This window comes from Schistocerca piceifrons, chromosome 6 (assembly GCF_021461385.2).
Source record: "Schistocerca piceifrons isolate TAMUIC-IGC-003096 chromosome 6, iqSchPice1.1, whole genome shotgun sequence".
Classification (NCBI taxonomy): Eukaryota; Metazoa; Arthropoda; class Insecta; order Orthoptera; family Acrididae; genus Schistocerca; species Schistocerca piceifrons.
Window position 1 is genome coordinate 375,900,350 of NC_060143.1, and position 144,179 is coordinate 376,044,528.

The following is a 144,179-nucleotide window of genomic DNA, read 5'->3' on the forward strand; positions in this document are numbered from 1 at the left end:
CCGGATCTGTCTCCCATTGAGCATGTTTGGGACTGGATGAAGCGTCGTCTCACGCGGTCTGCACGTCCAGCACGAACGCTGGTCCAACTGAGGCGCCAGGTGGATATGGCATGGCAAGCCGTTCCACAGGACTACATCCAGCATCTCTACGATCGTCTCCATGGGAGAATAGCAGCCTGCATTGCTGCGAAAGGTGGATATACACTGTACTAGTGCCGACATTGTGCATGCTCTGTTGCCTGTGTCTACGTGCCTGTGGTTCTGTCAGTGTGATCATGTGACGTATCTGACCCCAGGAATGTGTCAATAAAGTTTCCCCTTCCTGGGACAATGAATTCACGGTGTTCTTATTTCAATTTCCAGGAGTGTAGTAGTACTGCATATAGTATAGTAGTACCTGTACTATATATACAGACCTGTACAGTAAAACGAGTAATGGCAGAGAGATATAAAAATGTTGCGTACTGTTCACCTAAAATGATTTTTGCCGTATTCTGCAGAAGCCACCATTGTGCTCACTAACGAAGATCACCGGAATGTATAGCAGCGAAGTAGAAGGTTCCCTTTAAATAGAGTTTCATTACTACCAAGCATTTGATGTCGACATCTTGTTTTTACTATCTCTTTTACTCCCGCTATATTACAAGGAATTTTACGTCCGTCGCTTTTGGTATTATTAAGATATCCGTTTTATGATTAGGGTCTCCGGCTGTAAACGGTTTCGTTTTACTTGCTTCATAAACTCTCTCGTTTATTTAGACAGAAAAGCAGTAGTTAAAATGACAATTACAGTGGCCACTTAAACGGAACGCTGAATGCTGCTCATTGTGATCGCATGATATGTCTGGTGTCCGAGGAATAATGCACCCAACGCTATGGAATAAAAGAGAAAAGCTGTGGCCTATATTATACCTCATGTGTACCACTGCTATAAAATTTATATTTCCTGTACTAACGGACATTCAGTGGGCCAGCGTGAACTACGTGATTCTTGGAGGCATATTGTTAACAATGAGCTCTGTATGTAGAGAAACAGTTCGTCTGAAGACAGCGTTGACCTTGTTAAGGTTTCAATCTAACTTTTTGTGCGAAGAGAATTACTGATCTATAGTAAATGACAGCATAATGTTTTGTTTATGGGTGAACATACAAAAAATTATCTTACTTTTCAGACAGTCACGAATGTTTATTTGTTATGTCTCGTTTTTGGGAAAATGACGAAGAGAAAATGGCGTTGTCGTATAAAGTGCCACACTGTAAGTTTCCGATATTATACCGGCATAATTTGAGATTCTTGCTCGTATAACGAGCTTTAGAAATCGATGTTAGAGTTACTAGTGCAACACAATGTTTAAAAATGATGTGAAGAATTTTATAAATTTTGTTTTCCCTCTGCCTCCACCGGTGGGAATCTATCATCCGCTGCCGTCTTCGTGTATGCCATGCTAGGCTTGAGGAGTAGCGCCGTATAACGATCCTGCCTTGAAGGCGGTTAAGTGGGAGATGTGTCTCAGAGCTGGATAGTGACAGATGGTGACGCGAGACTGGACGCGCACGTAGTTTAGGTATCAGCCTATAGAGGACAATATTGGATAGGGGGACTGTGGTTTTAGTTTCGATTGTGCCCACTAGAGTGCACTAAAGTAATAGAATGTTTTTCATAAACTGTTCTAGTATTTTCATAAAGTATTATTATTTCTTTTTGTGTATGTAAAATGTTGTAAATGTGTTTTTGCAGTATGAATGATGAGTGAGTGTGGTTAAAGGTTAATATGAAGATAATTGTTTAACGAGTTATGTAGTAGGATTTAGTGTGGGAACATTTCGAAGAAGTATGGATATGGAGAGAGGGGATTTTTGTAGAACAGATTTGTAAAGTAAATTTATGGTAAAGAGGAAGTTAATTCAGGTATAAATAACAATAGTAAATAACTTTATGCATATGCAAAACTTCAGCATAATAGATAATTTCGTCGGTAAAAAGTGCAGTCGTTAGGTTTACTATTTTGCGATTGGTTATTGATGAAAAGCGCGGATTGACGAGGGAGAATGTTGTTTTGCTGTTGGTTGTTGAGTGAACTGACCAATGGTAAAGCAATATTCTTCGCGCGCCTTTCTCTGCTGGTAGATAAGACTTAGAGTATTCTAGAGAGAAGTCGAAGCCTAGCCATGAAACAGATCGGACGTGTGTAGTAGTAGTTCCGACAGAAATGATAAATTGCCGGATCTAGCAGTGCTTCATACATCAAAAGTGTTGGAAAGTGACGGTATAATTATTCCGATGTGTGTGTAGAAATTTCGGAATTTTTAAGTGAATATTGTGACGAGACAAGACATATATCGCGCGTGGCGTATTGAGCAGGTCGGTTGCTAAAAGCTGTGACTGCATTTGGTACCGATAGACGTAATATTTGGATAGCATTATCAATCAAAAACAATTAGTATTTTTGTAGCTATTACGTTTTCGGGAAATTCAACACCATAAACTTGCTAACGTGAGTGAAAGGGACTATGAGTCACTGTGTTAAGACTAGCACGGGCTTGGCAGTGACACTTGTTCATCTACGTTTCAGAATATATTAATTGAGGACAAAATTTCCAAACTTTCATTTGTGTGAAAATTTTCTTCCGAAACAGATTATTGACTTTAATTGCACCCTGGTTCACGTCGAAGTACAATAGGTTTCACTCGGCTTCCCTAGTGATGATCTGCTGAGACAGTGTTCACAGATAGGTGCTGGTCCGTCGTAAAGGGACGGAAAGAACCGCGCCGCCGAAGGCTGACCCATCGATTTTTCCTCCGCAATGGGCCTGCTTTGTAGTTGTGTCCCCTCCCCCCCCCCCCCCCCCCGCCCCTTACGATGATCCATATTTATCTGGATTACTCCCACCTTTAGGCCCTCTCACCTTCTTTGCCTCAGGTGTTACCAGATAACCCTCGTGTGGTTACGTCTGTCCTCAGTTTTCTTCCCGAAAGTCGTTTGTGCTCCCAGGTTTAAGTCTTTTCACTTTCGTCTGGAAACTGAGTCCGTCAGGTAGCGGTGGCGTTGGCGTAGCCTTGGCCTTGCCTCCACACCGGCTTGTTTCTCTCGCGTTACTCCTTATGTTTCGTCTGTTTTTTGTGCCGTTTTGTTCCTCCTTTTCTTGGGTCTTCCTCCCCTGTTGGTGTCCTTTAATGGTATGGTCCAAGGATCAGGAATGTTCAGGGGCACTGCTGGTTCCCCAGTTCACGTAGCGTTTCTGGGGCGCCCCTGCTCATACCGTCCCCCAATCCCCCCCCCCCCCTTCCTCATTCCCTCATTCTTTCTCTTTCGTCTTTCTGCTGCCCCAACGTTCCTTTTACCTCTTTCTTTGCCCGTTTCTCCTTCCCCTTGATGGACCGTGCTGTTTGTATTGTTCCTCCCTTGGTTTTTGCCACCTTAGACGGGACCAATGACCTTGCTGCTTTGTCCCCTTTTCCAAACAACCAACTAACCAACAACATTTATCGTAAGTTATTAATTAAAAAATTATTTGGCCTCCTATTATGTCAGCAGAAATCTACTGCGGAAAATGGGCGCAGATGAACAGCATTTAGGTTTAACAGTATGTGTAAATGGGGATAACGGATTAAATTAATGTGCATGCATATAAAATGTTCCTGAACTAACAGTTAAGATGGATGCTGAAAACAAAAACTAAAATTAAAACTGGAATTTAAAAATATTTACCCACGGTAAAGTGTTATCCAACAAAGTTCAAAACGAACTGAAAACTGATATTCCTACATCTAAAGAGGAGATGATTGGTTTAAGTATATCAAACGTAAGAAAACTTGCACTGGGTATTGCAGATGGAAATGGATTTCCCAGTGATTTCAGTTCATGAAAAGCCTTGGCATACGAAATGGGGACTGGCAATGTACATCCAAGAAATGTCGGCAAATCTGAGAGACTAGTTGAAAGCTCTGGACAAAACTTCCAACAACTAACCAAGGAGCCTGTGAGCTGAGCAGCAGTTCGCGCTAAATAAATACCCAACCGAAGTAAATGACTAGAAATGTAGAACTACAGCTTCACCTGTCGAGAGGAAGTAATTTGAGGACCGTGTGGAAAAGGCACCACAGAAATTCGTTCCTAAAACAGATGTATAGTACAGCGAGTTGTGCGAAGAATATCGAATTGAGGAATTGAGCAGCTGCATGAAATGCAAAATGTTGATTAACGCAAAGAGTGCAGGTGTGGAGAAAGGAGGAAAGAGGATATATTACCATATTACCAAATGCTTAATCTTATACTAGCACATTTATTTAAGCTCATGGACACAGTTTATAAGCGTGCACCCAGCGGTATGAATTAGGAAACCGGATTCCTGATTCGTACCACATGCAGATGTTTAGAAAACTATATGTAGTGTATTCAAATTGTCAGAGTTTGCAGTCTTTAAATCAGACACCAACCAAAAGACCTTGCAGTTGAGGATCGAATTTTGTAAGTAATTTTGTAACCTACTGTTTAGGCTATAATGAGTAAAATCTCAAAATGGTACAGTTAAGGAAACTCTCCCCTTTGCCAGCCACCACAGAGGACACTGAAACCAGAAACTACTTTCTTCATCCGCCAACAACATTGCTGATGGACTTTCTTCCGCCGTTTGAGTATAAATATGGATGTACAGCCACACAGCAACAGCCGCAGACCATTTCTATAGTTGTCGGCAGCCGACACAGAGTGTCAGTTGCCGCTATCTTAGCTTGCGACTACAAACAGATGTTCGTTGGACAGTAAACGCTGAATGTCAAAGTGTTATTCAAACTGAAGCGACAACTAAATTATAGTTACTTATAACAGTTTGAACTTCTCTATATGAGATAGTTCTTTTTGACTGTTATAGTTTGAACTAGTAGGACTTTAATTACAGAACAAAATCTGTGTGTATTAATTTATTAAATATTTTTATATGTCTCATTTTGTGTTTTCCATATTACTTGTGTTATGTGATATGCCATGTGACTGGTTCAACTGCTAGCGTGCAAACCAGCCACCTTTGATTCCGCAGCTACTTTTCTGTGGCAAGGGGTTCACTACCTGTTACCTCGTATTTTGAGCGCCCGACTTCTTACTAGGGGCGTTCAATATGAACTACGACACAGTTTTTTCTGATGCCAGTTTCGGTTGAAAAAAGGAGAAATTCATGGTGGGACTTTGTAGAATCTTACCGCTCTAGTCTCTATAGTTCTGATACGTGGACGCCCTATATGTAGCCCACAAAATGCGTCAGCAACGGAGGTGCTAACCAAGCAGAGAGCTGTTGCTAGGTTTCTTTTAGCGGACAACCAGAGCATCGCAGTTATTCATAGGCTCTTGCAGAATGTCTACGGAGATCTGGTAGCGAACTAAACCACTGTGTGTCGTAGGGCGAGGCATCTATCATCATCGCAACAATGTCACACAAATTTGTCCGATATGCCGTGTGCAAGCGACCGCACACAACTGCGACCCCTACAATGTTGGAACGCGCGGACACTGCCATTCGAGGTGATGGACGGATCACAGTCAGACACCTCGCTCCTCAACTGCATGTCTCTGTTGTGAGTGCTGACACACTAGTTCATCAGTTCGGGTACTCAAAGGTGTGTTGACGCACGGTTCCTCTCCACCTGACAGCAGACCATAAAGAGCAATGAAGAACCATCTGTGCGGAATTTCTTCCACGTTACGTATCTAATCGAGACAATTATTTGTCGAAATTTGTCACAGGTGATGGAACGCGGATTCATCACTCATAACCGGAAACAAAAGGGCAATCCGTGAAGGGGTGACACCACCTCACCTCCGAAGAAAATGTTCACAGCCGTACGCTCAGGCGGTAAAGTCATTGCGACGGTCTTCTATGACTGCGAAGGCGTTTTTCTGTTTGATGCCATACCTTATGGTGCAACGAGTAACTCTGAATCGTATTGTGCTACCATCTGGAAATTGAAGAAACACCTTAGCGTATTCTTCGCCACAAAAATACAAAACGAAGTTCTCCTTGTACATGACAAAGCACACAAGTCTGAGGGCTCGAGAGGAGCTCACGAAACTGTACCGGACTATTCATCCTCATCCACCGTACAGTTCGGATTCCGCACCATCCGTCTTCCATATGTTCGGCCCAAAGAAGGATGCAGTAAGCAGTAGGTAGATGATGGGGAGGTTATTGATGGGGCAACCCTTTGGCCCCAACGTCAAACAGTAAAGTGGTCCAAAATGGGAAAATCGGCCCTCGCATTTGGGTGCGTAAGACCATCGCATTGAATCGAGATTATGCCGAAAAATAGAATTTTCTAGCCAAAAGTGTGGGGAATAATATGGTGTATTCGAATCCTGAGTAATAGCAACCTGCTTCCAGAAAAAATATGTTGCATTACTTATAGAACGGCCTTTGTATTAACAGTTGTTATTTATAGTTTTATTGCATGGGAAATACAAGAATCGTACAATTATTAAACAAGCCTACGTAGTGAAAGCAAAACCTAATGCATTGAAGAGAAAATTTAGTAACCGTTAGTTGACAAACTTGCAAAGAATGTTAGTTTTTTGTTCGATTAATTCGATCAATATTCATGAAAACGTAACGTCCAGGGTTTTAGGTGTAATGCCGCGTCCGCGTATCGCTCCGGGAGTCAGGTACGTGTGTCGAACGCGGCGTTGCATGTGCTTCACTTATCCAAGAAGACTGACGACTTACAGTTAAAAAAAATTGCTGGAAAATTTCGAGTAAGTGTTGGGACAACTCATTTCAACATTCTAAACAAACTCAACAACTTTGATACTTGTTCAAGGTATGTATTCTCAGAGAGCTTATCGATCACCACAAAGAACAGATGTTTCGCATTAGCAACGACCTCAGAAATCATTTCAGTAGCGAAGGTGATGTATTTTTGGACTAGATTTTAAAATGTGATGACACCTGGATGTACCATTAGATCCGATGTCCGAGCGTCAATTCGTGCAACAGGAAAACACTGAATCAAGGTCATGTTAGTCATTTGGACTCCAGCCAGGCAGCAGGTACACATAACAGTAAAACTCGCACGTCCTGAAAAAGAAGTCTGGGTCGGTCGTCGAAATACTGTGCAAAATATGGAAACAACCACTCGGCTCAATTCCCGGAAGACCACCGTTACTGATATGAGCCAATTGAGATCTTTTCGTGTCTCCAGGCCTTTTCCTATTACATATTCTTCTCTAGACATTTTTGAAAAGTGTATTCGCCATACGAGGTGAAATTTATTGCAGAGCTCAATTAGTCTTTCCCCCCTCTAATTATTAATACCGAGCCCATATTCACCCTTAACTCTGTATCCTACTATCGCGGTCCATTCTTTCATGATTCTTACATTTTCAACTGCCTTTAGACAGTAAATTAAACTGTCGATATCCTCTTACTTTCTCTACTTCATGCTTGTCGTTTCGGCATGTATACCTGAACTGTTGTTGCTGAAGTTGTTTTGCTGTCGATTCTGATGGGAACAACACAATCACGCAATAAACTGAAACACCTACAGCCGTCGTTTTGGTGTTATTTTATCATATTGCAACCAGTTTCGGTGATTCAGTACACTATCTTCATGCCTTGGCTGATGTGGAGATGGTCTACTGAGTCATCCAGACTGGTTGCAATGCAGTAAAATAACATCAAAACGATATCTGAAGGTGTTCATTTTATTATGTAGGTGAACGGCCGAAATCCCGAAGACCATCAATCGCAAAGATGGACGTAGAAAAACTGTCACGGAGTTGTCCACAGTGGATGACTCCCACCCCTAGGTTCGCTACCAGATTCAGGATTCTGACAGTGGACCTTGTCTTTTGCATCTTCACGCGTTGGCATCTGCTGTTTCTTATGCCTTTTGTCTGAAACATAATACACCTAACTAACATTTTATGCAACGTCAAAGGTAACACATTCTTGTTAACACCTGTGACCGTCAAATGAATGGCAATGGACATAACTGATTTTAATTTTTTGTGAAGTCTGTCACCATCTACTACCGCGTTACGTAGCAACGACATAGCAAGTACATTTTATTGATGTGATATGATCAAAACTGGGGGCCATAAAACAGACGAAGTCAGGAAACTCTGCCACTTTGAAAGCAAAATAAGACGTAATGGATAAAGCAAAGAGCACATAAAAAAGATATTTGCACTATAAAGTTCTTTAATAATAGTACTATTCATGTTTTACTAATGTATTATTATTATATGTTTCACTACTGTACAATGCTGTGCTCCACACATACATTCTCAGAAATTTCTCCCTCAAATTAAGACCTATGTTTGATACTAGTAGACTCCTCTTCATCAGGAATGCCCTTTTCGCCAGTGCTAGTCTACTTTTGATGTCTTCCTTACACCGTCCGTCACTGGTTATTTTGCAACATGGGTAGTAGAATTCCTTCATCTACTTGGTGAGGATCAATCCTGATGTTAAGTTTGTCGCTTTTCTCATTTGTGCTACTTGTCGTTGCAGTCTCCTTTCTTCCATTTACTCTCAGTTCATATTCCATACTTATTAGACTTCATTTCCTTCATCAGATCACGTAATACTTCTTTTCTTTCAATCTGGATAGCGATGTCATCAGCAAATCGTATCACTGATGCCCTTTTACCTCGAATTCTAATCCCGCTCTTGAAATTTTCTTTTATTTTCGTCATTGCTTCTTCGATGTACAGATTGAATAGTAGGGGCGAAAGCCTACATCCCTATCTACACCCTTTATGTTGTGTCCTGCCTACTCATCGAATATTGACAATACTTAGCTTTGAGAATTTACAGTGGGATGCCGCAAGCAATGGGCGACTGCCAAATAAGAAGACTTTTCAGTATATGCAACTCCTAATACAAGTGTAACAATACAGTTTCTAAGTCGTTGCAGTAGAGCTCTTACAACGGCTAGTCTTCAGCTATGCCGCAGCTTATGTTCTTATCACCTAGAGGCCATTGCTGCCTCGGTGTCGTTCTAGAAGGGTCGGTGAGCTTACTATTGGCTGACGTCTTCTTCACAGCCCTCTCTGCTCTGCCGTTCCAGACCGTCGTGTCGGCGCTGGACTTTTAAGCCAGAACACTCTTTAATCCGAGCACTTCTTTGTTGGTCGTACACTCATATTTTTCCCTCTTGGCTCTTGTGCATATTGTATATTACCCGCCTCTCTCTATAGCTTATCCCTACTTTTCTGAGAATTTCAAACATCCTTAGCATCGTGGAACGCTTTTTGCATGTTGACAAGTCCTATGAATATGTCTTGATTTTTCTTTAGTCTTGCCTGCATTACTAACCGAAACGTCAGAATTGCCTCACTGGTGCCTTTACCTTTCCTAAAGCCAAACTAATAGTCGTCTAACACATCCTCAATATTTTTTACATGCACAGCACACTGACGACAAATAACCAAGTATTGGTCAAACGACGGTTTTATAAGTAATTTCCTTTGTTGATGAATTGCATGTCGTGTGGATTCTTCCAGTGAATCTGCCTGACAAATGCGTGTACTGCGATTAATTTTATAAGGCGGTTTCACTTCAGATCACTCCATAGGCACACTCCTAGATATTTGATGAAAGTAGCTGCATCCAGATATTGTTCTGCAGCCGTGTAACCATACAATAATGAGGCTTTATGTCGACGTATATGCAATACGTTCCACGTGTGTGTCATTAGCATCGATTGACACTCCATACACTAACCGTGAATGCTTTACAGGTCTTCCTGCATTTCGGTACATATTTCTAGCGTTGCAACTAAAAAATGGTTCAGATGGCTCTGAGCACTATGCGACTTGACTTCTGAGGTCATCAGTCGCCTAGAACGTAGAACTAATTAAACCTAACTAACCTAAGGACAACACACACATCCATGCCCGGGGCAGGATTCGAACCTGCGACCGTAGCGGCCACGCGGTTCCAGACTGAAGCGCCTAGAACCGCACGGCCACAACGGCCGGCCGTTGCAACTTCTCCGTATAAAACAACAACACGCGCGAAATCCTCGGGGAACCTCCGGTGCTATGTACTATGTCATTTATGTATATAGAGGAAAGTAATAGACCTATAATACTACGTTGGGGTACACCCGAAGATACTTTTTCGTCTGACGACCTCTATCCAACAAGCCGGGTTCTGTTTCCTAGAAACAATTCAATCCAATAAGACGGTCTGATATTCCGGACGCTCGTAATCTGTTCATTATATGGCAGTGCGGAACAGCATGGTCCAGTCAAAATAATGGGACCACCAGCCATGTGCGACGTCAGAGTCCAATAACCACTCATAGACGGCAGGTGGCAGAACTGGCAGTGGTAGGTACATAAAGCGTGTCAGGGGCATGTGGAAATCACTGAAGTCGTAGCCGTAACGGAGTGATTTAGCTGACGCACACAATGCAATGGCATGATCATTGGCTTTCGGGCCAAGGGTGGAAGCATTTCCAAAACGGCTACGTATGTGAACTGTTCGAGTGCCAATGTGATTAAAGCATACCCTTCATGGCAAAATGGCGATGTCGAAAATGTTCATCAAGGAAATTGTGGTATACGAGGGTCCATAGATGACAAGGAGGAATGACGGATGAGAAGAGTTCAAAAATGGTTCAAATGGCTCTGAGCACTATGCGACTTAACTTCTGAGGTCATCAGTCGCCTAGAACTTAGAACTAATTAAACCTAACTAACCTGAGGACATCACACACATCCATGCCCGAGGCAGGATTCGAACCTGCGACCGTAGCGGTCGCTCGGTTCCAGACTGTAGCGCCTAGAACCGCACGGCTACAACGGCCGGCGATGAGAAGAGGTCTAAGGACAAATAGACGTGCACCATTTGAGCACCTGGACGCCCAGATGAACCTAGGGGCTACGAACAGTGTCTCCGATAAATTTCTTCAACGGAAGTTACTGCTATGCATGCTATGTTCCTGCACCAATGCTCACTGCTGTCAGTAGGTGCGAAGGCTGAAATTTTGCACGCCAGTACTACAACTGGACGTCCGCTGAGAGGCGGCAGTTGGACTTTCAAGTGTATCACGTTTTATGCTTCATCGGCGTGAAACGTCTGAAACCGAACCCCTGCACCAGTCATCGGAACCGTTCAGGCCGGAGGAGGGATTTGGGGAATGTTTTCGTGGCATTCGACGCATGATCTCATCATTCTGGAAGGCACAATGGATTAACACAAGTATGCATGTATCCTTGGCGACCATGTCCACTCCTATAAAGAGTTTGTTAATCGTCCTCATGATGGCATCTACCAGCAACACAATGCAACGTATCACACAGCACGCTTGGTACGGTCTTGGTTCGAAGAGCACCATGATGGGTTTACCATGCTCCCCTGACCACCAAACACCCCGAATTTAAAACGAATCGAGAAGCTGTGGAGCTTCCTCTGTCGGGGTGTTCCCGAAATGGATCTTCAGTCAAGAATAACGCAGCTGAGTACGGCACAGAAGTCAGCACGGCTCTACATCCCTGTCTCTACCTTCCAGAACATCACTGAATCTCTTACCGCGTGTTCGCTCTGCGAAAGGTGATTATTCAGGGTTTTGGCAAGGGGTCACATTAATGTAACGGGACCGTGTGTATTGTAACCCTTTCGGAATGCAAGGAACACCGCATCCACCGTTTACGAGCCTCGTAGACGAAGAGAGCTACCTGGGTTTCACACGACTGTTGTTTCTGGAACCTAAGTTTATTCATAAAGAGGATATTTTCGCTCTCCCGAAATGGCAAGACAGACGAGCGTATAACATGTTCCAAAATTGTGTAGGAGATCGACGCCAGGAGGTCTAGGCGTATAGCTCGCGGGCCTCTTCGATTACCCTTCTTAATAACTGGATGATCTGTGCTACTTCCAATCATCAGGAACACTTTGCCCCTACACTGGCCTATGGCAAGCTGCTAGCATGAGAGGGGGAGATTCTTTCAGGTACTCTACGTAGATGGGTACAGGTATGCCAACAGGCCCAACGACCTTCCTTCTGATGAGCGATTTCACTTGCTTTTCTGCCCAATAGCATGCATTTCGATATCAGCCGTTTTGTCCTTCGTGGTGCTGCATTAGGAGTTCCTTCTGTGAAAATAACGTATAGTATTTTTGCCTTTTCTGTGCTGTTGTCCTCTTCACTGCCATTATGGTCACACAGTGTCTGGATAGATACCCTCGATCCGTTTACTTGTTTAACAAAAGACCAAAACTACTTAACATTTGCTATCAAGTCGGAGGACATAAATTTACTTTTGAACTCTTTGAACACTTCGGGCATGTCTCTCCATGCACAAACTATGGTTTCGTTTCATATTTCCGTATAAACTCTAATAAATCACTGTACCATATATAAACAATATCAAACCGTTGAGAGTTTGTGACTAAAGAATTACACGGTACAGTCATCATTACCATCGCCTACTGTTGACGTCAACGTGCAGTAACTACTGACAGATAGCATGTGATAGCATTAGTTGTGCAAAGTTTGTAAAACTTGTCGGCGGCGGAGAAAGGGGGGGGGGGGTATAATGGCGATTGGGGCTGGTCGTGATTTTGCTGACGTCCAAAAATGTATGATCAGTTGCTTTCGGCCAAAGGTGGAAGCATTTTCGAAACGAGTAAGTTTGTAAACTGTTCACAGACCTCTATTTTTTAAGTGTACTCTGCATGGCAAAATGGTGCTGTACAAAATCGGCGGCGTGACAACTACAGTGTAGCACGGGGGTGAACGACGGTTGCAGAGCTACGTGCTGGTGAATCTAGTGCAGCTCTTCTGCATCTGACCGCCCAGATGAACCAAGGGGCTACCAGCAGTGTCTTCTTAACAGCAGTTCAAAGAACGTTGATGGGTATGGGGCTCCGCAGCAGGAACCTTGTTCAAGCACCCACGCCATCGGCGGCGAGGGCTGAAATTTACAAGCCAATACTACAAATGGAGTGATTACAGGTAGCCTTTCCGGATCAGTCACGTTTTATGCTCCATCGGACAGCTGTACATTCCCGTGTAAGGCCCTGCAACAATCGGAGGGTTCAAGAATGGAGGAAGGAGATTTATTGTCTAGGGAATGTTTTCGTGACATTTCTTGGGTGATCTCGTGATTCTGGAAAGCACAATGGATTAACAAAAGCACGCATTAATTTTCGGCGTGCCTGTCCACCCCTACATACCGTTTGTTTATCATCGGCACGATGGCATATGCCAGCAGGACAGTACAACGTGTCACACGACACACAATGTACGTGCCTTGCTCGAAGGGCACCACGATGAGTTTACCGTAGTACACCGGTCTTCAAGCACCCTGGACTTAAATCCAGTTGAAAATCTGTGACCACGTTGATCGGGCTGGCCGGCCGGAGTGGCCGAGCGGTTCTAGGCGCTACAGTCTGGATCCGCGCGACCGCTACGGCCGCAGGTTCGAATCCTGCCTTGGGCATCGATGTGTGTGATGTCCTTTTCTAAGTTCTATGGGACTGATGGCCTCAGCAGTTAAGTCCCATAGTGCTCAGATCCATTTGAACCATTTGATAGGGCTGTGTGCACCACAGATCCCCAACCGAGAAACCTCGGGCAGCTGTCCACGGCACAGGAGTCGGCATGGCTCGACACACCTGTCAGTACCTTTCAGAAATTCGTAAATTGCGTGTTCAATCCCACTCTCTCTCTTCCTGCAATTCCTCGCTGTGAAAGTTGTATTAGCTCTTGGAGGTTAAGACACGTCAATTTCCTGATGATGGTACTGCCCTTGGGGAAAGTAATTTCCTGCTTAGGCTGTTTTATTTTTTTTAACCACTTTATTTAATGCTTTAGCTATTAGCTAATTTCGCTCCCGTCGGCATTATCAAGGCACCTCTACTGCATGCGTCATAGTAAATAACTGTAACCATACAGCATCATATCAAAACAAAAAATTATTTTCCAATAAAATAATTTTCTAACTGTGTTTGAACAATGTGAAACAGGCCGTGATTTCCCTGTTGCTTCTGAATGAAAATTAGATTTATTTAACAGCTGGAACTGTCATTGAATCCAGTTCTCGAGTGCTGCTGCGGTTTACATCGCTAACAGTAATTCGGCAATACCAGTTCTGTTTTCAGACACGAAAGGTGAAGTTTACAAATAATTGCTTGAAGGTATCAGTGTGATTGGTACAGTCTTAACGTAAGGAGGTCGTAGAGTGTTTCCTCGGTTGCGGGAGGAACGAAGCGAGCGGCGCCCGCGGCTCTGGCCCGTCCTGCGTGTCGGAGCGGCAGAAGCACTCTGTGCGGCATTTTGTCGGGAGACAATGGCCCGTGCGCCCGCTAACCGAGGTATTCGCATGCGCCGGCGGCTGTCCATTGGAGGAGTAACGGCGGCTCGCGCGCCGAATTCGATTCCGCTGATTGCGGCGGGGCGCGCGTCGGCGTCGGACCCCTTCACAGCCTCCGCCGGCGCTAACCGAGTTTACCGCGAGTTACGGCCCGGGTGTGGGGGCGGCTCAGACGCGCTGTCGATATTCCGCAAGTTTTTTATGTATCGGCTACGGGAAGGAGGAGGCCCCGTAAGGCAGGCAGCGAAGGGAGGAAGGGCAGATTCGCCGAAGTGGCTCGTCGTACAAGATACTCGGGAGGATAGCGCAGTCACAAACTCTGGTTCGGCCTCGCCCCGGAAGGCCGCCGAGAGGCGCAGAGGAGCCCTCGGTATTCCGCCACAGTCCCCTGCTCGAAGGTCGGAAGCGGCGAATCTTTTTATCACGTCCTCACCTAAATGCACGTAACAGGATTTGCAATTCAGATCGCAGTCGAGTTTGACTGCGAGTTTCTGCGGGACCTCTTTCTGCACGGCGGCCAGACGGGACCCGCCGGGACGGGCATACTAAGGCTCTGACCTACTTCGTCCCCGACACGTGCAGCGCCCGTCGTCTCTGAAAGTTTCTTTGTGTGCAAAAAATTCTTTCTCTCCCTGCATTTTTGTCCTCCGTAACAGGTGTTTCCGAGAAACAGCTGTTCTTTCTGTTATTGGGTTTTCGATACAATTTCTTCGGAGTATCGGTGAATACTCCTCCATGTAAAAGAGGGCACTTGCACAACTTCTACAGCTAAATAAAAAGAATATGTTGTGTCTCTCGCTTCACGCCGGCCTCAATTTTGCATTCCACTTAGTACGCAGATCTTCACAGTTGAGTGTATCTTTATCGCGTAATTTCATACATCATCATTCACCTTTTCAAATCTACAGCTGTACAAGACCGCCTAAAGAGTCTCCTACGCATTTACGTTCTTCAGCTTACAATGGAAGCAGTCAGAGGCACACTTTTCCTTCCTACGACTGTATGAGTACTTGGCAGTCTCCTATTAGTCTAGGTATCTAACAAGAACATTCTCCATAGAACCGTTGAGGAAAGGAATATATCGAAACAACTAATAATGACAAGGAACCGAATGACAGGACATCACTTAAGACATCATGGGATAACCTCCATGGTACTAGAGGGCGATGTAAGCGGTAAAAACCACAAAAGAAGACGGAGATCGGAGTACATTCAGGAAATAATTGGGGATAGAAGTTGCAAGTGCTACACTGAGATAAAAAGGCTGGTACAGGAATTCGTAGAGGGCCGCATCAAACATGTCAGAAGACTAATGAATTAAAAAAAATGAAATAAAAGAAAAGAACGTCCATCTCCTCCTACTCCTCGTCTCTCCTTATTTCCTGCTCCTGCCTTCTCTATACATCTCCACCTCCCCAACCATCTCCTCCTCCCGCTCTCTAACCATCTCTTCCTTCCCCTCTCTATTCATCTCCCCCTCTTTTCTCCGTCTCCTCCTCCCACCTTTCGTACATCTACTCCTCCCCCATCCATCCAGACCATCTCCTACCCCACTCCCCTCTTGCCATATCCTTCTCTTTTCTTTCTCTTTCCATCACCTTTGCGTCCCCTCTCCCTGTCGTTCCTGTTTCCTTTCTGTGTCCAGTCTCCTGTGTCCGACACTTCCTCCTTCCTCTTTGTCCATTTCTTCTACACCCTCTTTGTCGAACTCTTCCTCCCTTCTAATTAATCCTTCCCCTCTATCTATCCGCCTCCTTCTCCCCTCTCCTTCTGTCCATTTCCTTCTCCTCCTCTCTCTGTCCTTCTTTTCTTTATCTTTCCACCTCCTACCTACTTCCCTGTTAATTTAACCCTCCTCCTCTGTCTACCCACCTTCTTCTACCCCCTGTTTCCATCCATATCTTTCTCCTCACTCTCTCTATTCTTATCCTCCTCCTCTTCCATTAAAATTTACATCCTCATTCCTTTATCTCTGAGCATCTCCTTCTCCTCCTTATCCGTATCCATCTCCTCCCTTCCCTCTCTGCTTCGTATTTCCTTCCACTCCCTTCTCACTTCATGTTACCGTCCCTGCACCAACAAGAGACTACTGATTCTTACGCCCACAGTACTTCTTTTCTCATATTAAGTAACGTGTGTACCAAGTTAGACTGAAAGCGGTCCATTGGTTTAGGAGCAAATACGGAACAAAGACTCATGCATACACATGTACATCCGTTACTATAATATGCACGAACACAACACGAAACACGCAATAAATTCAGGATCGTATCTAGTAACATTTGTCATACATAATTATTTTATTACACTCCGAAGGAAGAGACACCAGAGCGTAAATATATGCACCTTGATGGCATTTAATGATCATTCACTCCAGATACACCCTTCGTTCTTCTCACTGGAATCAGACTACGATCAATCAGGGTAATGGTTAGGGGACGCTACGTATGTAGTTAGCGAGAGAGTGGCAATTTGGATTGGACGGAAAGCCTGCTGAGATAGCAGAAGGGGTTTAGGTGCCCTCTCACGTAAAGTGGGAAATCCGGTTCAAGCAACAAATTTTCTCTTGTCTCCACTGAATTTGTTTCGATGTCTGATTGCAGCTAAAGCTAATATCGAAATTTCAACTTCGTCATGTACATATCAGTACCATGAGACGCGTGTGTTCTTTCGGACCTGCCTGAAAGAACAGCCACCTCACTTATAAGTATCACATCCTGGTTTTTGAAATTCTTGTTCTTCGACTCTTTTACTTTCCGTGTCCATCCAGCCTAGTCAAAAGACAAAAGCTGTTCAACCGTTTCAACTAAATCACTTCCATTTTTGTTACTTATTCCGATATGTTGCTTACACGTTGTTTTAATATTCTGAACGCGCATTTCAATGTTGACCAATGGGGTGGAGGAACGCCATCTGCGTCACCTGCAGGTCATATCTATTTTCAGTACGGAGTCGGAAGACGCCATGTTGGATTTCGTCCAGTCGTTGAAACTCGTATTTTCTGGTTTTCGTATTATAATTTACGTCATATGAATTGCATGGGGGCTTAATTAAATTTATGATTGAAAATGATTTTTTAGTAGCTGTAGCTGTATGTCCGATTACGCAGTGTCTCGTAATCGGTTGGCCCTGACTAGTATTATTACGCTATCTGACTGCAACAAACAATGTAAGAAAATTTTCGTAAACACAGTTAATTAATTAAGTCCCCAGCAACTAAAAAACCTACAAAATCCAAGCACAAATGTAACTGTTCTGTATGTGGGAGTGTGACTCAACGTATGCATCTGGCACGGTTCTTTTCCAACAAGACAAGAATTTTTAAATACCAACTATACAGACGTGACAAAAGAAAATTAGAAAACTATAATTATGCAAGAAAACCAGAATTCCACTCTAATCCAAGAACACAAGCCAGAAGTTTTGTTGACTGAACCTGTAGTGACACATTATTTCAGATAGACAATTAATAAAAAAAAACATTATAAATTTTACCTTCATATATATTGACGAAATGCACTCATTACAATAACATCTGCCATCTCTCCCATCAAATAACTGCATAAAACAAGGAGCAACACTCTTTACTACCACATCTCACTCCGACTTCACGACAATCACGAGCTCTTAACACACACTGTGCTCTCTACTAGCACTGACTGCCACGAACTCTCAACAACCACTGACTTCTACAATCTCATAACAAGCACTGTGGAGGCGGCTTAATAGTACTCTTTGGCGCACTCTCTGGCGCAGTGGCACAGTGTAGCCACCTTTCATATGCCCCTCCTCCACAGGCCAGAATTTGATGGTATTTTCGCCAGCATTGGTGGTGAAAATACCACCAAATTCGTCCACAAAAATACAGACAAAAATAAAAGATAATATTAATACCTAAACATCACATAATTAGTTAAAAATTTTGGCTTTGCACTGACCTTTTACTAACCTAACATATGAAATACAGAAGGCAATACAAATTATTTTCATACATGTGACTTTACATAATAGTTTACACAATATACAAAAAATCAGTTTATACGTGCATGGGGGCTTAATTAAATTTATGATTGAAAATGATTTTTTAGTAGCTGTAGCTGTATGTCCGATTACGCAGTGTCTCGTAATCGGTTGGCCCTGACTAGTATTATTACGCTATCTGACTGCAACAAACAATGTAAGAAAATTTTCGTAAACACAGTTAATTAATTAAGTCCCCAGCAACTAAAAAACCTACAAAATCCAAGCACAAATGTAACTGTTCTGTATGTGGGAGTGTGACTCAACGTATGCATCTGGCACGGTTCTTTTCCAACAAGACAAGAATTTTTAAATACCAACTATACAGACGTGACAAAAGAAAATTAGAAAACTATAATTACGCAAGAAAACCAGAATTCCACTCTAATCCAAGAACACAAGCCAGATGCTTTGTTGACTGAACCTGTAGTGACACATTATTTCAGATAGACAATTAATAAAAAAAAACATTATAAATTTTACCTTCATATATATTGACGAAATGCACTCATTACAATAACATCTGCTATCTCTCCCATCAAATAACTGCATAAAACAAGGAGCAACACTCTTTACTACCACATCTCACTCCGACTTCACGACAATCACGAGCTCTTAACACACACTGTGCTCTCTACTAGCACTGACTGCCACGAACTCTCAACAACCACTGACTTCTACAATCTCATAACAAGCACTGTGGAGGCGGCTTAATAGTACTCTTTGGCGCACTCTCTGGCGCAGTGGCACAGTGTAGCCACCTTTCATATGCCCCTCCTCCACAGGCCAGAATTTGATGGTATTTTCGCCAGCATTGGTGGTGAAAATACCACCAAATTCGTCCACAAAAATACAGACAAAAATAAAAGATAATATTAATACCTAAACATCACATAATTAGTTAAAAATTTTTGGCTTTGCACTGACCTTTCACTAACCTAATGTATGATATACAGTAAGCAATACAACTTCTTTTCATACATGTGACTTTACATAATAGTTTACAATATACAAAAAATCAGTTTATGCAAATGTTCACATAAAATGCCTTCAATGATTAGTTTATACAAAAAAGAACACCAACAGGTAACATCTTTTCAGTAGAAGCAGTCCATCAGTTGCACCCAGTAAAGTTTAGCAGGTACACCCAGCAACAAGACACATTAATTCAGTAGAAGCAGTTCATCAGTGGCACCCAGCAATGTTAAGCAGGTGCAGACAGCAACAAGTGACATTATTTCAGTAAAAACAGTCCATCAGTTGCACCCAGCAATGTTGAGTAGGTGCAGACACCAACAAGTGACATCATTTCAGTAAAAACAGTTCATCAGTTGCGCCCAGCAATGTTGAGTAGGTGCAAACACCAACAAGTGACACCATTTCAGTAAGAGTAGTCCATCAGTGGCACCCAGCAATATTGAGTAGGTGCAGACACCAACAAGTGACATCATTTCAGTAGAAGCAGTTCATCAGTTGCACCCAGTAATATTGAGTAGGTGCAGACAGCAAGAAGTAACATCATTTCAGTAGAAACAGTTCGATAAAATTCACTAGCACTGATCACACTGTTCATCAGCAGAAATTAAACACGACCAAATGTCACACATCATATTGAAAAGTGCAGGTTAACAGTTCAGAATATTTATCTTCACTAATCAGACAGTTAAGGCATGAACAATAGTTTGAATGCACATACAAATGCTTTTACAGTAACATACAAATCATAACAAACACACAAATGATATCAGATAATTGTCCTATTAACTATTACAATACACAAATACCAATAAACCTATAATATTCATGGGTGTCAGTGCAAGCCACTACAAACAAATAAAATAATATTTAGGAGATAGGTGGTTAGGATTAGGAAAGGAAAACACACAAAACACACAAAACACACTCACTCATCTTTCATCCACATTAAGTACTACTGTGTAATTGAATAGTGTTAACTGTGTAAATGTAATTCTGTCAAAATCTGATGTTCATCATGTGTATCAACTAGTACTGGCAGCAATGTATAACAGTCAATAATAGTTAGTCAACGTCATAGTCATCATGTCAAGACCAATGTTTGCCAAGCCAGATCAAAATGTACTGTTGTTGAACAACTGTCAGTGAGCCAAGATATGCAATTACTTCCTCTCTCCAAAAAAAAAAGTATATACTGCTTAGTTATTTAACAAAGTGTGTGTATAGACTATCTTCCTTCTATTTTAGTGTTCTAGTCTGCTCTCTTCATCCTCCTTGTTCCATAAGACCAACAAAAAAAATATGCTCCTCACTTACTTTACCTCTTATACACCAAAACTCCAATAATCATACCTCAATAATACGTCGATAAATATAAACCTCAGCACCAATATCATTTCACTTCCATAACAACTCAACTTCATATAATCTCTATACCTCAATAATACGTCGATAAATATAAACCTCAGCACCAATATCATCTCACTTCCATCACAACTCTTTCCTCTAGTCAGTCTCCTCGAACAAGTACAGATAAAATCCTAATGCAACTTCAAGTCAGCATCCCATACAATCCGAAGACACATTGTCAACACACAACCTCTGTGTAATCCATCTGACCCAAATTTTCTACTCATTATAAATTATAAACAAAGAAATGCATACATGACCTCTAACAGACTTAGTTCGAATAACTCTCAGTAATTAAGTACGATTACGGAGTGTGAATGATCATAATATTTCACAGTGTGTACACCACTTCAAGAATTATGGCAAACAGAAGCAAACATGTGGAGTATTTCTTGTGTCAAGTGTCACTTCCTATTTCAATTGCTTACGAAAAATGCAGTCTAATAATTATTAATGGTCTAAACCTCGTAATGGTATGTCATGTCGTTAGCTTCCTTCCTATTAGCATAAATTTATACAGCTTCCATAAAACCTCCAGCTCATGTGACTTCTATGACTTTCTTGTACTAATGTCGTTCGACGAATTATAGCAGTTAATTTTCTTATCTTAAAAATATATGGCACTGAGCGTAAGCAAAACTTGCAATAGCGAGTAAATATACCAGTAGAGAACAAAATGTCAACAAGTGGATGCAGCACAATTCCTACAACGAGGCTCTGCCAACCGAACAATCTATAATTAATACCACAGTGTAACCTAAACTCTATGTTTATACACAGTATATCAGCATTTCTATACACCAAATTAAAGAGCAGTTATGGCAACAAAACAGAAATGTGTAAATATGTAATCCATACGCATAGCAGTAAACATATATCTTACGTAATAAACAGGTCATTAGCATCATATCAGCATAAGCAAATAAGTATTCATATGTCATCTTAATAAGCAAACATGAAGGCACAAGCAGATAAATCACAAAGTATAACTTACATACCTAAACACATCAGCACAATAAATCAGGTTACAATTATAATTCAAATAAATAAGCACAGCAGGCACATAATTAAAAAAAATAGGACATCAGTGAAAAAGCAGCGCAGCCAAGCGATGCATAATATACACAAGTTACAACCCAGTTCATTAATAATCATTGTCAAAATCAGTTAACGTACGCAAGCACGTCGCTTCACAAGTAAATTCATAGAACCTGAAATTAGCACAAAGTATGAATCACGTAATCGCGAGCAGCAAATTACGTCTAAAGTACGTACCTAAGTGGAAACATGTTACCTGAAAAATAAACTCAATTAATAGTTACCCTTTTTAGTTTATTAGTTTCTTCTTCAAAATTACATTCTTCCTGAAAATTTCTCGATAGCAAGTCCTCTTAACGTCGGAGACACACAGAATTTACCTGAAGGTGTTAAATATTTTATAGAACCGTATCCTGAAAAATACTGAATGTTAATAACAGAATTCATCAAGTCACTATAGCTTTATACTGAATTTAGTCGGAGAAATTAGATTGTGTATTTGTTTACGGCTGTCAGTGCATTCGCACTGAGCGCTCGATCAGCTGTAGGCGCGTGACGTAGGAAGCAATTGTTTGCGGTCAACGACTGCCTTGTGCGGCGCGCAGACTTCACTGTTGCTTTGAGTATGTGCCGCCGCCAAAACACAGCGCGGTATCCTTGTACTCTCTGCGTGTTTACATGTAGCTGTTAGTTTCTCACAAGTATGTCATTCCACAAAAATTTTAACGTTTGATATATGATGTATTCCTTTAGAGCGTCGTGATTTAAGAGTTTCTACTTCGACAGTGTTATCATGAATAATTTTGCGAATTCTATATGGACCGTTATAAAGCAGAAAAAATTTGCGACACAAGCCTTTTCCTTTGTGAGACAAACGGTGGGATTTAATTAATACCTTTTGACCAACTGACAAGAATTTTGAACGACCAGGACGCTTAGCTGATTTCTCTCTTCTAGCAGCCGCAGATGCAATATTTCGTAGAGCCAGGTTGACAACTTCAGAATGCCGCAGTTTCCGTGAAGGCGGAAAAGGAACGATTTCAGAAATGCGATTTGTTGGTACTTTATTTTTTAATATCAATAGAGGCGGTAAAGAAGTTGAGTCATTAGGAAGTTCATTCAGAATGTTTTGAAAAATATGAAGATACTGATCCCAAGTTCTGTGATTCTGATGACAATAAAGACGGCACAATTTATTGATTTCCTTCATCCATCTCTCTGAAGCATTAGATTGAGGGTGAAAAAGTGAAATGAAAATTGGTTTAATTTTACGACGGTGTAGAGTACGAAGCCAAATTTTAGAACGAAACTGTGATCCATTATCTGATATAACCTTGTCAACATGACCAACTTCTTTAAGAAAATGTTTGATGAAAGCATTAGATACTGAACGAGCTGTTGCTTTGCGTAAAGGTGTAAAACACACATATTTTGACGTCAACTCCACTGCTACGAAAATGTACGCAAAACCATTAGTAGAACGAACCACTGGACCAAACAAATCGACTGCAGCCATCTCCTTTAATTTCGCTGGAATGACGGGAAACAACGGTGCTCTGTGAGAAATCGTTGGAGGCTTAGCCATTTGACATAATTTGCATTTGGCAAGAACAGATCGAATACGTTTTTCCATATTACTGAAGTAACAGTTTTCTCGTAATTTATGAAAGCATTTTCGGGGACCAAAGTGTGCATAACTGAGATGCGTATACCAAATCAATTTATTGACCCACTCATCAGGAATACAAACTAACCAAACGGAGTTGTCGACCGATTTTCGCTTAAAAAGAATGTCATTGCGAACTAGATAATGCTGTCTAATCGCCACGCTTTCCTTTCTCCTCCACTTCTCCTTAATATCCTTCCAGATTGGATCCTTATTTTGCTCCTTAGCGATGTCCTGGAGCGAAGACGAGATAAAGTTCTCAAACGCAACACCTTGAATATACATCAAACAATAATTGTTTTCCTTGTAGTCCTCTTCAGCATTTTGTTTCAAACCCATAGGTGCACGTGATAAAGCATCGGCAACAATATTAGAAGAACCCTGTATGTAAACAATACTAAAGTCAAATTCCTGGAGGTACAACGCCCATCGTGACAATCTGCCGTGAGTTAATTTTGTTGACATAAGAAATTCCAGAGCTCGATGATCGGTGTAAACCTTAGTATGTCTGCCAAACAAAAATGTGCGAAATTTTGTGAAAGCCCAAACAACAGCCAAAGCTTCAAGTTCCGTAATCGAATAATTCTTTTCGGATTTAGAGAGAACGCGACTTCCAAATGCAATAGTCTTCTGTACTACAACGCCGTTTTCTTCTATCTCTTGAAATAAATGTGCACCTAGGCCCTTGTATGATGAGTCCGTTGCCAAACAAAATTCTTTAGATAAATCTGGATGTGAAAGAAGTGGAGCAGCAACTAAAGCATCACGAAGCTGTTCAAATTCTGACTGAGCTTCCTCATCCCAACACCAATTAGATTTCTTTCCAGATAGTTCACATAAACGAGGTGTGGCCAAATCGTCCAATTTAACAAAGCGTCGCAGAAAATTACAGACACCAAGGAAACTACGAACATCACGTTTTGTAGTAGGAACAGCATAATTACGAATAGCGTCTAATTTCTCTGGATCAGGAAGAATACCTTCTGTAGAAATAATGTGACCGAGAAATTTCACCTGAGAACGGCCAAATTCAGATTTTTCCAAGTTTACTGTAATGCCAACCTTTGCAAAGACACGTAACAATGAATCCAAAATTTTGTTGCGCTCACTCCAAGAATGTTTAGCAATAAGAATGTCGTCAGCATAAGAAGTAATGTTGTCACGAAGATAAACAGGTAAACTTTCATTTAAACTATGATGAATGCTGCAGAAAATATAGTAAGTCCAAACGGTAATTTTCGAAGTCACTTTTGGGTAAATTAGTCATATCAGGTTATTGTTTACTTACTCACTAGATACATTGATAGTCGAAGAGTTGTTTTGACAGATGCAAAGAATAGTAAAAGAGTAGGCAGTGGTCCAGAAAACTAAAAGAGAAATAGCACCACTACAGCTCGGGGCCCTATGCTCGCTACGGCACATATTCACTTAGAGTAGTGAATCCCCTGAGGACTTTAATAACTGCACATAATTTCCAGTTTGTGACTTAATGGCAACTTTGGCGGAAGTGCGTACATAAATTGATCTAACCATGAACATGGATGTATCTCATTCTTTGAGTTGCGGAAGATCTTAAATTTCCGAACAGTCAAAAAGTGTTTATAATCAAAGTTTTCGCCTCGTGGCGACAAAGACCTACCGCGTCTGTCCCAGTCCGAATGTCGATTATTGTTAAGTTCACGCGCCTGGCGCTCTCTTGTTGCATCCCGTAAATGAAACAAATTATTTTCTTCATACCCCTCTGCTATCTGTGATTCTAAGTTCCTTCTACTGTCCTTTCCTACTATTTCGCCTTCAATTTGTTTGACTTGCTTCCGTAATGCCTCAAATTCTCTTTTCACGCGTTCATTAAATTTTCCCTGATTCTCAACATGCTTATTTATGTTCTGATACTCTTCGGTTTCTGCAAATGGTAATGGGGCTGTATCATCCGAATCTCTGTCCCCATGTAAACTAAGATTTGTCAATTTATCTGAAATTTCCTCAACTCTTTCCGATAAGTCACCTATTTTTTCTTTCTGTTTGTTTACATCTTCCGTAAGTGTCGCGACTCGGGTTTCAGTATTGACACATTTCGTAGCTAGCTGTTCATATTGTTGTGTTAGGTTATTTAATCTGTCATTTGGTACGAATTCCTCGATTCTTTCAATTACTTCTGCCTTATCTTGTGCACGTTGTAAATTTAACTCTGAAAATTTCTGTACTATCACGCGATCTCTTTCTTCCTGTTCTCTATCCTGTTCCCTTTGTCTGATTTCTACTGCAATTAATCTATTATTGTGAGAATTCAGAATCGGTTGTACTTCTTCCCTGATTTCTTTCTTTAATTCATCTTTCATATTTTTGAAACATGTCCCTATTCGTGAATCTATCCGTGTTTCCAAAGTTCCCATCTCTGTTTTAAATTCAGATCCTAAAGTTTCCATTCGTGTTTCCATTGTCCCTATTCTTGATCCCACTGAGTCTAACTTTGTTCCCATTGTTCCCATCCGTGTTTCCATTGTTTCCATTCGTGTTACCATTGTTCCCATTTGTGATCCCAGATTTAATATTGCACTCATCAACTGCTCCATATTAAATTGTTCAGAATTCTTTTCGCCCCTAACATCTCCCGCAAAACTAACTTCCTTCGTCACAGCTGTAAGGCTATCTGTGTTCGATACTATTTCAGAATCTTCTGTCGTTAATCTCAGATTCTGTGAATTTTCCGATTGAGAAAAATTTTGAAATGGTTCCGGAGTGTTTTCCCGACTTATTACACTGTTTTCCACCTCATTATCCACCATACTGTTTTCCTCTGTTGGCGAGTTCGCCATGTGAACAATTTCGTTATTCTCACTATTCATCATTTTTGCCTTTTTCATTGATCGCGTAATCATTTACAAAATATACGAAAGATTCGTCACTGTACGAAAATTACACACAATGACTCTTTATCTCCAACAATACTATTCACATGAAATGTCTCCCTCAGACACGATCAATCGAACAATTGAAATAACTGCACTAATTTGTCAAACGCGTATACAAGGCAATAAAAATTAAATTTTGAAAAATACCATTAGAAGAATGCCAATTACCAAATCTACACATGCAAAATAGACTACAATTATTAACTACAAATTACTACCACAATACTACAGTCTACAATTTTCACAATCAGAAGAATCCAAGGGACGATCCGAAGCAGCGGTCGCCACGTGCATGGGGGCTTAATTAAATTTATAATTGAAAATATTTTTAGTTTTAGTAACTGTATGTCCGATTACGCAGTGTCTCGTAATCGGTTGGCCCTGACTAGTATTATTACGCTATCTGACTGCAACAAACAATGTAAGAAAATTTTCGTAAACACAGTTAATTAATTAAGTCCCCAGCAACTAAAAAACCTACAAAATCCAAGCACAAATGTAACTGTTCTGTATGTGGGAGTGTGACTCAACGTATGCATCTGGCACGGTTCTTTTCCAACAAGACAAGAATTTTTAAATACCAACTATACAGACGTGACAAAAGAAAATTAGAAAACTATAATTATGCAAGAAAACCAGAATTCCACTCTAATCCAAGAACACAAGCCAGATGCTTTGTTGACTGAACCTGTAGTGACACATTATTTCAGATAGACAATTAATAAAAAAAAAACATTATAAATTTTACCTTCATATATATTGACGAAATGCACTCATTACAATAACATCTGCTATCTCTCCCATCAAATAACTGCATAAAACAAGGAGCAACACTCTTTACTACCACATCTCACTCCGACTTCACGACAATCACGAGCTCTTAACACACACTGTGCTCTCTACTAGCACTGACTGCCACGAACTCTCAACAACCACTGACTTCTACAATCTCATAACAAGCACTGTGGAGGCGGCTTAATAGTACTCTTTGGCGCACTCTCTGGCGCAGTGGCACAGTGTAGCCACCTTTCAGAATATATGCCCTTTCAAAACAGCAGAACCTTGAGGATCTCTCGAAAACGTACCGATATTGGTAGGATTCGTTTTAACAAAATGACAGGATATGTCACATTGGCGATTACGGAGTTTTATTATTATAATGTACGTATAATGAAAGTATCCCTTTTCAAAGCAGTGTCACGCTGAAGAAACTTCAAAAATGCATTATTCTTGGCACAATTTGGTATAATTAAATGTGTGTTAACAATTTACCAGCGAATAAAGCCTTCAAGACATGGGAGCGTATAGAGCCTGGTCGGACATTGTAGAAATTCAGCATCCTGAAATGAATAGAGATGCGGAGTTAGGAAGTGGTATGCAGCTGGTTAATGTCTTTCTAGTTACAAACAGTTTTCTATTTATCTTGGCGTTTTCTGAAAGGTTTGGGACTTTTTTATTAGTTTCCTAGAAGTATGGTGCACAATATTCGCTGTAATGTGAATATAAGATGTGTGCTCTCTCTCAGGAGTGAGTTTGTTCGATTGGTTTTTTCTACAAGATAGCTTGCACTACTTGTAGTAAGATACCTTGGACTTGTTTGTTTCACGTGTTATAAGAATTGTGCTACTGAATAGAAACAGTCATCAAGTAAGAATAACCTTAAGAGTTGAAAAAAAAAGTGAGAACGATAAAATAAATTTATTATCTTATGTGGAAGACTATTAAAAATCATTACCACTCTACTTGTAACGGAACTTCTATAAGCTGATGTCCTTACTCGCCCGACAAGGAACGTCTTTCTTGCCCCATTATAAGTTCATGGATACTGTAGTTTTTATTTATATGTACAATAGACAGAACAACAGCATGACTAGCAATGGACAAAGGAGGAAATGTGCGTTTTAATAGACGCCGTCCATTTTCGTAAACCAACAGTGAGATACGCAACCCAGATGCAGCCTGTACCTGCCACTGGCGAGCGCTGCAGTCGTTTGTCTTTTTAGAGAACTCGTGTCCACTGCTTATTTTGCACACTTCACCTATAGCCGTGAATTGTCACTCGCGTTTGCTGCAGTCGCTGTAGCAATTGAGGCACTCGTATCGTATGCAAAAGCCGGACCGTTCTGAGCGTTTAGCAGCACGAGGAGGTCAGTGTCATGGCCCATGTGAAGACGGCTTCAGGATAAGTACTTCGCTCCAGCATCGCTGCTCGCAGTCGCAGTTCGCTGTTGTCTCATCGCTACTCGCCGGGAACCCTTATCCTGTAGCATTTCAAATCGCCAGCTGAGTGCATAATTTCCATTGGCTTGAAGCGGAAACATTATTGCCTTATTCCCTACGTATAGTTGTCAGGCAAGAGTGTGCTGTAATGACCAACTGCGTAACGATCAGCTGATTAATAAAACTCAGAACTACTTTGATGCCATGATACCAGTTTTTAAAATATTTACTTAGCCGATATTTTGGCTTTTGCTGTTCTACATTTAAATCGGTACTTTCTGTGCGTTATGCAAATTTATTTCTTTTAAATTTCTTTAATTTTTAATGTGTATCCTGTCGCAGTCGCTATTTCATTGTTGTTCTTCATCCATAGTGCTTCTGCTGATTAATTTTGGAATTTTTATTATAAATCTTAGTTGCCGTGTGAAACCTGTTAATGAGTGCCAGTAGCACTTGTTCACACCGATTAACTATACACTGAGCTCACTCTAATGCTCAGTTGTATACCTGCTCGTCGTCTTCTACTGTGATAGCTGGTTTTCATCGATGCTCAGTGAAGCAAGATGAGTGTGTGATTTTGTTAGAGTGGTCGTACCGCTGGCCAGTCCACCTGCCGCCATAGCTATATCTGAGTTACCACGACTTCATTTATTCTTTCATTTTAAGGTTCACTTATCAGTCTGTGTTCATTCTCTAGGCACATGCCCCGGTTAGCTCGATCTTGACGTATGCTTATTCCACTGCATGATATTTCTACGAGTGTCTCTCAATTCATGGTTCGTAAAGTATTCGTTAAATAAGAGAATGAGTTTTTCACTCTGCAACTGACTGTGCGCTGATTTAAACTTCGACGAAAATTGCGTGCACGACCGAGACTCGAACTCGGGACCTTTGCTTTCCGCGGTCAAGTGCTTAAAACGATATTTTTTTTATCTCATTTTGTTCCATATTGTTCGTGGCGGATGTCAGATGACACTCGTTCAGGTTGTTCGTTGATCCGTTGACTCAGTTTTTTTTTTGTTACAGAGGGTAGCTAACCCTCTGAGCTAGCACGCTGAGCTACCGTACCGACACCATCTGAGTTACCCAAGCACGACTCACGCCCCCTCCTCACTGTTTCAGTTCCAGCAGTACCTTGTCTCCAGCCTCCCAAACTTCACAGAAGCTCTTCTGCAAACCTAGCAGAACTAGCACTCCTGGAAGAAGGGATACTGCGGAGACTTGGCTTATCCACAACCTGGGGTATATTTCCAGAATGAGATTTTCTATCTGTAGGGCAGTGGGCACTAATTGAAACTTCCTGCAGATTAAAGGTTCCGAGTTCGAGTCTCGGTCCGGCACACAGTTTTAATCTGCCAGGAAGTTTCATTTGTTAAATATTTTATTGCGGCCGTACGTGATAGGACCGTACCTCAACTATTACTTTCCCTTCATTCTTTTCGTACACAATCTGACGTGGCCACAAAGGCGAAACGCATATTTACAGCAATATTTCCGCTGCCAAGACAGTTTATATCAAGGGCAATAATAGTGGTTCGTTCGCGATATTCTGGACTACTCACTTTGGGATAATATTTCGTCAATTTTTCTCCAGAACAACTTCATTCACTACATATGCGACAGGTAGATTTTTGTGCCCATGTGTTACCGAACAAAACCCATGAGTGAGGTTAAACACAGAAACTTATTTACAAAAATTAATACACCTAATATTTTCCAGTAAGAAGCGTATGTGCTGATATGTCTGCCTTTGCTCCTACATAATCGTGTTTCACGAACGCTGAAATAAGTGCCTGTTAAAAAAAAAACAAATAACAAATACTTATCCCTCCTGAAATTATGTCCTAAGCCCTTAAGAAGCACAATTATCTCCAATTAGTGATTTCGTTAGTATGATACTTGGAAAATACAATGTCTACAAAGGAGATTGCTTACTATAAACTTGTGCCATTCGCTCAAGAATACTGACCAGCCAGACGCTAGACGATAGAAGCCAACAATCCAGCGAAAGCCTATTTACTACGAATGTTAAACAAACAAGAAATGAACAACAAATGGTTCAAATAGGTCTGAGTGCTATGCGACTTCTGAGGGTATCACTCGCCTAGAACTTGGAACTAATCAAATCTAACTAACCTAAGGACATCACACACATCCATGCCCGAGGCAGGATTCGAACCTGCGACCGTAGTTGTCGCTCGGTTCCAGATTGTAGCGCCTACAACCACACGGCCACTCCGGCTGGCGAATGAACAACATCCTCATACACATTGTTCCTGTAGGAACCGCGAAGGTAGAATTACAACAATTACAGAGCTTACACATACGTACAAGCAATCATTCTTCGCTTGCTCAGTTTAAGAACGTAACACTAAAAACGATACGCTGTCCAGTGATACTAATGTAAGCACCTGTCAAAGGCCTTAATAACCATCTTTTGTAGCTCTGACCACTGTGGAACGTGGAGGAAGAAAGTCACTGAGGTCCTGATAGGCAGCTACAGTGACATGGCGCCAAGCCAATTCCAGGTTTGTCGGTTGAGGACCCATAACGTGTACAGCACGATCTAGGTCGTCCCCCAGATTCTCGCTTGGGTTTAAATCCGGGAAGTTTTATGACCAGGAGAGTACAGTATACTCATCTTGGTATTTTTCGAGCCACGCAGGCACACTGCGAGCTGCGTGACAAGTTGCATTGCCCTGCTGGTAGCTACCATGTCGCTGAGGAAAAACAAACTACATCTATCGGTGGGCCTGGTCCCAAGGATAGATACACACTTGTGTTGAGAGAGTACAGTATACTCATCTTGGTATTTTTCGAGCCACGCAGGCACACTGCGAGCTGCGTGACAAGTTGCATTGCCCTGCTGGTAGCTACCATGTCGCTGAGGAAAAACAAACTACATCTATCGGTGGGCCTGGTCCCAAGGATAGATACACACTTGTGTTGATCTGTTCTGCCTTTCAGAATGACAAGATCACCCAGGGAAAGCCACGAAAACCATCCCCAGACCGCAACGCTCCCTCCTCCGGCCTGGATTCCTCCGACGATTGTCTCAGGGATCAGATATCTCACACCGTACACCCCAACGGCCGTCTGTGCTATGGAACATAAAACACGATTCATCTGAAAAGGCAGTCTGTCGCCTCACAACCGGCGTGTAGTTGTGGTGTTGGCGCGGAAATTCCAGCCTTCGTTGCCGATGAACAGCGGTCAGCATGGATGCGTGAAATAGGGGCCTGCTGTGGAGCCTCACTCGCAGCAATGTTCACTTAAGGGGCTCCGGAGAGGCTCAAAATCCTGAAAAGTTCAATTTTTACTTTTTTGCGTTTTCTGAATCTGTAGACTATTACCTTTTAATAGATATATAATTTGCCCGCATCTCGTGGTCGTGCGGTAGCGTTCTCGCTTCCCACGCCCGGGTTCCCGGGTTCGATTCCCGGCGGGGTCAGGGATTTTCTCTGCCTCGTGATGGCTGGGTGTTGTGTGATGTCCTTAGGTTAGTTAGGTTTAAGTAGTTCTAAGTTCTAGGGGACTGATGACCTAAGATGTTAAGTCCCATAGTGCTCAGAGCCATTTTTGAAGATATATAATTTATTCAATTCCGAAGACTACAACTATTTTTAAATTTTTTTTGAAATGTGTTCTACATGGGCGTGACCCACTGTGGCGCTGTTAAACTGCTGTCAAATGGTGTTATTATTAACGTCCGTGTTCATCAGGTACATTTTAGTGATGTGAGATAAAGAATGTGTTGTGGCTAACCTGTGATGGTTCAATATATATCGCTGGTGTGATTGTCGATTGTTTCATGTTTATTTACTCTGTCGTTATCTCGAAAATATTCGTAATTAATTCTGTTTCTTGAGTCTCTGTTTTGTTGAAGTATAATAATGAGTAATAGTAAAGTTATTAGAAATCCTCTGAAGGCTTTTAAGAAAAGGAGAAATGTTGGAAACCCAAAGGTATGTGTTATTACTGTAAACAATAAAGACGATAACCAAGTGAGTGAACCTAACCTCTCAAGTACACCTGCCCATAGCAGTCAAAGTGGGAAAGAAAATACTTCACAGAAGAAGCTTGGTTCAATGAGTGAAAACTATGAATGTTTTATGGGCGAATCGGAAGTGAATGAAATATTTGATATGTCGGTTCTCAAAGGAATTTTTTCAAACTGTGTAAGATGTATTAATTGTAGTGAAGTTGGTCTAGAACTCTCCATAATAAAGCACTTAGGTCTTGCTAGTGAAATACAACTGAAATGTGATAAGTGTTCATACATTACCACCTTTTGGAACAGTGTTGCAGTAACTGCAACTGAAGAAAATGGTAGCAAAATCTACGAACACAACAACGAGCGATGCTTGCTTTAGACAAGGAACGCCTTCGGGCTGCAGACAGGGCTGTAAAGAGTCTAGAAATACAAGCAAGAGTAAACAGGAGGAGGAACAAGAGGAAGCTGGAGGAGGAGTTTGCAGAGGATGAAGATAATCCATCCTATGGACCTGGAATGCACTAAAAAGTTAATCCAACCTTTGTCGCTCGATTCCCAAAACTTTTATTTTCTCATACTAATTACATGTTTTCTAAGGATCTTCCAAACATATTTGTTTCAAACTTTCAGTAAATGTCACACAGTACCTTCTGCCTAATTTAACACAGCCTTTTTCCAAAAAACTGTATATTTTTGAATATATAAATAAAAAATTGCAAAAAAATGTTGTGAATTTTCATTACAATTGAAAAAAATCATCTTTAATAACTGAACTAAAATTTTGTAAAATCCCTGTGTTAAGTTGTAGCCCATATTCCAATAAATAATCTGTAAAAAGTTCAACTTCCCACCTCTATACTTTGTGAGGAAAGATGTAATTTATAAACGTTATTTTAACATTGCAAGTATAGGGCGTTCCGGAGCCCCTTAACGGTCGTTAAGGAGAAACGGGTTTATTCCCTTGGTTCACCTGGGGTGGCAGTTGCTCAGCAGCTGCACGTCTTTTCCGCAGTTCACATCTCCGGAGCTGTTGTTCATCTATGTCATCTGTAGCCCATGGATCCGGAACCGCGCTGCTGCTACGGTCGCAGGTTCGAATCCTGCCTAGGGCATGGATGTCTGTGACGTCCTTAGGTCTAGGGGACTGATGACCTCAGATGTTAAATCCCATAGTGCTTAGAGCTATTATTATTTTATTGTTTTATATTTTTTTTAAGCCCGTGCCCGTGGCGCAACACACACACTGTTTACTCAACTGTTAATGCAGCCACCTGCCGTCGGTAAAGGGATATGGCACGTTGACGTCGAAAATAGGCGGTGGTCCCATTAAATGTGACTGAACTGTGTTATATGTGCTACAATGGGAAGCATCTTCTACCATGCACTACAGAGTGGTTTACAGAGTACGAATGTAGGTGTACATGTCTAATATCCAAGAAACTGCGTAGTCGAGGAGCAGTCTTCTAAACAGCGGCACAGCTCGAACGACTTTCGAACAGCCAGTCGCACCTTATGTTTCAGGACGACCGGAAATGGTCGCGTCTCTTAACTAAAACCATTTTTCTATCTTCAGCTGATGAGGATCATAGCGGACAGCAGGGGTGAGTAGTGATGGAGTAAGTAAAATGTGTCGGTTAGATTGAATGAGTTTGTTTCATCATCGCCGACCTACGCTGGCCATCTACGAACAACCGAGGCTGCAGCGTGAATGTAACCTTAGCCGCAGCTACGCTAAATTCGTGTCTAAGAACTTATTTCAACAAAAAATTTCGCGACGACCGAGTGGCAGCTCTCTATGGGCAGTTAACCGAGTGGTTGTAATTTTTAACTGACATTCTTCAAGCGGCGCTGCGATCTAGCGCTCCTTCCATGGAAGCACCGTGTGTACTTCGATGAACCCTCTGCCAGGCACTTAAATGTGATTTGCAGAGTTTCCATGTCGATGTAGATGTCAGCAGCAAGATTACAAAGTCAGGCATACTTCTTTTCCTCATGAATGACTGAACTTCATATCGCCAGACTCACTCTAAAATTTCTCTTGCAGCGTTGAATTGTGTTGGTTTGTGTCAGGCTGGAAATACACCCACATTTTAACAAAATTGTTCAGTAAATAGCTGTACGTTAAAAGAGAATTGCAGATAAGCTGCGCTGTAACGTACCGTTTCACACCTTCCAGGGATCTTAGGAAACCACAGAAAGGCAAATCTGGTGTCATTTTTACTTAGTACCCAATACAAATCAGTATAAACTTTACTGTTCAAACCCTGTAACCTATGCGGGATAGCTTTCTGTCCACTTGGAGCGCTGCTGTCTCAACGTATGAAAAAATGAACAGAAGTGTTACGACTAGGCGTTAGACTACGATACTACTCTGACGCAAAAGCCCTCTCGCTCTGGTGCCAGATGTAATGTTTTGTAATAGAAATAAGTTCTGACAAATAAATTTAAATGAATTTAAAAGGCGGAACGCCGCCATTCCTTTGTTATCTCTTGCAGGTCTTTTAACTGGGTTATGCTAAAGGAAGCGCACTTCAAGAGCCTCCTCGCACTAACAGTAGGAAAGGTAGATTAAACCGAGAGACAGTATGCTGATTATCACGGAGCACTATACTTTGAGGCGATTGCTAGTATTTCATTGCGGTTTCTGTGACCTATCATCGCTTAGGTACCAGCAGAGGTGTTCAGTTATATTCGAGACGATGCACAAAAGGGCTTTTACATTGCTTTTTGTATGTTACTTTCTATCAAGTCTTGTAAACCTAGAGTTCTGGGGTTACAAAGTTCTTTGCAATTTCAGGACGTGTAGTCGTATTTAACGAATGAAGGGATGAAGTCTCCTTAACATTCTGTTGTGGGTGACCTGTCTTGTGAATATCTGCCAGTATGCCGTTTTTAGTTGATTTATAGCAAGCCGTTTCTATCAATAACACATTTCACGTCAGCACCTTGCTGGGCGCCTGGCCCCGTCAAAAGTCACTTCACGTCTTATATTACGTCTAACAAGTTTTCTTATATATTTGCCCGAAGGCGGATTAGCGTTCGATGATTAAACGCACTGTAAAAGTGAGAGGACCATACATACTGCATCAACACGCTACCCGATGGTGACTTCACAATGAATGACATGACAACTTAAATCGACGGATAGCGTATTGCACTACTTTACGTCCATATGCGAACAGTTGTAAAATTTAAATACAGGTGATTAACAACTTGCTCACTTTGAAGTGATTTATACACAACCTTCTTAACTTTACGTTTGGTATAGAGTTCCGAGAAAGTAAACAATGCCATCAGCGCCGCGGAAGTTACTCGGACCTCCAGTAGAAAATATGGGATGGTTCCTTTGAAAGGACTCGGCCGATTTCCTTCCCAATCTTTCCTTAATCCGAGCTTTTGCTCCGTACCTAATCATCTCGTGTTGACGGAACTTTAAATACTAATCTTCCTACCTCTTGTGCAGAAAATGCTACACCACGAGCACATTTCACGCACTATGCGACGGATGGTTAGAGAACGACCTTCCCGTTACAAAAAAAAAAAAAAAAAAATCATAAAAATAATTAATACATACAAACAAACAAAAATAGTTGGTGCCCTATCGTGTTACTTGTGTTTGTCAATACTGCAGAAGAATCTTCACAAAAGCAAGCTTGGGGAGGTTTTTGATTAAAATCTTGCCGACAGATGGATAATTAGAGCTAGGGTATTACCCTGGTAGGAATGGATGGGTCAGCAAGTTTTTGTCCATGGGCTTTTAGAGGGTGCCGTTCTAACACCGGTATGAAGTAATTAAATTAAACTGCATATCATTTAACCATGGCGACAACAATATTGCGTGCAACTCAGGTGCATTTATCGTCATCCGACTGCTTGAGTTATGACACAGGAAAACAATTCCACTCCGACTTACTGTAATATAGTGCTGCAAGAGCATGGGCAGCGCTTCGTATTTACATCCCTCTACTCCCAAAAGAATCCCCGTGAACAGCACTTCACAATGACAGCGCTTGCGACTTCCCACGTATCGAACAAACCAGCTCTGACGAAGATATATCGAGTATGTCGAAGAAGTTTTATTTAAAACATTAAGGCATCATAGGGCACCTGATGGCTTAAGGATAAGAGAAATGCTTCGACTGTTTTAACGCATGTTTACTCATAGCTACGTCAAAGAAAATAAAAAAGTACCCATTTATCAGCAGTAAATTTTCCCTATAGAAGTAAAGGTCGCCAATGGCTTCGCGTTAAACTGTGTGGGTTATTTTCTTTTTCCTTTCAGAATCATTACAGACATCACACGCAGTGAGATAGTTCGAAGCAGAAGAATCTTTTAATTACAGTCGTCGAGGGACAATGTTGTAGATGCCAGACGGAAAACATGTGTAACCCACGAGAAAGCTACATGACTTTACATTAAGAGTGACGAAGGAGCAAAATGCAAGGCGTCAAATAACACTGCTTCTGAATCGGCGCTTCTAAAACATCTTCTCTACCCTTTGTTATTCGTGTGTAGAGGGTACAGCACAAACAGCGGAAGCAATGGGCCACACGCTGTCAGATATAAATGTTGTGACGATGATACAACACAAATTGTAATGTGTTCGCCGTGTTTGATACGCTTAGCATGACTTGACTCCGAAAGCGAAAGTGCACTGATTTCTGACGAGCACTCCCCGTTATTGTAAAATCGATATTTTCGTAATAAATTTGTCTGCACAGAGAAATCGGAATATAAGGGGCTACTTGATACAGCAGACAGAGCTTTCAAGCAACTCCTAATGTTTGCCCGAGTGAGATATGAAGAGGCAGGAATGGACGTCTCATTGGTCTTCTGGAATGAGTCTTCAGCAACAAATGACTATTTGCGCGACTTAATTGGACGTGTCATTTGTTAATAATACAGAGAAATATGGACCAATGTCATTCTACAAAATCATTCAACTAGTAATGGTACTTGTTCTTGTTGTTGTGGTCTTAAGTCCTGAGACAGGTTTGATGCAGCTCTCCATGCTACTCTATCCTGTGCAAGCTTCTTCATCTCCCAGTACCTACTGCAGCCTACATCCTTCTGAATCGGCTTAGTGTATTCATCTCTTGGTTTCCCTCTACGATTTTTTCCCTCCACACTGCCCTCCAATACTAAATTGGTGATCCCTCAATGTCTCAGAACATATCCTACCAACCGATCCCTTCTTCTTGTCAAGTTGTGCCACAAGGTCCTCTTCTCCCCAATTCTATTCAATACCTCCTCATTATTTATGGGATCTACCCATCTAATCTTCAGCATTCTTCTGTAGCACCACATTTCGAAAGCTTCTATTCTCTTCTTGTCTAACCTATTTATCGTCCACGTTTCGCTTCCATACATGGCTACACTCCATACAAATACTTTCAGAACCGACTTCCTGACATTTAAATCTATACTCGGTGTTAACAAATTTTTCTTCTTCAGAAACGATTTCCTTGCCATTGCCAGTCTACATTTTATATCCTCTCTACTTCGACCATCATCAGTTATTTTGCTCCCCAAATAGCAAAACTCGTTTACTACTTTAAGTGTCTCATTTCCTAATCTAATTCCCTCAGCATCACCCGGACTACATTCCATTATCCTCGTTTTGCTTTTGTTGATGTTCATCTTATATCCTCCTTTCAAGACACTGTCCATTCCGTTCGACAGCTCTTCCAAGTCCTTTGCTGTCTCTGACAGAATTACAATGTCATCGGCGAACCTCAAAGTTTTTATTTCTTCTCCATGGATTCTAATACCTACTCCGAAGTTTTCTTTTGTTTCCTTTATTGCTTGCTCAATATACAGATTGAATAACGTCGGGGATAGCCTACAACCCTGTCTTACTCCCTTCCCAACCACTGCTTCCCTTTCATGTCCCTCGACTCTTATAACCGCCATCTAGTTTCTGTACAAACTGTAAATAGCCTTTCGCTCTCGGTATTTTACCCCTGCCACCTGCAAAATTTGAAAGAGAGTATTCCAATCTACATTGCCGAAAGCTTTCTCTAAGTCTACAAATGCTACAAACGTAGGTTGGCCTTTCCTTAATCTTTCTTCTAAGATAAGTCGCAGGGTCAGTATTGCCTCACGTGTTCCAACATTTCTACGGGATCCAAATTGATATTCCCCGAGGTCGGCTTCTATCAGTTTTTACATTCGTCTGTAAAGAATTCGCGTTAGTATTTTGCAGCTGTGACTTATTAAACTGATAGTTCGCCAATTTTCATATCTGTCAACACATGCTTTCTTTTGGATTGGGATTATTATATTCTTCTTGAAGTCTGAGGGAATTTCGCCTGTGTCATACATCTTGCTCACCAGATGGTAGAGTTTTGTCAGGACTGGCTCTCCCAAGGTTGTCAGTAGTTCTAATGGAAAGTTGTCTACTCCGGGGGCCTTGTTTCGACTCAAGTCTTTCAGTGCTCTGTCAAACTCTTCATGCAGTATCATATCTCCCATATCATCTTCATCTACATCCTCTTCCATTTCCATAATATTGTCCTCAAGTACATCGCCCTTGTATAGGCCCTCTAGATACTCCTTCCACCTTTCTGCTTTCCCTTCTTTCCTTAGAACTGGGTTTCCATAAATGCTCTTGATATTCATGCAAGTGGTTCTCCTTTCTCCAAAGGTCTCTTTAATTTTCCTGTAGGCAGTATCTATCTTACCCCTAGTGAGATAAGCCTCTACATCCTTACATTTGTCCTCTAGCCATCCCTGCTTAGCCATTTTGCACTTCCTGTCGATCTCATTTTTGAGCCGTTTCTATTCCTTTTTGCCTGCTTCATTTACTGCATTTTTATATTCTTCCTTTCATTAATTAAATTCAACATTTCTTCTGTTACCCAAGGGTTTCTACTAGCCCTCGTCTTTTTACGTATTTGGTCTTCTGCTGCCTTCACTAACTCATCCCTCAAAGCTACCGATTCTTCTTCTACCGTATTTCTCTCCCTCATTCCTGTCAATTGTTCCCTCATGCTCTCCCTGAAACTCTGTAAAACCTCTGGTTCTTTCAGTTTATCCAGGTCCCATCTCCTTAAATTCCCACCTTTTTGCAGTTTCTTCAGTTTTAATCTACAGTTCATAACCAATAGATTGTGGTCAGAGTCCAAGTATTAGCTATGATTAAGTTACGCTCTACGCTAAATTCCACCAGGAGGCTTCCTCTTTCTAGCCCCAATACATATTCACCTACTACGTTTCCTTCTCTCCCTTTTCCTACTGACGAATTCCAGTCACCCATGACTATTAAATTTTCGTCTTCCTTCACTACCTGAATAATTTCTTTTATCTCATCATACATTTCATCAATTTCTTCGTCATCTGCAGAGCTAGTTGGCGTATAAACTTGTACTACTGTAGTAGGCGTGGGCTTCGTGTCTATCTTGGTCACAATAATGCGTTCACTATGCTGTTTGTAGTAGCTTACCCGTACACCTATTTTTTTAGTCATTATTAAACCTACTCCTGCATTACCCCTATTTGATTTTGTATTTAAAATCCTGTATTCGCCTGACCAGAAGTCTTGTTCCTCCTGCCACCGAACTTCACTAATTCAAATAGTTCAAATAGCTCTGAGCACTATGGGACTCAACTGCTGAGGTCATAAGTCCCCTAGAACTTAGAACTACTTAAACCTAACTAACCTAAGGACAACACACACATCCATGCCCGTGGCAGGATTCGAACCTGCGACCATAGCGGTCGCGCGGTTCCAGACTGTAGCGCCAGAACCGCTCGGCCACCAGCGGCCGGCTCTTCACTAATTCCCACTATATCTAACTTTAACCTATCCATTTCCCTTTTTAAATTTTCTAACCTACCTGCCCGATTAAGGGATCTGACATTCCATGCTCCGATCCGTAGAATGCCAGTTTCTCCTGATAACAACGTCCTCTTGAGTAGTCCCCGCCCGGAGATCCGATTTGGGGACTATTTTACCTCCGGAATATTTTACCCAAGAGGACGCCATCATCATTTTATCATACAGTAATGCTGCATGCCCTCGGGAAAAATTATGGCTGTAGTTTCCCCTTGCTTTCAGCCGTTCGCAGTACCAGAACAGCAAGGCCATTTTGGTTAGTGTTACAAGGCCAGATCAGTCAATCATCCAGACTGTTGCCCCTGCAACTACTGAAAAGGCTGCTACCCCTCTTCAGGAACCACACGTTTGTCTGGCCTCTCAACAGATACCCCTCCGCCGTTGTGGTTGCACCTACGGTACGGCTACCTGTATCGTTGAGGCACGCAAGCCTCCCCACCAACGGCAAGGTCCATGGTCCATGGGGGGAGGTACTTAAAGAGGAAAATAATGTTTATCGATTGTTCATAGTCGAATTTATATTATCGGTAGAGATAATTAAGCATTTACTTCCATAAATTACTGCATTGAATCTATACATATACCAGCTATTGGGAGATGAAAAATAGCTATCAAGTTATTTGGCTGGGAAAATTTTCGAGAAGGTATCCATAAATATGCTAGAAACGAAGACCAAGGGCGCCGTAACTATTAAGTAATAGAGTATTTTGACTCTCTATTACTAGCTTTCGCAGAAGAAACTACAAGAGCGAGGAGAAATGCTCTTAGTGGATGTGTTCTATCTGCCTGGAAGACTCTCGCAACTGTCTTTGCGAAGTATATCCATGGCTACAGTGCATTACCAAATTATTTCGCTACTTCGCTATTTTTCTTCTCAGTGTCCGAGATGTCATAAATTCGTCTTTTGATATTTCATCTGAGATAATGGCATAACTGATATAGAAAGACACACCACAAAAATATTGCAGACATAACTCAAATCACAGCTAAAATCATACACATTCGTGGTTTACTTACCGCGACAAGAAATATCGCACAATTATGAATCCTCTTGCCGCAAATCTATGACTGTAATCAAAAATACACAAAGGAGCTTGCCGAATTCACAGGCAGTACTCCAGCAACGACTGAGCTACGTTGCTGCATAGCGGTAACTGTCAGCCCCGACCAAGGCGGTGGTGCCACTGCCGGGGTAGTCTGTTCTTCGCGTTTCATTGTCCGTGTTAATACATACTGATAAAAGAAGAATCGCACTAGAGTAATTTGGGACCGCTCCATCGTACACGTAAAATTCTATTTTAAAAACTATTATGTTTGTAACGTGAAGCAAACTTATGCTTTCCGTCGACACTGGGCGTCGCATGAGATGAATAGTATTTGTTTGGGCTGATTCTAGCTGCATGTTTCGAAAACAAAATTGCAAATATCTGCCGAAATACAACAATATATATACTACTGGACATTAAAATTGCTACACCAATAAGAAATGCAGATGATAAACGGGTATTCGTTGGACAGATATATTATACTAGAACTGACTTGTGATTACATTTTCACGCAATTTGGGTGCATAGATCCTGAGAAATCGTTACCCGGAACAACCACCTCTGGCCGTAATAACGGCCTTGACATGCCTGGCCATTGAGTCAAACAGAGCTTGGATGGCGTGTACAGGTACAGCTGCGCATGCAGCTTTAACACGATACCACAGTTCATCAAGAGTAGTGACTGGCGTATTGTGACGAGCCAGTTGCTCGGCCACCATTGACCAGAGTTTTCAGTTGGTAAGAGATCTGGAGAATGTGCTAGCCAGGGCAGCAGTCAAACATTTTCTGTATCCAGAAAATCCTGTACAGGACCTGCAACATGCGGTCGTGAATTATCCTGCTGAAATGTAGGGTTTCGCAGGGATCGAATGAAGGGTAGAGCCACGGGTCATTACACATCTGGAATGTAACGTCCACTATTCAAAGTGCCGTCAATGCGAACAAGAGGTGACCGGGACGTGTAACCAATGGCACCCCATACCATCACACAGGGTGATACGCCAGTATGGCGATGACGAATACACGCTTCCAATGTGCGTTCACCGTGATGTTGCCAACCATGGATGCGACCATCATGATGCTGTAATCAGAACTTGGATTCATTTGAAAAAATGACGTTTTGCCATTCGTGCACCCAGGTTCGTCGTTGAGTACACCATCACAGGCGCTCCTGTCTGTGATGCTGCGTCAAGGGTAACTGCATCCGTGGTCTCTGAGCTGATAGTCCATGCTGCTGCAATAGTCATCGAACTGTTCATGCAGATGGTTGTTGTCTTGCAAACGTCCCCATCTGTTGACTCAGGGATCGAGATGTGGCTGCACCACCCGTTACAGCCATGCGGATAAGATGCCTGTCATCTCGACTGCTAGTGATACGAGGCCGTTGGGATCCAGCATGGCGTTCCGTATTACCCTCCTGAATCCACCGATTCCATATTCTGCTAACAGTCATTGGATCTCGACCAACGCGAGCAGCAATGTCGCGATACAATAAACCGCAATCGGGATCGGCTACAGTCCGACCTTTATCAAAGTCGGAAACGTGATGGTAGCATTTCTCCTCCTTACACGAGGCATCACAACAATGTTTCACCTGGAAACGCCGGTCAACTGCTGTTTGCGTATGAGAAATTGGTTGGAAACTTTCCTCATGTCAGCACGTTGTAGGTGTCGCCACCGGCACCAACCTAGTGTGAATGCTCTGAAAAGCTAATCATTTGCATATCACAGCATCTTCTTCTTGTCGGTTAAATTTCGCGTCTGTAGCAAGTCATCTTCGTGGTGTAGGAATTTTAATGTCCAGTAGTATCAGAAGAAGGAACACTTGTCGCCAGGATACTTGCAGCATTTGACAAATTTGACAAGGCTCGTGCGATGCCTGGAATACTTGCTAGAATGCACAAGAAATTTTTACACGCGTGTTAGTATGTACTGAATGTATCATGTATCAGTCGCCATTTTGAACACCCTGAGTAAAGTACAACATTGTTGAATAAACAGTTCATCATCTTTCCTGAACATAAGGCTCATGTGCATCGATTCTCTTTGTTGATGCTGAAATTCAAAATCTGTCAGTGGCTCAGGATTATTTCCGAAACCACGATTTCCTATTTTACTGGTGTTGTATGTCGACTCCACTATCAGCTCCTCAATTTTTGAATTTGTGCGCAACCTTCTGAACGACGCTGCATGTTTTAAGGAGACAACCGCATTGTCCCCCCCCCCCCTCCGCCTTTCCCCAAATTCAACAGTGCATGTACAGTCGTGCTCAAAACTATCCGAACGACCTGAATTGCATTTCGCCTGACTCGCATACAACCCTCACAACGCAGCTGTCTAGCAGGTCCTCTAATCGCTCCTCGGTACAGTCGTTCGACTACTGAAAATGGATCCAACAATTCACCACTATAAAACATTACTCCGTATTCCAATAACTCAAGATGTGAAGTAATACCACGATACTACAAATATCAGGGAACACCTTATCGCAGATAAGACTGTCCTTAAGGCTTGTAAGCTCACATTTATTACAGTAAATGCCATACCTGAAATGTTAACACTCTCATTATTTCGTCAGATAGGTAATGCACGTAGTAAGTTCGTCGTATTCGTGATTTCCTCTTCAAAACGTATGGTACTTATTTTGTAAGAGAAAGAGAGTAATAAAAAGAGAGGAAGAGAGACAGAGAAAGAAAACAGAAATGTATTTCAAATATCAGCTCGGTGACGCTATGTTCGTCTTGTGAGGTAAGGCAAGGATAGTTGATAGGTAATATCTCGTTGTACTAGCGATATGTATTGCTACAGGGTTCTTTACCTCTGCTAACCTCAAGAGAAAATCGTTACAATTCAGAATCCGCATTAAACATCGCGTTCCTTCATAACCAACTGGTCAGAGCCGGTTTAGGCGAAAGTCGTGGTAAACAGAAATACTGTCACCAGCGTAAACTTACTTGCATTATAATGTTTTATTTTATTTCATGAACCGATAGCCACTTAAAGGAACAGGGCACTTATTTTACTTGTACTTGATTGATCTACAGACGTTGAAAATTTGGTGGTAACTGCGATTTTAATTCGTATCTCCTCTCTTGAGGATCTGAATCTCTCGGAACAGTATAGTTCAATCATTTCGTTCCTTTTCCCAAGACTGCAATCTTCTCTAGGTCTCCTCCAAAGGTAAGTATGCGGATCCGAATACTGATCCAGTACAAAAATATTCATAATTTCATATCAAGCCCTATCACGTGCACACCGGTCTGCTAGTGAAAATTGACATGCATTTTTAATGTCTGTTCATGTGTTGCCAACATTCGCAATAGGTGTCGTTATTTCTGGTCAAACACGCACACATCTTACTGTTGGTGAGCAACCAATTGATACTTAAGCTATATTCGTGGAAGATAAAGAGGGAGGGTAGGTGTGCAGTTCGATTGTTGCTCTTGCACAAAATCTTGTATCCTTATTTTAGATTCAAACACCTAGCCGCTGGCAAGAAAAACCGATACATAAGATTTGATGTTATTTAGTTAACAATCCGATTACGTGTTGGGTACAGATCTCCATCACAGAACTTCACATCATGCGCTTCATATTTAAATACATGCACACTTTGTAACTTCTGACTGGAGGTATATCAGACATCTTTCGTGGTTAGTTAACAGAGACGAAAGACTCTTGATAGGAGTCCCAGTTTATTACAAAAACTGTGGTATTTTATTTTCAAATTTACATTTGGTTACTGATACTGGAAAAAATTTCGGTAATTCATGACTCTTCATGGCTAGTCAGCAATATGATTAGATTGGATTTGATTCGATTAATGTTTGTTCCATACATCATGAATACGACATTTCGTAATGATGTGAAACGTGTCAATTTACATTTTAATGAAAGATTTCTTTACATACCATTTACTCTCTCTCTCATTCTTTTTTATATTTGTCTCTCTCTCTCTCTCTCTCTCTCTCTTCACACACACACACACACACACACACACACACACACACACAAACAAACATTGATTTTTATTTTTATTTGTTGTTGTGCTCGACTATGGGCCTGGCAGGAAAACGTCCATAAAGGAGTTTCTTAGTTTTGAGTACACTTACGAAAGAAATATAAAACAACTATGACAATTACTGATTTATGATGCTTAGTTTACAGTCAGTTCTGACTATTATTAGTAACTACGCTCCAGTCCATAAACCTAGTTACAGAAGTGCGAATCAGACGCATTACGTATTCCAGGCCGTGCCATCCGCATTTTTGAGATGCCAGCTATGGTCACTTCCCTGCCCTCTGTAGGAACACATCGGATCGTCTTCTTCCTGCCGGTACTGTAACTGAGATTTGGCAACAAGGCAAGGTATGTTTGGCAACTCTGTCATCGACGAGTTACTTCCTGGTGTGCACGGAATTAGGCCTCAAAGTTCACGTAATTTTTCCTGCAATTTCCATTGAATAATCTGAGTTATTATCGCTTGAGGTGTAACAAAAGTTTGTAAATTTACGATTTTCGGCGCAGGAAAGTCGTTGCACGTGGAAATCCCAACTAATCTTGTCCTTTAAATAGCGATTTACGAGTTATAGTCACCATTGGTCTCGTAACACGAGTCCTAGGCACATACCACTTCGGTGGGTCTGTGGTAACATGCTGATCTGTAAATAAGAGTCTGTTCTGGTTTGCGGCTCCAGTCTCGCTCACTGTGGCCTTTTTATCCCTTCTGTGAAAGAGCTACAAGCAGTCAGATCAAACATCGATTAGGGAAGCCCAAGAAAATACTTTCGGCTCATAGTGCAATTGTGAAAAACTTACAATGCTGCACAACAGGTAATGCCTCTTTCTGTTGCTGACAAGCAAATCTTGGGTTTCTCGGAATACGTAACTTTATTTATGAAATGCTACGTTTGCATACCTCTTGAGTATGACACGGTATACCAATTAAACACAGACCCAATCGAAATCTAAGTGAGTAGTATTTTATTAATTTGGTCCGGTAGAGGCACAGTTGTGTACAGATACTCAGTTTTATTGAAACAGACTATCGTCGTAATGTTATCGTGGGTAGTTTTATTTCATTTCTTATAATACAGTGCACAATTTTCGTACGGTTACATTTAGTGTTGTTAAAACATTAGTTAACATGAGAGAGAAATTAGTCATCAACGATATATGCGAATTCTCTGATGTTATCTATAACAGTCTGACAATGCACATGCAGTTTATTGATTACATGTAGAAACTTGTTCTGAGTTAAAGCTGTAAAACAAGGTTTGAAGAAGAATAAAATGCCAGTACCACACGGCAGCTAATGCAGAAAATACTTTTTGACGTATTTTGGCACGATGCGCTCTCCACATATGTAATACAAAAGTTTCGAGATGCATGTGCTGCCTGCCGTCTATTAAACCTGAAAAGAACAAAATGTCAGAGTAGTGTGCACTTTTTCCACATGCGACTTTTTTGGGTTGAGAAGTGAAGGAAATTATGTTCAAAGTTCCATTAATTTGGTAACGTCAGCAGACAGTAGAATTGCGTTTTAAAAAATGTAGCAGTGAATGTATTTGAACTCGCGACGTTATGTCTATTGTGCACTAGACTTACTATTACACTACTAGCTCAACAGTAACCACAGCAGCTCCAGGAGTCAAGAACAATTCCTCCAGTACTTCCGCGTTCCACAGTGCTGTGAGATAATGCATATGACCTGATGTAGACTTCTGAGAGACAGACAGTTACAGCTTTTCTTTTGCACTGCACGACGTGTTCAACAAACAGATAGCGCAATAGAGTAGCTCAAGTGGAAAGGAACACTTCCTGCTTAAATTTCTGCATCCTACACTATTGGCAGTCCTGTGTACATGGCAGGTACGTGATTTTATTTCGGTGATTACAAAATAGAGTCGAATGTATGCAATGGGCAGCCGAGGTAGCTAGTTCATGGCGATTCGGTCGACCGAGTAAATGAATGTACTGAATATGCTGCAAACCACTACAGGTAGCCTGTGTGTCAGAATTCTCTTCCAGTGTGGCGCAACGGCATTACAATAGAAAAATTAGCCACAGGGAAGAGGATTTGGTGGTCTTTTGGATTGCTGCTAGATTGATATAGTCATGGTGTGGGTTCGATTGCAATTTCTACCGATGATTTTTGGTAGGGAGAGATAGATTCTGTTCTCTTCTGGCTACGCCAAGTGAAGAAGGTGTAATGGCATTGTGATCTGAAATTCAGATAAATATGATATTCCTTCTCTGCCAAGTAGACACTAGGTTGAACCACAATAAAGTCAGGAGTGGCGACATGTAGAAACTCTATCACCAGTAACCTGTCTTATAATAGTTATTTATTTTACTGACGAAACAAACGCTATCTAGGGTCACAGGACACTTATTTCATCTTTTATTTGAGCTTCTGTATGTCGATAAAATTGGTTCTGAACTGGGACTGCAACTCAGACCGCCCTTAACGCGAAATTTGATCCCTTCGTGACAATACAGCTCGACTACAATTTGTTGTTTGTTCAAAACTGCAGATTCCTCAACATCTCCACATATTGCGCGTGAATGGGTTCGAATCCTGGCCCGGCACTAAAGTTTTCAATATGGATATCAAGCTCTAGCATGAGAACACCCATCTGCTGGTGGATAATAATTTTGATTTGAATGTATTTTCATTCGTTGTCAACACTAACGATATCTGACGTTTTTGACTCTCAGTGAGACACAGAACTATTTGCAGGATCACTGTAAGTGCAAGGATGACAACCGAGCTGCTGGTGGAGAAAAATTCGGTAGCTGATGTCTCTTTGTGTGTAGTCAACAACGATGTGTGTGGGGTTCTATTACCAGTCAACACTGAACTGTTCGTCATATTATTTCTAGTTCAAAAATGCTCACATGTCGCTGCTGGTGTAACAAACCCATATTTAACGTTCGTTTTCTCTAGAATATAACAGCGATAGGTGCCGGGTTGGAGTCCTGGGAAGGAAAAAATTAGTATTTCGTCTCGTCATTTCAGTTAAAACATCTTGCTACTGCCGAGAAAATCCGATATGTCACAGTTGATTGTGCTTCTATAACAATCCGATTAGATTCATGGTTCGAATCCCTGACCAACACAAAGCTTTACTTCATGGCATTTCAAGTAAGTTACGCATGAAGAAGTAATATTTAACGTCTCTCGTAGTTCGTTATCAGGGACAATAGATGCTGGGTAGGAATTCGCGTCCGTTTAAAATGTTTGTTATGTAATTAAGGTTGATATTTCCTAACTGACACTGTCTAAAATCGACGTATCTCTGTATGCCTAGTCAGGAATGACTGTTAGTTTCCGTCAGTCACGAAATCTTTGCTTAGGCTGCATGACCTGGGTCTGAATCTATTTGAGGAACGAGACGGTTCGCCGTGTCATTTGAAGTTCATACACATTCACAACTAGAATCTCGTGAAAAAGATAAAATTTTAATGTCATTTTGTGTTAAATAATAAGTACGATGTGTTACTTTGAAGAGGAAATCATGAATTCAACGAACTTACTACGTGCAATAACTTTCTGACGTTATAATGAGGGTGGTGACATTTCTGGCATGTCATTTATTCTAATAAATGTGAGCTTAGAAGCCTTAAGGAAAGTCTTATCTGTGATAAGGTGTTCCCTGATTTTTGTAGTATCGTGGTATTACTTTGCATCTTGAGTTATTGCAATACAGAGCAATGTTTTCTAGTGGTGTTTTGTTGGAACCATTTTCAATAGTCAAACGACTATACCGAGGAGCGATTAGATGACCTGCTAGACAGCTGCGTTATGAGGGTTGTATGCGAATCTGGCGAAATGCAATTCAGGTCGTTCGGATACTTTTGAGCACGACTGTACAATCCATTCTCAGACCTAAGTTGTTCGTAACACAGGTCTCCTACAGTTTGTTGATAGACATTACTATTCAAACGACAACCAGTATGATTTATTGCAGATAGCTGCTCTATGCGGTTTAAACAACTGTTACCGGAAAAAATATCGTTCGCCTGATACCCTGTTTGGCCTCAACAGACCCTAGAGTCGATTTATTTCGTGATGCGCAAAATTCAGGAAGTATACATTCGGACGACTTCTAGTCATCTTCACATTTTTCCTTATTGCAATAACGCCGACATTTTTTTTTTCGGAATAGCAATATCTTTCGAAATGGAACTATCGGCAATATACGAAAAGTCTTAAGAGATTTATCAAACAATTCTTGTCTGTGACCTGTGCCTAGTACGACTGATCTTATCACCCGACCACATTACATTGATTCATAGCCCAATCTCAATGATTCCGAGTCCACTGCAATCGTAATTGACGATGTCCAACGCGTCCACTGCGCGGGTTGCTTCGAAACACTTGTGCCTGCACCAGGGCTGTACTCTGTCCTCCGATCTGTCACGGTCACTAACCTTGGTTTGCAGAGCAGGCAAGTCTCCGACTTCCATGTTCTGTGATGAGGTGTAAACGACCAACACCCTTTCAATCTCTTTCCATAGTACTACACTAACAGATGACCAGCTTCACCATATACGAAATGTTGGTTATGCACGTCAGGAAAACCTTCCTTTTGCAAAGTTGTTCATGTTAGTTGATTTCCCTACCTGCATCCCGTGTCATTGTTAAAATTATTCCCCATTCGTCTCTGCTTATCATGCCCGCAACGCCACCGGGCAGCATTCACTCTCTTGCTGGACTTTGGTCTAAGATTTTGGCTGCCCAATGTAGTTTGCAATAGTTACTCAGAGAGCCTTACACAAAAGAGATCTGCATCCAATCGATCTTCAGGCTAAAGACCAGAACAACAATAACAATATATGATACTTACCGTGATCAGGTCAGACATTGTTCACAGTACTCATTCGGAAAGAGCCATGTAGCTATTTCAAGTAAAACAATTTCTTATTATTTATTACTATACTCATCCTGAGCAGTAAGGGACGATCCGTAATAATTACTTGAGAGAAGGTGTACATCTTAGCGAATATCGCTTGTAATTAATGTTTTTTTCTGATTACCGGTTTCGGTATCGAGATCTGAAGATGGGAGCCATGCTTATCGAAACCGCCAATCGACAAAAAAGTACTTCTTATTAGGCTTATCAGAAGGTGACTGCTAATTCTGGGGTCGGTGAACGAAGGTCTTAGGGCAGTGCAGCAAAGAATTCTGCTAGTAAGGCATATCCTGGCATGATTGCCATGGTACTCAACTTCATTGCACTCTTCCTCCCCTGCCACACCACGCTGTCTGAATATGAAAAGGGGGAAGAGGAAAAACTGTGAACGCGCGATACTTAAATGGCACTCCAATGCACACGAACTGGTGTCACACTGAGGTGACAAAACTCATGAGATATCACCCAATATCGCGTAGGACCTCCCTTTTCCGGCGTAGTTAAGGAGCTCGGCGCAGCGCGGAATCACTAAGTCACTGAAGGTCTCCTGCAGAAATACTGAGCCATCCTGCCTCTATAACCATCCGTAATTCCGAAAATATTACCGATGCAGGTTTTAGTGCACGAACTGATCTCTCGGTTTTCGTCCCACAAATGATTGATCGTTTTCATGGCGGGCCATCTGGGGGAGCAAATCATTCGCTCGAATTGTCCGGAATATTCTTCAAACCAGTTGCAAGTTGTGGTCTGGAAACGTGGCGCTTTCTCATCCATAAAAAGTCCACCGTTGTTTAGAAATATCAATTCCATAAACGAATGCAAATTGTGTCCAGGAAAACCTCTTAAATGATCAAGTACACATGCTGAACAATGCACTGTTGACACTGGTAAACAGAATAATAACACTCCAAAGCATAATAATAATAATAATAATGCCACCCAACACTTTCTCACTCGCTTGTCCATGAACCCCTCCACAGAAGATCTAAATGAGAATTCAAACAACGTTATCACCGAAGCTTTCAACCACCCTGTAGCAGCTATTACATTCATATTCAACATTCTACAACTCAAACCATCAGCCCACCGAAACCATCCCCTCCCTAACTCACATATAAACACACACACACATACACGTACACACAGATATAAACAATATGAATAGAGGTTAGATTTCAACCTGTGCCTCGTTGGGTTGGGAACATTTAGGTAAACACATCAAACAGGAGGAAACACATAATTAACTCACAATATTTATGTCGTGAAAAGCGCAGTGTTCGAACAAATAGCTGTAAATGGTGGCAGAAGGGCCTCAAAGAAGAAGGAGAAACATGCCGAACAGTATGAAAGAAAAAGTTCGGGATACATAATTGTGCTTGTATTTCAGAAACGAAGTGGTAGTGCGACCTCCAAACCAGATGAGAGGAAACACAGACGCCAACAAACTGTAAGTGATTACATAATTCACGTAGAAAACGTGACATGAACTGGTTGACAATCTAAAAATAACAAAACAGCATCGTTCTACATCCCACTGAAGATGCCTTCGAGTACGAAAAAGGCGAAACGCGTCTGGTGAAAATAAAGAAAGTAGCAGCAAGAAAGACGATTTTACTTACAATACAAGTATTCCTGTGGAGGATTGCCATGCAGATAAACGGATAACCATTTCTAGTCAATGATGGGTTCAGTGGGACCAGAGGACGCAGCTCATTCCATGTAAGCGCCGCCCACACTATTGTGGAGCCACCATCAGCTTGCACAATGCCTCGTTAACAAATTGAGTCCAACCGAAATCGGGTCTCATCTGACCAGGCCACGGTTTTTCAGTCGTCTAGGGCCCAACCGGAATGATCACGAACCCAGGAGAAGCGCAGCAAGCGATGTCATACTGTTAGCAAAGCACTTGCGCCGGTCGTATGGAGCCATAGTCCGTTAATACCATATTTGGACGCCCCACATTGATTTCTGCGGTTATTTCCCGCAGTGTTGCTTGTCTGTTGGCACTGACAACTCCACGCAAACGTCGCTGCTCACGGTCGTTAAGTGAAGGCTGTCGGCCTCTGCGTTGTCCATGATAAGAGGTAATGTCTGAAATTTGGTATTCTCGGTACACTCTTGTCACTGTGGATCTCGGAATATTGAATTGCGTAACGAATTTCGAAATGGGATGTCCATATGTCTACCTCCAACTACCATTCAGCGTTCAAAGTCTGTTAACTCCAGTCGTGCGTCCATAGTCGCGTAGGAGGCCTCTTGACATGAATGGCGTGAGTACAAATGACAGTTCTTTTGTACACTGTTTACGCTACACTACCGCCATCTGTATATGTGAATATCGGTATCCCATGACTTCTATCACCTAAGTGTTTTCAACAACATAGATCACAAACAAAACGAATTTCAGTGTTACGTATTTTTGGTGCACTCAAGACAGAATATAATTTTTATATGGAACAGACAGTATCCCAGCCGAACTTCTGAAATCTGGAGGAGCAAAACTGAATCAGGAGTTGTATAATCTTGTTTTGAACATGTATGAGCAGGGTAAAATTCCTACAGACTTTGAGAAAAACATTATGGTCCGCATTCCAAAGAAGGCAAATGCTACAAGATGTGAAAATTATAGGACACTCAGCCTAGTTACTCACGCCTCTAAAATATTAACCTCAATTATCCTAAAACGCATAGAACAAAAAGTCTAAGCTACACTCTCCGAAGACCAGTTTGGATTCCGGAAAGATAGAGGAACCAGAGAAGCAATATTTGCTCTAAAACTAATAACAGAGAAACGACTAGATAAGAACCTGAAAATATACGCAGCTTTCGTAGATGTAAAGAAAGCCTTTGATATTGTTAAATGGGATAAGATGTTTGAGGTACTCAAAAAAGTAGGAATAGACCATAAAGATAGAAAAATTATATGGAACCTGTACAAAAACGAGACAGCAGTTATCCGTGGACGGACAAAACAAGAAGAGGTGCAGATACGGAAAGATGTCCGGCAAGGTTGCGCACTATCCCCTGTTATCTTTAACGTATACATTGAAGAGGCGCTGAAAAAAGTAAGGGAAAATTCACAGACAGGTGTAGTAATTCATGGTCAACGAATAGATATGATAAGATATGCCGATGATATAGCTGTCCTGGCTGAAAGTGAAGAAGATCTTGTAGTCCTACTGAATAGAATGGATAAAGTTATGGGTGAAGAATATAATATGAGAATTAATAAAGCAAAAACAAAAGTAATGGCATGCGACAAAGAAGATCAAGTGAAAGTCCAAATTCATGTAGACAATGAACTGCTTGAACAAGTTGATAAATTTACTTATCTGGGCAGTAATATTACCAGGGATGGAAGGAGCAAAGCAGAAGTGAGAAGTAGAATAGCTCAAGCAAAGGCTGCTTTTAACAAGAAAAAAACATATTAACATCTAAGAGCACCAGCCTTGAAACCAGGAAAAGATTTTTGAAATCACATGTATGGAGTGTGGCGTGCTATGAGTGTGAAACATGGACTCTCGGGACAGAGGAACAGCAGAAGCTAAATTCTTTTGAATTGTGGTGCTATAGACGCATGCTCAAAATAAAATGGATCGACAAGGTCACAAACGAAGTGGTTCTGGAAAGAGCAGGTGAGAAGAGAAGCTCCTCGAGTTTCATTGTTAAAAGAAGAGCGCAATTTACAGGCCTCTATTAAGACGTAAAGGACTCCTGAACACAATCATAGAGGGATATGTCAAGGGAAAAAGACCAAGAGGAAGACCACGACTGAGGTACATGGATCAAATCGTGAAAGATGTGGGATGTAACACCTATAAAGAAATGAAGAGAAAAGCTGAAAGACGCACAGAATGGAGACAAGCTGCCATTGTAGCTGTTGCAAACCAATCCTTGGATTGACCACTACAGAAGAAGATGGAACAGACGGAGAACACAGACAATTCCACGTATTTTCGCACTCAGGATGCCACGAAATTGTGACCAGTTTAGTACCATAATCGAGAGAAAGACCTCATATACAAATTTTGATCGAAGAATTGTAGCACTTTTGGAACCTCATTATGGAGACGTGGAAAGTCCGCCTGAGGAAAGCAATGTAGACGTCCGGGACAATTTTAACGTAAAAACATTTTCCGTTAAAACGGCAAACATCTTGCAAATCAGTCAGTTACGTACACAAATGCACGGGAGCACTTTCAATGAAACAGCAAACGGTCTCAACTGCTCGAAAACGGATCCAAGACAGGCAGTGCTCTCAAAACTTTTACGAAACTATCCTGGCCATTCCGTCAAGGCCACAATGCATTGATAAAACCTCACGTTTTCTTTGACGTCAGTGGGCTTGGGGAAGTGGACCGTGTTTACTGGAATGTGTTCCTCACTTTTAAATCCGTTCCTATCAAGACAGAAAAAAATTTACATCTTCAACTTTTGTAGTTGTGGCTTCCTCAGTTGCATGTGATACTACGGTATATTGATAATTTTTACTTTTAGGATCGTCTGACAACTGAATGAATCACAGTTTTCGTGCCATACACGTTTTGCCTTCACTCTCTAAAAATGTTCAAATGTGTGTGAAATCTTATGGGACTTAATTGCTAATCCCGCGCAGCCTTTACTCTCTGCAAGGGATTTTCAGTGGCCTGGAATATATAGATATTTTTACTATTTAGTTTACATTTTGGGGCAATGGTCCTATAGGTAATAAACAGTTCTGGTGGTTGGATTTTACTATGATGTAATAATATATTAAATTCTACTTACAGGTTACGTGGACGATTTTCTACATAATGGAACAGAAACGTAATATGTAGAAAATCATCCACGCAACCTGTAGGTAGAATTTAAAATATCACTATATCATAGCAAAAACTAACCACCTATAGGTACATTGCCCCAAAATGTAAGCTAAATAGCGTGTTTTAAATCTAAAAATCAGTACAGGCATTGATCTTGACATAGCCACCGTACTTTGCAGTAATATATTGTACAAAGTCTCAATACGTTTTGTTCAGTTCCATCGAAGACTGTTGCAGAAATGGTCAAATGGCTCTAAGCACTATGGGACTTAACATCTGAGGTCTTCAGTCCCCTATACTTAGAACTACTTAAACCTAACTAACCTTAGGACATCACACACATCCATGCCCGAGGCAGGATTCGAACCTGCGATCGTAGCAGCAGCGCGGTTCCGGAGTTAAGCGCCTAGAACCACTCGGTCACAGCGGCCGGTGAAAACTGTTGCCACTGACAGTAGAATAATGTGTGCGACTTCAGAAACTTTACCATTCGAACCACCAATGTGCTGTACGCCTGCAAATTTGGCAAAAGTGCTTCTTGCAGTACAGAACAATGAATCCCGTCTGTCTATAGTTGTAATTTTTCTCCTTCATTGTCAACAAACTCTTACATTCTTTCTGCATTGTGTTGTAACGTTTCATATAAAATTTGCAGGACGTGTCGCTTATGCGATTGTATGATGTATATTGAGTGTCTCATCCTTCTACTGTCATTCGCATTCGTTTTTAAAGTTTTATGACGAGTCATCACTAGTCTGCCTCTTTTTGTTTACTGTGGAACTCCTTCATACCATGAACAAGTAGCGAATGGTAAACACCGTTGACAGCACGATACTGCCGAACTGAAGAGGGTTGTGTCGATCGAAACATCCCACACCTACTAAATGAAATGTCCCGCTGTACCGAATACTTCCAAGAAGCTCCGAGAAAATCCGAGGCAGCCTAAGCCTTGGCCCGAACTCAACCCGCGCAACCAGCACGCATGGTTGGCTCGCCGTGGCCGGCCGTATCTTACAAGGGAACCTCCCCATCGCACCCCTCTCAGATTTAGTTATAAGTTGGCACAGTGGATAGGCCTTGAGAAACTGAACACAGATCAATGGAGAAAACAGGAAGAAGTTGTGTGGAACTATGAAAAAGTAAGCAAAATATACAAACTGAGTAGCCCATGTGGAAGACAGACAACATCAAGGATAGGGTGGGTTCAGTATCGCCGTGGTCCCGTGGTTAGCGTGAGCAACTGCGGAGCGAAAGGTCCTTGGTTCAAGTCTTCCCTCGAGTGAAAATTTTTATTTTCGCGAAGTTATGATCTGTCCGTTGGTTCACTGACGTCTCTGTTCAGTGTAATAAGTTTAGTTTCTGTGTTTTGCGTCCACACCGCAAAACCGAGCGATTAGTAGACGAAAGGACGTGCCTCTCCAATGGGAACCGAAAACATTTGATCGCAAGGTCATAGGTCAACCGATTACTTCACAGGGAATCACGTCTGGTTTATTCTTTACGACACTGGTGACGGCATGTGCGTCACATGACAGGAACATGTTGTCGACCCACCTAACTTGTACACTTGGCGAATGGGTGGAAAGATTCTTCTACCTTGCCCGATTTATGTTTTCTTGTGGATGTCATAATCACTCCCAAAAAAGTGATGAAAACATAAGAGTTTGTCACATAAACTGCAACAAATGACTGCAACAGTTTAACAGTCGCACAGTTTTCCCTGTGCTCTGTCAAAACATATGTTTTTAACGTTTTCAAGTTTTTCCGTGTGTAGACTGTCAAATCCTGCCTATGTCCAAGCAAATCTAAACATATCCTGGAATTTTGGAGAGCGAAGTTGATTATGTGTGAGTACCTGAACTTTGATAATTGTCTGAAAATAAAAAATTAAACTATAAACGCGAGGGAAGACTTGAACCAAGGACCTTTCGCTCCACAGCTGCTAACGCTAACCACGGGACCACGGCGCTACTGAACCAACATTCTCCTTGATGTTGCCTATCTTGCGCATGGACTACTCAGTTTATATATTTTGCTTACTTTTTTCGTAGTTCCACACAACGTCTTCCTGTTTTCCCGATTGATCTGTGTTCAGTTTTTCAAGGCCTATCCACTGTGCCAACTTATAACTAAATCTGAGGAGGGTTCGATGGGGAGGTTCCGTTGTTAGAGTAATTCCCAGAAACATTACAGAATATCACTTGCACTAGAAGCAGCACAGTACTTCATGCTTTATGTCGAACGTTCTATAAATTTGCTTTCCACCATTGTCACAAGACCAACATGCGAAACTACCGGAGTATTCCTAATGTTCAAGGACTCCTCTCAAATGTTCACCAAGTCAGTGGTTCAAGCTGCAGCTCATAATAGGAAGAAATCTCCTTACATTTATTTTTTGGTTCTTCTTTGTACAATGTCTCGCTATACAGCAGTTGACTTTGCTATTCCAAATTGATTCTAAAATTGAAATATACGCACCGGAAAATACAGTTTCAGATATCCTGTATGTCTCTCGAAAATCGATGCTTGTTTTAGGCGGAAACCTTTCTTTTAAATAAGTAAGTAGGAGAATTTTCGACATTGGTTTGATTTGTGTCGAATAACGGCGCAACCAGTGAAATTGATGGATAGGGTTTTAGAAACATCTGTGTAAATTTAGGGGCCGTTTGGATCTATTAACACCTGAAAATTATTATTTGGCGATTTGACAGCCTTTGTCACAGAACTCCTAAAAGTTAGTAATACTAGCACGCATATTGAATCTGACTGATGCAAGACATCGCAAAGTGTTGGATAACATGAGAAAAGTGCAAAAAGTACTTGGTTTCTTCCCCAGTTTTACGTAACCATCAATATTTCTGACCTACCCAAATGAAGATTTTTTTCACTATTTCTTCTCAGAGCAGTTTTCAGCTCACATTGTAGCGTCGTTAAGAAAAGGATATCAATGTATTAGTGTCGAAGTGGAGGAATATACACCAAAGCGCCAAAGAAACTGGTACATTCACCCAGTATCGTGTAGGACACCCGCGAGCTCGCAGTAGTGCCACAACACGACGTGGCATGGACTCGACTACATTCAAGTAGTGCTACAGGAAACTGACACTATGAATACTGCAGGGCTGTGGTGGAGATCTCTTCTGAACAGCAAATTGCAAGGCATCCCAAATATGCTCAATAATGTTCCCACCTAGGGAGTTTGGTGTCCAGCGGAAGTGTTTAAACTCAGAAGAGTATTCCTGGAGTCACACCGTAGCAATTATGGACGTGTGGAGTGTCATATTGTCCTTATGAATTTCCCAACGGACATGAATGGATGTAGGTGATCAGACAGGATGCTTACGTACGTGTAACCTGTCAGTGTCGTATCTAGACGTATCAGGGGTCCCATATCACTCCAACTGCACATGCTCCACACTATTACGGAGCCTCCATCAGCTTGAACACTCCGTTGCTGACATGCAGAGATCGTGGATTCGTGAGGTTGTCTCCATACAGGAACACGTCCATCCGCTCGATACAATTTGAAACGAGACTCGTCCGGCTAGGCAACATGTTTCCGGTCAAAAACTCCAATGTCGGTATTGACGGGCTCAAGCGAGGCGTAAAGCTTTGTGTCGTGCAGTCATCCAGGGTACACGAATCGGCCTTCGGCTCCGAAAGCTCATATCAACGATGTTTCGTTAAATGTATCGCACGCTGACACTTGATAGCCCGGCACTGAAATCTACAGCAATTTGCGGAAGGGCTGCACTTCTGTCACGTTGAACGATTCTCTTCAGTCGTTGTTGGTCCCGTTCTTGCAGGGTCTCCTACCGGCCGCAGCGATGTCGGAGATCTGATGTTTTACCGGATTCTTGATATTCATGGTACACTCGTGAAATGGTCGTACGGGAAAGTCCCCACTTCATCGCTACCTCGGAGATGCTGCGTTCCATCGCTCATGCACCGACTATAACACCACGATAAAACTCACTTAAATCTTGATAATCTGCCATTGTAGCAGCTGTAACCGATGCAAAAACTGCGCCAGACATGTTTTATACAGGCGTTGCCGACCGCAGCGCCGTATTCTGCCTGTTTACATAACATTCGTATACAGCATTAGTAGTGACCTGCTTGACACAATCGCCTCGATTAAATATCTAGGCAAGACGTTGTAAATCGATGTGAAGTGGAACGAACATGCAAGGATTGTAGTGGACATAGCGAGTGGTCGAGTTCGGTTTGTAGAGACAATTTTAGGGAAGTGTGTTTCATCTGTAAAGGAGAGGTCATATATGATACTAGTGCGACGCATCCTTGAGAACTGCTCGTTTGTTAGGGATCAGCAGTTGGTCGGATTAAAGAAAGACAATGAAGCAATTCAGATGCGCGCTGATAGATTTGTTACCAGACGGTTCGAACAAGGAAGCAAGTATTACGGATATGGTACGGGAAATCAAATAGGAATCGCTGGAGAGAAGGCAATGTTCTTTTCGAGCAAAACTACTGAGAAAATTTAAAGAGCCGGCATTTGAATCTGAACACTGACCGATTCTACAGTCGCCAACGTACATTCTGCGTAAGGACCATTAAGATAAGATGAGAGAAAACAGGGTTTTTACGGGGGCATACACACAGTCGCATTCCCCTCGTTCTGTTTGCGAGTGGAACCGGAAAGACAATAGCTAGTAATGGTACATGGTACCCGCCGTCACGGATCACAGGATAGCTGACGGAGTATGTATGTATGTTTGTATGTATGTATGCAGGTAGATGTAGTTTTTGAGTGCGAAATAGGTTTGTAATTAGTTTGGCGATCACCTGGAAATTGTCATAAATGGGTAGAGAAAGCTAGGGAAAGCATTCTGGGCATTCAACCTCAAATATCGAAGTATGTTGGCAAACGAATATTTCCCTCTGCAGTAGACAAGTAATTTATTTTCAGATGAGTACGCAGTAGTTAATTGCTTCAAGTATGGGCCATACTAGTATATCTTTCCCTTTGGCGCAGTAATCAGGGAGATAACTCGGCAATTGGTCAAATTATTCGCTTCCAGCAGCGTCGCCTTGGGTCCGTCATTAACGAGGCTTAATTCGGCTAACAGGGATGGGCGTCAGAGTCGCAGAACTTTGGTCAATAACGCCTTTATTCCGCAAATTATAGCTTTCCCCCAATCACACCTCGACCCAAGACACGGCGGAGAGGCAAACTGGCTTCGGTCGGCTAAACTGAATTATTAGTTCTCTAACAGAATTATATGGTCGTAGCGGGAGTTCAGACTCGGGACCAGTTTCTGTAGCATTGACAGCTGCTTTAACAGAGCATTTCGTGTTATAAGCGCCTCTGCGTTCCAACAATATGGACATGGAACTTTATACTGGTGACAGTTAGTTTGCTTGTTTTTTCCCGAGATCCAGCAAACAGACGGACCGCATAAATGGAATTCCTATGTATGAAACCAAAGTAAACTTAATTTGAACGAAGCTTATGAAAACGGATCTCGGTCACGATGTCTCCATATTTTAATCAAGTCCAGCCCTCAAAGAGAAAGTGTCATCTCACATTTTTTTCATAGTGCCTTCGTCTCAGTGGAAGTTTTCTCCGCAGTCTGGCTATACAAGAGTCCACATCATTATTCCAAGTCATCCGTCTACAACGAATTAATTTATTTCAAGCCATTTTTTTCGGCAAGTTCCCTATTTTTGATTGTTTATTGAGATGGAATGCATAGTATCAAACATCGCTGTAGGCATTTTTATTCTATGCGCTGGCTATTAGACATTATAAAAGACAGAACTGCCATTTCCAGACCCTTACTTTAGCGGTGACTTTTTTTTAGGTCTTGTCTTGTGTTCAAATGTGTGTGAAATCTTATGGGACTTAACTGCTAAGGTCATCAGTCACTAAGCTTACACACTACTTAACCTAAATTATCCTAAGGACAAAATCTCACATCCATGCACGATGGAGGACTCGAACCTTCGCCGGGACCAGCCGTACAGTCCATGACTGCAGCATCTTTAGTTCTTGCTTCAGCATCAGAGATAATGAGTTATCAGTTAAAATACTTCTTGAAAAATATTTCATGGTAAATATGAATGTAGCTATGCGGAATACATTTTAAGTTGATGTATATTTCTCGTCAATAAAAGGAATGGCTATTGCTTCATTAACTAGAAGCTGTCATTCGTTAGTATACCCTCATCGTTGAATTACCTAAGAAAAGAAAAGAACAATAATCCAAACAGTGGTTGTCCTAATATAACAAGTCCCTTTTGTCGTAACTTTATCTGGGAGTCTAGAATTTTGTTGTTCGATGAATCTGCTACACGTGTCAGTTTTAAAGATTCGGATTACTAATTTTAAACCCTAAAATAAATATAAAGTACATCCAGTGCCAATCTCTACCAGATAAGACTACCGGTATTCTCGTAGTAATTGTATATTTTCAGTGCTGCCCGGCAAGCTTTATTATACCTGGCTTTCCAGCTTATTGTCTCGTTCTATGAAATGTTCAGTTGCATTACTTCTGTACTTACCACAGATAAATTATAAAGTCTCCAAGTACGATGACACTTGTTGCTCTGGCGTTGCGCTAAATTTAATCGTAGTTACAATTCATCATCGAATGGAGGTACAAAGTTGTGTTTTAATACAGGGGCCGTGGCAGAAGGAGCCCAAATCGCATACGGTAGCACTTTTTGACAAGTCTCGTATTACAGCTTTATTGAAGACTGCTGCCCCCAAGTGGTAAGGACAGGGTCGGGGAGGAGAGGAGAGGGGAGGGGAAGAGAGGGAGAAGGGGAGGTCGTGCAATGTTAATCGAGATCCCACTGGACTCCCATTTGCTCTCTTTCAATGTAAACCATTTGAACTCCGTGTTCTGTCGTGAGATGATTATCTTATCAATTTTTGTGTTAAATTCCAAAAATTATCCCTCTGATGATAAGAGTTTTGCGAAACCCGCATCACGTGCGAACGCCATCCTAGACGCCGACGTCGACGTTGGCCCTGACTTCGAAGTCGCATCTGAGGGATATATTTTCACATAATATAATGATTCAAAACATGAAGCTCTAGATGCAAAGCTATGCATGGTGTAAAACAGTCCCCGCTGGATGGCGACACCACCACAATCTCTACACATTAAGGCAGTAGAGAATTCGTGCAATTTACTAGATGAAAATATTAAGAACCATCAGATATCCAATGCAAATTATCTAAAGAACGCTTTACTTGAAGAGCGATGTGAAATTACAACACAAACAACAACTTCTCTGGTGAAATCCACGACGACTGACAATGCAAGAGGTTATAAAGAGGAAAAGAAGGTCTCCTAAGCACGAACAACGAGATACTATGTGCAGTATGCAGACGGATACTTATTTTGCATCGTAAATTCCCTATCTTTAAGTTTGAATCTTCTAGTGTTCTTGTTGTAGTCTTCTTTCCTGAGACTGGTTTGATGCAGCTCTTTATGCCACTCTATCCTGTGCAGGCGTCTTCATCACTGACTAACTACTACAATCTACATCTTTTTGAATCTGTTTACTGTATACATCTCTTGGTCTCCTTGGTCTCCCTCTACGATTTTTACCTCCATTAACCACCACACTTCCCTCGTACATTAAACTGGTGATCCCTTGATGTCTCAGAATGTTTCCTACCGACCGATCGCTTCTTCTAGTCAGGTTGTGCCATGTATTTCTTTTCTTCCCAGTTCTGTTCAGTTGCTCCTTATTAAATTCATACTCTACACTCCTAATTATAGGCATTTCTATGTGGCACCAGATTTCAAAAGACTTTAGTTTCTTTTTGTCTGAAATGTTTATCAAACACGTTTATCTTCCATACATGGTTACACTCCATAATAATACTTTCAGAAAAGTTTTCCTAACTCTTAAATCTGTATTCGATGTCAACAAATTTCTCTTCTTCAAAAACAGTTTTCTTGCCGCCAGTTTATATTCTGTCTACTTCGGCCATTATCAGATGTTTTGCTGCCCAAATAGGTCCCTAGTTTATTTCCCTCAGCATAATCAGATTTAATTCGACTACATTCCTTTATCCTTATTTTGCTTTTCTTATGTTCAAACTATAGCCTCCTTTCATCACTTTCCATTCCGTTGAACTGCTCTTCCAAATCCTTTGCTATGTCTGACGTAATTACAATGTCATCGGAAAACGTTAAAGTTTTTATTTCGTCTCCCTGAATTTTAATCACTACTAGAAATTTTTCTTTCGCTTCCTTTACGGCTTGCTCAGTGTACGGATTGAATAACATCGGTGATAGGCTACATTCCCATCTCATGTCCATTTCAACCACTGCTTACCTTTCATACCACTCAACTTATATAACTACCTTTCGGTTTCTGTACAAGTTGAAAATAGCCTATCGCTCCCTGTATTTAATCCCTCCTACCTTCAGAATTTCAAACACAGTTTCTAATCAATATTATCAAAAGCTTTCTCTGGGTCTACAAATTATATAAACGAAGGTTTGCCTTTCCTTAACTTATCTTCTAAGGTAAGTCGCATGTCCAGTATTGACTCGCGTGTTCCTACAGTTCTCCGGAATCCAAACTGATCTTTCTAGATTTCAGCTTCTACTTGTTTTGCCAGTCTTCTATAAGGAATCCATGTTAGTATTTTGCAACCACGACTTATCAAACTGATGGTTTTGTTATTTTCACGTCTGTCATCATCTGCTTTCTTTGTAATTGGCATTATTACATTATTCCTGAAATCTGAGGGTATTTCACCTCTCTGACACATCTTGTAAACCAGATGGTAGAGTTTTGTCATGGCTTGCTCCCCCAAGGCTGCCAGTAGTTCCACCGGAATGTCTTCTACTCTTCGAGCCTTGTTTCCGCTTAGGTCTTTCGGTACTCTGTCAAATTCTTCTCGTGGTATCCCATATCATCTTCGTCTACATCGTCTTTTATTTCTATTGTATTGCCTCCAAGTTCATATGCCTTGCATAGACTCTCTATATACTCTTTCGGGAGAGTATCTTTGACGAGCAACAAACATAAACACGTGTGTCTGTATGCTGATGCAAATGTCTTTCAAACAGAGGGTTAAAGCAACAGTTCGTGAACTTGACTGTGTTATAGTCTAATTCACAAATCACTGTTGTCTAATTCTGTAGCATAGAGGATGCGGCTCATGTGTAATCGAGTTAAATAGGGCAGCTTCGGCGACATGGCGAGCTTCTTAAATAGTGACAGCGCGACGCTACAGTCAGCTGTTGTGAACAGCGAAGCCACGAAGGTGCGTGGAAATAGGCGTGCTATTGAAACTTCCACGACTGAATCGCCTTAACAGACACCTGCCCCAGCAAAACAGCAATCTTCTATTTATAGCGATAATGTAACCTCATCTGAAAGCTGTCATCACTATTCCCATTAGCGCAATAGATGACTGTAAAATCGGTAAGTGACATAATTTCTCGCGTATTACGCATTTCTCTCTCGTAACTTGAGGCAACATTTGTATTTTTGCAAGAACTGTTGAATATGTAGTTTGATTAGTGCAAGAGAGTAATTTGTGCTTTAAAAGGACAATGACACCAGTAACGCGAATTGTTTTATCTGATGTATTTCCATTTATTAATAATGCTGTAATAGTTAACAAAATGTTTAAATTGGGGACGTATAGCAGGGAATGTCAGAGATATTCCAACTAGCTTCATGGTTCAGGGATGTTCTCATATAAAATCATTTCGTCACGCTGCTCAATGCGTATTCGACGACTTAAGCAAAGTACCAGCCACGATACAGATCCCCTATGACGGAAAATATTTCAGAGTATATATTACAATGGATGACGTTGTATGTCATCATTCCAAAGGTGTTGGTCATATCAAGAAAGATTGTTCGCCGTGTGATATATATGGCCTGCGCTTGTGTGTGTGTGTGTGTGTGTGTGTGTGTGTGTGTGTGTGTGTGTGTGCGTGTTTATGGTGTGATATAATTATATATTTTATTTTTATTTATTTATTTTTGTGGACTTTGTGTGTGTGTGTGTGTGTGTATGTCTTTTGGTGTGATATATATTTTTTTGTTGGCTGTGTGTGTGTGTGTGTGTGTGTGTGTGTGTGTGTGTGTCCAGAAGGTGAAGGGGGAACAGCTTTTTTGTTTTATCTTATCATTTCCTTTATTAAGTGTAGTAGGGAGCCCGTGCTGATGTGTGTTTGTTCATTTATCACATGTTTGTTTTCAGCTATGGCTTTCTGAATGTCGAAGTTTTCTTGCATTTGTGTAAGACTTTTATCATATTTGCTTATTCTCATTATTTTCATTTCTTGTTCCATGTTTGTAGGATGATGGTTATGGTGTTTTACTGTTCTGCAAATGTGGAATGGTTTGTTTCGCACTTCTAACATCTGATATGTTTTTTGTATCATGTTTTAAAATTCCTGCATGTCATGCCTATGTATACTGCATCACAACTTTGACATTCAAGTTTATATATTCCTGATTGTTGGAATTTGTCCGTCTTGGTAGCTGGCTTACGTGTGATTGGAGGGTTTGCCCAGACTTATATGCTATTTGGAAGCCCTGTCTCTTTAGGATGTTTGCAACTCTGTGTAACAGTTTATGTGTGTAGGTCATGGTGTACCATCTGGTTCTTTTCTGTGTGGTGTTGTCATTGTTTGTGTTTGTTGAGTGTGTTTGTAAGTTTTCAGTTTGTGAGTTCTCTTGTATTCTGGAAATATTGTGTTTGTTTTGTATTTGTGTTTTTTATTTTTTTGATTGCGCCTGTGTACTACATGTGTGTCATACTCATTGTTCCTAGCTATTTGTATGATTGTACTCATTTCTTGTTCATATTTTCTCTTGTTCAGTGGGATTCTGTTTAATCTATGTAACATATGTCTTAGTGCTGCAAGTTTCTGGCTGTGGGGATGGTTGGATGTGGAATGTATTATTGTGTCTGTGGCTGTTGATTTTCTAAAGATGTTAGAAGTATGTTTTCCATTTTCTTTTTTTATTGTAATGTCAAGAAAATTTATTTGATTTTCCTTTTCACTTGTGAATTTTATATTCTGATGACCTTTGTTGATTTCCAAATGGAGTTCATCTATTTTTTCACTTAGCTCATCTACCAGACAAATAATGTCATCCGCATATCTAAACCAATATTTGATTTTGAAACTTTTATTAGTGGTTATCTTTTCAAATATCTAACTTTTTAGATGAATCATGAAAATGTTTGCTAATGTTCTTGATGTTGAGTATTCCATGGGAAGTTCATCACTTTGTAGATAATATTATTCCTTAGACTAAAAGTAGTCTTGTTCAGTTGTCAGTCTGAGCATATCTGTTATTTCTTTTATTGCGTCTGTGGTGAGGCTGCTGTGGGATAAGATATTTTGTTCTATGATTTCTATTGTTTCTGTGATAAGGAAGGAGGTATATATATTTTCTATGTCGAATGAAATAAGTGATGCTGTGTGTGGTACACGTATCTTCTTTATGTTTTCTATTAGGTTTCCTGTGTTTATCACTGTGTTTTCTATTTTATAGCGTTTTGTAACTAACTTTTGGAGGTTTTTGGCTATGTGGTATGTTGGGGCTTTCTTGAAGTTCGTAACAGCTCTCATTGGCGTTCCGCCTTTATGTACTTTTGGTTGACTGCGAAGTGTTGGTGTTTGTGGATTTTTCTGTCTTATGTAGTATTTCTGTTTGTCTGTGAGTGTGTGTTCAATGTTGTTCAGTGTTCGTTTCACGTTTGCCTGGAATCATATAGTTGGATCTGACTTCAGTTTTTGTATGGCATTGGTTTTTATGTATTCATTGGCTTTTGTGATGTATTGCTCTTTATCCATGAGTACATTTTCCTTGTCTGCTCTTGTTATTAATTTTGTTATTGTTTGTTAACTTCTGTGTTAACCTTTTCATAGTGGCTGCTTGTGTTTGGTTGTTCTTATTGTGTGTCTGGTATGTTTGTTTTATTATGCCTTTTATTTCTTCTTACTAGTTCTCTTGTCAGTCCCATGTTTATTTCATAATTATTTTGTCGTTCTTCACGTGTAAGGATGTGTTCACTTTCTACTATGAGATTTTGTATGTATTGATTGATCACTTCGTTATTGGTGCAGTGTTTCAAACCTTTTTCCAAGAGCATTTCTTCTTTTTCGTGTAGTTCTGTCTCTGTTAGGATAACTAAGCGTGAATGGACTGTGTATTGGTGTTCATGTGGTTTCGCATTTAAAATGTAAATGTATTTTTGCGTCTACTACACTTAATAAGGGAAATGATAAGATAAAAAAAAAAACTCTTCCCCCTTCAACTTCTGGACACGCAATGATAAGATAAAGCAAAAAAAAAACTCTTCCCCCTTCACCTTCTGGACACGCACAAACGCAACCACACGCACACACACACACACACACACACACACACACACACACACATACACTCACCACAAAAAATATATCACACCAAACACACACACAAAGCCCACAAAAAGATACATAAATAAATAAAAATAAAGTAATTATATCACACAAAACAAACACACACACACACACACACACACACACACACACACACACACACATACACACACAGCCCACAAATTTATATATATATTGTTATTGTTGTGATCTTCAGTCCTGAGACTGGCTTGATGCAGGTCTCCATGCTACTCTATCCTGTGCAAGCTTCTTCATCTCCCGGTACTTACTGCAACCTACATCCTTCTGAATCTGCTTAGTGTATTCATCTCTTGGTCTCCCTCTACGATTTTTACCCTCCACGCTGCCCTTCAATGCTAAATTTGTGATCCCTTGATGCCTCAGAACATGTCCTACCAACCTGTCCCTTCTTCTTGTCAAATTGTGCCACAAACGCTCTTCTCCCCAATTCTATTCAGTACCTCCTCATTAGTTATGTGATCTACTCATCTAATCTTCAGCATTGTTCTGTAGCACCACATTTCGAAAGCTTCTATTCTCTTCTTGTGTAAACTGTATATCGTCCATGTTTCACTTCCATACATGGCTACACTCCATACAAATACTTTCAGAAATGACTTCCTGACACTTAAATCAATACTCGATGTTAACAAATTTCTCTTCTTCAGAAACGCTTTCCTTGCCATTGCCAGTCTACGTTTTATATCCTCTCTACTTCGACCATCATCAGTTATTTTGCTCCCCAAATAGCAAAACTCCTTTACTACTTTAAGTGTCTCATTTCCTAATCTAATTCCCTCAGCATCACCCGACTTAATTCGACTACATTCCATTATCCTCGTTTTGCTTCTGTTGATGCTCATCTTATATCCTCCTTTCAAGACACTGTCCATTCCGTTCAACTGCTCTTCCAAGTCCTTTGCTGCCTCTTACAGAATTACAATGTCATCGGCGAACTCTATCTCACTCCCTTCCCAACCGCTGCTTCCCTTTCATGCCCGTCGACTCTTATAACTGCCATCTGGTTTCTGTACAAATTGTAAATAGCCTTTCGCTCTCTGTATTTTACCCCTGCCACCTCTAGAATTTGAAAGAGAGTATTCCAGTCAACATTGTCAAAAGCTTTCTCTAAGTCTACAAATGCTAGAAATGTAGGTTTGCCTTTCCTTAACCTATTTTCTAAGATAAGTCGAAGGGTCAGCATTGCCTCAAGTGTTCCAACATTTCTGAGAATCCAAACTGTTCTTCGCCGATGTCGGAATTCGCGTTAGTATTTTGCAGCTGTGACTTATCAAACTGATAGTTCGGTAATTTTCACATCTGTCAACACCTGCTTCCTTTGAGGGTTGGAATTATTATATTCTTCTTGAAGTCTGAGGGTATTTCGCCTGTCTCATACATCTTGCTCACCAGATGGTAGAGTTCTGTCAGGCTGGTTCTCCCAAGGCCGTTATTAGTTCCAATGGAATGTTGTATACTTCCGGGGCCTTGTTTCGTTTCACCACACCAAAACACACACACACACACACACACACACACACACACACAGCAAAAAACTTATATCACACCAAAACACACACACACACACACACACACTCACACACACACACACACACACACACACACACATACAAACACAAATACATACACGAACAGATCACAGATACTTCAATAATTACACTCGAAAGTTTGGCAATAATATTCGATCTTTGGCAAAAACACTTGACAGTCGGCAACCGAAACCAAAACATTGCATCGAAACAAGTATTCAGGGCATAGTGCTGTGGAATGCGCGAAAAAACCGATAATTGGATTCATAAGAAGAAGAACAACACCAAAAATGCAACAGGAGCGTAATATGTAGGAAATCGTCCACGCTGTCTTTAAGTACAGTTCAAAACAGTACTACTTAATAGGATATACCAAACACCAGAACTGTTTATAGCCTATATGTACAGTGACCAAATTGTAAATTGAATAGCAAACATATATACAGGTTCCAAGCCACTGATGATGCCTTGCAGAAAATAAGGGCGAAAAGCGTATGGCAATAAATTTGTGTTTTATTCAGTTGTTGTTAGACGGTCCATAATTAAAAATTATCAATATACCGAAACATCTTGGCAATGACCTGAAGCGATTTTGGGAAATCACGGAAAACCGAAATGGCCGGACGCGAATTTGAACAGTCGTCCTCCCGAATGCGAGTCCAGAGTGCTAACCACTGCGCCACCTCGCTCGGTCCAACTTTAAGTTTCATTCTTTGCCTATATCAGTAAAGGTCAGCTGGAGAAGATGCCATACTACCAATATTGCCACACGCTGCACCTGTGTGGAATCACGCACTAAAGAGAAAATGTAACTTTATTCGAGAAACACAGCGCTTAATCAATTTAAAGATTGCTAAGGCTTACAGAACGACGTCTATGGAAGCATTGTGCATTCTAACAGGCCTTACGCCAATAATTATTAAATTACAGGCTGTAGCTGCAGAATACATAATTGCTAAAATTGAACACGCAATCCATTCTATACACGCTGTTTTAGATTGCAAGCAGACACCCTATCCAGTAACTTCAGAAGAAAATTATAAACTCAAGGTACATCCTTTAGGGATATGGGAGCTATTCAGAGAATGGAAGGTAATAATTGTTAATGAGACACCTGCTTATCAATTAAAGTACATACTAAAGACTGGGTGCCGCATTAACTAATCAGAAGAACTAGCAATTTTGCGAGCTTTAGAGAAACTAGAGAACTTACAAGATAAATTTTTAAAATGGTAGCTGTAATACGCATGAATAGTAGAATTACGGTAGATTCATTAAAATATTCCAGGAATCATATATATTTGATAGAAGAGTTCAGAAACAAAATTAGGGTACTGTGGCAGAGGAAGTGGCGTCTTAACTAAGAACGCCTGGGAATGAACTGCCAAACAAGCCAGCCAAACAAGCAACTCGAGAAAACGCAACAGAAAGCTACTACAAAATCTCTTCGTCTGTCATCAGAAGGTAGTTAAAATGCATTGCGATTGAAAAATGCAAATGAAAAGGGGATGAAAGTACAAAAGGAGAGCTCACAAAAGACAATTTTTCAGACTGTTCAGCATCGTCTTTCCATAAAGTTACCTCACTCATCTGATCTTACAACAATGTTGACCGATCATGGAAAATTAATGTCTTACAACCTTGGGTTCAGGCTAGCTGCAAGTGCTGCTTGTACGTGCGGAGAGGGTGATCAAACAGTAGACCACCTGCTATGGGTGCGTCATGAACTTAGTACAAAGGGAGAAGCCATAAGGAAGAGTATTACAGAAAAGGGAGGCAGCTGGCCAGAAGACAAACCTGTTGTGGTAAAGCTATAATTGAATGAATTTCACAAATTTTGTAATTAATGACGTTTCCCCTAGTATATGAATATTCATGTTACTAAAAGTTCTTTTTAAAAATGATGTTTTAGCTGGAAATCTTATATAATCATATCACAAGTTTACTGTTGTGATGTGGCGGTTTTTGTGTATCATCAACATGGACAAGTGCAATGAATATGGATGATACGATACTCTATGGTATTCTGCAGTTTGAATTCACTCTGTTTTTTTTTAGCAGTCGCATTGATTTGATTTCGTAAATGGTACTGACAATACTATACACATGTATAATGCATTATTCAAACTACAATTTCTCCCGGATAATTATTTTGTTCAAATTGCACAAGAATTCCACCTGACGTAGTGTAATAATGTTGACTGTAAGCTGTGTTCATATCACTAAAAGTACAGGTCGTACAGGAGAGCTTCTATAATGTTTTTTTGTCTTCGATGGATTTAATTATTCTTAGCAAATTGATCTTGAAAAGGAACCACAGAATACCACCCGCACACAACACTGACGTATGCTACAAAAAAATATTTTTCTCCGTGATTCGTCCGAAGTTTAAATTTGCCCTCATACATCAGCAATGAAATCTTGTTCAACAATAAATACCATCAGCACTGCTCTTAGAAAATGCACCCTCATTCGATTAATTTTTTTCTTTTATAAATAGAATTCAGTACCACCGGTGCACATTTATTTCTTACACATCGTAATATTGTTTGCAGTTTCAAGTAATTTAAATTTGCCGCTGTAATAAAAGTTAAGATGGAGGCCAACAAAAGATAGAGGATTTCTTTTTTAATTAAGATTTTCCTTTTCCCAATAAATAGTTAAACATTTAAATTGATGCCATCAATAAAAAGAATTATTAAATTTTTTGCAAATTAGTTTAACACAAACCCATGCTATTTTCAACTACAAGTACAGACGAAGTTGCTATATAATCGCAACTAACAATGGCTGCGCTTCTTTCGGCTATGATAAAACAATTAACACAAAATTATAATTAAAAGAGGAAGTAAATTTTCAATAAGTAATTATAAATAGTCTTAACGCATTGGGCTCTATTTGTTTTTACCAGCAAATGAACATAAAAGTACAATAATTTTACATGAAATGTTTTTCATTTAACAGACCTCAAATCGATTCGCATCTTGCGTCAGCGATGTACATCAGAAGAAGACGACTAAAGGGTACAAAACAAAAGAAAATAATGACATAGATTAACAAAGAATGTGAGACAAATATTGTCTCTGTCTTACATAATTATTATCCACACGTTCATATTCCACTCATAAAAAAAATATATATATATATCGTGGATGTTATATTGCCCCTTGGGCTAATAAAAAAAATTATTTATTCACCATGTTTATTTCTCATCACCCTTCTTTTTATCAGTCCACATAATCCACGAAGATTCATTGTTTTTAATGTCCGAATATTTGACTTAAATGTAACTTGTCACAGAAAACTGTATTTGAATTGAGCAATAAAAAAAACTCCGTGACTGTATTGCCTCGGAAATTGCTTCGGATACTTCCCGGATTATCTTATTCCCCCTCTTCTCCCCCCCCCCCCCCCCCCCCCCCCCGATTCGGGTTAGCTGGAATCGGAAAACCGGGATCAAAACCGTCCAAGGGGCTTCAAGACAATACTTTCACCTACTATTTACAGTCTGGTTTGACATAGTTGAGATTGTACAAACTGGAACACGAATTTATGTTTCTGTCGTATGTGCGAAATACATTGAGTTTTATGATTTTTTTAACAGTTTTAATATATTTCTTGTGTATGACGAAAATTTCTTCCACGTCGACACGTCGGAACGAAGCCAGGTAGTGACTGCCGCCGGTCCGTCCCTGGCTGCGTCGGCGTAGCGTCAACTGCCGTCGGCTGCGTCGTGATTGCGATCTGCTGCCGGCCGGAACTACCCCTGCAGCAGCTCTGCATCCTCTTGTGCCTCGTCATTCATTTCAAGACGGGTACATGAAATGTCAAAATACATGTGTCAGTGACAAGATAAACAGTCTTACCATCCTGTGGAGAAAATTTGTTAGTGCCCATGTCAATCGCATTCACAGAGGAGGAATTAATTTTGTCCTGTATCTTGACACTGTTCAATACAATGTAGTGATTCATTTAGGAATTCATCACAAAATGCACATTTCAATCACGGCACTGTTAATCACACACGTGTCCGTAGAGTGCTTTGTGTATACTCGGAGAATGTGATTACACTTTCTCTCTCGCTACGCGCTGCGAAGGCTGCGTTGCATTGTTTTTGTGCGACGCGGCTGGCTCTACAGTCAGTTCCATAATATTTTACCCGCAAAGACGCTCCGAATCGAATTATTGGAGGTCACGAGTTCCTTTTAACTGCTAATATTGGCAACAGAACTTAACCTCTATAGCATTGCTGTTACCTTCGACACTACATGAGTGTTCTTAAAGTTTATTGATCACTGTTTATCACTGTTCACATTTTTAGCTAAATAAATCAGTGTCCACTAGACTTTTGTGCAGTTCTTGTAAGACACTGATCAAGTTTCTGATTGCTGTGAGTACATGTCCATAATACTTACACACAGTCTATACGCGAACGACACCTTTCGTGAGAAGAGGTCTTGTACATTTGCACATATTTTTGCATTACAATGACTGAATAACAAGATCAAAATTTTATCCAGTTACGTAAACATCATACACTATAAAACTTTAGGAATCTGCTACATTGTTGTGATCATTAGAATCATTCTCGAACAATCGAGATAACAGTACATTTCCATGTTCGTGGCAAATACACATATTTTATCATTTCTTGGGACAGAGATCCATTTTTGACTACTTTTTACCGAAATGTCCCTGTTGAGTCATTTTATATGACTTCATATTGAAATGTGTACACTCGTTGCATGTATGGGACTATATGACTCAATCTCATTTAAAATATTTTATGATTTCATTGATATGTACGCTACAAAAAATATAACAAAATGTATTATGTCTAATACAATAATATTTAAGTGAACTTTTATGAAGATACTGATTTCTTTTATTAAAATGTGTTTATCGTGGAGATTTTTTATTCCTTGCACAAATAATTCAAGAATATTATATTGTGACACTTGATGTGTAAATCTACAAACTAACAAACGTATAATATCATTGCATTACTAAAACTAAACATCACATTTATTAATGTTCGGTACATTAGCACCTCTTATTAGTCCTTTGTAAATTCTAACATTTTATTGCAAATATTTTTTCATGTCTTTATGGCAATATAGCCCCTTCCTCTTCCCTATATTCACATCCTCTAGTATGTAGCACCCTTCATGTGGTATGTTAGCTATCTTATAAGGTCCTTCATGCAGTAATCGCCACTTGTTGTTCATTCTTTTTATTATTGATGCCTTGGGATGTGTCCGCAATAATACCAATTCTCCAACACAGTATTGTTGGGTTTTAGTGAGTTTTTTTATCAAACTTCGTCTTGCGGATCTCCGCTGTAATAAGCTTCTACTGGTAATTTTCAATATTCGGAATCGGTTTAAACCATTGGCTTTTTACATCCTCCTCTTCATTCATTGATTCACGAGGTGTGAATCCAGCTGTCATGTGTGACAAATTATTATAGGCTTCCATGAAACTATTCAGTTTTTCCACCCACTTAATATGCCTGTTGTGGGCGTACGCTCTTATAAATCTGTTGAATTCCCTGAAAATTCTTTCAACTGGGATACTACTCGGTGAAAAGCGTGAAATTAAATTATGGTTGACATTATGTTCGTTCATGAAGTTTCTCCATCTTTCACCAGTGAAGTAAGCAGCATTATCTGTTATGACAATGGATGGGCAACCGACAGATTTGAAGTAATCGCTTGCTAGTCTTTTTGCAATAGTGCTGGCAGTCGATGCTATAAGTGGGTACATTTTCACATATTTGGAAAATAAATCGTATACTGCAAGAACGTATTTTACTCCTTCTCTGGCAGTTGGTAGTGGTCCTGCGATATCGATGGCTGCCATCTGTCGCGGATATTTTGCTATAATAGGATGCAGCTCAGTTTCCCTGCAAATATTGCTCGGTTTGGCCGTTTGACAAATATGACAGGTTCTTCTTAAATTAGGGTAATAACAATGTTGACTTATCTTCATGCAACATTTATTAATACCGAAGTGCCCCCCATGCCCGATGCGTCAGCCAGATTAAATCATCGAGCAGGTCTGATGGAATGCATACTTGCCATCTACTATTAGGACGGTCAGATTTGGAAAATAAAATGTCATCATTCAGCTGGTAATATTTGTGGAAAGCACTATCAACTTGCTGATTCAATGTGTTCCTGATATTTTTCCACATCGGATCCTTCTTTTGACATTGTTTCAGCTTTTTCCAGAATGCTAAATATTTTTGCCTATTTGCTTTGTCCTTCATAAGTAGAATTTTGTTCTCTTTTGAATTTTCAACTAGATTTGCAAATGCTGGTAACCCTTCTGGTAATCTCGATAACGTATCAGTAATAATATTATCTGGTCCATGAACATGTCTGATCTCAAAATCATACTCTTGCAAAGCAAGAATCCATCAAGCTAACCGCCTGTGTAGTAATTTACATGTCAACATGAAACTCAGAGCTTGGTGATCACATAACACGTTAACATGTTTCCCATAAACATAATATCTAAATTTTTTAAATGCAAACACCACAGCCAGTGCCTCAAGTTCAGTCACGGTGTAAGCACATTCTCATTTAGTTAAAATCCTACTTGCATAACCGATCATCTTGATCTCGAGTTTATTGTTGATGGTTTCTGTTTGAAAGAGACATGCTCCGATCCCACAGTTTGATGCATCAGTTGCGATAAAAAATCTTTTGACATATCTGGTTGGTGTAAAACTGGTGCATTAATAAGTGCTCTTTTGATGCTGTGAAAACCTTCTTCACATTTCGAGGTCCAACACCATTGTATGTTTTTCTTTAGTAAACCCAATACTGCTTCGCTATTAAGTTGTTGAGTTGTTAAAAACCTTCTGAGAAAAGATGCCAATCCAATAAAACTTTTAAGCTGTTTCTTCGTGCGTGGGCGTGGAAAATTTTCTATTGCCTCCAATTTGCTAGGTTCTGGTCTTATTCCTTGCGGTGATATTACATGTCCAAGGAATTTGATTTCTTCTCCAGCGAATTTAGATTTTTTTAAATTTACTGTCACCCCTCTTGCTTGGAATTTGTCTAACACATCTCGTATTAATTCTAGGCGTTCTTCCCACATTTCTGTTGCTAGCAGTAGATCGTCCACATACACTGTGACTCGATCTAATAACTGAGGTCCCAGCACGTCATCTAATGCTGTTATAAAAACCCCAGCACTGATGTTCAATCCAAACGGAAGGACGCGAAATTGATAGCTCCGCCCTCCAAATACGAAAGCTATGTATTTCCTAGATTCTTCTGATAGCAAAATTTGCCAGAACGAAGAACGCAAATCCAATGAGGTTAAATATTTCTTTCCAAAGAACTTCTGGATTTGTTCGTCCAAATTCTCTAGTCTCGTCCGCACGGGCACTATAATTTTATTGATGTCTCGCGCGTCGAGGACGAGGCGTATACTATTGTCTGCTTTTGTAATTGCTAATAGAGAACTGCTGTATGGTGAATCAGATGTTTCAATTACTTCCCAAACTGGCATTTTGCGTATTTCTTTCATGACTTCGTTCTTCTTAGTCCAGGGAAACGAGTAAGCAGCTCTACAATAGGTCTTGTGCGGGAATACATTCATTTTATACTGATAATCTTTTGTGATACCAGGTTGTTCAACGAATACTTCATGATATTCAGACAATAAATCGGTCAACTGCTTAGCCTCAGAAGTATTAAGGAAAGTTGTCTCATTTATTTTTTCTTGTATTGTTGCCACTATGTCATTCGCATCGCTGCGTACATCGTTATTTCGGTTTTGACTACGTATCTGCGGGTGCTCTTGGTTCAACATTAACATCTTCTGTTTACTGACAGAAAGGTGTACCTTTTGCATTAACGGAAGGTTTGGACCGAACTCCCGATTCAACATCAAAGTTATCGGTCGCTGTTGGCGATTAAGATCACACGTCCCCCGGGCAAGATAAATTATACCTTCCTTTTCCCGAATGAACTCAAGTCCAAGTACCACTGGTACGGATAAGTTATCTATCAATAGGAACGTGCATGTCAAGCGATCATTTCCTAAGGTAACTTCCGCCTGTGTCTGGAATTTTATGGTTTGTGTCTTATTTACCAATGCTCTAATAACCTTGCAATTTGCGACGGGTAAGATCGGTAATTTTCCTAGTGGCGAAACCTTCTTGAAAAATTGCATATTCATTACGGATACATTTGCACCTGTATCGAGCAGATTTGTAGTTGGTATCCCATTTATACTCCCGGTGACACTTGCTTGAATTATTTCCTTTTATACCTTATCAGAAATGACAGGTTCTTGATATAGCTCATCTTCTAATTTATTTCCATCCTGATCACGTTTATCTTGTGCTTCTTCGACCTATTGCCTTCCTTGTTGTCCTCGGTCGCCTGGAGAAGGCCTACAGGGACCGCAATTGGTTTGTCGGCTTCTGTGAATTTTGTTTGGTATCAGAAGGTACCTGTGTTATTTTCACATTTTGTGAATTTTCTGTTGTAGTTGGAGATGGCCTGCTTGTATCCCACCACGGTGGATATTGGCTGTTTGACATCGGAATAGCTTGGACATAGTTTACCGGCTGGCCTGTATTAAAAGAACCTTGCGACGGTTGCCAATGGCTTGGTCCTGATTGCCGCCAATATTCGATATCTCTGCGCATATTCTTTGGCTTATCTTTGTACGGATTGTCTGGTCTGTGCTCATTCCGTCTTTTTCGGTTATTAATGTCACTATGAAAATTTGAATTCTGATTGTGATGATGCCTTGGATTACCATTCGGCTGTTGGTATTCTCCGGCTTTCCTATAATCCTTGTTATTATTATCGTTGTAACCACAGTCTCGGTTGTATTGGTTTCTGCTACTGTTATTGTTGTAATTGCTGTTTACATAAGATTTATTTTTATTTTGTTTAGGACTAGCTTCGCCCCTGTTTACCTTGTTTGAATTCCATGAATTCTTTCCGTTCGGACTGTTTGTATTGCTGGTGACATCAGAAGTTTTTCTGGCGTCCTCCTGCACAAGATCCAAGGAATCAATTACAGAAAGAAATTCTTTTAAGTCGGTGTCTGTAACATTGAACAGTTTCTCTCTAATGTGGATTGGTAGTGTGGGTTACGGTTTTCAGGATACATCGCTCTGGCTATCTCGGTTTTGAGTTGCCTATGAATTTCGGAAGGAATATCTTCCTGCAATGTTTCCACAGCTGTGGTTAGAGCTTTGAATCTATTTTCAAGATTATCCACATCAGTTTGAAGGCTGCTAACCTGAACTGGAATTTTCACTAATGATTCGATCGTGGATTTCACTGCATCGAACTCTTGTTTCACATGATTAGTAATTGCACTATCCCGTTCGTTTAAAGTTTGATTGATCTGGCGGACAATTTCCTCATCTCTTTTAATAAATTTGATGTTGATATTTTCAACTAATTTCCTTTCCATCTGCTGGGTAGTAAATTTTTCGAATAATGCTGTTAACGTATCCTGCAACGGCAGAGCTTGTGCGTTGTGCACTTGTGCCCCTGGGTCTGTACAAATAGTGTCTCTATTTTCTAACTGATTGACTGGTGAAGTGCCAGTTTGCTTCAGCAGCTCTTCAGTCTCACTCCCTTTCGGAACATCATCTACAAAATTGTCATCGGTAATTAAATTCTCTAATGACTGAGTAGGAATGTGAACAGATTCTTCTACAGGAGGATCTGATATCATTTCTGCCTCCGTATCCTCGCTAGGTTTAACCAGTTTCCTTGGCCTAACCATTTTATACACAATATAACACAACAAGTCTATATATATTATCACTGAAAACTCTTTAGATCTGTGTAGAGAAGCAGTAACTCTCTCGCAGCCGGTTTATTGCAACTTTACTACTTATGGCTGCTGGTGTTGAATTTATGTTGAATGGAACGAATGTCGCCGGAATGTGACTGCAACTTTAACAAAGAAAAGATGGGTCCCTGGTCTTAACTTTGTGCGCTTCTGAAATGGTCAGCCGTGCTCTATTTGATTTGTCTGTCGCACCAGCTCTTGAAATAGTAGTAAACAGCAACTCGGTGGACAGGTGTCAATGATCGTGAAAAACAATTCATACGAATACCTGTAATAAATTACAAATTATTTCAATTAAATGAACAAATGTGCATTGGTGGTCCCTGTTCGGGCGCCAGTGTGGCGGTTTTTGTGTATCATCAACATGGACAAGTGTAATGAATGTGGATGATACGATACCCTATAGTATTCTGTGGTTTGAAGTCACTATGATTTTTTTTAGCAGTTGCATTGATTTGATTTCGCAAATGATACTGACAATATTATACACATGTATAATGCATTATTCAAACTAAAACTTCACCCGGATAATTATTTTGTTCAAATTGCACAAGAATTCCACCTGACGTAGTGTAATAATGTTGACTGTAAGCTGTGTTCATATCACTAAAAGTACAGGTCGTACAGGAGAGCTTTTATAATGTTTTTTTGTCTTCGATGGATTTAATAATTCTTAGCAAATTGATCATGAAGAGGAACCACAGAATACCACCCGCACACAACACTGACGTATGCTACTAAAAATTGTTTTTCTCCGTGATTCGTCCGTAGTTTAATTTTGCCCTCATACATCAGCAATTAAATCTTGTTCAACAATAAATACCATCAGCACTGCTCTTAGAAAATACACTCTGATTCGATTAATTTTTTTTCTTTTATAAATAGAATTCAGTACCACCGGTGCACATTTATTTCCTACACGTCGTAATATTCTTTGCAGTTTCAAGTAATGTAAAGTTGCCGCTGTAATAAAAGTTAAGATGGAGGCCAACAAAAGATAGAGGATTTCTTTTTTAATTAAGATTTTCCTTTTCCCAATAAATAGTTAAACATTTAAATTGATGCCACCAATAAAAAGAATTATTAAATTTTTTGCGAATTAGTTTAACACAAACCCATGCTATTTTCAGCTACAAGTACAGACGAATTTGCTATATAATCGCAACTAACAATGGCTGCGCTTCTTGCGGCTATGATAAAACAATTAATACAAAATTATAATTAAAAGAGGAAGTGAATTTTCAATAAGTAATCATAAATAGTCTTAACGCATTGGGCTCTATTTGTTTTTACCAGCAAATGAACATAAAAGTACAATAATTTTACAATAAATATTTTTCATTTAACAGACCTCAAATTGATTCGCGTCTTGCGTCGGCGATGTACATCAGAAGAAGACAACTAAAGGATACAAAACAAAAGAAAAGAATGACATAGATTAACAAAGAATGTGAGACAAATATTGTCTCTGTTTTACAAAATTGTCACCTTTTTAAGAAATAATTACATAATTGAATGAATATTATCCACACGTTCATATTCCACTGGTAATAATATATATATATACATCGTGGATGTTATAGTGAGTACAGCTGTTGGTATATTTTTATCATGTTCTACATGGAAACCTTATATAAGTTTTCTATTGTGAATACTTTTCATCCATACTACTGTAACTCGTTATAATTACTCTTCTTTATGTATCTTGATATCTAAACATGTGGTATTACAAATACTGTAATGAAGCACGTTGAATAAATGGAATGAGAAATATATAATCTTTCTATCTGTCAGATTTCCTTTCTTCGCTTAGAACTGGTTTCCGTCAGGGCTCTTCATATTCATATAACTGCCTCTTTTTCCTGATGCCTGTTTAATTTTCTTGTAGGTGTTATCGCTCTTTCATCTAGTGAAACATGCTTCTAAATCTGTACGTATTTCCTCTATCCATTTCTCACTAGCCATTTTCCATTTCCTGCAAATTTCGTTTATTTTTGCCCGCTTCATTTGCTGCATTTTTATATTTTCTCCTTTCATCAATGAAATGCTATATCTCCAGTGGTATCCAAGGATTCCTACAGTGCCGTGTCTTTCTACCTAGTTGATCTGCTGCCTTCACTATTTTTCTCTTAGAGCTATCCATTCTTCTACCGTATTCCTTTCCCTTGTTGCCTTATACTCCCTCTGAAATTCTCAGTAAACTTTGGTTCAATCTCCTTAATTTCCTACACTTTTGCAATTTCTTTAGTTTTAATCTGCAGTCCATAACTAATAAATTGTGATGAGTCCACATCTGCACATGTAAATGTCTTATAAATTAAAATTTGTTTCCGAAATCTCTGTCTCATTATTATGTAAACCGTCTGAAATCTTCCGGGTTCTCCAGGTCTCCTCCACGTATACAACCTTCTTTGATGATTGTTAAACTAACTTCTTGGATTATTAAGTTATGTTCTGTGTAAAGTTCTACCATCAAGCGGCGTCCTCTTTCATTCCCCTCCCCCAGTCCATATTCATCTACTACCTTTCTTTTTCTTCCTTTTCCTACTATCGAATTCCAGTTCCCCATTAAATTCCCGTCTCTCTTAAGTATCTGAATAATTTCATTTATCTCATCATACATTTCTCCAATCTCTTCATCATCCGTGGAGCTAGTTGGGGTATAATCTTGTATTATTATGATCTGTGTAGGCTTTGTATCTATTTTGACTACGATAATGCGTTCACTATGTTGTTCTTAATAGTGTATCCACATTCTTGTTTTCTTATTCATTGATGAACCTACTACTGCATTATCCCCATCTGATTTTTATTTATAACTCTCTGTTCACTTGACCAGAGGTGCTGTTCCTCCTGCCACTGAACTTAACTAATTTCCAGTACATCTAACTTTAACCTATCCATTTCCCTTTTCAAATTTTCTAATCTACCTGCCAACTAAGGGATCAAACATTCAACTTAATGATTCGTATAACGCAAGTTTTATTTCTTGTGGTGAAAACTATTTCTAACTGTGTTTACGAAAATGAAAATATTTGTTTCTTTAGTGTATTTCCACGCCAGTGATTAACAAACACGTCCATGCCCCTGCTGTATTTCATTTTCATAATTTTCCACTATGTGTACAGCCTTGAATGAATTAGACAAATAGTTGTTGGGTTATGTTTATGCGCGTTGAGCACCAGTTATTGCGTGCTGGAGATAAGACCACAGCAACTCAGTCAGGAGGAACAAAATAATTCTACAGGCTGTCCATTGCTAAGGTTCCAGCTTGAAAACACTGTAGAAAGGAAAACAGCGTTCAGAAAGACTTCAAATTTCAACAGCACGCTATTGACGCATGGGGAAACGTTATGGAAAAAAAAGTAATGAAAATTTTCAGAATGAGATTTTCAGTCTGAATCGGAGTGTGCGCTGATATTAAACTTCCTGGCAGATTAAAACTGTGTGCCGGACCGAGACTCGAACTCGGGACCTTTGCCTTTCGCGGGCAAGTGCTCTACCAACTGAGCTACCCAAGCACGACTCACGCCCGGTCCTCACGGCTTTACTTCTGCCAGTACCTCGCCTCCTACCTTCCAAACTTTACAGAAGCTCTCCTGCGAAAGGCAAAGGTCCCGAGTTCGAGCCTCGGTCCGGCACACAGTTTTAATCTGCCAGGAAGTTTCAATGAAAATTTTGATAATGGCTGGCACTGTATCTTAACGTAAGGGTAGTGGGCTGCAAATGGTAGATGAATCACAATACAACGATTGTGGTTTGTTCAATGTGCATTACTGTACAAGTTTGGCAGTCAAGAAGTGTGTCACAGTTACGTAAGCCCATCTACCACAGGAAGGTAATAGGGATGAGGAAAACCGTTTTAATGGTCCTGAGGCCAAAAACCGCATAAAAGGAAGATGGAATCGCTTTTTAATTGGCCTGGGGTAAAAAACTGCATAAAAAGCAAAATGAGATCAGTTTCTAACTGTCGTGAGTGTGGCGCAAGACACGTTCAATATGCTATCGACCGTTTTCTGCCATAGGTTGAATTCGAGAAACAATATTTTCCACACACATCACATCAGATCAGGGTGTGTCGGTGGTCACGTTCGAGAAATGTTACGCAATACGGGCCTTGAAGTCAGTTACGTTTGTAATTGGAGCACTGAACACAACATCTTTGAGATAACCCCACAGTCAGTAGTCACACGGATTAAGATCGAGTGATAAGGACGGCCAGCCTGTAGGAAAATGACGATTGACAAATCTACAATTTCCGAAAAGCCTCTGCCTCAGCCGCTTCACTGGCTGCGCAATGTGCGGATGAGCGCTATTTTGCATGAAGATGATCCTACCCACACGTGCACGTTGTTGAAGGGTTGCAATGACGTTGGTGCCAAAGAGACTCTCATGTCCTTTCCAGTGACGTTACTGGTAACAGAGCCAGCAGGGATCATCCCAAAAAAACACGGCCCTACGATAAATGATGCCGACAACCCGCACCACAAAGTCGTCTTTGCGTAATTAAGAGACACCGGCTGATGGGAGCGTGTGTTTTCTGTTGTCCATATTATGCAATTCTGCGTATTGGCATGCCCATGGAGATGAATATGGGCTTCTTCTGTCCACAGAATATTCCATGGCCACTAACTGTCGAATTCCATGCGAGCAAGAAATTCCAGAGAGAAAGTTTGTAATGCTGGCAGATCAGCAGGAAGCAACTGCTGAACATCGATGATTTTGTATGGGAGGCAAGGCGCGATATTTCGTAGTATTTTAGGTAGCGTGTTCGCAGGCATTTCCAACGTTCGGATTCACCGTGAACTGCAAGTCTGCACACCACCGGTCGGTCCCTCCTGCAATGCTGTGGCTAGATCTTCGACAGACGTCGGATCAACTGCTATCCCTCCTCTGCCAAAACGCATTTCAAAAAACCTGTCTTTTCGATATTCATAATGATTTTATCCATACTCTTAGCAGATATCGGACCATTGTCTTCTTTCATTGTGTTGAGTGTTGGAATTTCTGCAAATCTATTGGCGCACAGTCCCCGTTATGCAAAGAGCTTTACCAGCAGCGTGCGATCTTTCATGCAGCCAGTCACATTGCGCGTGTCGGACGCAGACTGAGGAACAGCCGTACGTCACGTGTTGTTGATGTGCATATTCTGACGCTTACAGCTCCATGTGTTACACACATTTTCGTAAATTTCTTGTCCCATAATACGCTTTTAAAATCTGAGGTCATTCTGAGCTGCTGTTCGTTTTCTTCCGCGTTTTGATACTTGGCGACCATCCTAATCATATTATGGGATTTCCCACAAACTTAAAACTATTAAACAAGAGAGAGCGCACTCTTCTATAGGAGCACCTGTTTAGGAATTTAATGTGTTACAGTCCAGAAATTCAACATGCACTAAACCATCGACAAAGGTGTCAGCCATACGTCCATCAATTCCACCATCAACTCACCCATCAGAAGAAACCATCGCTTAGCGCAAGAAGAAGATGAATTAAATGTGGGTACCGAAATAGAATCTTACTTAGGTGACTTCGTATGCCCTTCTATAAGTAGAAGTTTATAAGCAAGAAAAGTGTAGCTAAAAAGTCGCCTGTTCAATATAATTGTGTAGTCCTTACCGTTACAGAGTGGATGAAGCATCCTGGTCATAAGAAATTTGCAATAACCAACTGGTCCTGCAATGATACTGGAAACTAGAAAAAGACAAGGAATGGTTCACAACCAACTGAAAATATATGTGCTTTGACTGTCGAGTATATTGATTTGCGATGGTGACAACTGAAAATGTAATGTTTTCATACAATGAGCAGTACTTATTGTGTGCGCTGTGCTGAACGCTGCTGTTATTAAAAAATGAAGTAGTGAGTGGTCTGTGCAGTCAAAAGACAATATGGAAGGCGTGTGATTGAATAACACTTGAATTCTAAGCAAAAGAGCAGTGTGCTGGATCTTCTGTAAACAAACCGTCTATTTTTTTTCAACAGGCGTCCTTCCAAATCTACTTGATGCACATCTCGTCATTTAGGGACATCTAGGACCACAGAGCTAAGAATTCCACATGTAAATTGTAGAAGATGGAAGATATCAAACAGCATTTGCTGTTGAGATATTAGCATCAGCAATGAATGTCTCGCGCCATGTATGTGATGACCTTGACTGGGACATACACAGGGCACCGGCATCTGATCCATGCAGTTAGCAACCACCCCATCTTCCGACAGCAGCAATGCAGTAAGCCAGAGGAAGAAATCATTCAAAATAAGCCGTCAAAGTTTGCGAATTATTTGTTTCAAAAATAACGCACTCCACTGGGATACCATCGTTATGTTTCTTTGTTAAAAATTAATAATCTACTGCCTGGCCGGAGTGGCTGAGCGGCTCTAGGCGCTACAGTCTGGAACCGCGCGACCGCTACGGTCACAGGTTCGAATCCTGCCTCGGGCATGGATGTGTGTGACGTCCTTAGGTTAGTTAGCTTTAAGTAGTTCTAAGTTCTAGGGGACTGATGACCTCAGAAGTTAAGTCGCATAGTGCTCAGAGCCACCTGAGCCAATAATATACTGTTATAAATGTTCATCCTACACACTGCACGACGCATGTGTGTCTGTGAAGCAGCACATCCAAGACGTGTGGCAACATCATGTGATACCCGACTCTTGCGCTGGAGTGATAATACCGTTGCACTGTTTTAGTTCTACTCCATGGTCAACATGGGGGAAAATTGTACTAGCGAACATTAATAAAAAGTCCGATTATCGTCCAGCTGATTAAAATATGTTTTAATATTCTCTCCATCATGGAAAAAAGAAAATTTATTTCTTATAAACAAATGGAGTACTTACATTTCCCACGCTGTAGCGTTAACTCAATCAAAGCACATCGCAGTATTGCTTTGAATAACAACAATTCGAATAGCGTGTATCACACAATGCATACCTGTATTACTGAATGAAGGAATATGAAGTCCCTATATATACTACACTACTCCGCTGTCTCACTTAAGTTGAAATACACTGCATATATCAAGCGCTACGACACTTCACGCGCAATATTACGATAATCCATCTCTGGAAGAAAGTCCTATATCCAAACAAAAAATTCACAAGTGCTTTACAGTGTGTGTAGACTGGGTACATTTAACCTACTTCTTTTAGACAACTGAGGACCTATGAATCAAATGTTACAGGTAGATACAGTGGACACACACACACATACACAAACATTGCACTAATGTGGAGCTATGGCTCATATTAATTTTTTGTTTTGTTTCACATACAAGAAATTCTATATCATCGAGAATGATCCAAGGCCTATTACACACGGTAAAGTAGACTTTGGGTAGGTACTCAGAAGCAGACAACAGCAGCTGTGGTGGGAATGGGACGGGAGGGGGGGCGGGGGTACTACAACTACAAGCAAATATAAAAATTCTCCAGCTCTCCTAGTAGTAGAGTGATGTTGCTGCTCATGAGATCATTTCATTTGAGCGATTGTGATTCGCAGTGTGTCCATGTTGGCAGCTCTCCTGGCATGGCACGTGGTGTAGGAAACTGAGCATGTGGTACACCACAGGAGAGTCCAACTCACGCAAATACGATGGTATTGTTTGTGCAATGAACTGTTTTGTAATGAGATTCAATTAACCAACAAGATCAGACCAGACGATGTCAACAGTGACATAAATATCTTCACAAGCGGTGAGCCTCTTAGCGCCTCAGTAGTAAGTGTTTTCAGCAGCACGGAACTTAAGCTATTGGATTGTATGACAACATATTGTGTATTATCAAAAAAACCAATATATTACAAACTTCCAAGGATTATATGAAGCAATGCGTTTCGCTGCAAATCAGATACATACATTTGGTGACGATGTGAAGAATGTGTTTGGTGCTATTATGTGAGGCATTACACAGCACCGCCTATGTGTTGGCTGTGAGTGATTTCATAGCAGCCCATAGACAGAGTTATGTATATAATGAATTTAGCGCGTGTACTGAAAAATTCAGCATTAGAGGACATGAAAAAATGTAATGAATATTGTGCTGTTTGTTTTAGAGAGTTGCAATACAAGTACAATTTCCGTCGTTCAAAAAAAAATATATTGATTTTAGCTGTGATTTATAACTAAGGAATGGATTGTCCGAGTCCGACTCAGTGGAGAGTATTGTAGATGAACGTGAATGTGATAATAATTTGTAATAAATGAGTATTTTTTTCTACAAGTTGAAACATATGTCTGTGATTCATTATACATACTATCACGTCTGCCTGAGAACATATGAATTTTGTTTTCCGCAATAAGTATGATAATCTAATGGATATTCCTACAAGAATAGCTTTACGGCAGCTGAAACACATCTCTGCCACACATTACACACTGAATTTCACTCGTTATTACATATTTTAAGGATCCAAGATGATGACACTTTCAGTCACATGATCATTACATTTTATAGTCGTAGAGTTTGAATCTGACGATATTGCTCTCACCATTAACGTAGTTCACCATATTTCTGTTCTCCCGTAATCCTGTTGAACACCGCTAGGACCGGCTGGAACATCCACATCAGAAGCATCCATTGTACGAACACATTCCAAAGATTTTTTCACATTATTCCAACTATAAATTAATGACGTTAAAATATTATTCCAGAGCACACCAATGTATGACCACCTTCCATTGCTATAAAATGCTAAATAAATACTGCAGTAGCAACTGTCACACTATTCAACAATATGATGCATCACAGAACATTGATCATTTTGTCGGTGTGAAAAGATGTGATGTTTTTATCGACAACCACCCTTTCTGCATGAACCATATATTTACCTGGGACAGCTATGAGGAATTCTCATGGCTTGTTTCCATGACACAGCGCAGGTAATAATACTATCTACGTATCGTTCTATGAACAGCTATCTACAGTCCTAAAATTCCCCACAGCACACTGGAACGTTGTGGAGTCAAGTTTTAAAAAAATGCTGACATACATCTCGATGATACAAATATCACGCTGGCCGGGGTGGAAGCGCGGTTCTAGGCGCTACAGTCTGGAACCGCGCGACCGCTACGGCCGCATGTCCGAATCCTGCCTCGGGCATGGATGTGTGTGATGTCTTTAGGTTAGTTAGGGTTAAGTCGTTCTAAGTTCTAGGGGACTAATGACCTCAGAAGTTAAGTCTCATAGTGCTCAGAGCCATTTGAACCAACAAATATCAGCACCAGGGTGAAGAAGGCAAGGCTTTCTGTTGACTAATCTTATATTACTTTTTTCATCCCATGCAGTTTATATGATAGGATTTTGGGTATCCCATAGATGGCTTTATCTTCTGTTGAACAGACTGCATGTTGTATTCTCTTAACATGGGAAGTCCGCTGGCCATAACTTCTGTGGTTTGATATGAGAGGAAATGTTTTCTTATAGACATCTACATCAATGTGGAAGTACTGTAATGTGGTTGCTATCACTGTAGGAGGAGCTACGTAACTCACATTTGGAAACCTATTCATACTGTAGTTACTCTTAGTTTTCTGTTGTCACTTCTGACCTGGACTAAATAAAACTAGATGAAAAGTTACTCAGTTGGGTCAGAACTGCATTAAATATATAAATCTCCGTCTGTACAACATTACGATACAGACCAATTCTACAATACATAAAACAGGGTAGCGATTGAAAATAGCGGGCCAATGTGGCCGAGCGGTTCTAGGCGCTACAGTCTGGAACCACGCGACCGCTGCGGTCGCAGGTTCGAATCCTGTCTCGGGCATGGATGTGTGTGATGACCTAGGTTAGTTAGGTTTAAGTTATTCTAAGTTCTAGGGGACTGATGACCAAAGAAGTTAAGTCCCATAGGGCTCAGAGCCATTTCATTTCATCGAAAATAAATAAACGTTTTTTCCTTCATATGGATCCTCTGATATTTAATAACGATGACAGTAATCTTAGCCAGTATACTCTGTCTAGTGGACTGGGTGTTCTCATTCATCGTGTCGCAGTGTGTGTTCGAAGGTGGCTTGATGAAGCTGGGGGCTATGAGCGATAACGAACAACATATGATCCACTAGACTGAATAAGCTGTTTACGATTACTGTCGTCGCTGTGAAATTTCTGAGGATTTTCAATTGTAAAGATCCCAGGTTCAAGTCCCAGTCAGGTACACAGTTTGCATCTGCCAGGAAGTTTCAGATCAGTGCGCACTCTGCTGCAGTGTAACAATGAATTCTGGGAACAGTAACTGTACTGATATTTAAGTGCATTATGCGTTACGGTACACACTCATGTTTACTAAATGTTTTTAATGTCATTGCGTTGTAATTTACAGCCTTAAATTGCTCTCATATTTCTTGGTACAAATACATACCTCATATGAAGACGACCGTCTCTGTACTGCGCATTCACAAGTCAATATTAGTTCTGTTCGAAATGTTCACTACAGCAGCTGATCGATACAGGTCGCACCCGCTTCTGACTTGGGAGTACTTGAAGAAAATCAATAAAAGACCCCCCTTCTCTCACATCCTTTAAGAACACAGGGGCCGTGCTAATTATTCATCTTTTCGTTAGTTAAGCAGACGACTTTACTTTGCTCACAGCTGAATTAAAAAACGTCAATTAAAACTAGGCACACATTGAAATGCTACTATCTCTATAAGCATTTATGAGCAGGAAAACCACATTCTTCGGAAGCTCTTAAAATTAGTTGATATTTTAGAATTTGGTTGTTCGATGCTTATAATTTACAGCGAGAACTGTGGGACACGTGAATACTTGATTCGGGCAACATGCGGTCCGCAGTTTCATCATCATTATTGTATTGCTTGGTTGTGATTTTCTGGTCTTTGAGCACCAAGGTTTACCATTCCCGCAAGATGGTCTACAGCTTCGTTCTTCGTTATTCAGGCATCTTTGATAACGTCGCAAGCGTCTGCATCACCTAATCACTGCGGCATATTGTGGAGTATTGACGCAGTATATTTTCCACCAACTCAGTACGGATCGTCGCAGCCTTGTTCCCTTTAAAATTACTGCACTTTTTCACTGAGTTGTACTGTTTTGTCTTGGTTCTTTTCAGAACTTGGTAAGACATTGTGGCACAGGACTTTCTACGTGTGCACCCATTGCAGACATGTATCCTTAAACAATCAGACAAAACTAATTACTGAATTGTAATATTTAGATTTGATAACAAAAACTTTATGACTACCGCTCGTGAATCTTCAATTCTTCACAGCACGGATAGGCAACCGGCGGCAGGTGGCCCGTCCGTGATAGCTCTCAATACGGCCAGCGGAAGAAATTCGAGTGAGAATGAGACGCCCTGCATTATGCTCCGTAGGACTGTTGATATTTTTAAAGATATCGGGAATCCGATACATCAGTGTTTAAAAAATTATCAAATCACGATATATCGGAAAAGTATAAATGTATCGACGGAGAAAGTATCAACGTAACTGCCGATAAAAATCGGCTTCACATTGTAAATAAACAGCCGGTTTGAGAGCTGCATATTTAAGTATTGATTTATTACTTGGTATTCTGTACATCAGCAAGCTAGCAGCCTGTGTATCCCCCTTAGAGCAGGAATTGAAACGAAAACGACGCACTTCACGGTTATGAATAAAGACTTTCCAAACAGTGGTAACTGCATGTAATTGGCACAATAAAAAGTGTCCGATGTGTTCGTCGTTGGGTTTCGTCGCATATCATACGAGGGGCGTTCAGAAAGTAAGCTCCGATCGGTCGCGAAATGGAAACGACTATGAAAATCCGATAAAGCTTTGCACAGATGTGTTGGGTAGTGTATCTAGTATAACCCCAGTTAGCATCACGTCGCTCTTCTCATTTCTGAGCTCGCAGTGAGTGCGTAAAGATGTCTAGAAAATAGTGTCTGCCGCCAAGTACGAGGGCCTGGTGAGAAATTTCGCCTGAAGCTATGCAGCTAACATTACATAACTGTCGTGCTGTTTCTTCTTCAAGAAAATTCTCAGCCGCATTCTGCAGGGGCAATGAAGATGCTCCTGCATCGTTTTCAAATGGAAATGTGAGATTACCCACAATACAGTCCGCAATTGTCTCCCCCTGAGTTTCATCTCTGGTCACATGAACCGCTGTCTTTGAAGACAACATTTTGACACAGACAACGAGGTGTAGGCCAGCGTGGAGAATTGGCGGAAAGCACTGGCGGCTGCCTTCTATGATGAGGCTATTGAAAAGTTGGTACAACGCTATGACAAAAGTCTAAGTCAGAACGGCGACTACGTAGAGAAGTAGCTGAAAGGTGTAGCTAATTGTTACAAGTAAAACATTTCTGATGTTCACTGTGGTTTCAATTTGGCAATCAATCGGAGCTTACTTTCTGAACAGGCCTCGTATTTGTCTGGAACGCTTCGATTTCCCTGTTTTTCTTTTTTTTTTATCTGCCAACGCTAGAGACGTAGCAGTTGTAGTGTAGAACATGTGTGGTGACGCTAAATGTTGCAGTTTCCGTTGGTAGCACCGAGCGCCGATTACGTCAGCATTTCCCCACTGCAAAGACTAACCTCGTCTTTTAGATTTTTGTTTATCATGTTCAGCAACTGTTTTTGAGGAATGCCGATGTGAAGAAATAGCAAGCTAGTTACGTTAAAAATTGTATTTTAATGCAACTAGTCTGCTACTTCTTCACATTGGAAATCTTGATATTCCATTCATACTGCCATTCCACAGTGCAATCGGGTTCTTCTTTTGTGCCACATATGTTTGCACCCGTGGTCTAGGGGGACGGTTCCGCCTCGAGTGCCGAGCAGAAGGGTTCTTGTTTATTTCATTTGCCGCAGCGTCGCTTGTGTGAACTTCTCTTTATTGTTGTTCTGTCTGCCGAGGGAGTCGTAGCGCCTCCGCTCCTCCTTGCAGTCTGTTTGTGTCCGTCTACTTGCAGCGGTGTCGGCCGCTCCGCGATGGCTACCATGGTTTCCACGTGTGTTCCACGAAAAGGTAGTGTGAGCTCTACTTTCGATAAAACAACGATACACATGCAGTCCGGGTCTCTAGAAATCCACGATTGCCTTGTCGATACAATTCATGTGAATTCCGATCAGGTCCACACCGCTTATTTTGATGTAGATGAGTATGTGTGATTTAAGGATCCCCTTCACGTTGAAAGATTACTTTCGCGACATGGTTCTCGAGTTCCGTTCGAGCTTCGTGATAATTCCTTTAGTTTGGTGTCTCTCGCAGATGCTGAAATCAAATATACCAATGTTCGAGTGTTCAACCTCCCGCCGGAAGTTGATGACAACTTTCTAAAGGACATATTAACTCCTTATGTCAACGTGGAAAACGTCCGTCGTGAACGCTGGTTTACTCAAGACAGATTACAGTGTTACAGTGGAATTCGTTCCGTGGAGATGCATGTCAAACGCTGTATTCCGTCACATTTACTATTGTGTGGTTATCGCGTTGGTGTCATGTATACTGATTCCTAACTAATGAAAGTGGACACGTTCGGTCTAATTGCCCACGGAGGCGTTTTGTATTAAAGCCGCCATTATTGCAGCGTCGCAAATCGACGGTTGCTGATCTTGTTCCTTCCCCTCCCGCCGTCGGATCTACTTCTGCTTCGGATCATAATGAACTTACAATCAGTTCCAATAATCGTGTCAATGACTTTCGGCTTTTACTTCGGCGACCGATTAAGAATCCTATTGCCCCCAGGATAGAACCTGTAACCGTGACAAACAAGAGACGTCACACTCAAGATGGGGATAGTGAGGATTTGGCTGTGCCTTCTGCCCGAGCCTCCTCCACATCGATTGTGTCCCCTGCCCCTCTCGATGCTACGATACCTCCCGTCCGTGGTACTGTGAGTGGTAAAGAAGTTATCTCAACCATCCCTCCTGTTCGTGAAGTGGCTCCTTCTGAGCTGCCTATGTGTGGAGAGGGAGTGGGGTCCTCCTCTTCGTCTTCGTGTTCTCCGTTACACCGAGCGAGGTGGCGCAGTGGTTGCACACTGGACTCGCATTCGGGAAGACGACGGTTCAATTCCGCGTCCGGCCATCCTGATTTAGGTTTTTCGTGATTTCGCTAAATCGCTCCAGGCAAATGCTGGGATGGTTCCTTTGAAAGGACACGGCCCCCTTCCTTCCCCATCCTTCCCTAATCCGATGAGACCGTTGACCTCGCTGTTTGGTCTCTTCCCACAAACAAACAACCAACCAACCTTCTCCGTTACAGCCTCAGCCGATGCAATGTCCTCCTGCTCCTTCGTCTTCAGCCGCCGACGATTCCCTGAATTTGTCGACTACAGTAACACCCGAGGAGAAAAAGTATCACCTGTTGCATTGGCTGGCTGTCCCACAGAACGCTTCCGTCTTACTGAATGGAACTGCATTACATGACCCTAATTCGGAGTGGCAGGAAGCTATGCCTATGAATCCTCCCACACTTCCGTCTACAAAGGCCGCCATGCAACGTAGCCGACAGCAACAGCGTATACAACCTGACCATGCGGTGGTACGTAAGAAATCTAAGAAAAAAGTTTGCGATGACGGGGGTTCTGGTCCCCGCTGTCTGATTCCTCTGTGGATTCCGCAATGGAGCTTGACTCTCAGCTGTCTACCTAATTCTGCTCGTAAGTTTCGGTACATCCCTGTATAGCTGTGATCAATGACCCAAGAACAGATGTTCCGCCGGCCGGTGTGGCCGTGCGGTTCTAAGCGCGTCAGTTTGGAACCGCGTGACTGCTACGGTCGCAGGTTCGAATCCTGCCTCGGGCATGGATGTGTGTGATGTCCTTAGGTTAGTTAGGTTTAAGTAGTTCTAAGTTCTAGGGGACTGATGACCTCAGTAGTTAAGTCCCATTGTGCTCAGAGCCATTTGAACAGATGTTCCTTTCCTTAAACGTTCAGTGTATGGAATCAGAATTGCGATCACCTTCACTACGTCAGTTCATTTATGATTCACGTGCGGACATAGTCTTCTTACAGGAGGTGTTATTTAGGCATTTGTCCTTCCCTGGTTTTCGTGTGATCTTTAATGTACCACCTGAATATTCTACGGGGATCGTTTTATTATTTCGTGAAGGCATTCCTATAGCTGAGGTGGAAATGCTGGATTCTGGCAGGGGCATATGTTGTCAACTGCCGGCCGCGGGGGTCTAGCGGTTCTAGGCGCGCAGTCGAGAACCGCTCGACTGCTACGGTCGCAGGTTCGAATCCTGCCTCGGGCATGGATGTGTGTGATGTCCTTAGGTTAGTTAGGTTTAAGTAGTTCTAAGTTCTAGGGGACTGATGACCACAGATGTTAAGTCCCATAGTGCTCAGAGCCATTTGAACCATTTTTTGTTGTCAACTTTTTAATATTACTTTTGTTCTTTTATATGCTCCTTCTGGCACTGGATCGTTCGCGTTTTTATAAAGAGAATATTGTTCATTTGTTACGTAAGAGTCCTCCGGATATTCTGTGGTTTGGTGATTTTAACTGTGTGTTGCGTCCTGCAGATCGATCTCCAAATTTTAATTTCTGTCGTGAATTACATGAATTTGTCCGCTCCTTAGGCCCTGAAAGACCTCTGGATATGTAAATACCCGACGTTAGTTAAATTTACACACTAAACTGCGACTTCTAGTAGCCGATTAGGTAAGTTTTTCTTATCCGACTGCCTACACTATTGCATTCTTAATTTTGAAGTCATTCCAGCTTCCTTTACGGATCACTGTGCTGTGACTATGACCATTAATCTAGAACAGCAACCAGTTAAAATGTTTCGCACTCCGTGGATGTTAAACGTCGCTCACCTAGCTGCCTCCTTTCTCGATGACGTGATGCGAACTGTGTGGGAGAGAAATCTCCGGTCCACTGGGAAGTGCTCTTCTATCCTTGACTGGTGGACACAGCTGGCAAAACTGTGGCTCATCCAAACTCTGATGCTTTTTTGTGCTGTCAAAGCGCGAGACTTTCGGAGGACTTAAAAATATTACTATTTGATCCTGCGTGAATATTATGATGCTACGTATTACGCCCCTCTACGAATAGCGGATGTTAGGCGTGTAAAGGCTAAATTGTTGACCTTGAAAAGAGTGAAAATGGAAGGGTTGAAAATGCGATCCATACCACGATCACTGGTGACGGAAGCACTGACTTCCTTATATCATTTGCTTCGGTATCAGACCCGTCGCCGAAGGGCTTGTGTACATTCTCTCATGACAAATAATTGACGTTTCGTATCGGAGCAAGCAGATATAGTGCGAGTCTTACACCAATACTATGAAGACATCTACGACGTCGATGAGTTCAGTGCGACCCTGAGGAAGTTTACAAACTTATTGTGGGATCGCCTTCTCAAATGTCTCCAGGTCTGGATGGACTTCCTAAGGAATTTAACTGCGCTTTTGGCCGCTATGGGGTGCTGCCTTTACGACTTTTTTGAACGAAGTGTTGCAGGGTAGAGTGGTGCCAACCTCTATCAAAGTGAGAAAAATTTGTTAATCCCGAAACGACCTGGACCAGCTTCTCCTGATAGCTTTCACCCAATTACTTTGTTAAACTTTGATTATAAGACTGTGGCGACTGCAGTTAATAGCAGGATGTCGGCTCTGATGGAGATGATTGTTGCCAAACATCAAAGCTGCGTATCTGGCTGTAGCATTCTTACTTCTGTAGTCTCGAACGTTCTGCGTGGTGTCTGTTTGTTCTATATCGTGTCTCCCTACCACTTTCGCGCAACGACGCTCTGAGCGTGCTTTTTAGGGAATTGACTAGTTTGAACCTGGGACCTGTTGCTGGTAAGGAGACGCCAGACCACACATGACATGTAGAGTTCAGAAGAGTTCAGTGAGACTAGCGATGATATAACCAAATACTCAATGATTTCAGCATCAGCTCCACTGCACTCCCTGTAAAAGAATATTAATACTAACTAAATTTAGTGTAAGGGGTTCAAGGCTTTCCTATTTTTAGTTAGCTGATAAAATAACGTCGAAAAAGCAGTTAAGTTTACCATTGGAAATTTTTTTCTACTCTCAAAACATTGTTTATAAATTGCACTATTGATAAAAGGAAATGTTTTAATACAGGATGTTAAAAACCAACTGCGTTCAACAAAAATGTGAACGAATATTCCCTGAATGGGTTTCCAAGTTCTACAATGGATCGCAGGATGACCTATGCCATATCACATCTATAATCTAGGTTTAAATTAAGTTTCACAAAAGAGAAAACTATCAAAATGGTCTACAGTGACCCTCAATTATCTTTAATTACTTATCTAACTTGTCGTAAATTACAGTGGCTGATGTGGCTTCTCAATAACTATATAACAGAAAAATCATGGCGTTTCATATTTTTAATTCAAGTAGCAAATGTGAACACCATGAGCTTTAATTGACAACCGACACTAGTATTACGCAAAAAGGGGGTGTAACAGATGAGACTTCTGCAGTTCTGAGTGAAGCTTTATGCGCTTTTATGCGGCATCATGTGCGTTCATTACCTTGTAGGTGTTCGTCAGGGGGCGGCGGACAGCACAGCTCCACTCACCTCGCCGTCTCGGAAGCAACTCTCTCCTAACATCTCCTTACTACAATTTACCGAAGTTGGTTTAAAAAACTATCTGGCTGTGTTTTCATCTGAACAATCAGGTTCTCAATGTTAACCTTCAGCTCTGCCTACAAAAATTTTGTCTATCCAATGAGAAACGTTATACTTTTCGTGGTGGGGCAATGTTTTTAAAGTTTGCAACGTAACAGAGACGCGAAAAATTCTCACGCTAAAACTTGCAGCTGGTGTGGTCCTTTTAGTGTTATCGTGAGATCTATACTGTTCTTCTGGAGGGCTCTAGCTTTTAACATGGGCTGGGGGGTGGTCCTAGCGGTTAGCTGGCGACGTGGGTGTCCGTCCCTTATCGTAGGGCCTTCAGCTTCAGCTTAACACGGCTTCTGTTCTCGTTTCTCCCGCCGGAACTGCGTCTGTCTCACGGTGGGAAGGTATGACATGCATGTAGGCATTCTTGTGTTAGTCTGTGCTATTCCATTTGCTCTCTCGTTACTCGTATTACTTTGTTTAATTTAATGTCACGATTTATTCGGAGCTATGTGACATACTACTGGATTTGCTTATCATGTCAGGGTTTTCATGGAAGGTGTTGGATTTGCCTGACACCTTACAAGTCGAGTATCGTCGCTTAGTTTTGGCTGCTGCTGTCGCGTCCGTCCCTTGTGCCCTTGATTTCCTAGACTTTGGTAAGGCATTTGATCGGGTTAACCATGGCTTTTTGCTTCGGATTCTGGAGGCAAGTGGTTTTACTGTTGGCACATGGCGAGTGCCCTCAAATTTATTCACGGGTTTTTCATCTTCGGTGGTTGTTAATGGCCAACTGACACCCCCGATAAATATCCGTCGGGGAGTGCCTCAAGGAGCCCGCTGTCAATAACTTTGTTTTTGTTGTCTCTGGAGCCCCTACTTCGGATGCTACCACCCCAGCTGAGAGGTTGGACGCATTCCGGAGAGACTATAGCTGTTCGTGCATACGCGGATGAAGTGCTGGTTCTACTCCGCAAATCTGCGGAGATACCTCGACTGAAGACTGTACTTGACGATTATTGTCGGAGTTCAGGTGCTCTACTTAATGAAGGTAAATGCAGGTTTCCTACTTCGCGAGGTTTTGATGACGCCGTTGTTCCGTGGGCTACTGTGGTGGATCGGCATACGTCTCTAGGTATCATCAATGATCGTTGTCCATTAAAAATGGCGACGCTTAACTGGAAGTCTGCTACGAAAAAAATACAGGGAACGTTACTAGAAAATGAAAGGCGGTCTCTTACTGTTCTCCAGAAATTCGAATTTTGGCTACGTATGTCTGATGCAAAGCTTCCCTCGATGATGGCGGAGAAACTACAGCAACTTTCTGGTCGCTTCTTATGGAAAAGACATATCTTTCGCTTACGGTTGAGGTGGTCACGAAGCCTCGTTCCTTTGGGGCGTTGGGCCTGGCTGACATCCGAAGGAAGACGTAGATGCTGCAAATGTGACGTACCGTTTTATGATCATTACTCAAGAACGTCTCACTTTCACGTCTCGTTTATTTCTCTGTGTCCGTCCTGCTTGTCTTGAACCCCCTATTGATGCCGGTTGCATAAATTATAAGTTACAACACATTCGTGACTTCTATCTTGCGGTGTGCTAACTTTTTATGGAGACCCGTCGTCATCATGAAATTCCCACGGACTCGTTGGAAAGCAGTCTCTTGCCCGAACTCCGTTGAAAGAGAATCGCCGCAAACAAACTGGGAGACAGTTTGGTGCAATATCAATCTTCCGATATTGCCCATGCGCTTAGCGTCCTTTTGGTATAAGGTAGTGAATAACTTGATTTCAAAGAACGAGCGACTTTTCCGCATTGGTCTTAGCGACACGGATTTATGTAGACGTTGTACGTCTGCAGATGCGATTCGACATCGCTTTACTTGTGGAAGCCATATGGCAAATTGGTCTTGTATTAGGACGCAATTGGCCTTCCTTACTCGATCTTCTAAGACTTTATACACTACCGACATCATATTGCGACCGTTATGTGGCTACTGGGACACGTCGTTCATTATGTTTTGGAAGGCGAGAGGGAAGATAAAAACTTCATGCAGTACATGATCACGGTCATTGGACATGCTTGCGAAGACCTCGATATCGATATCTCTTCGCCAAGATGTTCGATCTCGTTTTCCGTCGGCAAGGTGTTGGTTGATTTCATTTTTTTGATGACATTTGTTTTCCTTGTTATATGTGTTTCCCATCTGATTTGCTTCGGCTTGTTCTAGTTTACCTGCTCGTTTTGTCCAGTGTTTTGACTCAGTGTTGCTCCAGTTCTATTGTCAAATGTGAATAGATGAAATATATATATACACATGAGCGTATACACTCCTTGAAATCATATTTGAAATTTTTTTTGTTTGCTATTTACAATATAATCTGATTCGTTTGTCTTTCTGCTTTTAGAGTCTAAATAAAAACATATATATATATATATATATATATATATATATATATATATATATATATATATATATATATACAAAAAACTAAAAATGTAAAAAAACTAAAAGAAATGTGTATATATAACATGAGAGGTTGGCGGTGGTTTTTTGGCTGTGTTCTTGGTTTTTTTTCTTTTCTCCTTCTCTTATTATTTTGTTATCATAATTAATTTTTTTCTCCCACTTGCAGCTTATATTACATGATGATTTGACTATGGTCTACTGAAGTTTCATATGATGAAGTCACTCTGATAGCGTTTTTGATTAGTAATCTAAACTTTCTCGTTTCCAGGTTCGAAACACGCCATCACCTAAATTTTAATTAATCATCAGCATTGGCGGCCGAAGACCTCCAGTATAGGAGATCATTCTCATTCTGCCAGTGGCCTTGTCAAAGACTTTCTTGTCGTTGGGGTGGGAAATTGCTTCTAAAGGTGGAAGATTCTGCAATGACCAACGGCATGAAGAGGCAGGAAGCAATGGATACCACTGGATTAAAGACACACATCGTGTATCAATAGGACATGTGGCCTGTAATTGAAAAAAGTGTCATGATGATCTCTCCATTGGCAAAAGATTCCGGAATAGCCCTCCTTCGGGTCGCGGGGGGGGGGGGGGGGTCTGATAAGAATAAAAGATTGAATAATCAACGAAAGGATAACGTTCTACGTCGGGGCGTGGAATGTCAGAAGCTTTAAGGTGGTAGGGAAGCTAGAAAATCTGAAAACGGAAATACAAAAACGCAGTCTAGACATAGTGCGGGTGAGTGAAGAGAAATGCAAAGAAGACTAGACTTTCTGGTCAGATGAGTATAAAGTAATATCAACAGCAACAGAAAATCGTATAACGGGAATAGGATTCGTTGTGAATGGGAAAGTAGGGCAGAGAGTGTGTTACTGTGACTATTTGGGTGGTAGGAGATAGAAAAAATATGAGGATACTGAAAGGATAATACATTACGTAAAGGAGAATGGAAATCAAATAGTCATGGGGGACTGAAATGAAGTTGTAATGTAATGAGTAGGAGAATTTGGGCTTAGGACAAGGAATGAGACAGCAAAAAGACAGAGTTCTGTTGTAAATTTCAGCTAGTAACAGTGAATACTCTGTTCAAGAATCACAAGAGGAGAAGGTACACCTGGAAAAGGTCAGGTGATACGGGAAGGTTTTAGTCAGATTACATCATGGTCAGACAGATATTCTGAAATCTGATACTGGAATGCAAAGTGGCCCCAGGAGCAGATATAGACTCAGATCACAATGTAATAGTGATGAAGAGTAGGCTGAAGTTTAAGAGATTAGGCAGGAAGAATCGGTAAGCAAAGAAGTGGGATACGGAAGTACTAAGGAATGACGAGATAGGTTTGAAGTTCTCTAAGGCTATAGATACAGCAATAAGAAATACCTCCGCATGAAGTACAGTGGAAGAGGAATGGTCATCTCTAAAAAGGGCAATCATAGAAATTGGAAAGAAAAACATAGATACAAAGAATGTAGCTGCGAAGAAATTATGGTTAAAAGCAGAAATAATTCAGTTGATCGATGAAAGAAGGAAGTTCAAAAATGTTAAAGGAAATGCAGGAATATAGTAATACAAGTCGCTTAGGAATGAAATAAACAGGAAGTTCAGAGAAGCTAAGACGAAATGGCTTCAGGAAAAATTTGAAGAAATCGAAATAAAATGATTGTCGGGAGAACTGACTCGGAATACAGGAAAGTCAAAACAACTTTCGGTGGAATTAAAAGCAAGGGTGGTAATATGAAGAAGGTAACGGTAGTTATAATGCTAAATGCAGAGGAAAGAGCGGATAGGTGGGAAGAGTACATTGAAGGCCTCAATGAGAGGAAGATTTGTGATAGAAGAAGAAAGAAGAGTCGATTCAGAAGAGATAGGGGATCACGTAGTAGAATCAGAATTGAAGAGAGTTTTGGAGGACTTAAGATCAAATAAGCCAGATGGGATACATAACATTCCGTCCGAATTCCTAAAATCATTGGAGGCAGTAGTAAAAAAAAAAAAAAAAGGTTCAAATGGCTCTGAGCACTATGGGACTCAACATCTGAGGTCATCAGTCCCCTAGAACTTAGAACTGCTTAAACCTAACTAACCTAAGGACATCACACCCTCCATGCCCAAGGCAGGATTCGAACCTGCGACCGTAGCAATCACGCGTTTCCGGACTAAAGTGCCTAGGACCGCACGGCCACCGCGGCCGGCACGGGGCAGTAGTAACAAAACGACTATTCAAGTTGGTGTGTAGAATGTATGAGTTTGGCGACATACCATCTGACTTTAAGAAAAATATCACCCACACAATTCCGAAGACTGCAAGAGCTGACAAGTGCGAAAATTATAGATCAATCAGCTTAACTGCTCCTGCATCCAAGTTGCTTACAAGAGTGTGTTAGATGACGATGTTTGGCTTTAGAAAAGGAAAAGGCACCAGAGAAGCCATTCTGACGTTGCGATTTATGATGGAAGGAAGACTAAGGAAAAATGAAGACACGTTCATGGACGTGTCGACCTGGAAAAAGCGTTTTACAACGTCAAATGGTGCAACATGTTCGAAATACTGAGGAAAATAGGTGTAAGCTATAGGGAGATACGAGTAATATACAATATGTACGACAGCCAAGAGGGAACAATAAGAGACGACCAAGAACAAAAAGCTCGGATTAAAAAGGGTGTAAGAAAGGGGTTGTAGTATTTCGCCCATAATTCAATCTTTACATCGGAGAAGCAATGATGGAAATAAAAGAAAGGTTCAGAAGTGGAATTAAATTTCAATGTGAAAGGATATCAGTGATAAGATTCGCTGATGACTTTGCTATCTTGAGTGAAAGTGAAGAAGAATTACATGATCTGCCGAATGGAGTGAACAGCCTAATGAGTACAGAATATAGATTGAGAGTATATTGAAGAAGGGCGAAAGTAATGAGCAGTAGCGGAGATGAGAAAATCGAGTAACTTAACATCAGGATTGATGGTCAAGAAGTAGATGAAGTTAAGGAATTCTGCTGCCTAGGCAGTAAAATAACCAACGACGGACGAAGCAAGGAGCACACCAAAAGCAGACTAGCACTGATAAAAAGGGCATTCCTGACCAAGAGAAGCCTATCAGTAACAAACATAAGCCTTGATTTGAGGAAGAAATTTCATAGAGTGTACATTTGGAGAACAGCATTGTATGGACGTGAAACATCGACTGTTGGAAAACTAGAACAGAAGAGAATAGAAGAATTTGAGATGTGGTGCCACAGACGAATGGCGAAAACTAGGTGGACTGATATGGTATGGCATGAGGAGGTTCTGCACAGAATCGGAGAGGAAAGAAAGATGTGTAAACACTGACAAGAAGAAGGGATAGGATTATAGGATGTCTATTAAGACGTCAGAGAATAAGGTCCGTGGTACTACACGGAGCTGTAGAACGCAAAATCTGTAGAGCAAGAAAGAGTCTGGGATACATCCAGCAATCAATGGAAGACGTATATTGCAAGTGCTACTGTGAGGCGAAGAGGTCGGCGCGGGAGAGAATATCGTGGCGGGCCGCATCAAACACGTCAAAAGACTGATGACTCAAAAGAAAAAGAAAAACAAAACTTACTTCACACAGCCAAAGAGAAAGATTGGACATGATGAAAGCTCAATAAGTAAAAAGACTCCCTGACGCAGCGGAAGTAAAATAATGTTCTACTATAATTTCAAAAGAACAGCTTCAAATAATTACGGAAAATAGTGAAGAAATTTAATATAAAACAAAAATTGACACTTTGATGTTCATATATCGATATATCGTGGGAGAAATATCACCGTTACATGTTCACACCTTCTGTAGAAAGTATCAATATATCGATATTTCAACAACAGCCCTGAAACTCCACCCACGACGCATTTTTGGATATTCACCATTCTATTATTCGCACTTGTGCAATTTGGCTTCTGCGTGATTCAGCCGATAAGTTCGACCGATTTAGACTTTAGATTTTTAAAATGAATAAAGAAATAGTGGCTTCATTTATTTAATGTTACAGAAACAACCCATGCATTTGTCACCAAAAGGCCTTCAAAGACAGCAAAGAAAGATCCAGAATGAGATTTTCACTCTGCAGCGGAGTGTGCGCTGATATGAAACTTCCTGGCAGATTAAAACTGTGTGCCTGACCGAGACTCGAACTCGGGACCTCAGCCTTTCGCGGGCAAGTGCTCTACCAACTGAGCTACCGAAGCACGACTCACGCCCGGTACTCACAGCTTTACTTCTGCCAGTACCTCGTCTCCTACCTTCCAAACTTTACAGAAGCTCTCCTGCGAACCTTGCAGAACTAGCACTCCTTTCTTTCAGGAGTGCTAGTTCTGCAAGGTTCGCAGGAGAGCTTCTGTAAAGTTTGGAAGGTAGGAGACGAGGTACTGGCAGAAGTAAAGCTGTGAGTACCGGGCGTGAGTCGTGCTTGGGTAGCTCAGTTGGTAGAGCACTTGCCCGCGAAAGGCAAAGGTCCCGAGTTCGGGTCTCGGTTGGGCTCACAGTTTTAATCTGCCAGGAAGTTTCATATCAGCGCACACTCCGCTGCAGAGCGAAAATCTAATTCTGGAAACATCCTCCAGGCTGTGGCTAAGCCATGTCTCCGCAATATCCTTTCTTTCAGGAGTGCTAGTTCTGCAAGGTTCGCAGGAGAGCTTCTGTAAAGTTTGGAAGTTAGGAGACGAGGTACTGGCAGAAGTAAAGCTGTGAGTACCGGGCGTGAGTCGTGCTTCGGTAGGTCAGTTGGTAGAGCAATTCCCCGCGAATGGCAAAGGTCCCGAGTTCGAGTCTCGGTCGGGCACACAGTTTTAATCTGCCAGGAAGATTCAGCAAAGAAAGATATTTGGACAAATATTTAAAAAAAATGCTTGCTTGCTAATAGTGTGTGTGGATATTAACGCACCACATTTCAAACACACTAAGGCTCGCCTGTGGTCAAAACTCAAATAGTTACTCCCAATTGTTTGTTGTCTGGGATTTCCTCGTTATCGTATTTTCTTTTTACATTCTTTCTTGTGTTTGCAGTAGTAGATAATTCTTCCGTTGTGAATATACTACAAAACTGCAAAGGGCAACTGTTGAAACTAAGGGTGATTTGTAATGGATCAGTAGCAACCAAAAAATGGCTCTGAGCACTATGGGACTCAACATCTTAGGTCATCAGTCCCCGAGAACTTAGAACTACTTAAACCTAACTAACCTAAGGACATCACACACATCCATGCCCGAGGCAGGATTCGAACCTGCGACCGTAGCAGTCCCGCGGTTCCGGACTGCAGCGCCCAGAACCGCACGGCCACTCCGGCCGGCCTCAGTAGCAACCGGTTGCCTTCACAGCCGTTTATATTACCATGATGACATTTCAAAATGACTGGCACACCATTTTCATGTGTTTATATTTGTTTATGTGCCCTGATCATTGTTTCTTTACTGACAATTTTGCGATGGAAGTTCTTAAGACATCGATTGTAATACGTCGTAAACAATGATACGTCGTAAATAACCGATGATCAAGACACGTAAGTAAACGCAAACATCTGAAGATGAAGTGAACGTAAAATGAACGTACACTCAAAAACGCAAGTTGTGAGGCGTGTCGGGAAAGTGGTGCTGTTCACATCGCTGCGTTATTCCTTAAAAAGTGGCACGTTCTTTGTAGTTTTGACTTTATTCGCTAGAAGCGCTACTGTCGCTTCACGTGACTAGTTGGCCCGCCAGCTTTAAGTATGTGAATCAGACCCCGGATACGGTACCCAAGCACCAAGCACAGGGACAGGGAGGGGCCGAGGTTCCCCCCCTCCCCCACACCACCCCCCACCGCCCACGCCACGCCACCCTATCTCTCACGGAAAGTAAGAATGTAGTGTACTGAGACGATTTCCTTTGAAAACAATGATTTGAAAGTCGGTATTACGCGGGTTTTTTGCAAGGATAGAAATGGAACATTCTTATGGCTATTTGCAAGTGCCATCCGTCTTTCAAAATATTAAAAAGTACTTCACCCATGTATTGCCTCCCCCGTTCCCCTATAGTATATCGTATGGGCTCCCTTAGTACCGCGGTTCATCAGAGATTGTCCATACCTCCTTTACATTCTTTCATCAGTAGTAATTGTTCCATGCTAAATACTGACTGCTCCTTGAAATTGACACGGACGCGTGTCTTCACACTAGAGCATATACGAAGTTTCCAGGGAAATTTCCCTGTTGGATAGCCACTGGAAGCAAAATTGCTTCCTCGATAGCGTCCTTCCCACTTGGGAGAAGCGATCACTGCGCAGATGTCCTCGGCAGCGAGTTGTATATTACCCCTGCGGGCAGAGTTATCGTCGGGGAAGTCGGCCGTGAACTGTTGAATGGCTCTGTCATCCTGCTGGCGGGTTTCTTTTGTGGCGCCCAGTGTCCGGGCATCGTTCACGCCGCGGGGGCCCCCCACGGGCCATTTCCTGGCCCGGGTCCGCTTCCAGAGGAAGGCCGTTCCCGGGAGTTCCACCAGCCTATCAGGACTGCGGGCTCAGCGCTTGCCGCCACATTCAGCGTAGGCGCCTCGTTGCCGAGAGAAAGACCGCGCTGTGGCGAGTCGGAAGTGAGGTGACGATGTGAGGAACGTGTGATACGATGGCAAGGCGAAAAGTTTTTCTCCTTTCGTCGAGAGATTGCACTTCCCATTTTAAAACAAGTTCTTTTTTCCGACGTAAATTGCTTTTACGCAAATAAAAATTTGTCCACCTTTTTCCAGTGAGTGGATCTTATTTTTGAAGTGTGTGTCTGGAAAGTAGAAAACTCGCTCATCTTGCCGCAACATTTTCCTTGGAGTCAAACGACGGCTCATATTCCGCAGGATGACGGTTCAAGTCCCCATCCGGCGATCCAGATTTAGATATGTCATGATTCCCTTAATTCGCTCCAGGCAAATACGAGAATGGTTGCTTTGAAAAGGTCACGGAAGATTTCCTTCCCCGTCCTTTCGTAATCTGAGCTTGTGTTCCATCTCTAATGATCTCTGTGGAGATGGCAGATGATACTGCAATCTGCCTTCGTTATTTCGGCTCTAAATATTTCCGAGATATAAATTGCAGTAGTTTACAAGAAAAACAGCTTTCGCAAGCTGCATTATGACTATTTGTTGTATTTATGTAACCAGGCGTGTTTCTCCTTCATCACAATGCACTTAAAGAAGAGCTTCTAATTCATTGTCTGAATAACAAGCAGCTTCCCCTCATGTGGAAAATCGATTCGAAGTCTCCAATTTTTCTTGTACTCGCTGTGTTTTTACCACTTTATCCATACGTAGCATCGGCAAGAGTAGCTGCCGAAAAAAATCAGGAGCCAGTTGCACAGAAGATATTTTAATTTCTATACGTGTCTCAGGCCTCGAGTACCTGTCTTCAGAAGCTTAGAACTATCGTATTACTAACGAGCTTCAAAACTAAACATGTGTATGCACCCTACTACAACTTCAGTTGAGACTACAATAATATCATACGTACATCTGTGTATTTTTCATAGACCCTAGTCGTGCGGTAATTGTGAAGAAGGGCACTAAGTGCCTGAAACCGAGCGAGAAATAAAACTTCCGTTAGGTAAATGGCTGTTGATTTTTTCAACGGTCACTGTATTTTCATAACATGACACTAAAGCTGCAATTTTGCATTTCTAGAGTGTCGTTTGTTTTTGTAAGTGTTGCTAGTTTTTGCAGTTTTTGCTTTCACTAGATTTTTGTTTGGCTGTATGTGTGTTGTTGAAAGTCTGTGTGTGTGTGTGTGTGTGTGTGTGTGTGTGTGTGTGTGTGTGTGTGTGTGTGTGCATTGTCAAAACAACCTTAGGACTACGTGGTCCAACTCAAACTTTGCCAGGCTGTTTCCAGTCTGCTGCAAAAGTTTTCCTGGTAAGCCATTACAAAAATGGTTCAAATCGCTCTGAGCACTATGGGACTTGACCTCTGAGGTCATGAGTCACTGAGAACTTAGAACTACTTAAACCTACCTAACCTAAGGACATCACACACATCCATGCGCGAGGCAGGATTCGAACCTGCGACCGTAGCGTTCGCGTGGTTCCAGACTGTAGCGCCTAGAACCGCTCGGCCACCTCGGCCGGCTAAGCCATTACATATCGTCATACAGCCCCTATTCTCCCCATGTGATTGAAATATCCCTAGAGCCTTGAAGAAAGACATTTATGGCGGTCGATTTGCTGCGGAGGAAGAGGTACAATCAAGGTTTCCACGAAGGCAATGACCGTCATTCCTTACAGTGGCGCAAATGTATCAACAGTCACAGGGTTTACTTTTGATATAATGAACAGTTTTCTTTCCATCTGTCTCGTTCTCATTTCACTGCATATTATAGATATTGCGACAGGCCACGGTAAATATCTGCAGCCTCCAACACAATATCGGAAATTGAATAATGTCAATATGGCAAATTGTTAAAGAATTATATGGGGACTCGGTATTTCAGTGTATCCTTTAGAAGGTAACGCTAAAAACATTACCGCTTTGGAGAACTGTATAAATAAAACCTTTCCTCCGACAAAATTGACACGTGTTTTACATTGTTGTATTTCATATATAACGTGGTAAAACCAGATTTCATTTATATCATAACCGACACTATAAAAGATCCACATAATGTTCCATCTTCCGAGCCGCGTGGGGTAGCCAAGCGGTCTGACGCGTTAAATACGGTCCGCGCGATCTTAGGCGTTTTGTCACGGTCCGCGCGGCTCCCCTGTCGGAGGTTCGAGTCCTCCCTCGCGCATGGGTGCGTGTGTCGTCCTTAGCGTGAGTTAGTTTAAATTAGATCAAATAGTGTGTGATGACCACAGCAGGTTGATCCCGTAAGTCCTTAACACAAATTTACATCTTCCAGTTGCGTTATATTTCGCGGAAAATAAAATTCGAGACAGTGTTCAAACAAAAAACCGTAAGAAACTTCCTGGCAGATTAAAACTGTATGCCGGACTGAGACTATAACCCGGAGTCTTTGCCTTTCGCGGGCAAGTGCTCTACCAACTGAGCTACACAAGCACGACTCACGCCCCGTCCTCACAGCTTTAATTCCGCCAGTACCTCGTCTCCTACCTTCCAAACTTCTCAAAATGGTTCAAATGGCTCTGAGCACTATGCGACTTAACTTCTGAGGTCATCAGTCGCCTAGAACTTAGAACTAATTAAACCTAACTAACCTAAGGACATCACACACATCCATGCCCGAGGCAGGGTTCGAACCTGCGACCGTAGCGGTCACGCGGTTCCAGACTGAAGCGCCTTTAACAGCACGGCCACACCGGCCGGCTCCAAACTTCACAGAAGCTCTCCTGCGAACCTTGCAGAACTAGCACTCCTGGAAGAAAGGATATTGCGGAGAAATGGCTTAGCCACAGCCTGGGGATGTTTCTCGAATGAAATTTCATTCTAGAAAACCGTAACTTTAATAGCAGAGAGAGAGATAGACAAAGATCGCCATTTTCATCACTCAGAGTTTCACACTTCTCGTGAGTTGGTTCTTCCAGCAATAACCAATATATTTTCACAGCACCGAATACTCATTACCAGTACTAAGCAGGATATGCCATTTCTGTTCAAATGGTCGAAGATACATTCAACTACGTACTGATAATCTTCCATTTGCACTATCAAAAGCTTCTAGTCTTTCAGACGGTAGATTTAAGAAGTAACGGGATGTAACCAATGTTTTAATTGAATTCCTAGTTAATGACATCTGCATCTACATCTACAATCCGTAAACCATCACACAGCGTTGAACCTGTTCAGCTTATATCTAACGCTCTCGCATCCACTAAACGAGCCCGTGACGAAACGTGCCGCACTTCGTTGGATCTTGTCTCTCTCTCCTATTAAACCAACATTGTAATGGTATCAAACTCATGAGAAATACTGAAGAATCAGTGGAGTATATGTTTATTTAGACACTTCTTTCACGAATGCATTGCGTTTCCATAAGAGTGTTCCTACGAATCTCAGCCTGGCATCTTCATTTCATTCAATTCATATTATGTTTTCAGGAACGTGGAATGGTGTTTGTGGGTGAGTGATCGTTTGGTAAGAAAATGAAGAGCTCCAGTGCAAACATCAAGAAGACATTATGCCTCACTACAAGGCATAAGTGTGGAGATTTAACACCTTTTAATGCGTAGGCACCAACAAACGTAAGTAACAACGAGGAGAAAAGTGAGTTTTATGAAGAACTGTATAGAATATTGGAAAACATTAATGCCAGAAATATTAATATCGTTTTCGCAGGTTTAAATACTAAAGCTGGACAGGAAGAAAAGCACAGGCCGTGAATCTGAAAGGAGAATCGACTTGCAATAATAAATGGTAATGAGGTGCGTCTCTTCATTTTTTCGCAAACGCCCAAACCTCCAAAAGCCAGACTCTCAGACGGGGACCAAAAGTTGTACCTCAACAGAGTATCCACGAAAACACCGATTCAGTTCGTGCTAGGTGGTGTCGTCCAGTAGAACATGCGTAAATTGTAATGAAAAGTAACATAAGAACAATGAGTGATTCTTCGAAGACCTCGCGAGTTGAGCTGGTAGAGCACGAAGTCATCGCACCAAAAGTCCTACGTTCTAAGCTGACTGATGAAAATTTTCTTTTATCTGTTTACGCATGAAACTGTTTTATGGGAGTACATTGTCCTAAAATGTAAAAGGATTTTTCGGAGGTTGTAGCAATGCGTTTTTGGCAGCCTATTTTCGCCTCGTTAGCTGAAAGCAGCAAACCTATAAAGTACATGTGTTGTTCTGTCGGACATGGTGACGGAACACCACCCCATCTATACAAACATACTTTGTAGGATTGCTACCTTCAACTAATGGAGCGAAAGCAGACTGCCGAAAGAACATTGCTACAAACTCCGAAAAATCTTTTTTCTTGTCAGGAAAATGTTCTCCCATGTAACAGTTTACACGTAAACAGTTAAAAAATTGTCATCTATAGGGTTTGAACGCGGAACCCTTAGTGCGACCACTTCACCCCTTACCAGTTTTTTTCCTCTCTTGGCAACTAGACAAGTGCATTAGCCACTTTTTCTTTCGTTCTCTTTTTTTCTCAACTCTGCGACGACCGCTCCAAAACACGATGAAGGTACCACCATCGTGCCCATTGGGTATAGGAAGGTAGAAGAAATAGAAATCTTTATTATCCATAAAACCATAGTGTCCTTATATCGTCATGGTCCTGGAAGGAATTTCGCTGCAGCAGGAATTGTTAAAGTCAAAGTGGGGCCACCTCCGACACCCATCAACATTAAAAAAATAAAAAGAGAGTTATTATTAGTAATCCCGTACGTTTACATGTATGTCTCGATGTATGTAATGGACCGTCGTTCCTGTTATCCACGCCACTGACGCTGAAAATACGTTCCTTCTGGAAACAATGCAATGTCGGGAGGACCGTAGCGGTCGCGCGGTTCCAGACTGAAGCTCCTAGAACCGCTCGGCCATCTACGGCCTGCCGTGCGTACCCAGCAAAGCATATTGTTGACACATGGGCCTACCCGCCAAATCGTGTTCAAGACAATAAACCATATCAGTAAACCTCACAACTCTTGTCAATTTATGACCAAATGACTCCGTTCCGTGCTCTTCCGATTGAGTGAAACGGTTTTTACAAATAACTCAATTGTTCGTTCGTAACCGAGTAAGTTATTTATACGGCTCAGAGACTCCTTTCTACTGCGAGAGACAGATTATCTCTGACTCGTGATGTAAAACTCCGCGGAAATAATGTGGAACATTGCGTGAACAATGAACTTACTTCGGACTGAGAATTGAGAAGAGTAGGAGCGCAGTGGACCTTTAATTAGCGGGATTGTTGTAAGCTGCCAGTTTGAATGCCGGATGTACTTGGATGAATTATGATCACATTTCATGTCATACAAAAGGATGAAGTATACTTGATTGTAGCTAGGCAAATCATTTATTGGAAAATATAGTTTCATGTGGAAAGGTACGTTAAATTCTCTGGTTATTTTTGCTTCTCCCTTGTTTGTGGCTCGGAACTGTATTTGGTGTGTCGTAACTTGTAGGGAACTTTGAGTCCTGGGAAAACAGTAGAGCCTGCACCACAGTCATTTATGCTCCATTTTAAGAGATTAAATTCTGGACTTTATCGAAACTGACACACTACTTGGACACTAATTCCCATGCTGCAGAGTGAGTACATCATAGCACCCAAGACGGCTTCCCCAAAGGCGTACACTTGTGCCTCTAAATATTTTAAGGACTTTCAGAGTCAACGATCGCTGGAACTATTCTTATATCCTGCCTAGAGTTGCTTTCCAGAACGGTCTTGTGACGGTACGTCTCATAAATATTGACATTTTTATCGGTTGTAAGTCGCATTTAAAGTATTTTAAGAATATAATTAGTGTAAAAGATACAGTTAATGTTCTTGAAACAACTGATACGCAGCGATAATTTAAGAGTAGCATGTTAATTTAATGTCTATGAAAATAAAAAAGGATCGAAAGAGACGCGATTGTACGGCCGAGGAGGAAGGACGTATTTTGTGGTACACCCACTGTTTTGTTTCGTGGTACGGAAGGCAGCCATTGAGCGGCTACACATATTTTATGTACGTTATTCGTATTTATTACTAAAATAAAATTGTTATCATTATTACAAAATGAATTTCTTTGTAATAGTTGTCATCTCAAACGCTCGCAGTGGCTAACTATTTTTAGTAAGCATTTTTTCAGTAATTTGCGCTGCGAGAAGCTCATCTTCCGATGCAGCCTCTGGTCGGCCATTACGCGCCGAAGTATTAATTTATTTTTCAACGTGTTAACAGTAACTGTAAATGCGAAAGATTTCGTTATAAGAACCTTTTTAAATTGCAACAGATAATTAATGTACGCTAAAGTTCATTTTTTAAATTATACAGATTCCACGAGTTCAGTAAGTTTTATCTTGTCCGCTCCATGGCAACAATCGAAATTCTCTCGAGCCTTGATTTGCAATCAATAAATAGAAATTAACAAAATTACATTCAATTCAGTTAACGGCAACTATATTTTAGTCATCACGTTCAAAATCTAAAGTTGGTACATGAATAACTGAGGCCCTTCCAGAACCCGTTTCGTATTTACTTATGCACGTAAGTAAAAGTGATAAGAAAAGACAATATCCCTGAGAGGAAGAACCATGCTGATAAATTGAAAATAAAAATATGTAAAATATATATGTAATTTCCTTTTGTATATGACGTAACGAATTGGCACCGACATCACAGTCTCCAGCCGTCTCTAATGAACTCGTTGTCGACCATGCATTAAACCTTAATCTATCTGCCATCCTTCTGTCTCCTGTACACACTGGAGATGTCATAGTCGATGTTTCTCCCTAATTCTTTTTCTATGTCAACATTGTCAACAAGACTCAGTTAACTTTTTAGCTGCTGTTCTTGATAACTGTGTCCCGATGAATCGATGAAGCTCAAGGAAAAGCAGTAGCTTCCAGCTCAGAGTTAAGATATGCCTAGTAAAAAAGCACAGATCCGGCCCATCAAAGACACTCGCTTAAAGGTGAACCATGTAAGATGTCCCTTCTCATGCCCTGTACAGGCACACTAATGGGCTGCGCGACCGCCCAACGTCGCCCTTTCAAGTCAGATACCTCTTTTTTCCCCCTGTTAGCCTGATCAAGTTCCTCCCGACAGTGGCTGCCGCACGCTGCCTCCCTCTGCCGTGCGAAGCCTTTCGCGCTACCTTCATAATTAAAACATCAAGGGTCTTATTAATATTAAGACCGTCGCCAGACTAAGTCGTCCGGACTAATTGGCAATAAGATTTAAACTGGCCAAATGAGACTCCCTTTACGGACCAGTTAATGAGATACGCGGAGCAACAGAACAGCGGGGCGGGTCGTCCCTGCGCTGTCGGAACACTGTTTCTCCTCTGAGGGAACAGGGGCGGCGGGCGATAAAAAGCCGGAAAAGTGCCTAAACAGCAGCGGCTGGCGGGAACCGGGCGTCTTGTTGTTTATGTGTCTGTGCTGTCCGGGGCCGGCGCGCGCCAGTTGACTCCCCAGGGTCCGAGAGACGAGCGGCTTTGGTTTTTTGTAGCGTAGGGTGAAACAAGAGGCCTGAAACTGAACCTGGAATACATTTTACCAACGTTAAGTGTCACAGTGTAGGATAGCCTGTCTAAAAGTTTTACGTATCACCTCGAAAAATTGAAACTCCTACCACGAGTCTTGGTGGTGGTGCCAGTCCTCCACCACATGTTCATGTTAACGAAACATATCTCTCCTACTAATGGATGACTTGGCGTAGACCTTGGGTGTGATAATTTGCAATCCGGCGTGATCGTAACTAGATGGGGTAGCAAAATGGAATGTCCAAACTTTCAGGAAACATTCCTCAAGCGTAGAAGAGGAAAATACGTGGCCTGGAGTAAAAGCCATTGCTACTATTTTTTTCCCTTGCAGATACCAGCCAGAAAAACGACATATGCAGATGAAACAACGAGATGGGAACTACATACACTACTGGCCATTAAAATTGGTACACCAAGAAGAAATGCAGATGATAAACGGGTATTCATTGAGCAAATATATTGCACTAGAACTGACATGTGATTACATTTTCACGCAATTTGGGTGCATAGATCCTGAGAAATCAGTACCCAGAACCACAACCTCTGGCCGTAACAACGATCCTGATATGGCTGGGCATTGAGTCAAACACAACTTGGATGGCGTGTACAGGTACAGCTGCCCATGGAGCTTCAACACGATACCACAGTTCATCGAGAGTAGTGACTGGCGTATTGTGACGAGCCAGTTGCTCGGCCACCATTGACCAGACGTTTTCAATTGGTGGGAGATCTAGAGAATGTGATGGCCAGAGCAGCAGCCAAACATTTTCTGTAACCAGAAAGGCCCGTACAGGATCAGCAACATGCATTCGTGCATTATGCTCCTGAAATGTAGGGATCGAATGAAAGGTAGAGCCACGTGTCGTAACACATCTGAAACGTAACGTCCACTGTTCAAAGTGCCATCAATGCCAACAAGAGGTGACCGAGACATGTAACCAATGGCACACCTTAACATCACGTCGGGTGATACGCCAGTATGGCGATGACGAATAGGCGTTTCCAATGTGCGTTCACCGCGATGTCGCCAAACACGGATGCGACCATCATGATGCTGTAAACAGAACCTGGATTCATCCGAAAAAATTACGTTTTGCCATTCCTGCACCCAAGTTCGTCGTTGAGTACACCATCGCAGGTGCTCCTGTCTGTGATGCAACGTCAAGGGTAACCGCAGCCATAGTCTCCGAGCTGACAGTCCATGCTCCTGCAAACGTCGTCGAACTGTTCGTGCAGATGGTTGTTGTCTCACAAACGTCCCCATCTGTTGATCAGGGATCGAGACCTGGCTGCACGATCCGTCACAGCCATGCGGATAAGATGGCTGTCATCTTGACTGCTAGTGATACGATGCCGTTGGGATCCAGCACGGCGTTCCGTATTACCCTCCTGAAACCACCGATTCCATATTCTGCTAACAGTCATTGGATCTCGACCAACGCGAGCAGCAATGTCGCGATACCATAAACCGCAATCGTGATACGCTACAATCCGACCTTTATCAGAGTCGGAAACGAGTTGGTACGCATTTCTCCTCCTTACACGACGCATCACAACAACGTTTCACCAGGCAACGCCGGTCAACTGCTATTTGTGTATGAGAAATCGGTTGGAAACTTTCCTCATGTCAGCACGTTGTAGGTGTCACCACCGGCGCCAACCTTGTGTGAATGCTCTGAAAAGCTAATCATTTGCATATCACAGCATCTTCTTCCTGTCGGTTAAATTTCGCGTCTGTAACACGTCATCTTTGTGGTGTAGCAATTTTAATGGCCAGCAGTGTATTTCGTCACTGAATAACACGCGAACATTGTACCTGACATATATGGGGTATAACAGGTATAAGCGCACATATTTTCATATGTGATATCTTAATATGTACACGGATCAGCGTTTTAGTTGCTTTTCCTCTCCATCGAACATTAATCCCACATGCATATGACAGATTTTACGACCTGATATTTCTTCCGTGTTAATAAATTCACCAGTAGGGTAGACTGGGGCAAAACGATCCCTTGGGGCATAACGGTCACACTCTCTGTCTTCACAGTTAGTGCTTCCATGCAGCGGACAATTCGTGAATTAAGAGCTCACATGAGTCTAAGGTTACACCAGTGATACAGTTCCGCAGTGTGTTCTGCAACAAGATTTACAGAAGAAAATTTCGTTTTATGCACTGTTGATCTAAGGTAAGTTCTAAATCGATAATTGTTTATGTCACACTGTGTGCCTCTAAAGCGACTCACAAATATTCCGACTGTTAAGGCAGTTTATAAGGAAGTTGTATTCGCATTGTTGCTAGCATGCAAGATGCCGTTCTCCTGCAATGTTGTTGTTGGTGCAGGACGAGGGTTTGGGGCCAAATGATCGTGTAGGGATCATATTACCCCATTAATAAACTATTACATATAAATAAGGCTACTTATATATCCCAAAGAAAGCAGGTGTTGACAGATGTGAAGATTACCGAACAATCAGTTTAATAAGTCACGGATGCAAAATACTAACGCGAATTCTTTACAGACGAATGAAAGAACTGGTGGAAGCCGACCTCGGGGAAGATCAGTTTGGATTCCGTAGAAATATTGGAACACGTGAGGCAATACTGACCCTACATCTTAGAAGCTAGATTAAGGAAAGGCAAACCTACGTTTCTTGCATTTGTAGACTTAGAAAAAGCTTTTGACGATGTTGACTGGAATACTCTCTTTCAAATTCTGAAGGTGGCAGAGGTAAAATACAGGGAGCGAAAGGCTATTTACAATTTGTACAGAAACCAGATGGCAGTTATAAGGGTCGAGGGGTATGAAAGGGAAGCAGTGGTTGGGAAAGGAGTGAGACAGGGGTGTAGCCTCTCCCCTATGTTAATCAAACTGTATATTGAGCAAGCAGTGAAGGAAACAAAAGAAAATTTCGGAGTTGGTATTAAAATCTATGGAGAAGAAGTAAAAACTTTGAGGTTCGCCGATGACATTGTAATTCTGTCAGAGACAGCAAAGGACTTTGAAGAGTAGTTGAACGGAATGGATAGTGTCTTGAAGGGAGGCTATAAGATGAATGTCAACAAAAGCAAAACGAGGATAATGGAATGTAGTCGAGTTAAGTCGGGTGATTCTGAGGGAATTAGATTAGGAAATGAGACACTTAAAGTAGTAAAGGAGTTTTGCTATTTGGGGAGCAAAATAACTGATGATGGTCGAAATAGAGAGGATATAAAATGTAGTCTGGCAATGGCAAGGAAGGCGTTTCTGAAGAAGAGAAATTTGTTAACATCGAATATAGATGTGTCAGAAAGTCGTTTCTGAAAGTATTTGTATGGAGCGTAGCCATGTATGGAACAGAAACATGGACGATAACTAGTTTGGACAAGAAGAGAATAGAATCTTTCGAAATGTGGTGCTACAGAAGAATGTTGAAGGTTAGATGGGTAGATCATATAACTAATGAGGAGTAATTGAATAGGACTGGGGAGAAGAGAAGTTTATGGTATAACTTGACTAGAAGAAGGGATCGGTTGGTAGGACATGTTCTGAGGCATCAAGGGATCACCAATTTAGTATTGGAGGGAAGCGTAGAGGGTAAATATCGTAGAGGGAGACCAAGAGATGAATACACTAAACAGATTCAGAAGGATGTAGGTTGCAGTAGGTACTGGGAGATGAAGAAGCTTGCACGAGATAGAGTAGCATGGAGAGCTGCATCAAACCAGTCTCAGAACTGAAGACCACAACAACAACATATATTTTTATGCATGCGTTTACTTAACGACATCCTTAATTGTTCAGTTCCATGGGATTGTTCATTTAAGTGTTTCAATTTTCAGATTCAAATATGGTGCGAACTTACGTTCGGAAAACTGATCGTCAAAGCTGATGTTCTGGCAATATGGACAACGCCATTAAGGCAGTTCAAAATGCAATGCCTGTAAAAACAGCAAGTAGGAATTTTAATGTCCCTAGAATGGCACTAAAAGTAAACAGGAAAAAATACATCTGCTGTGCAAGGTAAGAAAGTCTTCGGATATTATAACCCTGTTTTCACTCAATGCCAAGAGGAGGAACTGGTTAACCATCTCATGGATACGGAAATAAGATTTTATGGTCTGACAACAGAAGGTGTGCGCCATTAGCATTCCAATTAGCAGAGAAAAATAGTATATCACATCCTTTTAACACAGAACTGGGTATGGCTGGTGATGATTGGTTAGCTGGTTTTCGACGACGGCATCCAGAGCCCTCCCTCAGAGTTCCAGAATCAACATCAGCCGCAAGATCTCGTACATTCAATCGGCCTGTAGTGACGAAGTTTTTCAATACTCTTGGGGATGTAAATTCTGATCGGCCATATTCTCCTCACAGAATTTTTAACGTCGATGAAACTTCTATTGGAACAGTTTCATCTAGTAATTCACGAGTTTTGGCGAAGAAGGGACGATTACAAGTAGGGCGCATTGTGACTGGCGAGCGTGGTGAGTCGAATACAGCTCTTTTATGCGTGTCTGCTGGAGGAACATTCATTCCACCGATGCTCATATTTTCCCGAAAAAGGATGAAAGCAGAGTTAAATGATGGAGCTCCGCCTGGAACTATTTTTGCCTGTAACTCTAGTGAATGGATGAGACTCTAGGCGTTCGAGGATTGGTTTCAGCATTTTGTGCAAACATGCAAAACCATCAAAGGATGATTGGGGAATCAGAATTTAGTTTCCCCTTAACTAAATGCATTTATGGAAAATAATATGTTATCTAATTACATTGCACATTAGTAGTTGAATAACATATGCATTTAATTTACTAAAAAAAACAAAATTACAAATAATGGCAGTAAACTGCAAATTATAAGCCAGGGGATCATTTTACCCCAAAGACCAGGGACAAAATGATCCTTTACATTAAAACTGTGGTGTCACCGCCAGACACCACACTTGCTAGGTGGTAGTTTAAATCGGCCGCGGTCCATTTAGTACATGTCGGACCCGCGTGTCGCCACTGTGTGATCGCAGACCGAGCGCCACCACAAGGCAGGTCTCGAGATACGGACGAGCACTCGCCCCAGTTGTACGACGACTTTGCTAGCGACTACACTGACGAAGCCTTCCTCTCATTTGCCGAGAGACAGTTAGAATAGCCTTCAGCTAAGTCAATGGCTACGACCTAGCATGGCGCCATTAGCCTTACATAGTTTGATAGTTATCGTATGAAATGTCTCATCAAGAACGATGTATACAACAAGGATTAAAAGTTAAGTAATAGCAGCTACGTACTTTTCTTGCTACCATTCATTACGTATCCTGTTTCAGACCTCTATCTAGCCTAAGTGAGATTACGCGTGCCTTTCGGCTACTTCAGTGTGGCGTAGCTGTCTTGTTACGCCACAACAAAAACTATATGTGCATTTATTCTAAACTTCTTTTACATTTCAAAATTTTATAAGTAAGTTAAATAACAAGTAAAATATGTGCAAAACCCAATGGATTTTATAAAATTTTTTGAATCGTACCCAGAGTAAATGGACGGACTTCTTAAAGAGATCGTTTTGCCCTGGTCTCCCCTAAGTGGACTTTTTTTGTGTTATCAGTCTTTTGACTGGCTTGATTCCACCCGCCGAGAATTCGTCCCTGTGCCAACCTTTTGCATCTCAGAGTGACAGTTTCAGCCTATATCCTCAATTATTTGCTGCATGTAATCTCTGTATTCCTCTACAGTATTTACCCCCTAGATCTCCCTGTAGTACCACTGAAGTTATTCTCTGATGTCTTAACGGATGTCCTGCCTTCCTGTCCCTTCATCTTGTCAGTGTTTTCCACATATTCCTTTCCTCACCGATTCGAGAGAATCTCCTGATGCCTTTCCTTATTAGTCCACCTAATTTTCAACATTATTCTGTACCACTATATCCTAAATTCTTCAATTTTCTTGTGTTCCGATTTTCTCACATTTCGTATTTAACTATCATTCAGTCGTGTGCTCCCAAAGTGTAGTGTCCTGCGGTTGGCAGGAAAGTACTAACGATCAAGTTTGAATACTGTTTATTTAACTTAAACGCCTTCATGGCGTACACTAATTTCCAAAAGCAGGAACAACAAGAAGCACAACAATTATTGTGGTGGTAAAAGCCAGATAAGAGTACAAGACGATGAAAAGAAATAATAACCAAAATACTACTCAACAAAATTACAAAGTGGCGTTACGCCCAACCAAATACAAATTACTACTAAAGTCTATGGCGAGTGCCTGCTAGGCTAGAGCCTGCATAGGTACTGGCCGGAGCTGTCCTAGCCGTTGGTACAAACTGCCGGTCTGACTCTGCTGGCGTGTTTATAACACCGATTCAGCGAAGTCTTACACGTAGTCACATTAGTTCCAATTGGTGGATCTCCGTCACATGGCTTTTCACGAAGTAGTGCCGTGTTTATGAGGAAAGTCTGTTGATGCTTACATCCACTCGCGAAGTTTTGATCTGAACTATTGAAGAGAGGTCAGCAGCCCACCTTGTTTGTTTCTTGTGCGGTCCCTCTAACTGATAACGGGCCGTTACGACACAACGTACATGCTCGGAAATTTATTCCTCAAATTAAGATTTGTGTTCCTTACTAACAGCCTTCTCTTGGCCAGGAATACGCTTTTGGCCACTCCTAGTCTGCTCCCTGTTTTGGTGCCTAGGTACCAAAATTCTGTAATTTTTTTACTTTGAGATTCCCAATTCCGATGTTAAGTTTGTAGCAGTTCCCGTTTTTGCTACTTTTCATTACATTCGTCTTTGCTGACCGGGGTGGCCGAGCGGTTCTAGGCGCTACAGTCTATAACCGCGGGACCGCTACGGTCGCAGGTTCGAATCCTGCCTCGGGCATGGATGTGTGTGATGTCCTTAGGTTAGTTGGGTTTAAGTAGTTCTAAGTTCTAGGGGACTAATGACCTTAGAAGTTAAGTCCCATAGTGCTCAGAGCCATTTGAACCATTTTGAACTTTCGTCTTTATTCATTTACTCACATTCCATATTCTGTACTGATTATACTGTTCATTCAGTTCAATAAGTCCTGTAATTCTTCTTCACTTTCACTTCCACTAAGAGTACTACACTTCTCAATATTGACCAACTGTCTTGTATCCATATGTCAACAGTTCAACACCTGATTTTCTGCCGAGAGGAAAATAAACATTAATAGATTGCTCTTGCCTATAGCTGTAAGATCGCCGTGGATTATCATCACTAACCATGGTCTGTTACGATCGTCACTGCGTTATCTAAAGATTAGGTGTGTTGCATACCCCTCAGGCGTTACCTCATTTCGATCCCTTTGTCTGCAAATGCGATCAGTCTCTTACAGCACTACCCTAGAAACAGGAAGTGATGAACTGTCTAGGAACTGAGTGAGTATATATAAAGGGCTGCGTAACCTACAGAACATTTTTGTAGTACATAGTTATCTTCTTTTCTGTTACTTAAAAATAAACAGTGTTTATAGCAAAATAAAGTTGTCATTTTTAATTCAAGTTTTATTCGAAAACTGTTTATTTGTTACGTGAAAGCGAGGATGTTGTACAAAAAATACAAAGAACTACAGATTTATCATACAATGGTAGAAAATGCAATTACCCCAGAGAAATGGAAAATTAAAAAACACCGCAAAGAAATTCTAACATCACTTCAGTACCTCGCCGAGCTTGTATGTAACACGTGTATGTTAGTTACAGACACCCGCCAGGATAGCAGAGAGCGCTAATGCGCTGCTTCCTAGACTCAGGTAGGCGCGCCAGGCCCGGATCGAATCCGCCAGGCGGAATAGCGACGACGACCGGTGTGCCAGCCAGCCTGGATGTGGTTTTTAGGCGGTTTGCCACATCCTCCTAGGTGAATGCCGGTCTGGTCCCCACGTCCCGCCTCAGTTACGCGACTCGCAAACATTTGAAACACATTTACATTATTTCACGATCTACACTAAACGCAGGCAGCTGGGGTACACTAATTCCGTCCCAGGGGGTATGGGGTGGGCATCTGGCCACCCCTTAGAATTAACCATGCCAATTCCGTACTTGACTCTGCGCATAGTGCGGAATAAAGGCAGTAGCCAAAGAATGTTACTTACAGACAACTTTCGGACTTACGAATAATAATAGGAAACTCTTGCCTTTGATAATGATGAAGAACACCCTTTTGAGTACAAAATAACAACAATAATTATATACATCTTTTTATGTTTGTGCTTGTAGACTGTACTTGCATCACAAACAGTTGCTTCGGTTACATAATAGGACAGAAGTTACACAATCTACTAATTTTATTACTTATAAAATGCAATTTATATTTTGTAAGAATAAAAAAAAACACAGTAGACGAACACTAAACGAAGTTCGGTTCTAATTATATGCAGAAGAAATGACAAAGAGAAGTCAGTGACACCCCGTTTCTATCACATTTCCATTTTCGTTTCTTTCCCTACCAATGATACAATTATTACTGTTATGCTGTCATTAGTACGTCATTTATGTAGTATATCAAAACTAAATTTTGGTTGAGCGCTACTCTACTCTTGCCAATGAACACTGACGTAAAAAACCGAACCGCAACACCAAAAAATAATTAATGTACAGTAATGCCATGTTAGGAATACGGTTGATCAGGTAGCATATTTAAGTGATTAACATTGCAAGATTGCAGTTTAACATAAGAGCGAGGTGTCAAGGCAAATATGAAATTCTGGTACATTAATAACCCATGTAACCATCAGAATATGGAATGTACGCTTGCAAACGTGGATGCATTGTGTTGTACAGGTGCCGGCTGCCAGTTTGTGGCATGGAGTTCCATGCCTGTGGCACTTGGTCGGTCGTTAGAAGTACTGTTAATGCTGGTTGTGGATGATGCTGGGGTTGTGGTGTGATGATGTGCCATATGTGCTCGACTGGAAAGATATGGTGATCGGTCAGGCCAAGGAGGCATGTCGACACTCTGTTAAACATGTTGGTAAATACTGTAGAGAAGGACAGAGCCTGAAATACATTCAGCAAATAAGTAAGGACGTTGATTTCAAGTGCTACTCTGAGATAAAGAGGTTGGCGCAGGTGAGGAATCCGGGGCGGGTAGCATCAAAACGGTCAGAAGACTGGTAATTTAAAAAGAACACACGTTGGGTAACAACAGCACTATGTGGGCGACCGTTATCTTGTTGGAATGCGCCCCCCCTCCCCCCCCCCCCCCCTGGAATGGTGTTCATGAATGGCGGCATAGGTTCAGTGTCTAGCACACGCACAAGTTGTCTGAAGGCGTAAAACTGACCTTCTTACGAGGATACGACCATCAATGGTGCCGAGGAAGAACCAGGATTCACCAGAAAACACAATAGACCTCCATCCTGCCCTCCAATGAGCTCTCGTTGGACACCACTTAAGTCGCAAATGGTAGTGGTTTTGGGGTTAGTGGAACACACGTTACTCAGATTATGGCGTGGATCTCTCCTTGAATTAGCCGATTTGTTACAGTTCGTTGTGTCACAGTGGTGCCAACTGCTGCTCGAATTACTGCTGCAAATGCACTACGATGCGCCAGTGCCATACGGCGAACACGATGGTCTTCATTCTCGGTAGTGCCACCTGGCCGTTCGAGCCGGGTCTTCTTGTGACCGTAAATTCTCGTAGCCACCGCTGCCACCAATCACGTACAGTGGCTATATCCTGCCAATTCTTTCTGCAACATCTCACAAGAAACATCCAGCTTCTCGCAGTACTAATAACCGACCTCGTTTAAAATCAGTGAAGTTCTGATAAAGGTGACTTTACCGCCTTAAAGGCATTCTTGAGTAACATACCGCGTCCGATCTGAAACCTGATGTGCATCATAATACCGTAACTATTAACGCTACTCTCATGTGACTGGCGTGAAATTTGTAAAGATATCATCTTTCAGAAGTAGAAACACAGCTACCAACTTTCGTTTAAGTCGCACAACTCCTTCTTGATGTTGCGATATTTTTCTTCCGTCAGTGGAATTGAAGGTGCCACTCAACCTAAGGACATACGACTTGTAATAGCTAGAATTATTAGAGTGTAAATGACGTAAACGCTGGTGTCGTGCTGTTCAGTACAACGTCCCCAGCCATAAAATAAATAAATGATGAGTAATTGACAACCTCAGCTGCCGACAGGTGTTATTGTTATACCTCGATGTGGACAGCTGAAAATGTGTGCTCCGACCGGGACTCGAACCCGGGATCTCCTGCTTACATGGCAGACGCTCTATCCATCTGCCATGTAAGCAGGAGATCTCGGGTTCGAGTCCCGGTCGGAGCACACATTTTCAGCTGTCCACATCGAGGTATAACAATAAGACCTGTCGGCAGCTGAGGTTGTCAATTAGTCATCATTTATTCCAGGGAAAAGCTGCACGGTCATCAGCAGTAACTGTTCTTTCGAGAACAAGTTACTGTCTTCAAATATATACATAAAATAAATGTCAGCACTTACACCCTGTATATTTCGGTAGTGTGCAGGACAATACTGGATTCTTGGTGAAAAATGATTACTGTACAGCACACATGCATTTGACGTGCTTCTGAGTCTGATGGCCCTCATTGCAGACCTCTGCAACGTTCGTTGTTAACGATGTGGGAGGCGCTGAAGTGGATAGCGCTATCGCACAGCACGACAACAAGAAACCACATAAAGTACAATGTGTACGACGGCAACTGCGATGCTGGTGATGGGAACAAGTGAAGCATCTGCCGTACAATCATGACCGTTTACCCTGTGACTTTGATCTCATACGAAAAATAAAGGAACCAATACGTGGTAGGCAATTTGCGTCACGAGAGGACATTTCCACTGATGTGTGACACAGCTCCCGGTCCAGATATGGGGCAGCAAATGGTGACGCAGATGGTATTCAGCTCCTCCTAAATCATTGGGAGCGTGTGGTAACCGTTGCAGAGGACTATATGACGGCCTTTAGACCCGGTTTGGTCATGTCCAGTGCTGTAATTATTCTGCACTACGAAGGTAGTATTGTTCATTATACTACTTTTACAAATATGTGAGGCACAATGTTCGCTTGTTCTTCAATGACCACACACGTAATTCACAGTTTCTCCTTCCCTCTGTATATGTCACTTTCTCCCGCCAGTTGCAAAGACTCTTGCCCCAACCCTCGGCTATATGGACACGGGTCCGGAAACACTTCGTTTCCAGGTTACAGGTTAGTTTCTATCACATTACAGGTTAGTTTCTATTGGATGGTAACTTTCTCAGTTGTACCTGGGTCAAAGAACATGAGACCTTAACAGTCACCTACAATGACGGCCCAAAACTTTGACAAAGTATCGTAGATGATCACGTGATTGCATAATTTCATGAGAAATCAAGACAGCCCATACGTGTAGACTGTGAAAGTTTACAACTGGATCGCGATGAAACGAAGCCCTCATACGTCAACAGCAGGTTTGCACTATAGTGAGGGTTAACACACTGTTGATTGAAACATTCAGTGAAGTGTGCCCATGGGAAAAAATCTGCTGCTGATCGAGCTTGCAAACGTTGTACATGGTATGGATACCACAGGTTCTCATGGAGCGCTCTTCAGACAGTCATGTGCCCGAAATAACTTGTTGCAGGTAGTTGTCTTACGCTGACACTAGAGTTGTTGTCAACAGCACGAAGAAGTTTCTCCTCCAGTTTCAGTGCCTTGCTGTGCCCCCTTCTATTTTCTTTTTTTGGCCTATCACAGTCACACGCACGCTCCCAAAGAAGACGATTATCTTCTTCAGACTTTATCTTGCCCAGGCACGCTAGTCCTGGAAATTTCTCCCGACACAAACGCTGAGGGCAACGGCCATTTCCATTAGTTAATCCTTACAGAAAATGAGCGTCTGCCAACTCTGTGTTTGAGCACACTTCCATTTCACTGTGCCAGAAGCCAAGTACGTGATGAAAACTAAATAGTTAATTCTACATGCTTGATGATGGTAGAGCAACGAAGTTTGTCGCACGTCGACACAGGAAAGGAATTGAATCACGTGTCAACATTACCTTCGTTCAATGGGAACAACCGAAAAATAACTTCTTCCTGTACATTGTAAGCAAATATAATGTGTTATCTGAATATTTGATGTTAGAAAAAGTTTAATATGATGCTGGTACTTCCTTTTTCAGTGTGCTGCCCGAGATTAATGTGCTTATGACTAGAAGAAGGACATGAGCCCTGACGTGGAAATAAAGTGCTCCTGCACCAATGTCCATACAAAACAATTCATTCCTTTGTGTGGAAGAAATTTTTCGTCAGTGTTTCGCCTTAGCATTTTGTTATACCCTATATGAGCTACAGCACCATGAACGACAGATGCAACACTTAGAATGTGTTCAGAGGAACAATGGGTACCTCAACAGTTGAATAAGAAGACTAACAAAAGTAAAGAAACAATACACGATTTTTTGAACGGAATGAACAGTCTGATGAGTATAGAAGATGGATTGAAAGTAAATCGAAGAAAGACGAAAGTAATGAGAAGTAGCAGACATGACGACAACCAGATACTTAAAATCACATTTGGAGATCATGTATGAGAGCTAAAATCCCTAAGATGTTTGGGGTCACATGCGGTTCCTCTTCGTCGAAATATCTTGGCTCAAACTCGTCTAATGGTTGAACCGTACGTGTCGCATTAAACGCCCGAAATTAGACACTTGTGACCCCTTTGGTTAAACTGTCTGGCTGATGGAAAGTTTGCGCAATTGTATGAAAATCAAAGTTAATATAACATATAACAACATTAATAATAATATCAGGAGTTAAATTTACGGCCCATAAATGATGTAGGAGACACAGTTGCGATTTGGATAGAATCATGTTTATTCAGAAAGCAAATTAATAGCGAAAGTGGTCGTATTTAGAGTTACTGTTACACTCGAGGGCATATCCATTTGGCACAGTTCGATCATTCACAATCTCAACGCGAAATACAATACTCCACTTCGATATTTACACGAAAAGTTAAAGTTCACACCAGGCGCGCGGATGCTCACCGCTCAGAGACTAAGGTCCCGTGATACCACACAAGGTGAAATTTTCTAAGTTGTTTTACTTCCTAGTTACCTAAAGACTGACTGTCCGCTTTCGCTTCTCAGTCTGAACTGTCCCTCTGCCCGTCCCCAGCCTCCTTTCTCGCGCGCCGAATATCCTCGCCCAGCTGACTCGTACAGTCCCTTTCCTGAAGCCGTCCATCTGATTGGCTTCAGCTTATTCTACATTATTTTACATTTTAACATATTTAAATAATCAAAGCTTGACCACTTTCATGTTCTAAATAAAATAACAATAATACCCATTACATAATAAACGTTAATTTTTTTTACGTAATACCAATTTCCTTCTTAACTTTGAATGTCACTGCCAGTAGCCTTGCACCAGTGTGCTCTCTGATACATAAATAAAGAACAAAAGTAAGTATTATGCACTAAACTTTACAACTAATATTCTATTTCCTAATGATTCAATAAGGTGTCCTGGAGTCATCGTTCGATGTCTTTTATGTGGAGGAAACGATGATCTGATGCTTAACTGATAATACTGACAGTTTAAATTTACTATATCTTTTAAACAAATGAAGTTACAGAGTTTATATGTACAACATTTGTCATTTTAATGATGCGCTTCTATTGAAATGTCGATAGTTAAGATCGACCAAATCGTTCAGATTTTAGCATTCAGGTCTTTGTTACAAAACTTGTTAATTTCGCTTTAACAGTAAATCCTAAATTATTACAGATATGATCAATATTCAAGTTTCATTGGGATCACCATGAAAATTTGTGAAGGATGGTAGATTAAAATTACTGTGGCTTCATTCCCTGAGTTAGTACAGAATTAGATAGTTTTCATAAATGTTTCCCTTTATGGCCGATCTTAGATCCTCGATATTTAACACTGCTACGTCTCCCTGGTCACAAACGGCTTCTACGGGGTTTCCCTATGACGTAGGTTCTCGTCTGTCTCACTCGCACCCTACAGCGCCTAGGCCTCATTCACACAATAGACGCCTGTGAATTTCACCGTTTCGTGGTGAATCTGCGCTCTTTGTGGCACACAGTCCTCGACGACAGTGTTCGTTTCACAATGCCAGAAGGCTGACTCTTTCGGCCATATATTTAAATGAGAGCGAAATGCTCTTTAACTCACATGTAGGAGGCAAAGTTAAGCACTACTCCTACCTAGGCAGGAAAATAACCCATGATGGACGCAGTAAGGAGGACATCTAAAGCTGACTAGCACTGCAAGCGATGTCTACTGGTATGAAACGCAGGTCCTAATTTGAGGAAGACATTTCTGTGACTGTGTATTTGGTACACAGCACTATATGGGAGTGAAACATCGACTGTGGGGACACCGGAACAGATGAGAACAGGTATCTTGGCACAGACGAGTGCTCAAAATTAAGTAGAATGATAATGTAAGGAATAGAGAGGGTCCCCGCAGAAAAGGCGAAGGAAGTAATATATGGAAGACACTGACAAGAAGAAGGGACAGGGTGATAGGACGTCTGTTAAGACATCAGAGAATAACTTCCGTGGTACTACAGGTGCTCTGAGATGAAAAGGTTGCCACAGGAGAGGAACTCGTGGTGGGCGGCATCAAACCATTCAGAAGACTGATGGCTGAAAAGAAAGGCTCAAAAAAAAAAAAAAGAAGACGATTCCAGGGTGACGGCCTGAAACAACCGTACATTCCTCAAACACAGTGTAGAAACTGTGCACAAACCGACCGAGAAGCTCAAGAGCGTCTCATATTTGCAAAGGATAAAGAAGACTCGTTGGCTGTGAGTGTACGGCATACCTTGCACATGTGGAAGAGTTTATATTGGAATTACTATGCGACGATCATTGAGCGTAAACGACAATGCGTATTGAGTAATAATGAGAAATCTATGGAGGCAGACCTAGAGATGTGTGAGACTGACCATATAATAAAATTTGTCTCTTTCTGGGGAAGAGATTCCACGCCCATTTATTCAGAGAAGTCGTTATAATCAGGATCGTGACAATACTTTTAACAGCAAAGAAGGAAGCTTCAAACAGACGCATTATTCCCATGCTCCAGTGAAACACTGGAGTATCGTTGCAGATAGCAAGTGGAGAACCGAAGTGGGAATGACCAGGAACGGCACGATGACGTTGGTGCGACAGGTGTATATTTTTGACGTATTCCTCGTCCATACCTTGAACGCCCAAGGGATGCCGACCGGCTGCCGTGTCATCCTTCACCCTACGGTGTCAAGTGGATGCGGTATTGAGTGGCATTCGATCAGCAAGCCGCTCTCCAGGCCGTTTTGCCAATTTTCCAGACCGTAAAAACCACCGCTGATTGTCATTCAGCAAGTTTCTCAGTTGACATCACGAAGCTGAGGGAACCCCGTACCAGTCCTCCGATTGAGGAAAAATGTTTAGCAGTACCCTAAATCGAACTCGGGTACCCTGCATGACAGCCATCTACTCTGACCCTGGGGCGGCGGACGCGGCAATTGTATATAATCTGTATAAAGCCTGTATTACTTTTTTTTGTAACCTGTTGAGACATTTTGTGAGTATCATGTACACTACAGGGAGGTGGATCATATACCTATTGTTTTTATTAAGTGTGTCCTGTGATGTGAGATACATCAGTTACAGTATTATTATTATTATTGCGATTTTCACGGAGTTGGTTCGATTAACAGATATTCTGTTATAATTTTCCGTTTCTTTCCTTCTCGCTTCAATTAATAATTCATCCGTGATTACGTCCTAAATGTAATTATTTTCATTAGTACTTATCTATATTATGATTCTTTTGTTAAAGTACGCATTCATTTGAATAACTCACCAAATTCTACAAATTATGCTTCTGTTTGTACTTCGCGATAGAAATCGCGTAATATCGCTGTATACTGTGTGCAGTAAAATGTTCTGTTCCAGTTTTACTGGATAGCGATCTACGATAGGAAAAGTGTTTCAAAGCCGTGCTACGCACTAACGTGGGTAACATTCCACTCCAACGGTGACACAACGTAATACATTTGTGAGAATTGTGAGTAGTTTTTCTGTTGTGAATAATTTCTGCCTGATAAGTTGAATGTACACACAGAAAGCATCGTGCAACAGCGCTATTCACAGCGTGAACGTAAATTTCACTGTAGGAAATATCATATCCCTTGTTCTTTACTTCGCTTTGTGGTTTTTGCTAAACTTAAGGTTCTCTAAGCATACTAAGGGGCTGCATCAACATTGAACGTGATCACAACACTCTGGAGTCCAGCAAAACCGCAATTTTAGCTCTTGTGTGCAGTTTGGAAGAACTGTCGACCATTCAAAACCATTCGACAGAATACGAAGGTGAAGCGAATCAGCGAACTGTACTTACGCCTTTTCAAGTCTCCAGTTTTCCGTCCTCCAGTAGCGTGATCACGCGGGAATGCAGTACCAACATGTGCGTGAATAAAACGGCAAAGGGGTCCTCTAAGACCCTCCAGTTCGGCAACTCCCTCGATGCCACGTTAAAAATGTGCCTGTAAGGCACTTCTATGCCAGTTCAGCTTCGCAGAGGATCTTGCACCTGAAGGCAGACAAACCCCTCCCAACTGTCGTCGAAGAGGTTGCCTAGCCCTCAGGTGCTACAGAAGCCACCAAGTTGATTGGGTGTCGAAATTTCCTAAGTTACATCTCTAACGTTGTAACCTCCCCACCGAAATTTAAAAGGAAAGACAATACTATTTAAGAGTGCTAATGGACATTGCGCTAAGTATAACCTCCCTAGCAAAATTTAAATGACAGAAATAATAAATGAATGGGAGCCAAACGTAACTTCCCTAGCAATTAAATTTAATGACAACAAAAATGTGAAATTCGCAATCTGACTCTGGTGTAAGCTCCCACAAAAAAAATGAAAAACAATTCAGTGCTAATGAAATCTCAGTGATAATGATAATTCGATTTTACCGAAATATCGGTCTTTGGCCCTGTGCAAAAATCAGAATTAAATTCTTACCTCATTGTAACTGCTAGTCAAATTTCTGCTCTTATTCTTGCGCACGGCTTGGAGGAACTGCATTGCAAATAATAATATTCTTTTTTTTTTTTAATTATTTAACTGAAGACTGAAACTTTTCTTTAAGGGAAGTGGAACGAAATAGTTACTTCAATTAAATAAAATTTTAATGTAAAATTGCTTTTGAAATCAAAATTATTATTGGGGCACTTGTTGGAAATTAATTACAATAAATAAACTTTACATTATCTGATGATTACCTTAATTAACAATATACCTCATTCAGCATCTTGACCAGTGTTGCCGACAGACTACATCACACAACCGCACTGGGCTGCTACTACTGACCAACTGCTCTGCATGACGACTACTAGCGTACTGCTCTACGTGACGACTACTACTGTACTGCTCGTAACACTCGCGCGGCAAGCGCATACTAACCACGATAATAGGCTCTCTGGTCAAAGATTTTAACGTGCCTCACCATCGCTGCTACGTTACATACGTGTTTCATAACCCTCCACTGGGGGGGCAAAAACTTGGCAGCGATGGTGAGTCAGTTGGACTTGCCATCGCAAGAAATTTTTACAATTTACAGAATATTCAAGTTTAGTACATAAATTAAATGTTGTGCACACGCACCGAGTACAAAATATATCAGACAAAGACAAAATGTGAGTACAAAACATAGTAGTAAATCAGAAAACTGTATATACAAATTATTTGACAGAAAACAAAGTGCACAGGCACTGAAAAAATTCTTTAGCATGAACAGAATGGCAAAAAAAAAAAAAAAATCATACACACTGAAGTATTGAACATACAGAATGAGTGCAAATCATATTGAAAAATGAGAAAAATGCACAGGCACTGAAGTTCAGTAGAAAACATATTAACACCTAACATAAGTGCACATGCACTGTAGTTCAGAACATATCATCAAATAAAAAATGTATATACAATATAAAAGACAAGAGTGTACATATACTGTACTTCAGAACAAATCGAAAAATGTCTTTAGCATTTTCACAACAAATAAACATAATGGCAAAAAAAAAATCATATCGATAAGTGACACAAATGTACTCGCACTGGAGTTCAGCGAATCGAAAAAAATGTATAACCCATGAACATAAATAATGTTAGCAAAAAAATGATTTTCACTATGTGACAAGAATTAGGATAGGAAAGGGAAGGATTGCATCATGGTTGTAGCACTTTAGATTGCACACAGCTGTTCTGAAAGTCCATATCTTTCCACAGAAGTACAACACCAAGTGACACAAATTGAAGTTCTTTTCCCATCAGAATTAATCAGTGTAGCCAAGACACTGAACTGTCGTAGTAATATTCCATGTTTTCATTTTGGCAGTACATTAGGTACACCAAACAGTGGGACCACAATAACGTCTTCATCGCTCACGGTGGTGGACAGCATGTCGTGTCAACACCACGCTCTTACAAGGCACACCAACGTAGAATTAGTGCAAAACCAAATATAGTGCTCCATGATCACTAGGATAAACAGGACAAATGGACATTGCAGTAATTCAGGGTAGTTAGCTCATGAGGTGAAGGACATTAAGTCACATAATATTGACAATTACAGTCTTCATTAGTAGTTTGCGGCATTCATAGCCCAGTTATTGAACATTTCTGTACCAAGTATGTAGTATTACAGAAAAATGTTCATTAATTGTTTTACATAGAATCAGTAGCCTTCTTCTCCTAATTACAAAGCATTGTTAAACAGTCGCATTCTTTTCCAGTTACAAAGCATAATTAAGAATCATTAGCCTTCTTCTAATTACAGTTAATTAATCATTTGTCATTCTAATATAGTAAGAATCATTAGCCTTCTTCTAATTACAAAGCATTATTAAACAGTCGCATTCTTTTCCAGTTACAAAGTATAGCATGGTTAATTAATCATTTGTCATTCCAATATAGTAAGAATCATTAGCCATCTCCTAATTACAAAGCATTATTAAACAGTCGCATTCTTTTCCAATTATAAAGCACAATTAAGAATCATTAGCCTTCTTCTAATTACAAAGCATTTTCATTTCCAATTACAAAGCATAGCATAATTAATTAATCATTTGTCATTCCAATAGTAATAATCATTAGCCTTTTCCTAATTACAAAGCATTATTAAACAGTCACATTCATTTCCAGTTACAAAATATGGCATCGTTAATTAATCATTTGTCATTTCAATAGTAATAATCATTAGCTTTTTCCTAATTACAAAGCATTATTAAACAGTCACATTCTTTTCCAGTTACAAAGTATAGCATAGTTAATTAATTATGTGTCATTTCAATATAGTAAGAATCATTAGCTTTTTCCTAATTACAAAGCATTATTAAACAGTCGCATTCTTTTCCAGTTAAAAAGCATAATTAAGAATCATTAGCCTTCCTCTAATTACAAAGCATTATTAAACAATCACATTCTTTCCCAATTATAAAGCATAGCATAATTAATTAATCATTTTCCAAGTGACATATTATTCATTGCCGTTCAGCATTACTCAGAACTTTCTCAAACTGGTATCACTATTTGGGACTGGTAATACATTTTTTTTTTTTTGTTAGCAATGCATTGCGTTGGGATCGATAATTAATTGCTGAGGCATAACACTATTTGCTTTTGACCTATTGCTGCAAATGAGGATAGGTAACGTCATTCGTCATTAGTCAGCTGTAGCAAGGTTATGTAACAAGGCAGTATATGTGATCACATTTATAAATGATAAACACAAATGGGTAAAAAATAAAAATGCAAGTACTAGAACAGGTATAATAAGTAACAGGTTTAGTAAGTATCATGAAAAGCTTCTCCTGGAAAAAATACCAAATGGATTATTGACCTGGAAGAAGAAACGCACACTATGCTGAAAAGTAGTGAACTTCGAATTAACAGGTAGTGAAATGTGTATAAAAATGTGTTCCATAGCTGTCCTTTCCAAACCTTTCCGTCATCCTACTATGCAGTATAACACCTGCTGTCAAAGCAAACTGCAACAAATACTTAAATAACTACATAGCCTAAATATATAACTTCAACATTATCCTCATCTGTAAAGAGAAAACTTCATTATTCATTATCCATATTATCATAACTTCATTATTATCATCACCTGTAAAGAAAAACTTCATTATTCATAATAGCATATTCTTCATCATTATTCATCAGCATTCATTATCATCTGCAAAAATATCACTTCATTACTCATTACATAACTATTCCTTATCTCTAACATATTTCATCACTAAAACTAAGATGTGTAGTTCTGTCTGACAGCCTGCATCAATCACCTTGTATTCTGAAAGAAAAAAATAGTTAAGACTGCTATTCTACGATGAGTATAGTATATTCTAGTTAATGTTTGCCAATCCTGATCCATTTACTCTTCCTCATAAAGTTATTGCATCTTCTTTCGTTTATTCCGTAGGTGAAATTCCCATTTCTGTTGAATTTATTTCTTACACGCATCATTTCTTTCTGAAATTGATGAACAGAGATTAACGTCCTGCATTTAAATCATATACCCACTAAATAATGACTGGTTTATGGTGACACAATTAACCATACAGCATAACATGACAGAAAACGTAATATGTCAAAGACATTGACAGTGTTCGAAGCCAAAATGTACAGAGAATATCACAATGCAGCAGCAAAATGTAAAACAGTCACGATGTTGAGATGTCATAAGGCAAAAAAAAAAAAAAATGTCAAAGTCACTGGTGTGTTATATGTTAACTATTTCACAGTGCATACAAACAAAACTGGAATGCAATCATACACACAAAAAAAATGGAAAATGTGCACGGTCTGATGTGTAACGACAAGAAAAGCGACCTGCTAACCTTACCTTGCCGGGCACTTGCCAAGAAAAAATACGATAATCATCAGTAATTAGTCAGGTGAAATAATTGCATTAGTAAATGACATCATAGTGTGTTGAATCATAAAGTGTCTTCACTCAATAAACGGTTTAATGTTTGAGATATGGTGGTTGCCTTTCGATTTTCTGGTTCTCAAAGTTTCGACGTGTACAACATTGGGGTGAGGGATGCTGCGAATCCGATATGGACCGGCGTATAGAAGTTCAAATTTACTGCACTTACCTTTTAATTTGCTGGATAAATAGTGTGTACGTACTAATATCTTCTGTCCAACGTGAAAGTCTCGGCGTCTACAAACCTGTTTTTGCTGTCTTCTCCGGCGCTCTGCGGCACGTTTGATGTTGTTCAGCGCAATGTCAATTATTTCGTGGTGTCTTAGTCGACGACATTTAGGGAAGTTTACTAATTCTTTAATTTTGTTTGGTGGTTCAACGTTTTTCAGTATAACAGATGGAGATAGCATAGTGGATTCATTTGGAATGGAATTAATTACTTCTTGGAATGAGAGTATGTGTGTATCCCAATCAATATGTCTTTTGTGGCAGTATATTCGGCACAGCTTACCAATTTCTTTCATTAATCTTTCACAGGGGTTCGAAGAAGCATGGTACTTGGATATATAAATCGGAGAAATGTTTCTGGCTCGTAACATGCGTGTCCATACGCCACATCGAAATTGTGACCCATTGTCAGAAATTACTTTCATCACATGCCCTACATGAAATAGAAAGTGTTTTACAAATGCTTTCGAAACAGTTTTAGCAGTAGCTTTGCGTAATGGAGTGAAAGTAACAAATTTTGAAGTGAGCTCAACAGCGACAAAGATGTAGCAAAAACCTCTGTTAGTTCTGGGAATCGGACCAAAAATATCTACTGCGGCCATGTGTCTTAATTTAACAGGTATAATGGGATATAAAGGAGGAATATGTGAAGTGGTGTCAGATTTAGCTTTCTGGCAAATTTTACAAGACGCTAAAACTCGTCGTATACGTTTCTCCATGTTGGTAAAATAACAGTTCTGTCTCAGTATAAGAAAACATTTTCGTGCTCCGTAATGTGCGTAACTTAAATGAGTGTACCAAATTAATTTGTTAACCAGTTCGTCAGGAATGCATAATAACCAATTGTTGCTGTCGGGATGAGAGCGGCGAAACAGAATGTCATTGCGTACAGTGTAATGATTTCTAATCGTAACATTATTCCTATCTTGCCAAAGGTGTTTAATTTCTTTCCACACGTTGTCTTTATTTTGTTCTTGTGCTATGTCCTGTAATGACGATGAAATAAAGTTTTCAAATGCTACTTGCTGAATGTACATGACACTGAAATTTGTTTTGCAGAAGTTGGTTGCTACGTCTTGCTGATTGTTGCCGAGAGAACGCGATAGTGCGTCTGCTATAACATTTTGTGTGCCGGGAATGTGAACTATTGTAAAATTAAATTCTTGTAAATAAAGTTTCCATCTGCTTAATCTGTCGTGAGTGAATTTAGCCGAAAGTAAAAATTGTATCGCTCTGTGGTCTGTGTAAACGGTGGTATGTCTGCCATAAAGAAAGTGCCGAAATCTCGTAAAAGCCCATACAACACATAATGTTTCAAGTTCTGTAACAGAATAATTTCGTTCAGCAGGTGACAGAATCCGACTTGCAAATGCGATGTTTTTAATTACTGTAGAACCATCATCTTCAATTTCCTGGAAAATGTGTACGACTAAAGCGGTGTTAGAACTGTCGGTGGCAATGGAAAAATTTCTGGTAAGATCTGGGTGCGATAAAAGTGGTGCATTCAACAGGGCATGTTTCAGGTTCATGAATTCAGAATGTGCTTGCTTATCCCAAGACCAAATAGTGTTTTTACCTGTTAATTGGCATAGTCTAGGCGTGTCTAAAGCGGAGTGATGAATAAATTTACGAAAAAAGTTAATTAAGCCCAAAAAACTGCGTAGTTGTTTCTTCGTCGTAGGAACACTAATGTCACGTAGAGCCTGAAGTTTTTCCGGATCTGGTGCAATGCCTTCTGCTGAAATTACGTGTCCAAAAAATTTTATAGAAGTTTTGCCAAAGTGCGATTTACTAAGATTAACTGTAAGTCCTTGTGCATGAAAAGTTTGCAACAGTTGTTCTAAAATCACATTGTGTTCAGACCAGTTAGCTTCTGCGATAAGAATGTCGTCTTCATACGTCGTAATTCTGTCCTTAAGTTCTGTCGGAAGTATTGTGTTCAAACCGCGAATAAAAGCTGCAGAAGAAATAGTTAAGCCGAACGGTAATTTGCAAAATTGATAACAGTCGCCGAAACAGAGAAAAGCTGTGTATTTTCTGCAGTTCGGATGAAGTTGAATTTGCCAAAATCCCGATTTCAAATCTAATGTAGAATAAATAGCTGTACCGTGAAATTTCTGTAAAAGTTCCTCTAATGTCTGTGGTCGATCTGTTTCGTTAATAATAATGTCATTAACGTGACGTGAATCAAGTACAAGGCGAAGTGAGCCATCTTTTTTCTTAACAATATGTAGCGGGTTTATGTTCGGACTAACTGCCGGTTCAATAATTCCTTGGTCGAGCATATCCTGCAATTCTTTTCTAACTTGTTCTCTGTGAATATATGGAATGGGATAATGCTTTGCTTTAAATGTATCGTGCTGTTTGACTTGAAATTCATACATAAAGCCGGACATAGTACCAGGAATGTTGTCGAAAACTGGAGCTTGCTGTAAAAGAATTTCGTGTAATTGCGTTCGTTCGTTGTGTGTAGTTGCACTGCTCTCTTTAACCTTATCAGAAATCATCTGTATTACGTCGTAGTCAGCTTCGTCTGGAGTATTATAGTTGTGTACGTACGTATCCGTGAACAATGTGGGATTACAGTCTATGTTACGTGTTGCGGAAATGACCTCTGTGCGGTTAACTGTTTGCTCTTCCGTAGATAAACAGTGCTGAAAATCTAAAGCCAATTGTACATTTTCATCCTTTAACATTAAATAAGAATTCTGAAAATCAATGACTCCGTCGTGTTGTACCAGAAAATTCGTACCTAAAATTACGTCTGTTGTCAATAAAGGAACAATCCTAAAATTTGAGTGGAAGGTATGACCTCCAATACAAAATTATAAATGCGTCTGTAATTTAACGTCTACTCCTTTACTCGGTACTGCTCCTTTCACTTTTGTTTTGCCTAATGGTAATGTCGGATACGTATTCTCTTTGTTGCACTTGTTGAAAGTCACCTCATTTATTACTGATATAGGTGAGCCGGAATCAATTACTGCTGAGAATTTCGATGAACCAATCTTAATTTCGATAACAGGATGTGAAATGGTTTTCTGAATAACTTGTCTTTCCTGCAAGAGAGTGTCTCTGATATCGTCAAAAGTAATTACATTTTCGTGAACAACATAGTGCTTGTATTATTGTAAGATGCGATCTGTACAGTATCTAGTCAGATTCTATCTGACGTGTTATTATTATTAGGAGGATTCTGTGGCATTTCGACTATTTGAACTGTCCTATTACTTCTTCCAGACGTGTTACGCTCTGGATGGTACCTACTGTCGAGTTCATTCATGAGAATATGTTCTTGCGTATGATTTTGCTGTTGGTGAGACCGACTGTTGTTATATGTACGCTGATAATTGTGCTCATCGTTTTTACGTCTGTCGTAATAGTCATTCCCATACGGTGCATTACGATAGGAATTGAAATACTGTCTTCTTTGTACGTAGTTATTTCCTTGCTGCCGTACGTTACTATTTGTTGGAGCTGGGACTATACGTGCACGCGGCGGAACATTAAAGCCTGGTTGACCTTGTGCATTACATTGTTGGTTAGGTATGATAACCGGCTGGTTTTGATGTTGTTGTTGTGAAATACCTCTATTGTTACTAAAGTGTGGTTCCTGTTGCTGAAAATTTTGACGATATTGATAATTAAAATTTTGGCTGTTATTAGAATTTTGGTAGTCGCCGTAACTAAAGCGTCTGTTATCTTTCCTATTGAAATTACGTGTCTGATCATAATTGCTGTACTTTTGTTGACCTTGGTTATTATAAGAAAAGTTTTTGTTTACAAAAGAATAATCAGATTGCTGTACTTCCAAGAGCTGTAAAAGATCTCTGAACGCTGAAATATTTTCTTTTTGCTGACCTGTTAGAAGTGACACTCGTAATGACCGTGGTAATTTAGAGATGCATAATTGTATAAGTGCGGATTCACTGTACGGCTCACTTAGGTACTGGTTTTGTTGTACCATGTGCTCAAAAAATTGCGTCACACTGGGAAAATTGGAGTTCTCGTAATTCGGTAAACTAATTAACTGATCTTTAATTCCGCGCTGTGTCGTCTTCGTCCAGTACGCTGACAGAAAAGCATTCTGAAATTCCTCTACTGAGTAGCATTGCCTCGCGATCGGTCTCATACGAGTTGCCGGTTCGCCTTCCAAAAAGCTGCAAATAAATTCAAGTTTATGTGTTACAGGCCAAGTCGGTGGAAGAGCAAAGCTAAATTGTTGAATCCAATCCAGTGGGTGAATCTGCGTTCTATCGTTTTTGAAAACCTTAAACTTTCTCACTGACAGAAAATGTTTGTAATCGAAATTATCATCTCTGTGTGATGGAACAGGTTCAGGATCGTAAGAGAATCTATTGAACTGTGGTTGATCGGAATCTAAGTCCCGTGCTCTCTGTAGATTACCCAAATTATACGCGCTGCGTGAGTCTGACACATGTTCATAAAGTGGCGTCTGTTGTGGCATGTTATTAACTGAAATGTTTTTCATCTCTGTTACTTCTTGTTGTAAATTTGATAACTTCCTACGTAACGTGTTGTTAGATGAATCGATCTTATTAATTGTCTGCTGTAAATTTTGAAATTCAGGTGTTTGGATAAATGAAACCGGTGCAGTATCGTCTGATTTATTGTCATTAGTATTTTCGATAACATCAATACGACTGGCCAATTCATCACATTTTTCAGTCAGTATTTTAACCTGATCATCGGTTTTAGAATCAGACGCATTAATCTGTTTTTGCAACTTACGCGTAGTTTCGCTCAGTTTTTTAACATCAGCTTTGATGACATCGCAATCCTGTGTTAGATCTAATTGTTCGAATCTGTCTGTCACTGTTTGAATATTTACTGTGTGTGTATCTGTTTTTAATTTAAGATCAGAAATTTCATCCCGTAATTCCGCGTTCAACTGTTCTATGGTATTAATTTTGTCGGACACTGTAGTAATATTATTGTCTACATACGTCTTCGCTTTCGCGAACATTTTACGTTTGTCTTCTTGTCTCTGTGCTGTGATTGTTTCCATTACTTGTCGTTTTACTTTGTTTTGATCCTGAATAAATTTACGGAAACGCGTATCACTGTTTTGTATGTGAAGATTAAAACGTTCGTCAATCTGAGTATTCTGTTGTTCGAATTTCGCGTCTATCTTTGCGTCCACTGTGCGCGAAGGTTCTACCGTCATTGCTTTAAACTCGTCCCGTAATTGTGCAGCTTTTTCAGAGCATTGTTTAGCGACTCCGCTAATTTCGTCTCTGAGTGTTTCTGTTGCGGCTGTTTGCATTTCCCTTAATTCTTGCGCAACAGACTTAATTTCTTCGCTACTTTTTTTTGAACAAGCCTCAATTTCCACGCGCAACTGTTCCTTAGTGTCGTGACACTGCGCGGCAACGGCTCTAATTTGTTCACTAAGCTGTCTGGAATTGTCGTCTAATTTTTCATTTAGCTGTTTGTTCTGTTCCCTAAGTTGTTTGAGATCTTCGGCATTATTGTCAAGTTTTTCATTTAAGTGTTGTTTGAGTTTTTCATTATCTTGTTTGTTATCTACACTCTGTTGTTTGACCTGTTCATTAAGTTGTCTAAAATTTTCGTTCTGTTCACTAAATTGTTGTTTGAAATCTTTACTACTGTTGTCTTGTTTTTCCATCATTTGGTTAATTCTTTGCAGCAATAATGTCATAATTTGATCCGAACCAAAATTAGCATTTCTATTCTCAGTACTGTTTAATGGTGTACCTGCAGTTGTCGCGCTTTGTGTGACCATTTGGTCATTTTGCAACTTACAAAAAGGATTATCAGTCGGACCTACACTGTCACTCACTATTTCGGAATTAAATAAATCCGTCGTACTTTGTGTATCCTGTTCATTTTCATTAGACAAATTTGTCTGTACGTTACTTGAGTTTTCCAAATTGGCTGTGTTAAGCTCGGCAGCGCTCATTACTATAGACCGCTCCACGTCATCAATTGTCGTCAAGTTAACAGACGAGACAATTGAGTTCGTTTGTTCATCATTAAGGTAAAAGTCATCATTAGTGGTTGGAATGCACTGATTGTTAGTGAACGCAGGATTGTCATCATTACACTGCGTGTTACATGTCCTATCGGTAAAGTTGTTTGTGTCGGTAATTTCATTCATAATACCTCGCGATACACTATTCACAGTCTTTCGCGGCATTTTAACAATAGTCAAAATTATTCACAAAATAAATAAGCACAATGCAAAAGCAACACACAAATACAACAAAGCAACAAATTGCCGTTGACCTGTAGAAAGAAAGTCACAATATTATTAAAAGCGTTGCGCTAAATCCTAATTATATCTAAGCAAATAAGAGCAGATATCTGACTGTTGTTCAAAAGACTCTCAACGAAATTCGATCCTGGACTGGGTGTCGCCAAGTGTAACCTCCCCACCGAAATTTAAAAGGAAAGACAATACTATTTAAGAGTGCTAATGGACATTGCGCTAAGTATAACCTCCCTAGCAAAATTTAAATGACAGAAATAATAAATGAATGGGAGCCAAACGTAACTTCCCTAGCAATTAAATTTAATGACAACAAAAATGTGAAATTCGCAATCTGACTCTGGTGTAAGCTCCCACAAAAAAAATGAAAAACAATTCAGTGCTAATGAAATCTCAGTGATAATGATGATTCGATTTTACCGAAATATCGGTCTTTGGCCCTGTGCAAAAATCAGAATTAAATTCTTACCTCATTGTAACTGCTAGTCAAATTTCTGCTCTTATTCTTGCGCACGGCTTGGAGGAACTGCATTGCAAATAATAATATTCTTTTTTTTTTTTTAATTATTTAACTGAAAACTGAAACTTTTCTTTAAGGGAAGTGGAACGAAATAGTTACTTCAATTAAATAAAATTTTAATGTAAAATTGCTTTTGAAATCAAAATTATTATTGGGGCACTTGTTGGAAATTAATTACAATAAATAAACTTTACATTATCTGATGATTACCTTAATTAACAATATACCTCATTCAGCATCTTGACCAGTGTTGCCGACAGACTACATCACACAACCGCACTGGGCTGCTACTACTGACCGACTGCTCTGCATGACGACTACTAGCGTACTGCTCTACATGACGACTACTACTGTACTGCTCGTAACACTCGCGCGGCAAGCGCATACTAACCACGATAATAGGCTCTCTGGTCAAAGATATTAACGTGCCTCACCATCGCTGCTACGTTACATACGTGTTTCAACGTGCTCAACAAAGGTATGTGAGTGGCTCGCAGAGTGTTGCTGAACTGTTTTATTCAGGCACATGTTGATGTTGCACTCCTGTGTAATCACCCTCCGAAGACAGGAGGGTTGAAAAAACGTAAGTACCCTTTGCTGTTCCGGATCATGTTTAGATTTCGTCGATTGGTTTTGAACGGTCCCTAGTCGTCCCAATCGTACACGATAGCAAAAATTGCGATCGGGCTGCACTCCGCAGGGTTGCGATTACTAACACTACAACCCGCCAGTGTGGTTTTAGTGTGCACATTTTATAGCTTGATGCCACCGTACGCAGTCCTTGTGGGCGTTGCAGGTTTTTTTGTCGGGAGTGTCACATTTTTTCTGTAATCATCGACAAATTAAATTCACATACTGCAATGTATGCAATGTATACAGTACAAGGGAACACATCCACTATGGCACAGCAGATGCTATTCTGCTTCTGGGCGACCAGTTACGGACTGACATACACACAGTGCGAGTTGTTTTTATTATTTCGTAGGATGTAGAATGTGGAGTCTGTGGTCCAGAACCCAATACAGGACCCCTTTGTGTATTGTAAATTGATTTTATACAGAGCCTTTAAGAAAAACCACCCCACATTCTTAGAGGAGACAGCACGAATTAAAAAGGACAAAAAAATTCTGTGAATACATATTCAGTGAAACACGTATGTAACGTAGCAGCGATGGTGAGGTACGTTAAAATCTTTGACCAGAGAGCCTATTATCGTGGTTAGTATGCGCTTGACCGCGCGAGTGTTACGAGCAGTCTGTTAGGAGTAGTCGTGCAGTGCAGTACGCTTGTAGTCGTCATGCAGAGCAGTCGGTCAGTAGTAGCAGCCCAGTGCGGTTGTGTGATGTGGTCTGTCGGCAACACTGGTCAAGATGCTGAATGAGGTATACTGTTACTTAAGATAATCATCGGATAATGTAAAGTTTATTTATTGTAATTAATTTTCAACAAGTGCCCCCAATAATAATTTTGATTTCAAAAGCAATTTTACATAAAAATTTTATTTAATTGAAGTAACTATTTCGTTCCACTTCCCTTAAAGAAAAGTTTCAGTTTTCAGTTAAATAATAAAAAAAAAGGAATATTATTATTTGCAATGCAGTTCCTCCAAGCCGTGCGCAAGAATAAGAGCAGAAATTTGACTAGCAGTTACAATGAGGTAAGAATTTAATTCTGATTTTTGCACAGGGCCAAAGACAGATATTTTGGTTTAATTGAATTATCATTTTTACTGAGATTTTCTTATCACTGAATTGACTTTCATTATTTTCGTGACGAACTTATACTGGGGTCAGATTGCGATTATCAGTTTTATTGTCATTAAATTTAATTGCTAGGGAGGTTACGTTTGGCTCCTATTCATTTATTATTTCTGTCTTTAAAATTTCAGTGGAAAGGTTTCACTTAGCGCAATGTCCATTAGGATTTCTATATAGTATTGTCCTTTTAAAATTTTTGTGGAGAGGTTACACTTGGCGACACCCAGTCCAGGATCGAATTTCGTTGAGAGTCTTTTGAACAACAGTCAGATATCTGCTCTTATTTGCTTAGATATAATTAGGATTTGGCGCTACGCTTTTATTAACTTGTGACTTTCTTTCTACAGGTCAACGGCAATTCGTTGCTCTGTTGTATTTGTGTATTGCTTTTGCATTGTGCTTATTTATTTTGTGAAAAACTGTGACTATAGCAAAAATGCCGCGAAAGACTGTGAATAGTGTATCGCGAGGTATTTTGAATGAGACTACCGACTTAAACAGCGTGACCGATAGTAATTGTGACACGCAGTATAATGATGACAATCCTGCGTTCACTAACAATCAGTGCATTCCAACCACTAATGATGACTTTTACCTTAATGATGAACAAACGAACTCAATTGTCTCGTCTGTTAATTTGACGACAATTGATGACGCGGGACGCTCTATAGTAATGAGCGCTGCCGAGGTTAACACACCCGATTTAGAAAATCCAAGTAATGTACAGACAAATTTTTCGAATGAAAATGGTCAGTGTAGTGAGAGTATGACGGATCCATTTAATTCCGAAATAATGTCTGACAGTGTACATCCGACTGATAATCCTTTTTGTAAGTTGCAGAATGACCAAATGGTCACACAAAGCGGGACAATTGCATGTACTCCATCACAGAGTACTGAGAATGCAACAGCTACTTTAAGTTTGGATCAATTTATGACAATAATGCTACAGTTTAAGAACGATCTTGGTGTAGATGTCAAACAACTTAGGGAAGATAACAAACAACAGAATGAAAAACAAGACAAACTTAGTGAACAGGTCAGACAACAGAGTGAAGATTTTAAACAACTTAGGGAACAGAACAAACAAGATAATGAAAATCTCAAACAACACTTAAATGCAAAATTAGACGACAATTCCAGACAGCTTAGTGAACAAATTAGAGCCGTTGCCGCGCAGTGTCACGACACTAAGGAACAGTTGCGCGTGGAAATTGAGGCTTGTTCACAAAAAAATAGCGAAGAAATTAAGTCTGTTGCGCAAGAATTAAGGGAAATGCGAACAGCCGCAACAGAAACACTCAGAGACGAAATTAGCGGAGTCGCTAAACA